At 42.3% G+C, this 144,179-nt stretch overlaps 5 protein-coding genes across 5 annotated transcripts; 2 read left to right on the forward strand and 3 right to left on the reverse strand.

Moving 5' to 3' along the window:
• Window positions 1-596: 596 nt before the first annotated feature.
• LOC135552092 (synaptic vesicle glycoprotein 2A-like) lies at window positions 597-28,200 on the reverse strand. Its single transcript, XM_064983490.1, has 13 exons — window positions 28,106-28,200; window positions 17,445-18,210; window positions 13,998-14,178; window positions 12,018-12,169; window positions 11,733-11,866; window positions 6,654-6,743; window positions 6,260-6,367; window positions 5,901-5,989; window positions 5,463-5,627; window positions 5,150-5,283; window positions 4,705-4,908; window positions 4,329-4,488; window positions 597-4,149 (listed from the first exon to the last, which is right to left on the reverse strand). Exons 2-13 carry the CDS (start codon window positions 18,043-18,045, stop codon window positions 3,966-3,968), a joined length of 2,202 nt encoding a protein of 733 aa, XP_064839562.1. The 5' UTR covers window positions 18,046-18,210; window positions 28,106-28,200; the 3' UTR covers window positions 597-3,965.
• Window positions 28,201-30,772: 2,572 nt separating this feature from the next.
• LOC135552093 (splicing factor 3B subunit 4-like) lies at window positions 30,773-40,844 on the reverse strand. The gene is made up of 6 exons (XM_064983491.1): window positions 40,760-40,844; window positions 38,343-38,471; window positions 32,421-32,963; window positions 31,958-32,119; window positions 31,467-31,628; window positions 30,773-31,092 (listed from the first exon to the last, which is right to left on the reverse strand). Exons 1-6 carry the CDS (start codon window positions 40,791-40,793, stop codon window positions 30,920-30,922), a joined length of 1,203 nt encoding a protein of 400 aa, XP_064839563.1. The 5' UTR covers window positions 40,794-40,844; the 3' UTR covers window positions 30,773-30,919.
• A 6,591-nt stretch (window positions 40,845-47,435) lies between these two features.
• LOC135552094 (LIX1-like protein) lies at window positions 47,436-62,451 on the reverse strand. Its single transcript, XM_064983492.1, has 6 exons — window positions 61,956-62,451; window positions 60,641-60,804; window positions 55,935-56,075; window positions 55,645-55,740; window positions 54,635-54,712; window positions 47,436-51,047 (listed from the first exon to the last, which is right to left on the reverse strand). The coding sequence occupies exons 1-6, from the start codon at window positions 62,317-62,319 to the stop codon at window positions 50,793-50,795; spliced, it is 1,098 nt and encodes a 365-aa protein (XP_064839564.1). The 5' UTR covers window positions 62,320-62,451; the 3' UTR covers window positions 47,436-50,792.
• A 14,773-nt stretch (window positions 62,452-77,224) lies between these two features.
• Window positions 77,225-80,655, forward strand: LOC135552095 (type-4 ice-structuring protein-like). Its single transcript, XM_064983493.1, has 4 exons — window positions 77,225-77,349; window positions 78,751-78,817; window positions 79,707-79,818; window positions 80,083-80,655. The coding sequence occupies exons 2-4, from the start codon at window positions 78,769-78,771 to the stop codon at window positions 80,282-80,284; spliced, it is 363 nt and encodes a 120-aa protein (XP_064839565.1). The 5' UTR covers window positions 77,225-77,349; window positions 78,751-78,768; the 3' UTR covers window positions 80,285-80,655.
• A 22,347-nt stretch (window positions 80,656-103,002) lies between these two features.
• LOC135552097 (septin-10-like) lies at window positions 103,003-109,239 on the forward strand. Its single transcript, XM_064983494.1, has 10 exons — window positions 103,003-103,133; window positions 103,684-103,792; window positions 103,880-104,075; window positions 104,176-104,362; window positions 105,413-105,574; window positions 105,979-106,075; window positions 106,154-106,322; window positions 106,395-106,527; window positions 106,661-106,839; window positions 107,045-109,239. The coding sequence occupies exons 1-10, from the start codon at window positions 103,104-103,106 to the stop codon at window positions 107,058-107,060; spliced, it is 1,278 nt and encodes a 425-aa protein (XP_064839566.1). The 5' UTR covers window positions 103,003-103,103; the 3' UTR covers window positions 107,061-109,239.
• Window positions 109,240-144,179: the final 34,940 nt, after the last annotated feature.

Genomic DNA, 144,179 nt, shown 5'->3' on the forward strand with positions numbered 1-144,179 from the left:
TTTTTTCAACTGAACCCTGGCCAACAATGCAACATGCATATAGTTAGTTACACATGAGACACAACACAACATAAACACCATAATGAACGGATTGGAAGAACAGTACAAAGTGCATAAGAGATTATAAACATGTGCAATCTGTGGTCAGCAGCCATCCAAACAGGATCTAAAATCACCAATCAGAATAAAATGATCTAGTTATAAGCACTTCTACAAAGTGTTCCAAGATGATGGGGCAGCAAATCAAAAAGCACTCTTACCAAACTCAGTTCTTGTGTTGGGAACATTATGTAAAATGCAGTTCTGTGATCTCAGACGGTAATGACCATGAGTCTGTAGGGAAGGTAAAGCACTTCAATATATTGGTAGCTGCTTTAAAATGGCCTTAGAGACAAGCATGTAATAGTGACTCTGTTGCCTTACGGTTAAAGATGTCCTTCCTGCTAACTGATAGAAGGTACAGTGATGTGTATGAGGCCTTGTGTTTGTTACAAATCTCAGAGCAGAATTCAGCATTGTTGATTCCTATGGTCACGCGCACACACACAAAATATGCCCTTATCAAAAACCATACAATACGGGGAAAGGACTTTGTTTTATATCCATAGTAGTTGTTTATTTTCTTCATAGAACTGGATAGACAAATGGTCCACAAGTGTGAATCCCAGCATAAGTAACAATTCTCACATAAAATAAATACACACAGCACCTGGTCAGCATCACTGTGAAATATTCTCAGCATCCCATGTGAGCAATTACTGAAGAATATATTCACGTATTTTTTTCAATATATGTAATTTACAAACCAAAAACATACAACAGTGTTCTGTCATGTTGATTGCATGGTCAAAGTGCTTTCCTTGATCTTTTCATGTCCACATATTTTACACTCATACGTACAAACATCTACAGTTTCTACACACAGTACAATGATAGCATGTTGATGTTTTAAGTCACATTTCAATAACGGCAGTTTCATCTTAAGTGGACATGAGCTCTTTTGACGTAAACACGGCGGCCCTTTTGAAATACCTACTTACTTGTGCCTATTCACTAAGAAATATGTCCCTTGTATTGCTTTGGTTTCTGCTCTCCTTGGAACTTGAACCCCCACTGAAAGCAGAGAGAAGTTCAACCATTTCAAAGAAAGTAATAGGATCACCAGAAATGTTTTGCTTTAAAAAAAGACTCAGAGTAAACTTGCACCAAGTCATCCCACTCTGATCAGAAGCAATTATAGAACTGATACTGTTACACAAAGACCCAAAGTGTCACCATAAGACAGCAATACAAAAGCAGCTCCTGCTTTGGACAAACATACAGGGCAGCCAAAGAGATCAGACACCACAAGCATGCTTAACATCCTGTTTACTGTGAGGGTTACTTTCACAAGCCTGCCACACGGACCTTTGATTTTAAAGAGATATGAACAGAGAAAGGTTTATGGGTCTAATACTTGGGTCCAGATTCTTATGCTGGAAACAACAAGCATCTATCTAAAAGGGAGAATGGCTGGGATTTTGACCCTCCCCAAAACCACTCTGCAATTGCTAACACATTTCATTTGAATTTACTTTGAACAAATGTTATGATTACCATGCGACCTGTCAGGCAATTACAGAGACAAAATGTCTGTTTTCAGGGGCAAACATTTGTTTGGCGGAGACCTAATCAGCAAAGAAGCGCCCAAGGCTGACGCTATAAAGAACATCACATTGATCTAGATATCTATTGTATTAGTCTTTTAGTTCATAGATCTGTTAGATTGGCCCCTATTGACCTGTGCTCGTTCTTTGGGATTAAAACACCAGAACAGAAGTAGAAAAATATTTGGCACTTGCACGCACACACACATACACTCTCACACACACAACCACACACACACAGAGAGAGAGAGAGAGAGTGAGAGCACAAGAGAGATTACAAATTCAATCTACACTCTCAAACATGAACACATTATTTGACAAGTATCTCAAAACACACAAATTTGTCAGTTATGGGTAAACACAAATAACAATAGATGTCATATACAGACATAAAGCAGTATCTTTGTATCCTTTTCTCCAACACTAAAGAGATCTGATTCTAATATATAAATCCAGCACTACATCAGACACTCAATTGTACCAAGCACACAGCAACAGAGAAATCCCGCAGGCTACACATTCAACAAGCCCAATAGCCCTGCAGTCCGATATCACACTCACACTACAGTTGAGCAATGGTGAGATCAGCTCTCTCACTGATTGTCACCACACTTGTGACACAAAGATTGGAAGGGATGGCGTAGACACGGTGACAGGAAAGCACATAATAATCAATAAAGACATAGGGCTAGATTCAACCAAGCCTGCCTTGCCAATGTACATACCCTTGTGCACATGTTATTCTGAAAACTGTAGGCATCTACCTTTGAGGGAATTTTTTTGAGAGGGGGGGTGGGGGGGACACAACTTGAACATTTCATATCACAGAGAAAATTGTGTTTTATACTACTGTGGAAAAACACACAGTTTGGATTTAATTGAGCCCTTCAAATTAATCTGTGAGTGACTAGTTGCTATGGTTCTATTCCCATGAGCTGCTTGACCGAAGGACAATGTGCTTAGTAACAGTGTATATGGAATCATTTGTGCTTCATTAATACTGCATCGTTTAACGACTGAACCAACTGACTCTGGTCCTCCTAGGTGTAATGTCCTTCAAAGACAGCAGAGGGCACATGTTGGCCGTAGCTAACTGGAATGTTAAACATGCTGATGAAGAGTGAGCATAAGACCACTATGTGAGACGCAGGAAGGATAAGCTGTAATGCTGGACTCGTTGACGCATTGAAAGTTATTCTAAAGTAACAATATTCTAGCCTTTCAAAACGAAAGGATATCTCCACTGATGTGTTAAATAGCTTCTCATCTTATTCACTCATCTTTGTCTGTTTTTCCAATATCTTTACAGAACCATAATGATGCACTTTATCATTGGAGATCAATGTACATGAATAGGTTCCTCAGAAGTCTCATTGAACCAATGACAAAAACATACAGAAGGATGCAACACTTTCTCCCTAATACGCACACAACATATAGCTATTTAGGCATATATTTCACTGCTTGATGTAAATGTGACGTGGACAAACATACATTGTAATTTATTTTGTGTGCATATCAACAAAACCGATCCCTTCGAATTACCATCAATAAATAAACTTAAATATTTACCAGTTATTTGTCCTGTCATTATTTATTTTCTTGCAATATATCTTCAACCCACGTACAGTTCATTTTCTACATGATAAAATAACTAGTATCAATGCCAAGTTTGAACACATAATCTATATCATTATTTTGATGCAGGGAGCTTGGTGCATGTCACCTGGTAAGAGAAATATTGTCTGCAATATTCTCTTTCAGAGGAAGCCATTAAGATATGTAAATTCAGTGGAAAGCTAAGTTACAGTGAAAGCTATTTTCATGTGGAAATCTGTTGGAGGGCATCTTTAAACTCATATTATTTGGTATTAGGGTCAGATATGGGTGCTATGATGAATTGAGGGTGTATAGATGTTTGATCTCTTTTGTTGGGAAGTATCCCCATTAGGCATTGTAGCTATCAAGCAGTATCTTTGTATCCTTTGGCAGTGGTTTATAAACGTATATCTTTGTTGGCAGGATTTCAGTTCTGTCTAATCTCTGAGAAGCAAACCCAATGTGCTATTTTATGCTGTGGTCAAGATGCCAGCTAGTCTGTGCTGGCTATATGGGTCACATCTGCATTTTAAGTCTGATTCTATCGTCATATTTTCTCAGTAATCTGGGACCGTTGTGACACTGTTGATGACAGTCTGTTTTTTAGTGTTTAATGAGCAATGTAGGATTGGTTGCAATGTGGCCACACTGAAGCTACACTGAAGCTACACTGAAGCTACACTGAAGCTACACTCCGCTGCCTTCTGGCGGTGAATTGTGCTACTGCAGCACCTGGCCCCGTGTTTCAGGCAGCTTTAGTGCTAGGAAACTCCCGGCAGCGAGTGCACCCGCAGCAAACAAGATGGGCACAGCTTTGGTGATGCCTACAAATGACTGGAAGATGCTTATGCCCAGGACAGCAGCCAACTTGCAAAGGGCATTTAAGAAGCCAAATGCAGTGGTCCTAAAAAAAAGAGAAAACAATGGAAATTGTCAGCACTTCTGACAGGGTCACTTCTTAAAACTTAACATGAAAACTTCAATATCTTTTCAATAAATGCGTTTGCATAAAATACACCTTTATTCACTGTGCAAGAATTAAGGAGCTGTAACACTTTCAAAATGTGAGGTAGCTCCACTTGCCTTTTATCCGAGGGGTACAGTTCCACAGTCAACACATCCAGGGCATTCCAGGAAGCTATGCTGATGCCGCCAAAGAGACATAAAAGGGCGATCATTCCCGACTCGGTACTGCCGAATGACAGGAAGAAACAGCTGACACAAGATATGACACTTGATCCCGCTGTGTAGGAAAAGAGATTGAGGGGGAAGAGAAAGAGGGTGAAAAAGATCAGACAAAGATAAGGGACCTTTCTGTAGTCAGCTACTCATGAAGTACTGTGGTGTAGGAAGAGGGGGCATAATTCATGTATCACCAGATGTATAATCTCAAAATATGCACATATTCTTTAAATCTTGTATAGAGCATTAAAAACACATTAATGAAGGCGTGACATACCCAGCATCCTCAGACGCCCAATTTTGTCCATCAGCAGGGCTGACACAATGTTGCCGGGTAACACGGCCAATGTGCCCAGGAAACTGACAAAGTAGATCATGTAGGCGTTGTTGTCATCAGTGAAGTCCAGCAGACAGCCTTCCTTGTTGTGTAGGAAGGTGCTGTTTACCAGTTTGCTGTTGATGATTCTGTTCTGGAACAAGTCTGTCAAGAGAAAAGAAAGTAAGAGTGGTGTCAAGAAGGGTCCAAGGGTAGGATACTGCCCAGTTCAATGGTATTAGGTATTTTATTAGGATCCCCATTAGCTGTTATAAAAACAGCAGCTACTCTTCCTGGGGTCCACACAAAACATGAAACATAATACATCTAGGCATGGACTGAGCTCATAACTATTGTAAGCTCCACTTTATATTGTTTATGCTTCTTGTTTTTGGAGACACTTTACCTGTATTGTAAAAGAGGGTTGAGATGAAGGTGCAGTTTCTGAAGAAGCTTCTGCTCGAGGTGATGTCCTCAAAGTAGCAATCCTCAAACAAAGAGTCCTCAAACACCATGGACTTCATCTTAAGGTTGATGAACCTTGTGGACAATGTAAAAGTAAGAAAGACGTATTTAGCAGCCCAGTTGTATTAGAGTCGACAAGCAGTTAGTGTACATTGTATAGTTGCAGAATTAAGACCAGCACAGTTTACCACTCCCGATTTAAGAAGAACATTTTGCAAATTCAGAAAGTTCCGTGTAATATAATGAGGACTGACTTGTCGTTGAAGTACTGTCCTTGGCGGTGCACTTGGTTCTCCAAGGTGAAGTTAAAAGTGACATGATCCACTCGCTCCTTGGTGAAGAACTTGGTGCGCGAGGCATAGTCCTGCTTCTGGATGTACTTGATCATGTCAGGGAACCACACTGTCAGCCCATAGTAGCTGGGGGAGAAGCAAAAGACACAAATGTGGCTTAACCAAACAAACATGATTACATTTCATCATTTCTTCACTATGTTGAAATCGGTTGAGATAAGTATAAACCTTAATAATATCAATGCTCCAGTAAGTTAAGACGGCAAGAGCCACCATTTTTCTGGAATCTTTTTAGATTTGATATGACAAAACATTTGAGCTTTTTGATTGAACAAAAAAATAAACGGTTTGTGCACAGGCCGCTGATAACCACTGTGGTCATGGCCCTGGTTCTGCTACCTGAACGACATGGTAAACCAGACAGCCATCATCATGAAGGTGGTCCTTCTGTATTCTGGATTGAAGATGGCCAAGAAGTTACTCCGCACCTATAGCAACCCACAGAGAATAACTCAAATATGCATCTAGGTTTTACTGCTGACACGGTTTAAAAACATAAAAACCCACTATAAAACACAGTGCACAATTCTCTTTTTTAACCTAAGCATAAGTTGGACTTTGGTCATTTTGTCTAAAAGCGTCTGCTAAACGGTGTATGCAGAGTCACAAATTAACATATTCTGTATGAAATATAAAAAATATACACAGAAAATAACCATATTCTCATACCTTTATAGGGATCTTAACATGACTCTTACCTGGTGGAATAGGCTGGCCAGCTTCAATCTATAGCGTCGCAAAGTTGATATGTCTCCTCCCATGTCCACCAGCTCGTCCATCTGCTTTACAGTCTTGATGGTGGTGACCTGGGAAAATCAAGACCTTCCCAATCTTCAACTCATTTGTGTGCAGTACATGTATGCATTAGATTCGATGAAATGAGATGTTCCCGTGAGGGAACATCTCGTTTGGAGTGGTAAAAAACATATCAGGTCTAGGCCACGCAGCAGACAACATCAGACACGGTCCAGGCTGGGGACGTGGTTACACAATAACAAACAGCTAGGACAGGAGAATACAAGTTCATAAACACGTTTTGCAGAAGAACCTTGAGATTCAAAGACTTTACATGTGTGTCTCAGAAATACTCACGGAAAACACCTTCTCTGGGTGCCCCTTTGCTCTCATGTTGGTGTCGTGAACTTGTTTCAGAATCATCCAGCCTTCGTCGTGTTTTCCGTTCTGTTGGGAAATGATCGCATACCTCATCAGAAACACTTACAGTTGAAACACATTACGAGTATTGTGATACATTATGTATGTGTGAAGTAAGTGTCTAAGTGTATACTGTAATGTGCCTTAATTTCCATGAATTTGTAATAAAAGCTTATATTTAGGTTTATGCTACTAGAGTAAGACAGTTGTGCTACACTCAACAATCAATCTGAAGAATCGAAAAGACTAAATTCACAAGATCCCAGTGTGTACCTTTAAGGGTATAATCTGCAATATTTACTGCTGTTCAATAGTAAACTCAGGTAATGACATACAGCGCCTTCAGAAAGTATTAACACCCCTTGACTTTTTCAATATTTTGTTGTGCTACTAGGGACGCACGATATATCGGTAAGAATATCGGAATCGGACGATATTAGCTAAAAATTCATTGCCCTTGACAATCAACCGTTCTCTGTCGTGGATGATGTTGGCTTTCGCCGTCTGGTTGAGCACCGGTACACACTACCAAGTAGGCGCTATTTTTTAGATGTTGCCCTACCAGAGTTACACAATCTTGTTGAAACTCGCATCCACAAGCTACTTGTTATGGGCGTAACTGCTATTAGCTTCACGACTGATAGTTAGACCAGCGATGTCAGTCCAATGAGCATCTGACAGCACAGTGGGTCGACGACGATTTTGTACTGAGGAAAGCCGTATTACATGCTCAAGAATGTGCTGGTTCTCATACCACAAAAACGCCAACACAGACCGTCAGGTTATCTTGGAAAAGTACTCTCACAGAGGCTGTGAACAAGCGATTCGGTGGAATTCTCTCTTAGCCTCTACTGTGTCGCCACCATGTTCGATGCACACCCATGTTCGATGCTAGGTACAAGGACTGCTACCTGTGTGTGTGTGTGTGTGTTTCAACTATTTAACTGTACTAGAATGCTTAACAGGCAGCTAAAATGTTAAATATCGGTTATCGGTATCGTTTTGTTTTTTGGCAAGGAAAATATTTGATATCGGTTTTGGCCAAAAATGTCATATCGGTGCATCCCTAGTTACGGCCTGAATTTAAAATGGATTATATTGAGATTTCTGTTCACTGGTCTACACACAATACCCCATAATGTCAAGGTGGAATTATATTTTTCGAAATTTTTACAAATTAATAAAAATTTTAAAGCTTAAATGTCTTGAGTCAATAAGTATTCAACTCCATTGTTATGGAGTAACAGGCAGGTGGAGAGAGTAAACCAGGATCTGAGTAGGTCTCGGCGGTCATATTGCCAGGACCGGCTGGGGGAGTGGTCGGCGTTCATCCCCTGGGCAGAGATGGCTCAAAACTCACTTCACCACTCCTCCAATAACCTCTCTCCTTTCCAGTGCATACTGGGGTATCAGCCAGTTCTGGCACAGTGGCATCAGAGCCATATTGAAGCTCCTGCGGTGGACAAATGGTTTAAGCGCTCGGAGGAGACCTGAGACGCCGCCCATGTGCACCTGCAACGGGCCGTGAGGCGGCAGAAGGCGAGCGCCGACCGTCACCGCAGTGAGGCTCCGGTGTTCGCAACGGGGGATCGGGTCTGGCTCTCGACCCGGAACCTGCATCTCCGCTGCACTGCCGGAAGCTGGGTCCGCGGTGTGTGGGGCCATTCAAAGTCCTGAGGAGACTGAACAAGGTATGCTATAGGTTATAGCTTCCCCCAGATTACCGTATTCATCCCTCGTTCCATGTGTCTCTCCTCAGGGCGGTGGTGGCTGGTCCACTCCAGGAAGCTGAGGTGCGGGAGGTCCCTCTGCACCCTCTGGACATCAAGGGGGCCCCGGCTTATGCTGTTCGAGCCATCCTGGACTCGAGGCGTCAGGCGAGGGGCCTTCAGTACCTCGTGGAGTGGGATGGGTACGGTCCGGAGGAGAGATGCTGGGTGCCGGTGGAGGACGTTTTGGACCCTTAATTGCTGCTGGCGTTCCACCGTCTCCACCCGGATCGCCCTGCGCCTCATCCTCAGGGTCGTACCAGAGGTTGGTGTTGGTGTGCTGCTGGAGCCGTGCGTCAAGGGTGGGGGTACTGTCACGACTTCTGCCGAAGTCGGTCCCTCTCCTTGTTCGGGAGGCATTTGGCGGTCGACGTCGCCAGCCTTCTAGCCACCTCCAATCCACATTTCATTTTCCATTTGTTTTGTCTATGTCTTACACACCTGGTTTCACTCACCCAAATACCTGTTTATTATTTAACCCTCTGTTCCCCATGTTTGGTTGTTTGTTGTATTGTGGTCCGTGTTTGTGGGCTTGATAATTCTCTTGTATTTTGATGACTTTGAGTAAAGTAAAAAAAATGTTTTACTCATCTCTGCTGTCCTGCGCCTGACTCCTCTGCACCAGCTACACATAGATACATACAATTGTAGTTACTCCAGAATACTAACCTAATTGACAGAGTGAAAAGAAGGAAGCCTGTACAGAATGTTTGCAACAAGGCACTAAAATAATTTTGCAAAATAATGTGGCAAAGCAATTCACTTTTTGTCCTGAATACAATAAGTCATATTTTTCAAGCTTGTCATTGGCAAGGACTAGGGAGGTTTTTTTTTTATAAACAGAAACAAGCAAAATCCTAGAGGAAAAACTGCTTTCAGTCTGCTGTCCAACAAACACTGGGAGACAAATTCACCTTTCAACAGGACAATAACCTAAAACACACGGCCAAATATACACTGTAGTTCCTTACCAAGATGACATTGGTCCTGAGTGGCCTCTTTACAGTTTTGACTTAAATTGTCTTCAAAATCTTTTTTTTTTTAATTTACTAGGGAAGTCCCTTTAGAACAAATTCTTATATTCAATGACGGCCTTATTCAGGGGCAGAATGACAGATTTTTACATTGTCAGCTCGGGGATTCAATCTTGCAACCGTTCGGTTACTAGCCCAAAGCTCTAACCACTAGACTACCTGCCGCCCCCGGCATCTATGGCAAGACTTGAAAATGGCCATCTAGCAGTGATCAACAACCAACTTGACAAATCAACAGCCAATATTTTTTTAAAGATAAATGTGCAAATATTGTACAATCCAGGTGTGCAAAGCTCTTAGAGACTTAGTTGCAGCTGTAATCGCTGCCAAAGGTATTGCTGCCAAATGTATTGACTTAGGGGGTTGAATACTTATGTAATCAAGATATATTACTGTTTTATTTTCATTAAGTTTTTATAAATGTTAGTATTTTCCTTTCACTTTGACATTACAGAATATTTTGTGAAGCTCATTTACAAAAAAATTACAATTATATCCATTTTAATCCCACCTTGTAACACAACAAAATCAAGTCAAAGGGTTGTGAATACTTTATGAAGGCACTTTTTCCCACGCATCCCATTCCTTCCAGATAGATTCTATGGTACCAGTTATGCATACATACAGTTGAAGTCGGACGTTTACATACACTTAGGTTGGAGTCATTAAAACTTGTTTTTCAACCACTCCACAAATTTCTTGTTAAGAAACTATAGTTTTGGCAAGTCGGTTAGGACATCTACTTTGTGCATGACAAGTCATTTCTCCAACGATTGTTTACAGACAGATTATTTCACTTATCATTCACTGTATCACAATTCCAGTGGGTCAGAAGTTTACATACACTAAGTTGACTGTGACTTTAAACAGCTTGGAAAATTCCAGAAAATGATGTCAAGGGTTTAGAAGCTTCTGATAGGCTAATTGACATCATTTGAGTCAATTGGAGGTGTACCTGTGGATGTATTTCAAGGCCTATCTTCAAACTCAGTGTCTCTTTGCTTGACATCATGGGGAAATCAAAAGAAATCAGCCAAGACCTCACAAACAAAATCAGGTTCATCCTTGGGAGCAATTTCCAAAAGCCTGAAGGTACCACTTTCACCTGTACAAACATTAGTACACAATTATAAACACCATGGGACCACGCAGCCATCATATCGCTCGGGAAGGAGAGGCATTCTGTCTCCTAGAGATGAATGCACTTTGTGCAAAAAGTGCAAATCAATCCCAGAACAACATCAAAGGACCTTGTGAAGATGCTGGAGGAAACAGGTACACAAGTATCTATATCCACAGCAAAACGAGTCCTAAGGCGACATAACCTGAAAAGCCGCTCAGCAAGGAAGAAACAACCAAATCGTATTTTTTGGGAGAAATGTCCTCTGGTCTGATGAAACAAAAATAGAACTGTTTGGCGATAAAGACCATCATTATGTTTGGCGATAAAGACCATCATTATGTTTGGAGGAAAAAGGGGGAGGCTTGCAAGCCGAAGCCGTGAAGCACGGGGGTGGCAGTATCATGTTGTGGGGGTGCTTTGCTGCAGGAGAGACTGGTGCAATTCACAAAATAGATGGCATCATGAGGATGGACTATTATTATCAAGTTAAAGCTTGGTTGCAAATGGGTCTTCCAAATGGAAAATGACCCCAAGCATACTTCCAAAGTTGTGGGAAAATGGCTTAAGGACAACAAAGTCAAATATTGGAGTGGCCATCCCAAAGCACTGACCTTATTCCTATAGACAATTTGTGGGCAGAACTGAATGGCGTGTGCGAGCAAGGAGGCCTACAAACCTGACTCAGTTACACGTGCTCTGTCTGGAGGAATGGGCCAAAATTCACCCAATTTATTGTGGGAAGCTTGTGGAAGGCTACTCAACACGTTTGATCCAAGTTAAACAATTTAAAGGCAATGCTACCAAATACTAATTGAGTGTATGTAAACTTCTGACCCACTGGGAATGTGATGAAAGAAATAAATCATTTTCTCTACTATTATTCTGACATTTCACATTCTTAAAATAAAGTGGTGATCCTAACTGACCTAAGGCAGGGAATTTTTACTCTGATTAAATGTCAGGAATTGTGAAAAACTGAGTTTAAATGTACTTGGCTAAGGTGTATGTAAACTTCCGACTTCAAGTGATTGAGGTTAGAATTGGGTAAACTGCTTCTAAATATACTTTTGAGAAAGTGATCCCTGCTTACCTCTAAGAAGAAGCGCGGGCTTTCTGGCATGGTGGTGAGAGAAGCAATAGCCGCAACAGAGGGAAATGCACACACCAGGACGAACACACGCCAGCTGTGGAACTGGTACGCAGAGCCCATCTGGAAACTCCAGCCTGGGAGGAGAGGAAGTAGAGAGAGAGAAATGGGACAAAGCACAAACCGTATAAACCTGCGTAATCCCTAGATACAACTTTGTGGTAAGGCATTTTGAGCGCTTTTGGGACAATATCTGTGATGATTGAATTCCTGCCATAGGCTACTCACCATAGTGTGGGATGATGGCCCATGCCATAGCTGAGGCATAGATGCCACCAATCATCCAGAACATGCAGAGCCAACTGAGGTGCTCCCCACGTTTCTCCTGGGCCAGAAACTCTGAGTAGTAGGAGAACACAATGGGGATGGAACCACCGATCCTGTAAGGATTAGCACAGAGAAACAAACCACTGGAAGTTGAGCTGGACTTTCTAATCCTGTTCCTGTTTAATCTTTTTGGAAAATCTGTAAATTAAATCAAACTTGGAATACTTGGAGGTAGGGGTGCTACTTGGCTTCTGTGAGGGTGCTCTTTGGATGAAATGTCCTTCTTAGCATTAAAGCAAAAAACATATACAGTTAGGGAGAATAAGTATTTGATACACTGCCAATTTTGCAGGTTTTCCTACTTACAAAGCATGTAGAGGTCTGTAATTTTTTATCATAGGTACACTTCAACTGTGAGAGACGGAATCTAAAACAAAAATCCAGAAAATCACATTGTATGATTTTTAAAAGTAATTAATTAGCATTTTATTGCATGACAAAAGTATTTGATACATCAGAAAAGCAGAACTTAATATTTGGTACAGAAACCTTTGTTTACAATTACAGAGATCATACGTTTCCTGTAGTTCTTGACCAGGTTTGCACACACTGCAGCAGGGATTTTAGCCCACTCCTCCATACAGACCTTCTCCAGATCCTTCAGGTTTCGGGGCTGTCGCTGGGCAGTACGGACTTTCAGTTCCCTCCAAAGATTTTCTACCACTCCTTAGTTGCCCTGGCTGTGTGTTTGGGTTGTTGTCATGCTGGAAGACACAGCCACGACCCATCTTCAATGCTCTTACTGAGGGAAGGAGGTTGTTGGCCAAGATCTCGCGATACATGGCCCCATCCATCCTCCCCTCAATACGGTGCAGTCGTCCTGCCCCCTTTGCAGAAAAGCATCCCCAAAGAATGATGTTTCCACCTCCATGCTTCACAATTGGGATGGTGTTCTTGGGGTTGTACTCATCCTTCTTCTTCCTCCAAACACGGCGAGTGGAGTTTAGACCAAAAAGCTCCATGTTTGTCTCATCAGACCACACGACCTTCTCCCATCATCCAGATGGTCATTGGCAAACTTCAGACGGGCCTGGACATGCGCTGGCTTGAGCAGGGGGACCTTCCGTGCACTGCAGGATTTTAATCCATGGCGGCATAGTGTGTTACTCATGGTTTTCTTAGAGACTGTGGTCCCAGCTCTCTTCAGGTCATTGACCAGGTCCTGCCGTGTCGTTCTGGGCTGATCCCTCACCTTCCTCATGATCATTGATGCCCCACGAGGTGAGATCTTGCATGGAGACCCAGACCGAGGGTGATTGACCGTCATCTTGAACTTCTTCCATTTTCTAATAATTGTGCCAACAGTTGTTGCCTTCTCACCAAGCTGATTGCCTATTGTCCTGTAGCCCATCCCAGCCTTGTACAGGTCTACAATTTTATCCCTGATGTCCTTACACAGCTCACTGGTCTTGGCCATTGTGGAGAGGTTGGAGTCTGTTTGATTGAGTGTGTGGACAGGTGTTTTTTATACAGGTAACGAATTCAAACAGGTGCAGTTAATACAGGTAATGAGTGGAGAACATGAGGGATTCTTAAAGAACAACTAACAGGTCTGTGAGAGCCGGAATTCTTACTGGTTGGTAGGTGATCAAATACTTACGTCATGCAATAAAATGCAAATTAATTACTTAAAAATCATACAATGTGATTTTCTGGATTTTTGTTTTAATTCTGTCTCTCACAGTTGAAGTGTACCTATGATAAAAATTACAGACCTCTACATGCTTTGTAAGTAGGGAAACCTGCAAAATAGGCAATACTTGTTCTCCCCACTGTATATCTCTACTATATAACTATAAAAAAGCTATTAAGCACACCTGCGTCTGTGTGTCTCTCTGTCTCTATCTATCATTCACCTTCCATCGGTTTTCAGAATCTTACCCAACACCAGAAAGTAGTCGGCAGAAGAGAAAGGTGCTGTAGCCCTGGACAAAGGAGGAGAAGAAGGAGAAGACGCTGTTGATGGAGAGACAGATGAGAAGGGACTGCCGTCGGCCTATCCGATCAGCGAGCCCACCCCACACGAATGCACCGACCATCATTCCCAGATAAACAATCAGACCTGCAGAGGACAGAAAGAGAAAATGAGAGTTGCATGTTCTTTACCTGTGCATACAGCTGCTTTATTTGTTACCCTTCGGCACAACATCTGGCAAAAGAAAGATGATTTCGACACCCACTATCTCAGATCGTTGGACCATTTTAATTTATAGGACTGGCCATTTATAGGATTTATAACATTTAATAAATATAATACCTAACATCCGTTTGACCCAAATGTTTAAAAAAAGTTAGACATGTGGAATCCAAAGAAATTGTCAAAACCTTATATTATATGAATCCTATAAATTACAATGGCCAATGTGGGTGCAATCAGAGATGAAATTACTGTATATTTCAACAAAATAACATGGCAGGAATGCTAATCTTATTGGTTTCTAATTCTATTGAGCTCAGGTGCATCCTGTTTCCATTCATCATCCTTGAGATGTTTCTACAACTTCATTGGGAGTCCACCTTTAGTCAATTCAAATAACTGGACAAGATTTTGAAAGACACACACCTGTCTATATAAGGTCTCATGGTTGAAAGTGCATGTCAGAGCAAAAACCAAGCGATGAGTTTGAAGGAATTGTGCGTATAGCTCCGAGACAGGATTGTGTCGAAGCACAGATCTGGAGATGGGTACCAAAACATTTCTGCAGCATTGAAGGTCCCCAATAACACAGTCGCCTCCATCATTATTAAATGGAAGAAGTTTGGACCACCAAGAACCTGATGGTCACTCTGACAGAGCTCCAGAGTTCCTCTGTGGAGATGGGAGAACCTTCTAGAAGGACTACCATCTCTGGAGCACTCCACCATTCAGGCCTTTATGGTGGAGTGGCAAGACAGAAGCCACTCCTCAGTGAAGGGACATGACAGACCGCTTGGAGTTTGCCAAAAGGCACTCAGACCATGAGAAACAAGATACTCTGATGAAACCAAAAGTGAACTATTTGGCCTGAATGCCAAGTGTCATGTCTGGAGGAACCTGGCACCATCCCTACGGTGAAGCATGGTGGTGATAGCATCATGCTGTTGGGATGTTTTTCAGGGACTGAGTGAGTAGTCAGGATCGAGGGAAAGATGAACGGAACAAAGTATAGAGAGATCCTTGATGAAAACCTGCTCCAGAGCACTCAGGACCCCCGACTGGGAAAAGGTTCACCTTCCAACAGGACAACAATCCCGAAGCACACAGCCAAGACAATGCAGGAGTGGCTTCCGGACAGGTCTCTGAATGTCCTTGAGTGACCCAGCCAGAGTTTGGACTTGAACCCAATCAAACATCTCTGGAGAGACCTGAAAATAGCTGTGCAGCAACGCTCCCCATCCAACCTGACAAAGCTTGGGAGGATCTGCAAAGAAGAATGGGAGAAAGTCCCCAAATACAGGTGTGCCAAGCTTGTAGCGTCATACCCAAGAAGACTTCTGTAAATATGACATTTCAGTTTCTTCTTTTTAATATATTTGCAAAAATGCAGAAAAACCTTTGTCATTATGGAGTACTGTGTTGTAGATTGATGAGGGGAAAAATTATTTAATCAATTTTAGAATAAGGCTGTAACGTAACAAAATGTGGAAAAATTCAAGAATCTGAATACGTTCTGAATGCACTGTACATGACTCTCTTGCAATGTAAAAAAACAACAACAACAACAACTGACAATTGCATTGTGTAAAACCTGCGGTGAGGTTAGGTGTGTGTGGGCAGGCAGGCAGGCACTGTCACGCACTCCCAAACAGACACCACACACACACACACACACACACACTCACAAAGCTCAAGGGTAGTGAAGGGGGAGGTGTGGGATGGAGGAGACTAATCATAGATGGTTTTCCCCTTTATGTGAGAATAAACTCTCTTTGTCAGCGTGGACATAGGTAGCTAGCTATGGCTCGCCGGCTAATGTTTTTATTTGAAAAATGCATGTGGACACATTACCAGCTTTTTTTGTTTCACCTGGGTGCCAGTATTACGTAGAGGAATACAGCAGTGCTAAAGCAGAGGGCTTGCAGTGAGGACGACACGGCTTCTATTCTGAACTTTGTGCGGTGAGCTTTTTGAGGCATCACTGCAGCGGCATCACAGAGTGGAAGAAGAGAAGTCCAGTGGCTATAAGACTCCAGACTTGCCCTCTGCAAGATCATCAGCAGACTCCATCGCCATCATTTCCCTTCCTCTGACCAGCTCCCTCCGCTCAACCAATGAACTGACCCTCTCTATCATCAGAGGATGCAGCAAAGACTTGGCCTCTATTGGTTGACCTGTCAGGATACTGCATGTTGCTTGTTTGATTGTTGCTCTTGAAGCACTTTGAGATATAAGGTTAATCAATTGTTGTTATTATTATTATAGACGTGTCAGAGAGACAAGATCAACGCAAGCTGCAGAGCATAAATTGGGGTCCCCATATTCAATCAAAACTAGTAACCAGCAATGTTTTGCATGTTTTCCTCTATCATACTCTTTCAGCATAATAGAATTATGTTCATGTTTATCTCCTCAGAAAAATGGGTAGCCAATTTGGGCCTAGGTTGCTGTCTGCTTTGGACCGTTTCTGTGCCACAACAAAGTTTATGGGCACTTATAAAGTATTCTAAAGATGGCACAAGACAGAGAGACGGTAAGAGAAAAAACCTGTTTAAGATGCTGGAGCGCAATTGGCTGAATGCTGGCGGTACACTGGCATGATATTCACAACTCAACACGAACACGAACACACAACACCATTTTATTTTACTGTACTGATTTTTGCTGGAAAATTATCTGGTGACGAAGGGTACTATTTCATTTTTTTAAAGTCTGCACTAGTAACTTCAGTACCTGGTTATTTCTGTGAATAAATGAAGTTCCAGGTCATTTCTTTATCATAAAATGAAGTGCTGCCAAGCAGACATTTGTGTATCAGGTGCTGATGTCAATGAACAGGTTACTGAGTTACACCTTCATCACTCTCCAGAGGGTCGGCAGAAAGCAGATGTTTCCTGTTACAACCTAACTTGTAACAGGAAACAAATGTATGTGGGGACTCCGCTCAGGAGTCTTTTAACGCCTGCTACGTTAGGTTACACATTCATAGATTGCTAATTTTATTGTCTACCAAAGAAATAGATGTGAGGAATTTACCGTAGAACGACAGGGTTTTTATTGAATTTGCATTGGGGCTGATTAACTCCCCCACATTTGACACTTGATCGGAGAAAAACATTTAAGGGCTCACTAACCTAGCATGTAAATCAATCAAGTTAATTAAAAAGACACAGTTTAAGGGTCACACTTACCCAACATGCCCTTGCTTTCCTCTGACAGACACATATCTTTCTCGGCGCTGGGGAGCACAAAGCCCACCACAAAAATCTCTACACCGTCCGCCATGAGGGCCAGCCCCAGCACAAAGTAGAGGGTCCACTGGAACTTTCCATGGCCGCACTCCTGCAGGATGGTCTCGTACTGCTGGGCTAGCTCTTCTTGATCCTTCCGCCTTTCCCCCTCAAACTGTGCCATGTCTCTGAATTGCTGCCCATCTCCCCCTGCTAGGCTGTCGGCAGCCTTGCTCGAGTCAGCGCGGGGAATGCCCTGGTACTCGCCCTCGTAGATCTCGTCGTCTTCGTCGTGGCCCTCTGTGGAGTCGCTGTGGCCACCTTCATCGTCATTGGCTGCCTGGCTGTCGCCCCGGTAGTAGCCACTGTCCTGCACCCCAGGCACTCCAGGGTAGTCATCGTCGTCGTCTTCCTCAAAGCGGGCGTATGAGCGTTTGCTGTACTCGTCGGTCATCTTGTCCACACCGCGGCCCACCTTCTTGGCCGCCTGACGCTTGACCTCCTTGGCAATGTCTTTGGCGCCCTTTATAAAGGCTGTCTTGTTCTGATAGCCGTCCTCCATTATTGAAGGGTAGAAGAATCTCAAAGGCAGGGGTTTATCACCTGAAAAGCAGGATGGAACTCAGGAATCTCTGGGGAGTGTTTGTCAGGCAGTGTTCCAGTTTACCCTCAATAGGGTGGTGGAGAGTTGAGCTGGATTGGATCACAGGGCCCGCTCTGCGATGGACTGCTCCTCCACAGAGGGAAAGCACAAACACAATGTTAGTCACATGGACCAAACTTTTGAATCAGGGTTTGGGTCAATATAATTTTAAATAAATACTGTATAGCTTCAAAACATGTTTAAAACCACAATTGTGGTCTAATGCAGTCCTTGCATCCACAGCTTCATCCCTCAGCTGTTTATCAAAACAAGTGGTGGGGTGGCCAATTAGTGGTTTTTAGAATCCCCCGATTGCCCCTTTAAGTAACGTTCTATCTCTATAATGCTCAATATGAGTAAGCCCAGATCCTGTTACAGTTGCTAGGGGAAGCGTATTTCTAAGCAGATGCCAAGGAGCATCTTATCTCAATTTGCATTCTCTGTAAACTGATTAGGAATGGCTTACTGTTCGATGTTGACATATTGTGTCTTGTGTCCATCTGATAACAACTCAACACCAGGGAAAGTGAAGCAGGGGCAAATTGAGAAGGGTAGCAACTCTTCCTTGTGGACTGTGGATTCATGGAGAAGTCAAAAACAATATTCTTGGAAAATACATTTAAAATAATATATAGTAAGAGTATGAGTCCAAGTGTGCATTATTGCTGTGCACAAATAATGTTGCTTTTGACTTATACTGCTTTATTTGGAAATGGCCTCTCGCATGTTAAGATGCAGAACTGACCATACTGGAAGTAAAAGGGCTGTAAAATGTAGAAAACACTTAGTATTTAGGGACCACAACACATCACATTAGTTCTCGTTTTTTGTTTGACCTTGTCTCATCACTACAACTTCCCAAAGGGCTCGGGAGAGGCAAAGGTGGAGTCATGCTTCCACCAAAACAAGACACACCTAAATGTGCTTTTTAACACCCGCCAGCTTAACCCAGATACCAGCCACACCAATGTGTCAGATGAAACGCTGTTCAACTGATGACTGGAGTCAGCCTGCAGGCATCCGGCCCGCCACAAGGAGGCGCTAGGGCGTAATGAGCCAAGTAATGCAGTGCCTTAGACCGCTACGACACTCAGGAGGCCCATTAGTTAACATTTTTAAGCCATATACTATATGCACTGATCGACAGGTTCCTGTCCCCCAAACACCTGACTACAGCAAAGTCAGATTTAAAATGGTGGCCACCATTAAAGAAGGTGGGGATACTTTGATACAATCAACATCACTGACAACAATATTGTTTGGTAGCCTTTTATCTACAGTGCCTTCAGAAAGTATTCACATCTGTTGACTTTTTACACATTTTCTTGTGTTACAAAGTAGGATTAAAATGGATTAAATTGCCATAGCTTGTCATCGATCTACACAAAAGAATTCTAACATTTGTGAAAAAAAATATGAAAAATAAAACACTAATATATCTTGATTACATACATATTCAGCCCCTCGAGACAATACGTGTTAGAATCACCTTTGGCAGAATCGCTTTTGGCAACATTTACAGCTATGAGCTTTGCACACCTAGATTGTACAATATTTGCACATGATTATTTTTGTAATTCTTCAAGCTCTTTCAAGTTGGTTGCTGATCATTGCTAGACACCCATTTTCAAGTCTTGCCGTAGATTTTCAAGTCAAAACTGTAACTAGGCCACTCAGGAACCTTCAATGTCATCTAGGTAAGCAACTCCAGTGTAGATTTGGCCTTGTGTTTTAGGTTATTGTGCTGCTGAAAGGTGAATTTGTCCCTCAGTGTCTCTTGGAAAGCAGACTGAACCAGGTTTCCCTCTAGGATTTCTCCTGTGCCTAGCTCAATTCCGTTTCTTATATCCCCCCCAAAAAACTCCCTTGCCGATGACACGATGCAGCCACGATCAAGCCATGCTTGAAAATATGAAGGTTGGTACTCAGTGATGTGTTGTGTTGGATTTGCCCCAAACATAATGCTTTGTATTCAGGACATACAGTTAATTTCTTTACCACATGCTCAATGCTGTTGATCTATACTCCGTTTTCTACTATCACAGCCATTAAACTCTGTAACTGTCTTTGTAGTGACTTTGTAGTAATCCAAAGTTGAATTATTAACTTCACCATGCTTTTTTAAAATCCATCTACCAATAGGTGCCCATTCTTTGCGAGGCATTGGAAAACCTCCCCGGTCCTTGTTGTTGAAACTGTGTTTGAAATTCACTGCTGAGGGACTTTACAGATAATTGTATGTGTGGGGTACAGAGATGAGGTAGTCATTCAAAAATCATTTTAAACAATATTATTGCACACCGAGTGAATCCATGCAACTTATTATGCGATTGTAAAGCACATTTTTACTCCTGAACTTATTTAGGCTTGCCATAACAAAGGGGCTGAATACTTGAATCAAGACATTTCAGCTTTTCATTTTGTATTAGTTAGGAAAAATAAACAAGACAATAACTGTACCTCCACGTTGACATTATAGGGTATTGTGTGTAGGCCAGTGACACAACATCTCCATGTAATCAATTTTAAATTCTGTCTGTAACACAACAAAATGAGGAAAAGTCAAGGGGTGTGAATACTTTATGAAGGCACTGTATGTCTGCCTATCACAGAGGTAAACCTGCAATTGTCTCTTTCTGCAGTGTGAAACAAATATCTATAGCATATACAGTTGAAGTCGGAGGTTTATATACACTTATGTTGGAGTCATTAAAACTCGTTTTTCAACCACTCCACAAATATCTTGTTAACAAACTATTGTTTTGTCAAGTCGGTTAGGACATCTACTTTGTGCATGACACAAGCCATTTTCCCAACAATTGTTTACATACAGATTATTTCTCTTATAATTTACTGTATTCGCAATTCCAGTGGGTCAGAAGTTTACATACACTAAGTTGACTGTGCCTTTAAACAGCTTGGAAAATTCCAGAAAATTATGTGATGGCTTAAGAAGCTTCTGATAGGCTAATTGACCTCATTTGAGTCAATTGGAGGTGTACCTGTGGATGTGCCTTTTTACTTGACATCATGGGAAAATCAAAAGAAATCAGCCAAGATCTCAGAAAACAAATTGGAGACCTCCACAAGTCTGGTTCATCCTTCGGAGCAATTTCCAAACGCCTGAAGGTACCACGTTCATCTGTGCAAACAATAGTACGCAAGTATAAAGACCATGGGACCATGCAGCCATCATACCGCTCAGAAAGGAGACTTCTGTCTCCTAGAGATGAATGTACTTTGGTGCGAAAAGTTCAGATCAATCCCAGACCAACAGCAAAGGACCTTGTGAAGATGCTGGAGGAAGCGGGTACAAAGGTATCTATATCCACACTAACACGAGTCCTATGTCGACATAACCTGAAAGGCCGCTCAGCAAGGAGGAAGCCACAGCTCCAAAACCGCCATAAAAAAGCATGTCTCTTTTTGGAGAAATGTCCTCTAGTCTGATGAAATAAAATAGAACTCTTTGGCCATAATGACCATCATTATGTTTGGAGGAAAAACGGGGAGGCTTGCAAGCCGAAGAACACCATCCCAACCGTGAAGCACGGGGTGGCAGCATCATGTTGTGGGGTGCTTTGCTGCAGGATGGACTGGTGCATTTCACAAAATAGATGGCATCACGGGGAAGGACAATTATGTGGATATATTGAAGCAACATCTCAAGACATCAGTCAGGAAGTAAAAACTTGGTCGCAAATGTGTCTTCCAAATGGACAACGACCCCAAGCATACTTCCAAAGTTGTGGCAAAATGGCTTAAGGACAACAAAGTCAAGGTATTGGAGTGGCCATCACAAAGCCCTGCCCTCAATCCTATAGAAAATGTATGGGCAGAACTGAAAAAGTGTGTGCGAGAAAGGAGGCCTACAAACCTGACTCAGTTACACGAGCTCTGTCAGGATGAATGTGCCAAAATTCACCCAACTTATTGTGGGAAGCTTGTGGAAGGCTACCTGAAACGTTTGACCCAAGTTAAACAATTTAAAGGCAATGCTACCAAATACTAATTGAGTGTATGTAAACTTCTGACCCACTGGGAATGTGATGAAAGAAATAAAAGCTGAAATCATTCTCTCTACTATTATTCTGACATTTCACATACTTAAAATAAAGTGGTGATCCTAACTGAACAAAGACAGGGCATTTTTTACTAGGATTAAATATCAGGAATTGTGAAAAACTGAGTTTAAATGTATTTGTATGCAAACTTCCGACTTGAACTGTATTAGTAGAGAATTGGATTTTGTAAGACAGTGATGAAGAGATGTGTTGATAGAAGAATCTCTATATTTAACATGATCAAATGGGTAGGTCAAAATGTAACTGAGCTTCAATTCAATGTTTCGAACTGACTGCCCAGAGGGATGGGCTGTATGTCCTTGACATTCAATCTTTCCTACTTTTCACAATTCTTTATTGTCTCAGTCTATGGATGTGGCCACATTTTCCTCGACAGCAAAATACCAAAAACCCATTGAAGAAGGCTGAAACCTACAAACTATATGCATTTTGTTGAAACAAGCTGTCCACTTAATCTTCGACAGGAGCTGGAGATAAACTCAAATGCTCTTCTTGACTTATCTTGCCATTGTAGGGTATTTAAAGCAGTCACTGCTTTAACTGGCTAATGGGGATTATTAATCCTCTCATGCCATGTGTTGGGATTATACGAAGGGAAAACAACAGTACAGGAGTGAGGATGAACTTTTGGGAGGCCGTGATTGTGAACAGATGGGAGGGGGGAGAGAAACATAGAGAGAGATAGTGAGGGGAAGGGAGAAAGGACAAGATACAATACACAGAGAATGGAATAGAGAAATTGAGAAAAGGAGAGATAGAAATTGAGAGAGAGAGAGGGCGAGGGCGAGAGCCTTCTTCAGGGGATTCCTTCCTGACAACAGGGTGGCATACAAAATGATTAAAGGGCCACTGGGCCACATATTAGACAAAAAGGTGCCCCCACCAAAAGCTGCAAGAGTGAGGACTAAATTGGGTACAGTAATGACAACACATCCATCTATTTAAAAAAAAACACTGTCACACATTCTGAGCAGTAAATACACACACCAGATATGCTATCTTTTGGTCAGTAACACGCCCACACGGTTACACATGTGGGGTCAAAGAAAGGGATGAGACTCACTTTAACACATACTGGTCCTAAAATGCAAAACTCGCCATCCTGGCGTCCCAGTACTTTACTCTAGCAATACCCTTACACCATAGAACACACTCAATGGACGAACTTGGGTGCCATTCCACTTCAGGGTGGCAGCCCTGACCAGGACCTGAACCAGATGCTCTGGGACTATCAGTCCAACAGTCCAACAACCTGTTGACAAGGTCACTGGATAGCCTAGGCTATAAGATGGTGTTGAGGCAATAGCTACTCTGAGCAGTAGAGGGCTTGGTGTGATATTAAACCCATTTAATTTCACAGCATTGGTGTGCAGACAGACACTGATGCAAGGTTATCCTTATTACCATTAGTGTGTGTTAATTAGGAATTGGCAGGCAAGCCATCAGGGGCGTTTGGAACCCCAAAAATCTGTGGTGGCACAAAGTAAGTGAGGATGACTGGGGCGTGACCCAAAGGGGGGCTACGGCCCATCCATAAGTTGGAGAATTCTGCATTTTTCAAACACCTGAAACAGCTCTTTCCTGCAATTTAGAGCCATGATCATTATGATTAATTCTATGTAAAAAAAATATATGTATATTTTTCTGCATATCTAAGCATACATCTTGAGCCGTCTGTATCCTCCTGACTAGCGGTTCTTTAAAAAATACAATAAATTATTGTCACGACTCCCACCGAAGGTGGCTCCTCTTCCTGTTCGGGCGGCGCTCGCCGGTTGTCGTCACCGGTCTACTAGCTGCCACCGATCCCCTTTTCCTTTTCTGTTGGTTTTGTCTTATTGGTTACACCTGTTTCTTGTTTGGGTTTTGGTTAGGGCTATTTAAGCCGGTTATGCCCGCCTGCTTTTGTGCGGGCTTGTTTCTCTGTTCGTTTTGTGGATGTGCTATTTTCTTATTTTCTCCGGACTGTTTGGGTCCTAGTTTTGGGCCGGTCATTCTATGCGCCTGGTGTTTTGGCGTGACATTTTCTGTCACATGAATAAATACGGTTGTCCTAAACCCTCTGCGCCTGACTCCGCACCCACTACTCCTAAAAGTCGTAACATTAATATATGCTTCTCTGCACCTCTGCTAGAATATGGGTGAAAGATTGAAAGCAATGTGAGTCTTATTCAGTACATTTAGTTACTGCTTGCTTTTCTAAAGTCTACCAACCTAGCCAGCAGGCATACCAGCTAAGATAGTTAGACAAGCTAGCTACTCTAACTTGATTCATAGCCTGCAATGGCTTCTTGGTAGCTAGTGATGAGGTTGGGAGATTGGGAACATATCTGGGCTAGCTAAAGGTGACTTCATACAATTGCTAAGTGGCAAGTAGCATTACAGATACATTTAAAAAAATATATATACCAGTCAAAAGTTTGGACACACCTACTCATTCAAGGGTTTTTCTTTATTTTTACTATTTTCTAAATAGTAGAATAATAGTTAAGACATTAACACTATGAAATAACACATATGGAATCATGTAGTAACCCATTTTTTTTTAAATCAAAATATATTAGCAACCCTTTGCCTTGATGACAGCTTTGCACACCCTTGGCATTCTCTCAACCAGCTTCACCTGGAATGTTTTTCCAACCGCCCTTCACTCTGCGGTCCAACTCATCCTAAACTATCTCAATTGGGTTGAGGTCGGGTGATTGTAGAGGCCATGTCATCTGATGCAGCACTCCACTCTCTCCTTATTGGTCAAATAGCCCTTACACAGCCTGGAGGTGTGTTGGGTCATTGTCCTGTTGAAAAACAAGCGTAAACCAGAAGGGATGGTGTATTGCTGCAGAATGCTGTGGTAGCCATGTTAGTTAAATGTGCCTTGAATTCCAAATAAATCCCCAAAAATGTCACCAGCAAAGCATCTCCACACCATCACACCTCCTACTCCATGCTTCATGGTGGGAACATGCAGAAATCATCCGTTCACCTACACTGCGTCTCACAAAGACACTGCGTCTGCAGCAGCAACCTCTGGGTTTTCTTTTCCTGTGGCTGTCCTCATGAGAGCCAGTTTACTCATAGCACTTGATGGTTTTTGCGACTGAATTTGAAGAAACTTTCAAAGTTCTTGAAATTTTCCGAATTGACTGACCTTCACGTCTTAATGTAATGATAGACTGTCATTTCTCTTTGCTTATTTGAGCTGTTTTTGCCAAAATATGGACTTGGTCTCTTACCAAATAGGACTATCTTTTGTATACCACCCCTACCTCCTTGGACACAGTGTTAATTAACCTCCACACGAGCTTCAATGCCATACAACTCTCCTTCCGTGGCCTCCAACTGCTCTTAAACGCAAGTAAAACTAAATGCACGCTATTCAATCGATCACTGCCCGCACCTGCTCGCCCGTCCAGCATCACTACTCTGGACGGCTCTGACTTAGAATACGTGGACAATTACAAATACCTGGGTGTCTGGTTAGACTGTAAACTCTCCTTCCAGACTCACATTAAGCAACTCCAATCCAAAATTAAATCTAGAATCGGCTTCCTATATCGCAACAAAGCATCCTTCACTCATGCTGCCAAACATACCCTTGTAAAACTGACCATCCTACCGATCCTCGACTTCGGTGATGTCATCTATAAAATAGCCTCCAACACTCTACTCAACAAACTGGATGCAGTCTACCACAGTGCCATCCGTTTTGTCACCAAAACACCATACACTACCCACCATTGCGACCTGTACACTCTCGTTGGTTGGCCCTCGCTTCATACTCGTAGCCAAACCCACTGGCTACAGGTTATCTACAAGTTTCTGCTAAGTAAAGCCCCGCCTTATCTCAGCTAACTGGTCACCATAGCGGCACCGACTCGTAGCACGCGCTCCAGCAGGTATATCTCACTGGTCACCCCCAAAGCCAATTCCTCCTTTGGTCGTCTTTCCTTCCAGTTCTCTGCTGCCCATGACTGGAACTAATTGCAAAAATCTCTGAAGCTGGAGACTCACATCTCCCTCACTAGCTTTAAGCACCAGCTGTCAGAGCAGCTTACAGATCACTGCACCTGTACATAGCCCATCTGTAAACAGCCCATCTATCTACCTACCTCATCCCCATACTGGTATTTATTTATTTTGCTCCTTTGCACCCCAGTATCTCTATCTGAACATTCATCTTATGCCGATCTACCATTCCAGTGTTAAATTGCTATATTGTAATTACTTTGCCACCATGGCCTATTTATTTCCTTAACTTACCTCATTTGCACTCACTGTATATAGACTTTTTGTTTTCTTTTGTTCTACTGGGTTATTGACTGTATGTTTTGTTTATTCCATGTGTAATACTGTGTTGTTGTATGTGTCGAATTGCTACTCTTGATCTTGGCCAGGTCGCAGTTGCAAATGAGAACTTGTTCTCAACTAGCCTACTTGGTTAAATAAAGGTGAAATAAAAATAAATAAATAAAATACCTTGTCACAACACAACTGATTGGCTCAAACACATTAAATTGGAAAGAAATTCTACAAATCAACTTTTAACAAGACACACCTTTTAATTGAAATGCATTCCAGGTGACTAGGAGAATGCCAAGAGTGCGCTAAGCTGTCAAGGCAAAGGGTGGTTACTTTGAAGAATCTCAAATTTGAAATATATTTTGATTTGTTTAACAATTCTTTGGTTACTATATGATTCCATATGTGTTATTTCATAGTTTTGATGTCTTCACTATTATTTTACAATGTAGAAAATAGTAAAAATAAAGAAAACCCCTTATATATATTAATTTTTTTTATGTATTAATTTTAAACAGGACAAATCTGAGGGGGCATGTGCCCCTTGGAACGTCGCCTCTGCATTCCATAACAATGTTCTCAAAAAATTAACCTGATTATGTTTTGCGGGCTCGTTTATTTTAACGGTTAAGGCAATATGTAGGCTATTTGTTAAGGGAAATAGTAAACCCGTTGAGCATCAGCAACAAATGGCGCCAGTCTGAGACAAGGTCGTTATAGATGGAGGCAAAGCATGCACATTTCTTGTCTTGCCAAAAGTAGCACGGCTTCAAGATGATGGTCAACCGTTGTGAGATCTTTGCAAGGTCACAAGTGTCAGTTTATTATTTCAGAAATGGTCTGCCAATAACATGCATTACGGACGGTTGGCATTCAGTCGACACGGAATCCCCCTTTAGAAACCTGAGGATGACACATTGCCTAGTTACCATCCCCCTCGCCAACACAATCATGATGAATCGCCTACGTGAAGGACGATGGCAAAATTCAACACATTTCTCCATTCAGGCGCGATACGACTGCGAAATCATGATAGTATGCTACCAGTAATATATTTTATTTTGATACTTTTATTTCGGATTAGCCTATAATTAAATATTTAAGTAGTGCAACAAGACCAGCGCGACTTTTACAACTGACCTAAAGCAATTAGCTCAATTGTTGAATGAATTATCTAAATGCAATATTCAACATATTTTCGGTAATATAAACGATTTAAACTCAAACGCAGTTCCAATCTCTTCATTTGAAGAGACATTGAATTGTCGTGACTGCGTTTTTACGCAAGGAAGACTTGGGTATCATGTTAGATAGATAGGCCTGCTGTCATGTTAAATAGGCTACAAGAAATATCAATAACATCAATCATTTTAGTCTGTATGGAGTCTGCATCGACCTGCATAGTCGTATAAATAGATAGGCTACATTTCAATAAAACACTATATGATTTTCACATCCAAAATCGTGGCCAGTGGGTAAGATATTTTGGGAAGCACGCACATCCACATTCGTATAACAACGGAGTCGGCCTATGTAGTCTAATTATAACCAATTTGCCGAGTTTCATTTTAGTAAAGGTAACAGCATCATCTCACCGTAATTATGGACATGGATATCACTATCCCCAGCTTGAATTTTGTCAACAGGATGACAGTGCGTTGATGCTGCTGCTGCTCAAACGTGGATAGGCTCCCCGTAACCCAACTGACTGAAGAGGAAGCGTGATGCTGGAACCTAGAGGTACCACCTTAGTGGGTACCACAAGTAGCATCGAAGATTTCGCCCCCCCCCCGGCAGAAATATACCTTTCACGCACCTTGCCACGGTCTATCTTAATGGCTCTCTTATTGGTTCTCAAGTTATTCATTTATCTTAACCCGTATTTCAAACTATTTTTAAGTATTAAACATCCATTTTGCTTTCGCATTAAATGTTGCCCACCACGCCCTCTCATCATCACACACACACAATACTATTTGAATCATGTGTAGGCCTACATGTGAAAAGCAAGCAACTATGATGTGTAGCCTATTGATATTTATCAAGGTGTTGGTATGTTTATGTTTCAAATCGATGAATGTATCCTAAGCTTTAGCTGTATTAGGCTTACATACCCTGAATGAAAATATGTATCTGTACCATTCACGCAAACATGTAGGCCTACAGCCTATAATGAGAATCGCCTCTCTTTCAGGTTGCCAAATGTATTACTCTGCTCCAATTCAATGTTCTGATAGAACAGCTTAAATATAATGAGTTGTATGTTTTTTTAATCGTTGGAATAAGACTAATAGTAGCCCCTAATCAACAGGCATAAGAGGTCTCTGAAACAATATTTTCCATGTAAATGGACCTCTCCCTGAGCTGAATAATCAAAATGCCAACCCCATATTTCTCTCTCACATACACCTGCCCCTGTTTCTATGCCAACCACTGGCCCATCCCACCTAGTGACATCACAGGACCAGATGATGAGGAAACAAGTGAGCTTAATTGACAACCCATGACTTTCCTGCCCAGCTCAGTTATGCAGAAAATATCTGTTATTCTAGCTCTATGAAAATTGCTAACTCTATTTTAAATGAGGGTTTAATAAACCAATCTAATATAGGGTTTTAAGCCACTTTGTTTGCACTCATTAATCACTCATTATTAGTGGTGTAAAGTACTTAAGTAAAAATACTTGAAAGTACTAAAGTTGTTTTTTGGGGTATCTGTACTTTAACCCATCTCACCTACTGCGTCCTGTAGGTTTTGGCGACTTCACTACATTCCTAAATCAAATGATGTCCTTTTTACTGCATACATTCTCCCTGACACCCAAAAGTACTTACATTTTGAATGCTTAGCAGAACAGGAAAATTGTCTAATTCACACACTTATCAAGAGAACATCCCTGGTCATCCCTACTGCCTCTGATTTGGGGGACTCACTAAACACATGCTTCGTTTGTGAATTATGTCTGAGTGTTGGACCATGCCCCTGGCTATCTGTACATTTTAAAAACAAGAAAATGATGCCATCTGGTTTGCTTTATATAAAGAAATGTGATACTTAAGTATATTTTAGCAATTACATTTACTTTTGATACTTACGTATATTTAAAATCAAATACTTTTAGACTTTTACTCAAGTAGTATTTTACTGGGTGACTTTCACTTGGGTCTTCACTTTTTCCACCACTGCTCATTATAAGACCAGCTTAATAATAATTAGTAAAATAAGTACCCTTCACAATGTAAGGAAACATTATCCACCTAAAAAAAGAGAAACACTTAACACCACTTCGATACAGCTATAACCGGAATTTACTTTTTCGTACCAGGTTAGGAGAACTTACACAGGTTAGAATTAAACGCAGGTTAGGAGACTGAGGTTAAGGCTTAGCGAAAATGCTCTCCTTACCTGCTAAATTACGAAAATCACTTCCGGTCGTTGCTGTATCGAAGTGACATGAAAAGAGACCTAGATACCACGGAACCAGAAGTGACCCTTAGAAGATTTTTACAACCCAGACATTTTACATGACTGCCTTGTTTTCGTTTTGTTGACATAGGTCTGGGCTGACACACTCAATATTCTGTCTCCATGGTCAAGCTAGGTTGGGTCCAGGCACAATTAACTAATGCTCAAAATCCATCTTCAGCTAGCGCTCAGTGGCACCAACCAATTTTTACTATATCTTTAAGAATCAATATCAATAATTTAAATGATCAAAATGGCTTAAAATATCAGTGTGGTTATGCAGCCCTATACATCCTCCTCCATAACCCACTACTTCAGAAAAGTGGCATCTGCCATAACCATGGCAACAGACCAAGTGAGTGCCTCATTCAACATGGAAGCAGCACACATTGTTTTGTAGTTTGGAAGCAAGTGCAGAATTAGTATTTGTACTCTACCCATAGCTTTCTCTCAAGGCACCGCCTAACATTGTATTTTGTGGGTTTGTAGTTACTTCAGGGGGTTTATAAGAGGTTTCAGTTTTAGTTTCTATTAGGTCTAGAGCCTATCAACTTACGTGTGCTTTGTCTTGTCAAAACATAACCATCCCATTCATCTTGTCATTATGGACATGCCTCACCTTCTCTCCTGGCTACCAATGGTCTCAAACAACAGGCCCTTTGATCACATTTGTAGTTTCTAACCTATTCAGGGGACATATGTTTGTACCAGGAAAGCAGAAGTTGATTGATATGATGCATGTTCTGAATTAAATCTCATCTGAGAGAACTGAAAGGACATCAATTGAAAGACCCAAGTTGTTGTATTAAAACCTTTATTCCTTGCAGGTTTGGCATCTGTACAGTGAAGAAAAAAAACATACATGGTGTAGTTCCATTTTTTTGTATCTAAATTGTAATCTGGAATAGAACTAAAAAAAGTGCCTTGCTGTGGTTTTCCGTAGTCTATGGGGGCATTGGTCCTCTCATGGGACCTCGAGGTGGGCCGCCGGGAGGCCTCGGTGGCATCGGAGGCCCCCTCTGGAAACCAAACGGAGGTGGACGAGGGGGACCCCCACCGTAGCCTGGTGGGGGCATGGGAGGAGGGGGTCCTCTCATGCCTGGATGCATGGGGTGACCTGTGTGGATGGGGAGAGACGGGACGGGACGGGGATTCACACAATGATATATCATCTCAGAGCAAGCAGCACATTTCAACAAGGATATCAAATTAATATATTTATTTATTGTGTCCCTTTAGATACATTTGTCAAAATGTTTTGAAGCTAAACAGTGTTTGTTTACAACTACATACATTTTGTAAAAGTCCAAAATGGAAGTACCAAATGCTGACTCTAAGAAACAGAATAGTAACAACCAAAAGTAATGAAATGTTTTGCATGAATCAGGAGTCAGCTAAAGGGCAATTATTCAACTGATAGGAGATTTCAACTCCTATCAGTTGAAATCTCCTATCAGCTTATCCCTAGCCTTGTGAAGACACTGCACTCACCCATGGGATGCCCATAGGGCCCTCTCGGTGGCATGCCCATGTGTGGGTGAGGGGGCATGCCGGGGGGTGGAGGTGCCCGGTGCTGGTTGGATCCTGGGGGGCCCGGTGGAGGCACCATACCCGGGGGATGGCCATGAGGATGCATGGGCATCTGGGGCATTCCTGTTGGATATGAACAATATCATTTGTGGTGGGCCCCAGTAGCTTAATTGGTAGAGCATGGCGCTTGCAACATCAGGATAGTGAGTTTGATTCCCGGGAACACCCATATGCAAAATGTATGCATGCATGACTAAGTTGCTTTGGATAAAAGAGTCTGCTAAATGGCATATATTAATGCACCTCATCACACACAATAAGCTCTCTTTCTTTAACCAGAAGTAGCACTAACTTACAATTTCACACACTACAATTACCAAATGTAACAATCTGGGAAAACTTTCCTGACAATTGTACTCATTACAATGATATGGTCATGGTGAGTGACTTACCCGGGTGCATGCCCTGGTGGAAGGGTGGTGGACCAGGTGGGGGGCCTGAGCCCCCTCCCTGGGGTCCTGGTGTGCCTGGGGCGGGGGGCATGCCAGGGGGCATACCAGGAGGCATGGATCCGGGGGGTGGCACAGGAGGGAAGGCACCAGGAGGGGGCATGCCTGGAAATTAAGATCCGAGAAAGAGAGAGAAATTGCATATTTTGTAAAGTTGAATTGAAATGAACTTGATGTAGATGTGTTACTGAAGTTATTAGTCAAGTTATTGTGAAGCCAACATAAAACTTTCAAATTGTGAGGAAAATCTAGTTTTTGACATTCTTACAAATCTACAGAGCACAATCTATGGCTAAGTTATACAAGGCAAATAGTGATCCTATCTAAGTACACCCACAAAATACACAAAGGATTTTGGAAGCTGAAATTCTTCTACCCTGGTGCACCCACTTGCACGCACACTTACCAGGCATGGGCATCCCGGCTCCCAGGGTGGTGAGGACAGGGGTCGAGGCAGAGGGGGGAGGCGGTGCATCTGCGAATAACTGATGCGGCCGATCGGCCTGCGAAAGCGGGTTTTGAGCTGCAAGGAGGCGTTCAGCGGCTGAGCCATGCCGCTCGCCCTTGGAGTCCTTCTTGAAGGCATATGACACTGTAATGGGGCGGTTGCACAGGTACTGGCCGTTCATGGCCTCGATGGCTGCGTCAGAGGCGTCGAAACTGGCAAAGTTGATGAAGGCGTAGCCCTTGGAGTTGCCAGTGTCCGGGTCGCGCATGATCTTGGGCGTCTGGAGTATGACCCCAAAGGCACTGAACGTGTCATAGAGGAGTTTCTCGTCAATCTCCGGGTCTAGGTTACCAATGAAGATGTTTGCGCCCACATCCAGATTTTTGTTGTGCGCTGAGGCCTTGTTGACACGGATGGGCTTGCCGTATAGTTTAATCATGTTCATAATCTTGATAGCATAGTCCGCATCCTCTTCACTGAGGAACTCAACAAAGCCATAGCCTTATGGAGCAGGGGGGGGGGGGGGACAGAGCAAAGAACAACATTCAATTATAACTGTTAAAGTCTCTTTCTGATCAGCATTATTGACAGGCTATTTGTCGCTAAAGGAGTCTCCAAATACCACGTGACATCAAGTGTGGGGTTTGCATTCATAGCATAGACCTATTCAATTCAATACCCTTCATACACTGAACACAAATATAAAAAGTGTTGGCCCCATGTTTTATGAACTGAAATAAAAGATACCAGATATGTTCGAAAAGCCAAAAAGCTGATTTCTCAAATGTTGTGCATCCCTGTTAGTGAGCATTTCTCCTTTACCAAGATAATCCATCCACCTGACAGGTCTGGAATTTCAAGAAGCTGATTAAACAGTATTATCATTACACAAGTGCATCTTGTGCTGTGGACAATAAAAAGGCCACTCTAAACTGTGCAGTGTTGTCACAACACAATGCCACAGATGTTTCAAGTTTTGAGGGAGCCCGCAATTGGCATTCTGACTGCAGGAATATGCACCAGAGCTGTTGCCAAATCATTTAATGTTCATTTCGCTACCATAAGCAGCCTTTGTTGTTTTAGAAAATTTGGAAGAAAGTCCAACTGGCCTCACAACCGCAGACCACGTGTAACCATGCCAGCCCAGGACCTCAACTTCCTCCTCTTCACCTGCGGTACCGTCTGAGACCACCCACCGGGACAGCTGAGGAAACTGTGGGTTTGCACAACCGAAGAATTTCTGCACAAACTGTCAGAAACAGTCTCATGATAGCTCATCTGTGTGCTTGTCATCCTCACCAGGGTCTTGACCTGACTGCAGTTTGGCGTCGTAAACGACTTCTTCAGTGGGCAAAAGCTCACCGTTGATGGCCACTGGCAAGTTGGAGGAGGTCGCTCTTCATAGATGAATTCCGGTTTCAACTGTACCGGGCAACTAGCAAACAGTGTATATGATGTTGTGTGGGTCGAGCGGTTTGCTGATGGACAGAGTGCCCCCATGATGGATGTGTGGTTATGGTATGGGCAGGCATAAACCACGGACAATGAACACAATTGCCGCCATAACCTCATGTTTCAGCATGATAATACTTTATCTCCATGTCCAATGCTCCATTGAGCATGTGTGGGACGCTCTGGATTGACCTGTACGACAGTGTGTTCCAGTTCAAGCCAATATCCAGCAACTTCGCACAGCCATTGAAGAGGAGCGGGAAAACATTCCACAGGTCACAATCAACAGCCTGATCAACTCTATGTAAAGGAGATGTGTCGCGTTACATGAGGCAAATGGTGGTCACACCACACACTGACTGGTTCTTATTCATGCAAAAAAAAAAAAGGTATCTGTGACCAAATCATATCAAAATGTATTGCTCACATAAACATGGTTAGCAGATGTTAATGCGAGTGTAGCGACATGCTTGTGCATCTAGTTCCGACAGTGCAGTAATATCTAACAAGTAATCTTAACAAATTCACAACAACTACCATATATACATACACACAAATGTAAAGGATGTATAAGACTACGTACATATAAATATACGGATGAGCGATAGCCGTGCGGCATAAGCAAGACGCAGTAGATGGTATAGAATACAGTATATACAGTTGAAGTCGGAAGTTTACATACACTTAGGTCGGAGTCAAAAAAACTTGTTTTTCAACCACTCCACAAATGTCTTGTTAACAAACTATAGTTTTGGCAAGTCGGTTAGGACTTTGTGCATGACATAAGTAATTTTTCCAACAATTGTTTACAGACAGATTATTTCACTGTATCACAATTCTAGTGGGTTAGAAGTGTACATAGACTAAGTTGACTGTGCCTTTAAACAACTTGAAAAATTCCTGAAGATTGTCATTTTAGAAGCTCCTGATAGGCTAATTGACATCATTTGAGTCAATTGGAGGTGTCCCTGTGGATGTATTTCAAGGCCTACCTATAAATTCAGTTCCTCTTCGCTTGACATCATGGGAAAATGTAAATAAAATAGCCAAGATCTCAGAAAACAAATTGTAGACCTTCACAAGTCTGGTTCAATCTTGGGAGCAATTTCCAAACGCCTGAAGGTACCACGTTCATCTGTACAAACAACAGTACGCAAGTATAAACACCATAGGACCACGCAGTCATCATACCGCTCAGGAAGGAGACGCACTTTTCGCACCAAAGTACATTCATCTCCAGGAGACAGAAAGCAAATCAATCCCAAACAGCAGCAAAGGACCTTGTGAACGTGCTGGAGGAAACAGAGACAAAAGTATCTATATCCACAGTAAAAACGAGTCCCAAATCAAAATAACCTGAAAGGCCGCTCAGCAAGGAAGAAGCCACTGTTCCAAAACTGCCATAAAATAGCCAGCTGCACATGGGGACAAAGATTGTACTTGTGGAGAAATGTCCTCTGGTCTGATGAAACAAAAATAGAACTGTTTGGCCATAATGACCAGCGTTATGTTTGGAGGAAAAAGAGGGACGCTTGCCAGCCGAAGAACACCATCCCAACCGTGAAGCACGGGGGTGGCAGCATCATGTTGTGGGGGTGCTTTGCTGCAGGAGGGACTGGTGCCATTCACAAAATAGATGGCATCACGAGGAAGGACAATTATGTGGATATATTGGAGCAACATCTCAAGACAGTCAGGAAGTTAAAGTTTGGTTGCAAATGGTTCGTCCAAATGGACAATGACCCCAAGCATACTTCCAAAGTTGTGGCAAAATGGCTTAAGGACAACAAAGTCAAGGTATTGGAGTGGCCATCACAAAGCCCTGACCTCAATCCTATAGAACATTTCTGGGCAGAACTGGAAAAGCATGTGTGAGCAACGAGGCCTACAAACCTGACTCAGTTACACCAGCTCTGTCAGGAGGAATGGGCCAAAATTCACCCAACTTATTGTGGGAAGCTTGTGGAAGGCTACCCGAAACATTTGACCCAAGTTAAACTATTTAAAAAGGCAATGCTACCAAATACTAATTGAGTGTACGTAAACTTCTGACCCACTGGCAATGTGATGAAAGAAATAAAAGCTGAAATAAATCGCTCTACTATTATTCTGAAATTTCACATTCTTAAAATAATGTTGTGATCCTAACTGACCTAAGACAGCAAATTTTTTACTAGGATTAAATGTTAGGAATTGTGAAAAACTGAGTTTAAATGTATTTGGCTAAGGTGTATGTACATATGAGATGAGTAATGTAGGATATGTAAACATTATTAAAGTGGCGTTATTTAAAGTGACACCTTTATTAAATCCATTTAATAAAGTGGCCAGAGATTTGAGTCTGTATGTTGGCAGCAGCCTCTCTATGTTAGTGATGGCTGTTTTACAGTCTGATGGCCTTGAGATAAAAGCTGTTTTTCAGTCTCTCGGTCCCAGCTTTAATGCACCTGTACTGACCTCACCTTATGGATGATAGTGGGGTGAACAGGCAGTGGTTCGGGTGGATGTTGTCCTTGATGATCTTTTTGGCCTTCCTGTGACATCGGGTTCTGTAGGTGTCCTGGAGAGTAGGTAATTTGCTCCTGGTGATGTGTTGTGCAGCCCGCAGTACCCTCTGGAGAGCCTTGCGGTTGAGGGCAGTGCAGTTGTCGTACCAGGTGGCGATACAGCCTTACAGGATGCTCTCGATTGAGCATCTGTAAAAGTTTGCGAGTGTTTTAAGAGAAGTCAAATTTCTTCAGCCTCCTGAGATTGAAGAGGCGCTGTTGCGCCTTCTTCACCACGCTGTCTGTGTGAGTGGACCATTTCAGTTTGTCCGTGGTGTGTAGGAACTAAAAACTTTCCACCTTCTCCACTGCTGTCCCATCGATGTGGATGGGGTGCTCCCTCTACTGTTTCCTGAAGTCCACGAACATCTCCTTTGTTTTGTTGACAATGAGTGAGAGATTATTCTAATGACATCACATTCCGAGGGACCTCACCTCCTCCCTGTAGGCCATCTCATCATTGTTGGTAATCAAGCCTACCACTGTAGTGTTGTCTGCAAACTTGATTGAGTTGGAGACGTGCATGGCCACACAGTCATGGGTGAACAGGGAGTACAGGAGAGGGCTGAGAACGCACCCCTGTGGGGCCCCAGTATTGAGGATCAGCGTGGTGGAGATGTTTCCTACTTTCACCATCTGGGGGGACCCGTCAGAAAGTTCAGGACCCAGTTGAACAAAGCGGACTGACGGGTTTGGAGGTAACTATGGTGTTAAATGCTAAGCTGTAATCAATGAACAGCATTCCTACATAGGTATTCATCTTGTCCAGATGGGATAGGGCAGTGTGATGGCGATTGCGTCGTCTGTGGACCTATTAGGGCAGTAAGCAAATTGGAGTGGGTCTAGGGTGTCAGGTAGGGTGGAGGTGATATGATCCTTGACTAGTCTCTCAAAGCACTTCATGATGACAGAAGTGAGTGCTACAGGGTGATAGTCACTTAATTCAGTTACCTTAGCTTCTGCATATCTGTGTTCCCAGTCATGAAATCCATAGATTAGGGCCTAATGAATGTATTTAAATTTGTCTGATTTCCTTATATGAACTTTAACTCAGTAAAATCTTTGAAATGGTTGCATGCTGTGTTTATATTTTTGTTCAGTGTAATTAAGCAGAATTCTGCATTTTCACAAAAGATAAAACATAACAAATATCGTGCTGTGTATTGTAAACGCAGACCACAAAATGTTCCTATTGTAATTTCTGCTTGGCATCAGACATATTTTGTGCCTCAGTTGCACTTCTCTAATTGGATGATAATTCACCAAAGGGCATTCTATCAGCAGGCAGCGCTCTGACTGACGTGTAGCTACTTTTTTCTGGTACTTTTCGCAGCGTGACCTAATTTTCTCGGATAAAATGCAAGATTAACTTCAAGCAAAACATTAGGAAATGTAGCTGGGATGCATTCTTTCGATGATTAACATAAATAGGATGGCCATGCATCGTTTAAGCAAAAAAATACCTTGCTAGTTCATTGTAAGCTCATTTACCTGTATGGCTGCTAGCCAAACAGCGTTGCACTTTGTTGTCATATGATGAAAATTAAGCCATTTTCTACCAAATGTGTTGCACTAATGTGTTATCTGAAATACAACTTGTAATATAAAAAGCAGGTGAAAAGGTTTAATATGCAGATTTTTGTATGGTCTGCGTATTGAAAATGTAGATCTCTGAATTCTAACACAAGCCCTGAATACTACCAGGAGCAATTTCTGTCAGTGTTTATAATCTACAATGATCTGTCTTTTTTGTATAGGCTATTTCTACACAGTTCCTACTTGCAAACATGAGTGTGCCACCTCATCACATTTTATTGGTCTTGCCGATGGTAGAATGTGTCAGTTTTGTTTCCAATGTGTGGTTTATGAGTGTGTTACTTACCTTGGTGTTGTCCCGTGACTCTGTCTTTGGGCATGTGTGTGTTGACCACAGGCCCAGCCTGTAGGAAGAGCTCCCACAGCAGTGGCTCTGCCACTTTCTCATCCAGACCCCCCACATAAACGGTGGCATCTAAAGTGATCGAGAGCAAAACCACAGTTTTATTTATTTAACCTTTATTTAACTAGGTAAGTTAGTTAAGAACAAATTCTTATTTACAATGATGGCCTACCAAAAGGCCTCCTGCGGGGACGGGGGCCTGAGATTAAACATTTAAAAAATAAATACAATATAAATATAGAACAAAACACACATCACAACACTACATAAAGACAGATTAAGGCAACAACACATGACAACACAGCATGGTAGCAATAACATAACAACATGGTTGTTAAGTGGATGTGTATAAACCCAAACAGAAGACCTTGCCATATGAGATATTTCAAGTTGCCTTGAAATGACTAACGTTACCTGTTTTTAGCAACACCTTCCCCATGTATATAATCGGTTCCTATTACATTACCGAGCAATGCACAAGAAAGCTGTTAATCTACTCTTTTTACATCCCGTCTGTGGTGGTTTACTAGAACAAACCCTGCAAAATGGGCAGTGTTGCCAAAGACAGGGAATAGAAGTGACAGGCAGCCCAGTGTTAAGAATGTTGGGCCAGTACCCGAAAGTTCGCTGATTCTAATCCCAAAGCCGACTAGGTGAAAAATCTGTCAATATGCCCTTGAACAAGGCACTTGACCCTAATTGCTCCAGGGGCACTTTACTGCTATGGCTTACCCTGTAAATCAACACCGTTTAACATATAATTTCCTGAAATTCTACAGATTTTGCCATAGGGTGGAGAGAAATGTTTGCAGTTTTTTTTAATATGATATCTGAGTGAGACTGACTAACAAAGTCAATGGGGGCCCCCCAGGCTCTGATTCGACCTTGATTACTAACGTAAACTCACGTAAACTCGTACATCGCCTTGGTCCGTAGAATTGCCCTTATTTTATTTCTGCATAATTCAAGCAGGCAATGAGTCCCGTCGGGTCTTTTTAAAAATGGCGGGTGGGGAAGCGAAACTAATGCATGATAGCGAGAAGGAGAGATGTTGTGTGGGAAAATTGCTTTTTTTCACTCTCTGTGTCCAACTTATAGCCTCTAAAATGTAAATAAAACACTATAAAGAGTTTATATAATGTGTCATTGAATACCTATTTGAAGGTTTGTGTCGAATTTGAATCGGGCTTTTGGGGCTGTGCTCTTTTTGGGCTGTGCTAAAGCGATCTTAGAAGTAAACAGCGGCTTTGAGAATGATGATCGCATGCTATGATGACGGAAAAAATGGCTAGGTATCCCCCCTTACCCCTGTCACTGTCAATTTATTGTTTTTAAAGAATGATAGAAGTGCTACACCTGGTGGAGAGAGATTGTAAGACATAAATAGTGGCTTTATGTGTGGTGCTGTACGTTACGACATGACACATCAAGATGTGACGGAGGGTCCGTTTTTTTCAACTTTTCTCCAATACTATAGAACCATTACCATGTCGATCAACGCATGAATAGAAACCTAGTTCACACCCCCGATTTTGAAGTCAACAGTCCCATTAGTTTTCTTTGTAGCCTCGTGTGAATGTTGCGGTTGTGCACATTTGTATGGAATGGGGTGAGTTTACGTTACAGCTTTAGATTGGGAACTTCGTTTAGCATCCAGCTATCTAAAAACAATATATATACTGACATAGGCGATTTGAGTGACTATCAGTGATTTACATAAGAAAAACGGTTGATGCACGACCACATTTCAAAATTGCATCTTGCGTATTCGACTTATTTATTGTGGAAGTTGATAAATGACACCTTTGGACATGGCAAAATAATGTCCTACCGCCACAGACAAAGCGTTTAAAATGCATAGAATTCTCTTTCAGGATCAATATTTTTGTATTTTTAAGGTAAAGAACACCTGGCCTTATAGTTAATGCCTTTCGGAATACACATTTAACACGAAATATGAACCAACAATTCCTGGGGACCTAAAATGAACCGTATACTAGGAATGACCCAGCTAGCTACCCATTCATAGCCCGGCAGACACCTAGACAAATCTGACGAGTCCGTCAGGACATGAAAATACATGGCTAACGATATTTCCATGTAATGTCCTGTATCTCTATTTTCATGTCATGTCTATGTATCTAAATAGCTAGCTTGTTAGATATGGCAAACGCTGGCTAGTAAACGAGAATGAAGCTATAGCTAACTTCGTTTGGCAATGGAATACAGTCACACACGCAAGGAGATATGCTTAACTACTTAATTTAGCTAGTGTTCAAGCCATGCGTTAAAATGTAATTGAAACTACCCGTATGGCTACATTTGATGAAATTCATTGTATGTTATAAAGATGTATCTACCTTGGTTTCGTTCCGAAATTGGTCCCGCCGCCATGTTAAATCCGGCGTGTGGGCAGCGTTATGTTCATCTGCTGGGCAAGGTACTTAGCCGACAAAACCAAAGAACGCGATTAGATAAAGTCGCCCTCTGGTGGCGGGCTGTCTGTAACGGTGAGCTCTCGTTCATGATGCAGCTGATATCATTGATATCATGGATATCATAGATTTGCAAACCTGGATTGTGCAATATTTGCCCATTATTCTTTACAAAAATTCTTCAATCTCTTTCAAGTTGGTTGTTGATCATTGCTAGACAGCCATTTTCAAGTCTTGCCATAGACTTTCAAGATGATTTTAGTCAAATCTGTCACTAGTCCACTCAGGAACATTCAATGTCCTCTTGGCAAGTAACCCGTGTACATTTGGCCTTGCGTTTTAGGTTATTGTCCTGCTGAAAGGTGGATTTTCTCCCAGTGTCTTTTGGAAAGCAGACTGAACCAGGTTTTCCTCTAGGATTTTGCCTATGCTTAGCTCCATTACTTTTCTTCTTATCACAAAAAAAACTCCATAGGCCTTACCAATTACAAGCATATCCATAACATGATGCAGCCACAATCATGCTTAAAAAATATATTTTAGACTGGTACTCAGTGATGTGTTGTGTTGGATTTTCCCCACACATAATGCTTTGTATTCAGGACAAAAAGTTTATTTAATTTCTTTGCCACTTTTTTTTCAGCATTACTTAAGTAGATTATTGCAAACAGGATGCATGTTTTGGAATATTTGTATTCTGTACAGGCTTTCTTCTTTGGTAAGTATTGTGGAGTGACTACAATGATGATCCATTCTCAGTGTTCTTAACCATTTAACATTTCATTCAAAAATCATGTTAAGCACCATTATTGCACACAGAGTTAGTCCATGCAACGTATCTGACATGTTAAGCAAATCTTTAATCATGAAGTTATTTAGGCTTGCTATAATAAAGGGGTTGAATACTTATTGACTCAAGACATTCCAGCTATTCATTTTTTAATTTATTTATAAACATTTCTAAAAACGTAATTCAGCTTTGACATTATGAGATATTGTGTGTAGATCCGTGACACACAATCTCAATTTAATCAATTTTAAATTCAGGCTGTAAAACAGAATGTGTAAAAGGTCAAGGGGTGTGAATATTTTCTGAAGGCCCTGTATCTACAGTCTAGGAATCTAGGATTTAGGCCTATATTTATTTTTGGCAAATTGAGCTCACAACTGTTTTACCCTATCATATCATAATTCCAAATAATGTTTTATTACATTACTATATTGTTTACAAATAATAATAACTTGCCTAAACAGATAAAAGGGTCAAAACTGTTGTAATGAATACTCATTGAGAAAAAAAGTGTAGATTCACACGCAGAGCGTGGCAGGTGTTTATTGCCACCTTTGCAGAAGGCAAGAAACATGGTCACAGGCAGGCAATGGTCATACACAGGTAGGTAAACAGGCAGGCAATGGTCATACACAGGTAGGTAAACAGGCAGGTGAATTGGCAGGCGAATAGGACTGAAGGCTATAAATTGTTCTCACAAACAAGCTAAGAAAAGGATTAGCAGAGTCAAAATGAACAATACCTCAAAGGCACAAACAAAATGAACTGAACTAAATAAGGAGCTGATGAGACCAGGTGAATAACTAACACAGGTGAAAACAATGAACAAAAATGAAAGACAGGGCTACGTTCAAGAATACAACGAAACAGAACACAAGGTTGACGAAGAAAATAAATACAGAACCTTACAACTGTGATGTGGATGAGGATGTTCTTGAATCTATAGCACAGTGTATGAATTTGAGAGGGGTCATATGTATATGCAAATCTTGGCTTTAAACATAACATTCAATAAATACCAAATGGTCCGGATAAAAAAAGGAAACTACATTGGAACATTTTTCATGGGCCTATACTTTTGTCTCTGCCAATTTGACAAAATGTATTATAATTGTATCTCTTATTATGTCTGACTTTTCTGGGTTCAGGCTATGCACTTCTGTGTAACTGTTGTTCAATAGTGGTCGAGCAGTGACTGCATTTTAATGGAAACACCTGCAACAGTAAAACTTGATCCTCAAGTTTACCTCTCACTTGAACGTGACATCCTGGATAAGATAAAGTGGCCACATATCTTGCTGTTCTGGTTTCAGAACAAGATTGTTCAATTAACTGGTTGTTTCAAGTCAATGTTACAGGAATAATTAACAACTTGAGTTAAATGTACATTGGATGTGGCTTGGTGTCGTCCTATTGCCCTGCTTATTGGTTCAGTGAAAAACATGGACAACAAACAAGACAATGACTTTACCTCCAGAAAAAAAAGAGAAAAAGAGAGTTTAATATTTCTTTTGAGAAATTAATGTTGTTAACACATTGGACATCAATTTGCCTCTACTTTGGGCAAAAAACTGCTCAAGGGTGAGTGGTTGCCACTTTGCGAAATACACAGTTGAAGTTGGAAGTTTACATACACCTTAACCAAATACATTTAAACTCAGTTTTTCACAATTCCTCACATTTAATCACGAGTAAAACTTCCCTGTTTTAGGTCATATAGTCACTACTTTATTTTAAGAATGTGAAATGTCAGAATAATAGTAGAGAGAATAATTAATTTCAGCGTTTATTTCTTTCATCACATTCCCAGTGGATCAGAAGTTTACATACAATCAATTAGTATTTGGTAGCATTGGCTTTAAAATGTTTAACTTGGGTAAAACGTTTCGAGTAGCCTTCCACCAGCTACCCACAATAAGTTTGGTGAATTTTGGCCCATTCCTCCTGACAGAGCTGGTGTAACTGAGTCTGGTTTGTAGGCCTCCTTGCTTGCACATGCTTTTTCAGTTCTGCCCACAAATTATATACAGAATTGAGGTCAGGGCTTTGTGATGGCCACTCCAATACCTTGACTTTGCTGTCCTTAACCCATTTTGCCACAACTTTGGAAGTATGCTTGAGGTCATTGTCCATTTGGACGACCCATTTGCAACCAAACTCCAATATATCTACATAATTGTCCTTCCTCCTGATGGCATCTATTTTGTGAATTGCACAAGTCCCTCCTGCAGCAAAGCACCCCCACAACATGATGCTGCCACCCCAGTGCTTCACGGTTGGGATGGTGTTCTTCTGGCAAGCGTCCCTCTTTTTCCTCCAAACATAACGATTGTCATTATGGCCAAACAGTTCTATTTTTGTTTCATCAGACCAGAGGACATTTCTCCAAATAGTACGATCATTGTCCCCATGTGCAGTTGCAAACCGTAGTCTGGCTATTTTATGGCAGTTTTGGAGCAGTGGCTTCTTCATTGCTGAGCGGCCTTTCAGGTTATGTTGATATAGGACTCGTTTTACTGTGGATATAGATACCTTTGTGTCCATTTCCTCCAGCATCTTCACAACGTCCTTTGCTGTTGTTCTGGGATTGGTTTGCACTTTTCACACCAAAGTACATTCATCTCCAGGAGACAGAAGGTGTCTCCTTTCTGAGCGGTATGACAGCTGCGTGGTCCCATGGTGTTTATACTTGCGTACTATTGTTTGTACAGATGAAAGTGGTACCTTCAGGCATTTGGAAATTGCTCCTTGAAATACATCCACAGGTACACCACCAATTGATTCAAATGATGTCAATTAGCCTATCAGAAGCTTCTAAACCCTTGACAGTATTTTCTGGAATTTTCCAAGCTGTTTAAAGGCACAGTCAACTTAGTGTATGTAAACTTCTGACCCACTGGAATTGTGATACAGTGAACTATATGTGAAATAATCTGTCTGTAAACAATTGTTCGAAAAATTACTTGTGTCATGCACAAAGTAGATGTCCTAACTGACTTGCCAAAACTATAGTTTGTTTACAAGAAATTTGTGGAGTGGTTGAAAAAACTAGTTTTAATGACTCCAACCTAAGTGTATGTAAACTTCCGACTTCAACTGTATAATGCTCAGACAAGAGAGTTGTAGTAAAAAGTACATGGAATTTATACTCCTCTATATTATAATGGTTAACTTTCTTTTGGGTTATCATAACTTTAACTGACTAAAATCCTTAAACATGCATTGAGTTATAGCTGGTGACACACAACCAAAACTAACTGAATGTATGGACCCTGGGTTAAAATGTAGTGCTTTAGAATGGAGGTGACCTGACCATTTTCTTTTTCTAACTCACTCAGACACTTTGTTGAACTAGAGTTGTAATATTTTAAAGTGCTTTAATTTCCAAAACGGGAAAATAGTTAAATATGAAAATATCCTGAAAGTAAAAAAGGTGACATTTTCTACTGTCGCATCATATAAAACATTTGTTCTCACTTCCAAAATGCTGGAGTATAGAGCCAAATTAAAAGTTTAAGCTTCACTGTCAAAATAAATACGTAGGTGAGTGTATAGTGTGTACTATAAGACTGAAATGAATGGCAGTTTATTAGATTTTTTTCCACTGTACACTTTAAGAGGTAATGGACTTTTGTTTCCTTCATCCTCCTGAAACAGCTTGCCAGCGGAGGAGACAGTGGTACATGTTGCCAGGAAGGAGATTAGTCCTCAGACCTGTAGTCTTTCCCTGAGCCTCGACCCACTGCACTGCCAGAGCTGCATCTCTTCTGAGACTCAGCTGGTCTGCGGACACTTCAACTGTGACCAGTGCAGGGGATGCATTGTTAACCAGGCTTTCAAGGACATCGAGGGCCTCTCGAGCTACCCCTGTCCTACAGTATGTGCAACTCTGTCAGTTAGGAGGCACAGTGCCTGAACCACGGATCTGCAGTAATAGCCCTCCCACTGTGTCTGTGGACTTCAACGACCCCCTCCTCTGGGACTTGACGTAGGACAGGAGAAAGGCACTTCGGAGTCTGTTTTAGTGGAATGACAGACTTAATCTGAGATAGTTTTTCTTTAGCAGAGCTAACGTTATCATGAGGAAGTGTGTTCCAGCAAACTACATTTTTCATTCATTCATTCATAACGGAAGGCATTGGAAGCAGTGAGTTGTTTTTGACTGCTTTATTGCATTTTATGTATATAAATCGAAATACAAACCTACACGGAGTAAAAAAAAGTAACAATTTAAAACGGGTCATATAAAATACATAAGAACAGTATAAAACAAATAAAAGTTTATATAGATAACATTTTGTTATAATGGATTTATGAATCATGCACATCTTGATAAGCTAGAAGGCAGGGAAATAACAAAAAGATTGCCGCCTGTATTAAAATGAATTACACTCAAACGTTAGTCCCACGTTATATTAAGCGTCGCTTAATAACTCCGTGAGTAGAGCATGGCGCTTGCAACGCCAGGGTTGTGGGTTCGTTTCCCACAGGGACCAGTATGAAGAAAAGTCGGGAAATGTATGCACTCACTACACAAAAAAAATCACTCTGGATTAGAGTGTCTGCTAAATGTAAAAGAAAATATGTAATTACACAGACAGGTTCAGTGTAGGTACACATTTTATCAATCTGGATACAAATTACATGTGTAAAAATGTTGCGACAAACTGAAGTTGATTGGGTTAAAACAGGCAACAGTACTCTTACAACAATGTGAACAATGTACCTGCCAATGTAATTACAACCAGGTAAGATTGGTAGTTTTAGTTATACTTTATATAAAAGTGGGAACCAAACATTAAACAACTTAATTCCTTAAGTACAACGTTTTGTTTGACAATGTATATGTTAATGGTAGCCAGACAATTGCCATAACAACCATGGGTAACTCACCATACATTTATTTTGTCCTTTTTATTTATCTATGGAAGTGTATTACTGCCAAAATGCCTCAATATTTTATTTATTTTTTACCTTGAGAGTAACTTGTAGTTCGGGGGAAAGTGCAATCCATATATTCCTACAAACAGTTACATTTGTGCACTGTGTATGCTAGGTTTTTGTTTTGCACACAATTCTCACATTACAGAGTTGTTAACGCCAATGCACTGGTCAATCCGCATATCAGTATCGTCTAAATTACTTTAAGTGTTAGCCAAATAATAGAGTTTAAAATGAATGATAACGCTGAACGATTAGTCATTAAGCTACATTAAGAGCAGTTTTTCCAACACTGCTGGATAACTAACATTCTGGTGAATGATCCATTCTAACAAGCAAAGCAAGGCAAATCAGTTTGAATTGGTGAAGCGGTTCTTTCTTTGAAAATAAGGCTGGCTATCACTTAAGATACTCTACAGATATAGGATCTTAATTTGACCTGTACTTTCACAGCAAAACAATCCTGCAGCAACAAGATATGAACATTTTGTCCATAATATTCTTGATCAGTGGTTCGGCTATTATCTGGCCAAAAGTATGAAAAGTGCAATGCAATTAATATAACCGTGTGTTAGTTTGAATTTATGTAAATCACAAAGCTCATCTGCATTTCCTGCAGTGCAGGAAAATACTTAGCAACAAAGGATTGATCAAATTAAGATCCAAAATCTGTATATAAGATCAGTGATGTGATAGCTATTCATACACACATACACATATATATATACACACACACACACACACATACCTACATACATACAGTGCCTTGCGAAAGTATTCGGCCCCCTTGAACTTTGCGACCTTTTGCCACATTTCAGGCTTCAAACATAAAGATATAAAACTGTATTTTTTTGTGAAGAATCAACAACAAGTGGGACACAATCATGAAGTGGAACGACATTTATTGGATATTTCAAACTTTTTTAACAAATCAAAAACTGAAAAATTGGGCGTGCAAGATTATTCAGCCCCCTTAAATTAACACTTTGTAGTGCCACCTTTTGCTGCGATTACAGCTGTAAGTCGCTTGGGGTATGTCTCTATCAGTTTTGCACATCGAGAGACTGAAATTTTTTCCCATTCCTCCTTGCAAAACAGCTCGAGCTCAGTGAGGTTGGATGGAGAGCATTTGTGAACAGCAGTTTTCAGTTCTTTCCACAGATTCTCGATTGGATTCAGGTCTGGACTTTGACTTGGCCATTCTAACACCTGGATATGTTTATTTTTGAACCATTCCATTGTAGATTTTGCTTTATGTTTTGGATCATTGTCTTGTTGGAAGACAAATCTCCGTCCCAGTCTCAGGTTTTTTGCAGACTCCATCAGGTTTTCTTCCAGAATGGTCCTGTATTTGGCTCCATCATCTTCCCTGTCCCTGCTGAAGAAAAGCAGGCCCAAACCATGATGCTGCCACCACCATGTTTGACAGTGGGTATGGTGTGTTCAGGGTGATGAGCTGTGTTGCTTTTACGCCAAACATAACGTTTTGCATTGTTGCCAAAAAGTTCAATTTTGGTTTCATCTGACCACAGCACCTTCTTCCACATGTTTGGCGTGTCTCCAGGTGGCTTGTGGCAAACTTTAAACAACACTTTTTATGGATGTCTTTAAGAAATGGCTTTCTTCTTGCCACTCTTCCATAAAGGCCAGATTTGTGCAATATACGACTGATTGTTGTCCTATGGACAGAGTCTCCCACCTCAGCTGTAGATCTCTGCAGTTCATCCAGAGTGATCATGGGCCTCTTGGCTGCATCTCTGATCAGTCTTCTCCTTGTATGAGCTGAAAGTTTAGAGGGACGGCCAGGTCTTGGTAGATTTGCAGTGGTCTGATACTCCTTCCATTTCAATATTATCGCTTGCACAGTGCTCCTTGGGATGTTTAAAGCTTGGGAAATCTTTTTGTACTTTTTGCTGCACTGAAAGTAAAGGGGCTGAATAATTTTGCACGCCCAATTTTTCAGTTTTTGATTTGTTAAAAAAGTTTGAAATATCCAATAAATGTCGTTCCACTTCATGATTGTGTACCACTTGTTGTTGATTCTTCACAAAACAATACAGTTTTATATCTTTATGTTTGAAGCCTGAAATGTGGCAAAAGGTCGCAAAGTTCAAGGGGGCCGAATACTTTCACAAGGCACTGTAAGTCATTTTTCCAACAATTCCTTACAGACAGACGATGTCACATATAATTCACTGTATCACAATTCCAGTTGGTCAGATGTTTACATACACTAAGTTGACTGTGCCTTTAAACAGCTTGGAAAATTCCAAAAAATGATTTCAAGAGATTAGAAGCTTCTGATAGGCTAATTGACATTTGAGTCTATTGGAGGTATACCTGTGGATGTACTTCAAGGCCTACCTTCAAACACAGTGCTTCCTTGCTTGACATCATTGGAAAATCAAAAGAAATCAGCCAAGACCCCAGAAAAAAAATTGGAGACCTCCACAAGTCTGCAGCATCCTTGGGAGCAATTTCGAAATGCCTGACAGTACCACGTTCATCTGTACAAACAATAGAACGCAAGTATAAACACCATGGGACCACTCAGCCGTCAATCCAGTCAGGAAGGAGATGCGTTCTGTCTCCTAGAAATTAACGTACTTTGGTGAGGAAAGTGCAAATCAATCCCAGAATAGCAGCAAAGGACCTTGTGAAGATGCTGGAGGAAACGGACACAAAAGTATCTATATCCACAGTAAAACGAGTCCTATATCGACATAACCTGAAAGGCCGCTCAGCAAGGAAGAAGCCACTTCTCCAAAACTGCCATTAAAAAAGCCAGACTACGGTTTGCAACTGCACATGGGGACAAAGATCGTACTTTTTGGAGAAATGTCCTCTGATGTCTGATGAAACAAAAATAGAACTGTTTGGCCATAATGACCATCATTATGTTTGGAGGAAAAAGAGGGATGTTTGCAAGCCGAAGAACACCATCCCAACCGTGAAGCACGGGGGTGGCAGCATCATGTTGTGGGGGTGCTTTGCAGCAGAAGGAATTGGTGTGACAAAATGGCTTAAGGACAACAAAGTCAAGGTATTGGAGTGGCCATCACAAAGCCCTGACCTCAATCCTATAGAACATTTGTGGACAGAACTGAAAAATTGTGTGCGAGCAAGGATGCCTACAAACCTGACTCAGTTACACCAACTCTGTCAGGAGGAATGGGCCAACATTCACCCATATTATTGTGGGTAGCTTGTGGAAGGCTACCCGAAATGTTTGACCCAAGTTAAACAATTGAAGGCAATGCTACCAAATACCAATTGAGTGTATGTAAACGTCTGACCAACTGGGAACGTGAAGAAAGAAATAAAAGCTGAAATAAATCATTTTCTCTACTATTATTCTGACATTTCACATTCTTAAAATAAATTGGTGATCCTAACTGACCTAAGACAGGGAATTTTTACTTGGATTAAATGTGAGGAATTGTGAAAAACTGAGTTTAAATGTATTTGGCTAAGGTGTATGTAAACTTCCGACTTCAACTGTATGTGCGTAAATTATGTAATATTCAAATAACTTTCAAAATCCTTCATGCAGAAAATCTAGTGAGATAGATTTAAGTGACAGACATTGGTCTAGTTTGGTGTGTAAGATCTTTCTGTGACAATATCCTTGAGATGATGTCATGTACAATCATTAGCAAAGGCAGGTCCTGGGATTTAATTCCACCCATGTGGTAGAGTTGTCTACAAGTATAGAAAGGGAATGAGAAGAATCGTAACAGTTCATTATTCCATGTGAATTTCACAAACTCAACAATTTGGCAGCACAAAATGACCTCAATTACTTAAACTTTTATGTAACAATTCTTCAGTCGTGGTCCTGAAGACCCATAGCATGTGCAAGACTTTGTTCTAAACCAGCGCTAACATATCTGATTCAACTAATCAACTTATTGTCAAGACTTTCATTAGCTGAATCAGGTGTGTTAGCACTGGCTGGAAAAACACTAACTGTTTATAATTCAAAGCTCCTAAATGGCTGCCACTGTTCCATCTAAGGCCAGATTCAAAACCAACTTCCTTCCATCTGTCCTTGACTCCAAACGGGCAGATCTGTCAGACTGAATAGGTAAAAGCCATATAGTGGAAGCTATGCAGAGTTACTAGAACTTTTTCCACACCTATGGAGACTTTTGAGAATCACGAGGGGAAAATCAATGTGGGAAGATTGAAGTGAATCTAGTTATGGGGTTGTAATCCAGCGTATACCTAGCAGGTTGAAGGCAGGGTGGTATTGTTGGCTGCACCCAGTTGGCCAACAGCCAGCATAAGGATGTCCTTCTTTTCCTTGTGGAAGCGCAGCTCCTGACCGGCCAGCCTGGCCTCCTCAAGTTCTTGATCTGTTGCCGCCACCTCCTGGGCGATGGTGCTAGCCAAACCTTGCTCCCGGTTCACCCAATCAGCAGCCATTTGGGTACGCATGTCATCATCCAGCGCCCGATGGGAGTAGTGAGCCAGCACTTCCTGTTAGAGGAAAGCAAAATCAAACAAATGGTTGGCCAAAATGGACCTTATTCACACCACGGCCTAGATCATTAGAAATTCAGGCTAGCTGGGTAGGAAGTGGAAGTGCTCCATTAAATCATTATATTTTTCAACAGTACTGGTTTCCTAGCAGTGCAGGTTTGATTTAGTTCCAGATGATGTTAAATAATCCAGAAATGCCTGGACATGAAATGACCTGGAACCACAAATTTTGTGCACAATAAGCAAGCTGCATGGCCAGCAATAACATCAATTCACATGAGGAATGTGAGACATCTGGAAGCGCTAATTACTCCAGTGGCTCAGCTCCTCTCCTTAACCACTGAGATGAAAGGCATAAGACCAGACCAAAGAGAATACCTAATCAGTCAAGGGACACACAAGGCGAGAGCACTCTGTAACCCTAGAAAAACACAATACAACTGAGTTGTATCTATCCAAATCATGGAGTTGCTGGCTGCTCTTCCTCCTCTTAGACTTCAGATCGAAATGGAGTAGATTGGCAAAAGCCAGGGTTGAGGCACAAATGTGATTATTTAGGTGAATTAATACTAGAGGTCGACCGATTATGATTTTTCAACGCCAATACCGATACCGATTATGGGAGGACCAAAAAAGCCGATACAGATTAATCGGACAATTTTTATTTTTTATTTGTAATAATGACAATTACAACAATACTGAATGAACACATATTTGAACTTAATATAATACATCAAAATCAATTTAACCTCATAAATAATGAAACATGTTCAATTTGGTTTAAATAATGCAAAAACAAAGTGTTGGAGAAGAAAGTAAAAGTGCAATATGTGCCATGTAAGAAAGCTAACGTTTAAGTTCCTTGCTCAGAACATAACATATGAAAGCTGGTGGTTCCTTTTAACATGAGTATTCAATATTCCCAGGTAAGAGGTTTTAGATTGTAGTTATTATAGGAATTATAGGACTATTTCCCTCTATAACATTTGTATGTCATTAACCTTTGACTATTAGATGTTCTCATAGGCACTTTTGTATTGCCAGTGTAGCAGTATAGCTTCCATTCCTCGTTCCTCCCTGGGCTCGAACCAGGAACAATGACAACTGCCACCCTCGAAGCAACGTTACCCATGTAGAGCAAGGCGAACAACTACTCCAAGACTCAGAGCGAGTGATGTTTGAAATGCTATTAGCGTGCACCCCACTAACTAGCTAGCCATTTCACATCGGTTACACCAGCCTCATCTCGGGAGTTGATAGGCTTGAAGTCATAAACAGCGCAATGCTTGACGCACAACAAAGAGCTGCTGGCAAAACGCACGAAAGTGCTGTTTGAATGAATGCTTACGAAACTGGAGGACACGCTAGATAAACTAGTAATATCATCAACCATGTGTAGTTAACTAGTTAACTAGGGTCCAGTGTGCCTTGTGGGCCATGACCAGATTCTTGAAGCACTTTATAATGCCCGAGGTGAGCGGTACGTGGCGTTTCTCATTTGGGCACGTCACCTTGGGCACTGGGACGGTGGTGGTCTCCTTGGGTACTGGGACGGTGGTGGTGGACTACAGCCTGGGACAGAGTCAGGTTAAAGATGTCTGAAAAGATGCCCAGCAACTGGTCAGCACACACTCAGGATGCGGCCAGGGAAGCTATCTGGTCCGGCAAATTTGTGAGTATTCACTCAAGAGTTTTCCTCACATCAGCCTTGGAGAGCGAAAGCTGCTCCGAACGACCATGTGCGAGAGTTTTCCTGGATGGCTCAGTATTGCCTGCCTCAAAGTGAGCATAGCATGTGTTAAGCTTGTCTGGGATGGAGGCTTCGATGGGCACTACAGCTGGATTTCCCTTTGTAGTCTGTGATATTCTGTAGTCCTTGCCACATGCGACATGAATCTCAGTTGTCAAACATAAATTCAAGTTTGCATCTCTACTGTCTTATCGTCCCTAATGGATTTGCGGAGCTCGAATCTGCTTGCCTTGTACACGTTGCGCATCACCAAGTCATTGTGGTTCATTCTGCGGACATTGAATGCTGCAGTACGGGCTGTTAGCACTTAACGGATATCTCTGTTCATCCAGGGTTTTTGGTTGTGGTATGTCCGGATTGTTATTGTGGGTACATCCTCATCAACACATTTGTTAATGAAGCCTGTGACTGATGATGTACAGTCAGTGGCGAGTTTACTAGGTAGACCACCCCGTTCACCAAAATTGTTAGCTTCTACAGACAGTGAGTCATGTGGCTGTGGCTTGCTATATGAAGCAGGCAGACAGTATCTCTGAAACGTCCGGCCTCCTGGGCTTTTCACGCACGACAGTGTCTAGGTTTTACTGAGAATTTTGCGACAAACAAAAACATCCAGTCAGCGGCAGTCCTGTGGGTGAAAACAGCTCGTTGATCAGAGGTCGAAGGAGGATGGCAAGAATAGTGCAAGGTAACAGGTAGGCCACACACAGGAAAATAACGGCACATTAGAACAGCGGTGTGCAGAACGGCATCTCAGAACGCACAACTCGTTGGTCCTTGTCACAGATGGTCTCTTGCAGCAGACAACCACACCATGTTCCACTCCTATCAGCTAAAAACAAAAAGAAGTAGCTCCAGTGAGCACACGATCACCAACACTGAGGAGTGGAAAAACATAGCTTGGTCCGATGAATCTCAGTTCCTGTTGCGTAAATGCGAATGGCAGAGTCAGGATTTGGCGTAAGCAGTCTATGGACCCATCCTGGCTGGTGTCAACAGTACAGGCTGGTGGCGGTGGTGTAACGGTGTGGAGAATGTTTTCCTGGCACATGTTAGGTCTCTTAATACTAATTGAGCAACGTTTCCATGCTCTGAAGAATTCAGGCTGTTTTGGAGTCAAAGGGGGGTCTGAGATGCGTTTCGAGATGACCACCTTTGTACTGCGCCGTTATTTGCCTGTTCGATTCTTGCCATTCTCTTAGAACTCTCATCAATGATATGTTTTCGCCCACAGGACTGCCGCTGACCGGACATTTTTTGGTTAACCCTAGACACTGTCATGTGTGAAAAGTCCAAGAGGCAGGACGTTTCTGAGATAGTGGAACTTTCGCGCCTGGCACCGATAATTATACTACGCTCAAAGCCTGTCTGCCTGCTTTATATAGCAAGCCACGGCCACGTGACTCACTGTCTGTAGAAGCGAACCATTTTTGTGAACGGGGTGGTGTACCTAATAAACGGGCCACAGTGTATATTTCCACACTATGAGGAAAACTGTAAAATTGTGATAATGAGGATAATGCACTTTAAGTGTAAGAGCTGTTTGAAAAGACTGCATGACATTTCAGCCTGTTTTGGTGGGAGGGAATTGTGGCCTTCCATGGTAACATCACCATGCGGTAAATTAGTTAAGCCAAATAAGAATGTTCCAAACCTAATTTTCAGTTTTCCCCTCCTCACTCAGACCACAGCTATGTTTGCTTTAAATTAAAATGGTTGTAAAGAAACAATCACAGTAAGGTACTTAATTGTTACCCAGAAATGATTTGATATTGAGATAAAAACAACTGCATTGGACCTTTAAATCAGTACTCTTATCCAAATGAGTTCTTACTTGACGGGAGCATTGTCTCTCTCTCATGGCCTTCAGGCTTCCATTCCAGTGCAGCAGCTGAAAGACTGTCATCAATTCCTGAAAGGAAAACACAGTTCAGCATCGACAAGAAACATTTTTGTGTGCCTGTGCTGATGGAGAGCACAATTTCAAGTTTGATTGTCATCGCAAGAAAGCAAGTTTTTAATGTCAAATTCACAAGATCTGTTGATGTTTTTAGGGTGAAGCTAACAGGGAGAAAGGTCTATAGCCAACATTCATTTGTTTGCATGTATAGAACCCTAAATCATGAGCTGTGGTTTAGCAAAGACCAATCCATGCATTAGATCAGTGGATATGGATGACAAACAATGAAAGAGTAGAGGCCAGCAATACAGTTCAGATTTGTTTGGCGGACCCACAAGCTCTCATACGCAATTCCTAGAACCACAGAGAATACATGGTTTCTGCTACTATTCTCTTCTTCACGCATGATGGTCCCATCATCCCTCACATTCATGTAGTGGGTCTAATACTATAGTCCTTGAAATCTACAGTTGATTCCTGATATGTGCAATTTGGAGTACAAACTCTTTAAGTGAGCTGCAGTTCAAGTCCCAGTTCAATGGCTGTACATTGTTCTATTTTCTTCTGAAACTGGCATGCTCTGCTTTAGTTCATGTGGTCATGAGTCTTATACCATTGCATTTATCAAGTTCTACTGTATAGTTTTTTTCATTCAACCTGGGAAACCAGATTAATAGGTCATGAAGCAGAGGTGATTAAGCCAAACAACTTTGATAAACACTCAGAAATAACTTGTAGTTTTCTTTATGAACTGGAAAAACAGAGCTAAATGAGAACATAGTTATCGGTCTGCTTTGTGTAATTACCCATAGTTAGTGGCAGCAACATTCCTAAACTAGCCTCATATACAGTCCAACCTATTCATTTTCTTAAGTATCATTGCAGTAACATCCACTGTATCATTACAAGTAATCCAACTTTGCGTTCCTTCATCCTCTATTTACCTGAAACTCCAGCATTGACTTTCCTTTGTTGGACTCCAGCATGAAGCGAAACGCCCCGATACCTGTGCTGGGGTTGTCTGCCTCTTCTCGGTTTCCCTGTAAAAGACCCGTAGAGTCCAATCATCCAGTCTTATTCTCCTTAAGAGCCCAATCAGATTAAAATCTTACCCTCATAAGGACGTGACCTTTTAATTCATAAGAGTGACAGTAAAGACTATTAAATACCAGTGCTCACTGCTATTGTTAATGTCAGTCATTTTATCTGAAAAAACACATTCAATGACACTCACATTAAAGGAGGCCAGCGCCTCACATACACTCTTCTCAATGAAGTCATCTGTGATGCGGCGGGAAGGATGCTCGTTGAAAACCGAGTTCATCAGAGCGATTTTGGCAGCACTACGTCTTGCCTCGGCCTTGGTTGGACAAAACTGCCGAAAGTAAAGCATATTTAGTACTTTTCTGAATGGTCCCCAAAAAATATATGTAGCCTATGGCACAAAGCATTATGACCCTGTGAGACATGGATACATGCAATATCATATCTGGAAGATGGTTAGGTCAAATTATTGTATGGATCTTCTGGAAGTCATTTAAAAAGTGCATTTTAATAGTGACATTTTTTGTTGTTGAAAGATTATGCATTTGAAAATGTTAATCTTTTCTTATTTATATTTCATAATTACATTGAAGTAATATCGATGCTTCCACTTCACTGCTATTATCTCAAAGAAAGAAAGAGAGTTAGGAAGGATAGGGGCAAGAGAGGCTCTGTGCAAAAGGGATGAGTGGGAGAATGTGGGGTGGGGTTTCACAGCTCCTTCTAAGCTCAATGTTTGGCTCTAATAACAACCAGATGAGCCACCCACCAGATGAGTTTCCCATCCCAGTATGCATTGCAGCCAGGCAATTCGAAGAGAGGAAGAAATGGCAAAACATGTCATTCTCCCATGGAACATTCTGTTAGGCACAATGCTCAAGTTGTCTAATATTTACTGTATGATTTAGAATTTAAAATCACATTTGAAAAAAATAAGAATGTACATTAAAGGAGTCTTTACTATTTCAATAATACTGTGGATTATTTAGCAAAGATAGGAATATGGCTTGTACTGTATGTAATTATGTATACAAGTTCATAGATAGATAATGAACTTGTCAACAGCCACATGTGGTTTCCTACATCATGAATTCAGTTAAACTTGAATTTCCTTATATTTCCTTAAGTTTTTTTTATGCTAAGCCTGAAGACAAGTAGGGTCCTACACCAGGGATCATCAACTAGACTCAGCCGTGGGCCGGTTTCTTCTTGAGCGGATGGTTGGGGTGCCGAAACATAATTACAAATAATTTGTAGACTGCAAATTGACCGCAAGAAGCCTAAACAGATAATGTTTGACTAAAACAACCATTTCAAACCTTGTGACCGTATGCAAATGTAAACATCTCTCTATTACGTGTGGGAATACCTGGGAACAGATTTCTTAAATTAAAATAAATTGGAGTTGATTTCCTGGTGTTTTTAAAGTCTTTTATGTCAACCGATGAAAATCAGTTGGAGAAAGCTGTCCTACACCTTGCTAACATGTTTTTGATGGACCCAACTGCCTAGAGTTATTGATGTGGCAGTGTGTTTTACCTCAGCAAAGGTTCAGACCCAGGGATTATTATTTGAGATTTGCCAATGGTTGGCTATTGAATTTAATCTTGGTTTGTAATCCTGATGGGAGGCAGCAAACTGCTTTCATCTGGGATTCACACTATACATACTATACCATTCACCAAGAGCAGTCTGAAGCTGGAGACTTATCACTCTCCATTTCTTTACTCTTCAGGTAACAGTTCTCTTTTTTTCTGTATACTGCAATTCAGCCATTAGCTGTGAGTGTGTTCAAGCCCCCCAACCAATAATAATAACTAGATATATACAGTAACAGTCAAAAGTTTGGACGCACCTACTCATTCAAGGGTTTTTCTTTATTTTTACTATTTTCTACATTGTAGAATAATAGTGAAAACATCATCACTATGAAATCATGTTGTAATCAACAGACTGTTGGAAAAGCTTCCAGGTGAAGCTGGTTGAGAGAATGTCAAGCGTGTACAAAGCTGTCATCAAGGCAAAGGGTTGTTACTTTGAAGAATCTCAAATATAAAATATATTGATTTGTTTAACACTTTTTTTGTTACTACTTGATTCCATACGTGATATTTCATAATGTTGATGTCTTCACTATTATTCTACAATGTAGAAAATAGTAAAAATAAAGAAACTTTTGAATGAGTAGGTGTGTCCAAACTTTTGACTGGTACTGTATATACACACATATACACACACTTCAACTGTTCTGCTCAAGTTATAAACTACAGTGGGGAGAACAAGTATTTGATTTTGCAGGTTTTCCTACTTACAAAGCATGTAGAGGGCAGTAATTTTTATCATAGCTACACTTCAACTGTGAGAGGTGGAATCTAAAACAAAAATCCAGAAAATCACATTGTATGATTTTTAAGTAATTAATTTGCATGTTATGACGTAAGTATTTGATCACCTACCAACCAGTAAGAATTCCAGCTCTCACAGACCTGTTCATTTTTCTTTAAGAATCCCTCCTGTTCTCCACTCATTACCTGTATTAACTGCACCCGTTTGAACTCGTTACCTGTATAAAAGACACCTGTCCACACAATCAAACAGAATCCAACCTCTCCACAATGGCCAAGACCAGAGAGCTGTGTAAGGACATCAGGGATAAATTGTAGACCTGCACAAGGCTGGGATGGGCTACAGGACAATAGGCAAGCAGCTTGGTGAGAAGGCAACAACTTTTGTGGCAATTATTAGAAAATGGAAGAAGTTCAAGATGACGGTCAATCACCCTCGGTCTGGGGCTCCATGCAAGATCTCACCTCGTTGGGCATCAATGATCATGAGGAAGGTAAGGGATCAGCCCAGAACTACACGGCAGGACCTGGTCAATGACCTGAAGAGAGCTGGGACCACAATCTCAAAGAAAACACACTACGCCGTCATGGATGAAAATCCTGCAGCACACGCAAGGTCCCCCTGCTCAAGCCAGCACATGTCTAGGCCTGTCTGAAGTTTGCTAATGACCATCTGGATGATCCAGAGGAGGAATGGGAGAAGGTCATGTGGTCTGATGAGACAAAAATAGAGCTTTTTGGTCTAAACTCCACTCGCCGTGTTTGAAGGATGAGTACAACCCCAAGAATACCATCCCAACCGTGAAGAATGGAGGTAGAAACATCATTCTTTGGGGATGCTTTTCTGCAAAGGGGACATGACGACTGCACCGTATTGAGGGGAGGATAGATGGGGCCATGTATCGCGAGATCTTGGCCAACAATTTCCCTCAGTAAGAGCATTGAAGATGGGTAGTGGCTGGGTCTTCCAGCATGACAACGACCTGAAACACACAGCCAGGGCAACTAAGGAGTGGCTCCGTAAGAAGCATCTCAAGGTCTTGGAGTGATTTTGCTTACTGATTACTGTATTGATCATTACGATCAACTAATCTAGGATCTTGATGGTATAGTAAATTGCCCTTATCATCACCAACACACAGACCTATCACAGATTATTGTTCAGTATAAAGATTCAAAACACAAAATACGTACATTATACACAAAGAATAATGTTGATCTCGACATTTGGCATTAAATTGAATGAACTGAATGAAGCTGTCTGAATTGTATTAAAAAAAGCAAATTAGTTCAATTTATGCTAAGCAAGTTGCTACACCAACTGATCTATTTTGTAAACAAAGCTTGAGTTTTGAAATATGGTCTGAGAAGAACAAGCCATTCTCCAGACCTGAACCCAATAGAAAATCTTTGGAGGGAGCTGAAAGTCCGTATTGTCCAGCGACAGCCCCGAAACCTGAAGGATCTGGAGAAGGTCTGTATGGAGGAGTGGGCCAAAATCCCTGCTGCAGTGTGTGAAAACCTGGTCAAGAACTACAGGAAACATATGATCTCTAATTGCAAACAAAGGTTTCTGTACCAAATATTAAGTTCTGCTTTTCTGATGTATCAAATACTTTTGTCATGCAATACAATGCAAATGAATTACTTAAAATCATACAATGTGATTTTCTGGATTTTTGTTTTAGATTCTGTCTCTCACAGTTGAAATTAGACCTCTACATGCTTTGTAAGTAGGAAAACCTGCTAAATCGGCATTGTATCAAATACTTGTTCTCCCCACTGTATGTAAAACATGCAACGATGCCTTTTAACTTGATTAGTTACTTAGGCCAGATTTATCAAGAGTGTGAGCCGTAAGTCCCGGCAACATCCGGGTCATGTTCATAAGGTACCAAATGGACTGAAACTCGGAGGGACTACATGGACTTCTCTAATAAGAAATGCATATTTTCGTGATTCAGAGGAATCACATACAAAAAATGTATGCACTCACTGTACAGTAAGTCCCTTTGGACAAAAGTGTCTGCTGCTGTAAGTGTCATATGCTTCCAGCAGAATATGGGTGCACAGTTAGAAGTTTGCAAACAAAGACACTACATAAACATTGTTTTCAATTGCGCAACGTTTTGCTACAGTGTGCCCCAATAAACATGACCCAGGCCGAATTTCTCTCTTGCTCTCACTTGACATGACAGTCCAGAAGAGGCTCCCAGTGATTGACATTTGATCTGAAAATCCGGGGCAATGTACTAAAGGAAATGAGGTCAGATTGGCAGAATTGATTTGGGTGGGAGCTTTAGTGCATGAGTAGAGTTGTATGGCCGGATAAATCACTAATGTCATGGCCATATAAGGAAGTTAGGCTAATTCATGCAGCTACACCAACGCAATGTCAAACCATTATATTGTACTGTTGTGGTAAAAACCATTTTCAAGCACTTTCTCTAACTCAGTGATACTATACAGGGGGCCTTCCACCTGAGGCGCAAACCAACGTTTTAGTGCCAACAACTATATTGAGAACATCTACGGCCACAGGTTAGCTCACCTGGAAACTCCCAAAGCAGCTTCCCCCTGGAAGACTGACGTAACAAACATAGGGTGGGTTGTTTGATGGGACCATCTCGTACACCACCAGCGCCCCATTCCTGAGGTCTGCCCCTCTTGACTGCTTCATCTGCCAGAACTCTTGCAAGGCTTCCACCACGTTCACTGGAGGAGACATAAAATGACACAGCTTAACGTTCACTGGAGACATACAATTATAGTTTAACGTTCCTCTGCATGGTGTCTTAAAGGCTGACTCAGCGATATGACAGATGCAGAACGTAAACGGCATAGTGGGCTAATTTCCGCAACAGCTAAGACGGTTGAAGTGCGAGGCTCAACTTCTCCACTGTTTTGGTCCTGTGGCTACCACGCTGTGACGGCGTGAAGTGAACCCATGCACATGCGTATACCGTGTGTGACTGTGAGAGCGAAGTCTTGCATCTCACTCATGTCAATATCTCAAGTTCTAATTGCTGAGTTTACCTTTAAATATGGTCTGGTGTTCTCATTTGGCATGCAGGTTTGGATTTAAAGAAAGGATAAAAGTGGCACAGTGGGTTATTACATACGAGTGAGCGGCTCTCTTTTATTTTTATTTTCAAGTTTCTACTCCGCTAGCCAGCACCTCGTCTTTATAGGTGTGCGTTTCTTTTTCTTCTAGATACGAGTGAGCATTAACACTACTTTTGTACATATATGGATATAGCCAAAAACATCCTGTTTATTTTATAAGTAAACAACAAGGAACAACCCACTGACAGACACTGAACTGAATGAAGCTGTCCGAATTGTGTTGACTTTCAACACAGTTATAATAGTCCACATAAACTAAAAATGAAGAGTATGTAACATCATACTACTTCTGTAAATGAACATTTAACAGGTCTATCTACTCACATTTAATTGATTGGGTTTTTGAATGATAGTATGACATGTTGGCTAAGCCAAGTTTAAAGCATTGTGGGTGACTTGAAGTGTCAAATGTCGGATGGAGTGCCCAAATGCTATGTAAATTGAGCACACAACTGTATCCTGTAGTCAACTGTATCCTGTAGTCATTAGGCTAGACATGACAAAAATATAGGCTATAATAAACTCGGTATGTTCATGTAGCCTACTGTTATAAACTGAATGGTCAGTTTTGGTGACACAATCTGCATGTTGCACATGCACTACTAGGCTATTTTAATCCCATTTCTTATCCTAATCACAATTACAGTGGGTTACATTTTAACCACGACTAGTTGCATTTGAATCACGACTAGTGAAAGTCGGAAGACATACATTCTGCGACTAATTTTTTTCCAGGTTACCTCTGCCATAGCCCTGCGTATGCTTCGCAAAACTCCGAACAACAGCCTCCACCGCCTCCTTCAAAACCGCCGGGTTCCCTGGATTACATAGACCGAATCCAGCCATCCCTGTTCCGAGCCCCGCACTCCCAATAGTGCCGTGAAGACTGTGCAGTTGAAGCGGCGGTGGCGGCCCAGAGGAAGCACATAAAGAGGCCGGGGGAGGCAGTAGAGGTGCGGTTGGCATTGTAACCCCAGGCCGGAGAGAAGACCGTAGGGTCCCAGTCAATCCACCTCCAAATCCTATCCCTGGTTGAAGTCGCTGAGGGCGGATAGATTCCATTGTTGAAGCGTAAACGTCAACAGTATGGGGTAATAGAGACATTTCGTGATGAAAATACTGGTTTCCCCGCTGATATTGTAATAGAAAATGAAAACAACGCAACAAAAAAAGACAGTGATAAATAAAATCACTGTTTTCCTCACGGAGAATAATGTATCCTGCCAATCCGTTTAGTCTTTGTGAGGATTAGGTTTAGGCTGCTTGGCTGTCAATCTTGGAGTAGGGGCGGAGACATCAGAGACGTGAAAATGGGGTGCTGTGAATGGGCCATTTACTGTAACCAAAACTGTAAAGGAATTCTGTGGCTAATGTGATTTAAATTGCTATACATTGGAAAAATAATAATAATAAATTAAGTATCTTGCGTACTTAATTTTGTTTCGGTATGTTGCATTGAAAGTGGCTAATATTGCGTAGATAAGATCACAATTGCTACAGAAAAAAGGGAAACATGGTTGATAATGTTAACAGGGAAAACTCTAGAACAGTGGTCCCCAACCTTTTCCGAGTCAAGATCACTTTCTGAGTCAAAATTCAAGCCGAGATCTACCTCTCAGATTATCTTTTTTACATAATTCCAAAACCTCTTAAGTATTCACCCCTTTTTTTCAATTTTTGCCTAAAATGACATACCCAAATCTAACTGCCAGTAGCTCAGGACCTGAAGCAAGGATATGCATATTCTTGGTACCATTTGAAAGGAAATACTTTGAAGTTTGTGGAATTGTGAAAGGAATGTAGGATAATATAGCACAATAGATATGGTAAAAGATAATACAAAGAAAAAAATCAAGCATTCTTTTGTATTAGTTTTTGTACCATCATCTTCCGTCCCAGGTGCAATTTAGATTTTGGCCACTAGATGGCAGCAGTGTATGCGCAAAGTTTTAGACTCATCCAATGAATCGTTGCATTTCTGTTCAAAACTTTCTATCAAGACTGCCCAAATTCAATTTTTTCAGTTCTATTTGTAGGCTATCATGCTATAATTTAAAGCCGGAGTGAACAAGCATTTCCTTCGAAGCAGTTCAAATATTAGTGCTTGGAGAACATAATGATTTAATAAGGCCTGGTCTATAGCCCAGGTTGAAACGGCCCTGCCAGAACCCATAATCTTTCCTCTGTTTTAATTATTTAATTATCTGTCACGAGATACTACCCACATTACAATGACTCTTACCTGCCCCATATGCTGTCCCACAGCCAATCGAGAACAGAAGTGAGTAGAAGTGAGTTAGAAGTGAGAGAGGTGAACAAGTTTTTCAAGTTCTCTGTCAGCAACCTGGTCTCAGGGCAATTTGTATTATTCTGTACGTAAATATGTGACCTGGGTATGGTAGTAGGTGCCAGGCACACCGGATTGAGTGTGTCAAGTTGTTCATGCTTAACAGTTTCCCATATGTATCAAGAATGGTCCAATGTGACACAACTGTGGAAAGCATTGGAGTCAACATGGGCCAGCATCCCTGTGGAAAGTGTTTAACACCTTGTAGAGTCCATTCCCCAACAAATTGAGGCTGTTCTGATGGCAAAAGGGGTACAATCAGTGCACGTTATGTTAGGTTACATTATGAATGGAATAGCTGTCATACAGTATAATACGAATTGGATGATGTACCTCAAATCGAAAAAAAAGTTTATTGGTCGCATACACAAATCAAAATCAAATCAAATGTATTTATAAAGACCTTTTTACATCAGCAGATTTTAAAAAGTGCTTATACAGAAACCCAGCCTAAAACCCCAAACAGCAAGCAATGCAGATGTAGCAGCACAATAGAAAGGCAGGAACCTAGGAAGAAACCTAGAGAGGAACCAGGCTCTATTTTGACTCTATTTAGGAGATGTTATTGCCGGCAAAATGCTTTTTTTCCCTAGCTCCAATAGTTCAGTAATATCTAACAATTCACAAAAATACACACAAATCCATAGTAAAATAATGGAATTCAGAAATATATAAATATTAGGACAAGCAATGTCAGAGTCCGGAGTATAAATATACAGTACCAGTCAAAAGTCTGGACACACCTACTAATTTTCCACATTGTAGAGTAATAGTGAAGACATCAAAACTATAAAATAACGCACATGGAATCTTGTATCAACCAAAAAAATGTTAAACAAAAAAAACAAATATAATTTATATTTGAGATTCTTCAAAGTAGCCACCCTTTGCCTTGATGACAGCTTTGTACACTCTTGGCATTCTCTCAACCAGCTTCATGAAAAATGCTTTTCCAACAGTCTTGAAGGAGTTCTCACATATGCTGAGCACTTGTTGGATGCTTCAGGTGCATTTTGGCAAACTCCAAGTGGGCTGTCATGTGCCTTTTACTGAGGAGTGGCTTCCGTCTGGCCACGACCATAAATGCCAGAATGGTGGAGTGCTGCAGAGATAGTTGTCCTTCTGTAAGGTTCTCCCATCTCCACAGAGGAGCTCTGGAGCTCTGTCAGAGTGACCATCGGGTTCTTGGTCACCTCCCTGACAAGGCCCTTCTCCCCCGATTGCTCAGTTTGGCCGGGGGCAGCCAGCTCCAACAAGAGACTTGGTGGTTCCAAACGTCTTCCATTTAAGAATGATGGAGACCACTGTGCTCTTGGGGATCTTCAATGCTGGTACCATTGCTCAGATCTGTGCCTCAACACAATTCTGTCTACGGACAATTCCTTCGACCTCATGGCTTGGTTTTTGCTTTGACATGCACTGTCTGTTATGTACTTGAGTGAAGACCCAAAAGCGGTTTTAACAGAAACAGAGTTCTTTTAATGAAAAAACAGGAATGGCATAGATCCTCTTCCGACGTTGTCAATGGCACAATAGAATACCCGCAGAGAGGGTGACAAATGAAACATAAAGTCCCTCTGATGAATAGCTGGGTAGCGGCGACAGGCTGCAGGTCGCTCTGGGTCGGTGCGGGTCACAGAGGAACGGTGGTAGCTGATCACACGTAGCATATGATGAACTGGACACGGTGCAAACAAAAGATAGTTAGTAGAGTGCAGGATGCACCTGCCAGGTAGACTCCGACAGGATAGGACTAGGTGGAAGCAAACGAGACGATAGCTTGCTTCTGGCATGAGAAACACAAACGAGAATCTGACACCGAAAGTAGCAGGAACAGAGAGAGAAATAGAGACCTAATCAGAGGGAAAAAAGGGAACAGGTGGGGAAAGGGTGAATGAGCTAGTTAGGGGAGATGAGGAACAGCTGGAGAAGGAGAGAAAGAGAAGGTAACCTAATAAGACCAGCAGAGAGAGACAGAGTGAAGAGAAAGGACAGGAACAGACATAATAAGACATGACACTGTCATCTGTAGGACCTTATATGGACAGATGTGTGCCTTCCAAATCATGTCCAATCAATTGACTTTACCACGGGTGGACTCCAATCAAGTTGTAGAAACATCTCAAGGATACTCAATGGAAACAGGATGCACCTGAGCTCAATTTCGAGTCTCAGAGCAAAGGGTCTGAATACTTATGTAAAAAGGTATTTCTGTTTTTTTTTATGGGGTATCGTGTGTAGTTTGCTGAGGATTTTTATTTTTTAAATTAATTTTAGAATAAGTTAATCAATTTTTAGAATAAAACCCTTTTTGCTTCTTAATTATTGGGTATTGTGTGTAGATGTCGAGCCTTCCGTCGTCACCGGCTATCACGGCTGTTGAAAGAACTGGACCAAGGTGCAGCGTGGTAAGCATACATTTTCTCTTTTATTTAAAATGACGCCAACAAAACAATAAACAATACAAAACAAACCGTGAAGCTTCAGGCTATGTGCCATCAAACAAAGTTAACTTCCCACAAACACTGGTGGGAAAAAGGGTACCTAAGTATGGTTCCCAATCAGAGACAATGTTAGACAGCTGTCCCCGAGAACCATTCCTGGCCAAAACATAGAAATAGAAAATTATAAAAACACAAAACATAGAATGCCCACCCCAACTCATTCCCTGACCAAACCAAAATAGAGACATAAAAGGTCAGGGCGTGACACCGGCTTTCTCGCTGCCACCGATCCATGTTTCTGTTTTCCATTTGTTATGTCTTGAGTGTTCACACCTGGTTCCCATTAAGTTATTATTATTTCCCTATTTTACCCTCTGGTTCCCATTATGTTTTGTGCGTGATTATTGCTGGTTTGTGTTAGTCGTGTGTGTCAGGGTTGTTATCCCTGCGTTGATTAAAGTACGCTATTTTACTTAGTTCTGTGTCCTGCGCTTGACTCTGTCCTCACCTCTGCACAACTGACATATGACAGAATCACGCACCATAATATGGAGTCAGCAGGTGCACCCAGTCCTCCGGTACCAGTTGAGGAACGTGTCAACTGCCATGGATCGCATGCTGCTAAACATGGAGCGAAAAAGTGGGTTTGTCCACAACCCCATCAACTTCACTCCAACCCACACCGCTGCCCTGTTTACACATGTCTTCCTGCACTACGGGGTGCCTGATGATATAGGGTTCACAGTTCACATCAAGGGTCTGGAGCGCGTTCATGGAACGTCTGGGGGTCTCGGTCAGCCTGACCTCAGGGGTTCACCCCGAAAGCAATGGGCAGGTGGAGAGAGTTAACCAGGATGTGGGCAGGTTTCTCCGGTCTTACTGCCAGGACCGGCTGGGGGAGTGATCAACTTTCATCCCCTGGGCAGAGATGGCCCAAAACTCCCTCCGCCACTCAGTGTGTACTAGGTTATCAGCCGGTTCTGGCACCGTGGCATCAGAGCCAGATCGAGGCACCTGCGGTGGATGAATGGTTTCGGTGCTCTGAGGAAACCTGGGACGCTGCCCATGTACGCCTGCAACGGGCCAATAGGCGACAGAAGGCGAGCGCCGACCGCCAGCGCAGTGAGGCTCCGGTATATGCACCGGGAGACCGGGTCTGGCTCTCGACCACAAACCTGCCTGCCCTGCCGGAAGCTGGGTCCGTGGTTTGTGGGGCCATTTAACGTCCTAAGGAGACTGAACGAGGTATGTTATAGGTTACAGCTCCCCCCTGATTATCGTATTGACCCCTCTTTCCATGTGTCTCTCCTCAGGCCGGTGGTGGCTGGTCCGCTCCAGCAGTGTGAGGTGCGGGAGGTTCCTCCGCCCCCTCTGGACTTCGAGGGGGCCCCGCGTATACTGTGCGAGCCATCATGGACTCAAGGCATCGGGCGAGGGGCCTTCAGTACCTCGTGGAGTGGGAGAGGTACGGTCCGGAGGAGAGATGCTGGGTGCCGGTGGAGGACATCCTGGACCCTTCCTTGCTGCAGGAATTTCATCGTCTCCACCCAGATTGCCCTGTGTCTTGTCCTCCGGGTCATCCCCGAGGCCGGTGTCGGCGAGCTGCTGGTTTGTGCGTGATTATTCCTGGTTTGTGACATACCCCAAGCGACTTACAGCTGTAATTCGCAGCAAAAGGTGGCGCTACAAAGTATTAACTTAAGGGGGCTGAATAATTTTGCACGCCCAATTTTTCAGTTTTTGATTTGTTAAAAAAGTTTGAAATATCCAATAAATGTCATTCCACTTCATGATTGTGTCCCACTTGTTGTTGATTCTTCACAAAAAAATACAGTTTTATATGTTTATTTTTGAAGCCTGAAATGTGGCAAAAGGTCGCAAAGTTCAAGGGGGCCGAATACTTTCGCAAGGCACTGTATCTGACATCGTACGTGTCTTCTTTTTGTTATGCCCATAACCATGTGTGTGAGGTGTATACTTCTTTTTCAAAGTACATTTGTTTAAGACCGGCAAGAAACACTCCTGATTCGGCCCACTCCAGTATATGGTTTTACGTTTAGTATAAGGGTTAGGGGAAGGGTTAGGTAAAATGCTACAGTTGTCCCCAATGCGATACGAACACGCAACTTTTAAATTATTAAACATTCCCGTATTACGCCCACCAATATTCCCTGACCAACCTCTCAAAAAACCTCTCTACTTTCGTTTATGTCTAAAGGAACTACACCAGTAGTTGGTATATGTCTTGGATGTGCTCAGAAATACGTATGTTTCATATGGCTCTCAGGCCAGGCTTTTGTCAGGCAGCCCTGCAATGCATCAGTAGAGGGCACTGTGCAGCTACAGACTGTTCCCCCCGAATGTTCATCCCATGCTGCTGCCAGCAGAAGCTAACCAAAGCCCCACTCAACTGCCCCGGTCCACATCCTCTCAGTCAGGGACTTTTCTAAGTAATTTGAACGTGTGCTTGTGATGTGGTTCAAATGCTTGTTATGTCACACCAAACTGGTGTCACTTTACATAAGCCTGCAATGTACACTCAATAAGGACTCATGACACATCATGACACATCATTTCAAACAACACAGTTGACTTCATAAAAAAAACAAGACCTCTGTACCATGTCAGATATATAGAGTTGAAATGTTTCGCTATAACAACAAAGGAGAATTATGGGGAATATGACATTCACTATAGTGTGCCTTGAGATACGTGACATTTATAATGACATTTATAATGTCTTACGGCAGTGTTTCAAATGTTTATGACTTCCTATGATGGATGTTATAATGTAGTGGTTATGTAGCGGTTATAGTGTAGAGGTTATAATGGTTGTATGCTTGAATGCATACACAAGGGGGGCTACTGTAAAGTTTTCCCAAATATAATTTTCAAAATCTTTCCCAGAATGCATTATACTCATCATTGCTGCCTATATCAATTGGCCCTACTCTCCTCACCTGATGTATTACCTAGTGGTGGCTTATGTTCTGATGAGATTAACATAACGGTTATAAAGTATGATAAGGCACTGGGGTTGTCACGTCCTGACCTTAGTTCCTTTTTTATGTCTCTGTTTTAGTAATTTTTTTTCAAGTATGATGGTGGCTGCATCATGGTATGGGTATGCTTGACATTGACAAATAATGGGGAGTTTTTCAGGATAAAAAGAAACTGGATAGGGCTAAGCAAAGGCAGAATCCTAGAGCAAAACCTGTTTCCGTCTGCTTTACACCAGACACTGGGAGAGGAATTCACCTTTCAGCAGGACAATAACCTACAACACAAAGCCAAAGCTGCACTGGAGTTGCTTACCAAGAAGACAGTGAATGTTCTTGAATTTTTGACAGTTTTGACTTAAATCTGCTTGAAAAATTATGGCAAGAGCTGACAATTGGTGTCGAGCCATGATCCCCAACAACGGTGTTTCTAACATATTTCTGGTATCAGGGAGCTGAATACTTATGCAACGACTATATTTTATTTATTTATCTGTTTTGTATTAATCTTTGGAAAATGTTACAATTTTTCTACCACTTTGACATTAGAGTATTTTTTGTAGATTATTGACAGAAAAATTACAATTAAATCCATGTTAATCCCACTTTGTAACACAATCAAATTTTCAGAAATCCAAGTGGTCTGAATACTTTTGCAAGGCACTGTATATCTATAACCTAGTAGATTAGGAAAAAGGCTGACCTTTGACCAAACACTTTGGCATAGCAAGAATCCTGTTCAGATCAAATGAGGTAATGAGGTTACATGATGTGACTCTCTTCTGGTGATGATACACTTGGCTAGTCCAAAGAGAGGCAATATGGGACTGGTACACTCAGCGGTCCAGTTCTGTGAGCTTGTGGCCTACCACTTCGCGGCTGAGCAGTAGAAGGGCAGAAATTTGATGAACTGAATTGTTTTAGAAAGGTGGCATCCTATAACGGTGCCACGTTGAGAGTCACTAAGCTCTTTAGTAAGGCCATTCTACTGCCAATGTTTGTCTATGGAGAATGGATTGCTGTGTGCTCAATTTTAGCAACAGGTGTAGCTGAAATATCCCAAACCACTCATTTGAAGGGACGTACACATACTTTTGTATATATAGTGTATATTCTTCCAAAATCTATATCATATATTTAAAAGAAGAACAAAAATCAATCCCAGACTGTATGTTTAACATATTTTGAAGCTGGACATTTTTGTTAACATCAATGTTATTTACAAACAACTGAGCAAAGCAACCTTACATTTTGGGTTATGACGGGGAAAGACGGTTGTAAGAATCTCAAGTTATTTTCTTCAATAATCGGTGGGAATTATATCATTACTTGCAGTATCAAGAAAAATCTCTGATTGTGCCTTTAATTTTCCTGAAGATTCTGTACAATTTCAGAAGCAGATCATAGCATGCCTATTTAAAACACATGTGGAATACATGAGATATCTAGCATATCAGCCCATATCAGCTCCATGTTGGTGATATAAAGGTAATTGCCAAAATAATGGAAACACTTGAGTAATTGATGGATACAAAGTTTATTTAAAGCACGTGCTTCCACACAAGTGTGGTTTCTGAGTTAATTAAACAATTATGTATAAAAGTGCTGGGCAGGCCATTATTTTGGCTATTATTTTGCATACCATTTCTTGTCTATCTCCAATATAATAACAATGCCCCCATCCACAGGGCACGAGTGGTCTCAGTCAATAGGTCTCAACCAAATTGAACATTTATGGGAGATTCTGGAGCGGCGCCTGTGGCAGCGTTTTCCAACACAAATGATTGAATTTCTCATGGAAGAATGGTCGCATCCCTCCAAAAGAGTTCCAGATACTTGTTGAATCTATTCCAAGGTGCATTGAAGCTGTTCTGGCTCATGGTGGCCCAATGCCCTATTAACATGCTTTATGTTGGTGTTTCCTTTATTTTGGCAGTTACCTGTATCTATAACCTAATAGATTAGGAAGAAGGCTGACCTTTGACCAAACGCGTTGTCATAGCAAGAATCCTGCTCAGATCAAATGAGGTTACATGACTCTTTTCTGGTGATGATACACTTAGGTAGTCCAAAGAGAGCTTTCATAGCATTGTCAGGATGGGGTCCAAACAGTAAAATAAAACGTTTTAGATTCATTCTACATTGCCCTTTCAAATACCTTTTTAGCTCCGTAGACAATTTCCATTTTGTTACTAGCTGCCACAGCAACCAAAATCTATCTCTTAAGTATTTGACATGATATCACAACAGATCCCAAGAACGCAAGCTTTTAATACATTGTCACTACTTTCTCTGCATTTCCCCCTGTTTCTGTTTGTCATCCTGGACTTGCATCTTCACCAAATAACCAGTGGCGATTTTAGCATGTAAATCTTGGTGGGGCAGACACATTTTTTTTTAGATGCATGCAAGCAAAGCCCCTACACAACACAACACTAACCAATACATGAATTACACTAAAACGGTGACAAACAGTGCCCACAAACTGTTAGGGCCTACATACAGCTGTCCCAACAGCAGAGCTTTCTTTTCAGCACCATGGAGTGAATCCTTACCACTGCTACACCTGGCGATCAGCAGAGCTTTGTCTGGCAGTGAAACAGTTCATTCAGCCTCATTTACTGACTTTCAAAAAACCATAGCTGATATGGCTGACTTGCTTAAACAAATGTGGTTTCTACTGACAATTGACATGTACAAACTATGGCATAAGGGGAGGATGAGCGGATAAGAGTCAATCTGTAATTTGTAATCTGTAATTTATGACCGAGCAAGGAAGGACGTAGTCAATTTGTTCAGCACTTTTGAAATGTACAGTGACAGAATTCAGAACATGGGCCGTTCTTATAGTATTCTCCCTGTACACCAAGTTAGAACCGTCGGATAAATAAAGGGGGTGAATATGCAGACAATGAAAGCTCTTACAATATTCAATGATTATATTTCTCTACAAAAACAGGCTAAGTAGGCTAAGTAGGCTAAGTTAGTAGGCAAATTTTATCATCAAACATTGCCATCAAAGTCTGGCATTCTCTGGATTTAAGGTGCATTCAAGACAACTGCAAACTCAGAAAAAAACAAGGTTGAATCATGACGTCAGTGAACTTCAGGTTGGAGCTCAAGAAAGAGGCCAGAGTTCCTGACTTGGAATTCCGAGTTGGATGACCGTTCACTACGTATTTTCCCAATTGGAACTAGTTTTTTTTCAGAGTTCCCAGTTGTCTTGAACTCACTGAAGTCTGAGATTTCCCAGTACCAAGTTTCCAGTTGTTTTGAACGCCGCAGAAGTCATGTTGGATTGTCAGCATGGCCAATGTATACAACCTTTACTGGCCCGTGGTGTTGTATGTTTATTATTTATAAGCTTGGTAAAGAGACCCTTAAACCCAGACTTGGACCACACACCCTGAAAAATCAGGCTAATGATTGCTTTGCAATACTTGCAGTTAGCCACTGATTCTTTCCAAACCACTCATTGTTGAATTTGCAATTTCCAAGTTGTTGTGTAATATTTATGTCCAATGGCCAATGAGTACCGATACATTTTATCTATAATTTCTCTTCATATGACAAGGATTGTAAAGGATTTGCCAGTAGATTGTCGACTTGACTCATGATTATGACTGCTTGTCTAGCTAGCTAAGATTTTGAAAGTATGATGTTGACATGATCAGTCCATTCAAAGCTGCGGTAGATATAACGTGATTTGACGTCATTTTATCTGTGCCAATGACCTTGAGCCTTCTTGGATGGGCACTTCTAATGTAACTGTATGGCAGCACCCAAGGGGCTTGAATTTTCGAGCTCTCCCCGTAGATTTTTTAGTGACGTAGTGTCCCCATGACTGACATAACATTGAACCAATCATGGGGAAACTTGAGAACTTGACCAACCCCTACGCTCCGTATTTTCCTTTGGCTGCCCCACCACCACAGAAAGCACTGAGCTATGCTGAAACGCCTGCATTTTGGAGTTGCCTTACTTAATGTTTGTATGTGGCTTTATTAACTCAAAGATTATTTATTTTTTGACATTGTTTTCAAACTGATATGTGACACTTATTAATGCAAAATAACATGCAAAACAGGCAACCAAAAATAAAAATAAAAATATATATACTGTACAAATGTAATAATTTTTTTCACTAATTCATATATTTCTGGACCATTCATTATGTTTGTGGGACTCAAAACAGGTGGGGCTCTGCCCAGCATGCCCTGAATGATGGGTCACCACTGCAAATAACAGATGACATTGAGTGCCCTTTGCATTCAAAGCCGTAGTAGTGAACACTTAGGCCTAGCTTCTGTATATTTTTCTGAAAGGAAAGTACAAGAGCTCAAGGGCATTGTATGAATCAACACAGTCTGTGATTAACCCAAGGTAAATCATTACTCCTTCTCTAAGACACCAGAAATAAACGGCCCCAAGTTACATGCAAACGTCACATAGAAATGTTTGTGGAGAAATTCCACCCTTAATAACTGTAGAAAAGGCCCACGGAGTTGGTGGAATAATCCTTTAATTCATTGCCATTTACTCAGCTGGGCCAGGGGCGCTTTAATTAGGTCAGGTGGAAATGTCCGACAGATCTCAACTCCATAAAAGGAGGAAATTGCCATCGCCTGATCTCGCTGCTTTCTCTTCCTTAACTCCATCTGATCCAGAGGTTCTGTGCGTCCATGAATCCACCACAGACTCCTCAGTAAATATACCACTTTATGGTTAAAGGAATTCCTGCCTCAGTCTCATCCATTCCTGTCACCTGACACGTGACCACCTGTTCACCTTCACTGTCAGTCATCCTAACTGTCCAGCTACCCACACAGATTCCACTAATCTTTCAATAACTAAAGAAATCCGACCTAATATTACCAACTTAATTTATGAGTAAAAGGCCATAACAGTATAAACTAATATAAAATGTAAAATAGTTATACACAGACAGACAGACAGACAGACAGACAGACAGACAGACAGACAGACAGACAGACAGACAGACAGACAGACAGACAGACAGACAGACAGACAGACAGACAGACAGACAGACAGAGACAGTACCAGTCAAAAGTTTGGACACCTACTCATTCCAGGGTTTTTCTTTATTTTGACTATTTTCTTAATTGTAGAATAATAGTGAAGACATCAAAACTATGAAATAACACATATGGCAGCCCCATTAAATAGTACCCGAAAAACACCGGTCTCAAAGTCAACAGTGAAGAGGCAACTCCTGGATGCTGGCCTTCTATGCAGAGTTGCAAAGAAAAAGCCATATCTCCGACTGGCCAATAAAAATAAAAGTTTAAGATGGGCAAAAGAACACAGACACTGGACAGAAGTACTCTGCCTAGAATGCCAGCATCCCGGAGTCGCCTCTTCACTGTTGACGTTGAGACTGTTTGGCGGGGTACTATTTAATGAAGCTGCCAGTTGAGGACTTGTGAGGCGTCTGTTTCTCAAACTAGACACTCTAATGTACTTGTCCTCTTGCTCAGTTGTGCACCTGGGCCTCCCACTCCTCTTTCTATTCTGTTAGAACCAGTTTGCCCTGTTCTGTGAAAGGAGTAGTACACAGCGTTATACGAGATCTTCAGTTTCTTGACAATTTCTCGCATGGAATAGCCTTCTTATCTCAGAATAACAATAGACTGACGAGTTTCAGAAGAAAGTCCTTTGTTTCTGGCAATTTTGAGCCTGTAATCGAGGCCACAAATGCTGATGTTCCAGATACTCAACTAGTCTAAAGAAGGCCAGTTTCATTGCTTCTTTAATGGGACAAAGTTTTCAGCTGTGCTAACATAATTGCAAAAGGGTTTTCCAACAATCAATTAGCCATTCAAAATGATAAACTTGGATTAGCCAACACAACTTGCCATTGGAACACAGGAGTGATGGTTGCTGATAATGGGCCTCTGCACGCCTATGTAGATATTCCATTAAAAATCAGCCATGCAATAGTAATTTCAACATTAACAACGTCTACACTGTATTTCTGATCAATTTTATGTTATTTTCATGGACAGAAAAATGGCATTTCCTTCAAAAACAAAGACATTTCTAAGTGACCCAAAACTGTTGAATGGTAATGTATATACAGTCTATAGGATTGAGGTCAGGGACACTCCAATACCTTGACATTGTTGTCCTTAAGCATTTTGCCACAACTTTGGAAGTATGCTTGGGGTCATTGTCCGTTTGGAAGACCCATTTGTGACCAAGCTTTAACTTCCTGACTGATTTCTTGAGATGTTGCTTCAATGTATCCACATAATTGTCCTTCCTCATGAAGCCATCTATATTGTGAAGTGCACAAGTCCCTCCTGCAGCAAAGCACCCCCACAACAGGATGCTGCCACCCCTGTGCTTCACGGTTTCGCTCCAAACATAATGATGGTCATTATGGCCAAACAGTTCTATTTTTGTTTCATCAGACCAGAGGACATTTCTCCAAAAAGTATGATCTTTGTCCCCATATGCAGTTGCGAACTGTCGTCTGGCTTTTTTATGGCGGTTTTGGAGCAGTGGCTTCTTCCTTGCTGAGCGGCCTTTCAGGTTATGTCGATGTAGGACACGTTTTATTATGGATATAGATACTTTTGTGTCTGTTTCCTCCAACATCTTCACAAGGTCCTTTGCTGTTGTTCTGGGATTGATTTGCACTTTTCGCACCAAAGTACATTCATCTCTAGGAGGCAGAATGCGTCTCCTTCCTGAGCGGTATGACGGCTGCGTGGTCGCATGGTGTTTATACTTGCGTACTATTGTTTGTACAGATGGACATGGTACCTTTAAGCGTTTGGAAATTGCCGGAAGAACCAGACTTGTGGCGATCTGCCATTTTTTCTGAGGTCTTGACTGATTTCTTTTGATTTTCCCATGATGTCAAGCAAAGAGGCACTGAGTTTGAAGTTAGGCCTTGAAATACATCCAAAGGTACACCTCCAATTGACTCAAATGATGTCAATTAGCCTATCAGAAGCTTCTAAACCCTTGACATCATTTTCTGGAATTTTCCAAGCTGTTTAAAAGGCACAGTCAACTTAGTGTATGTAAACTTCTGACCCACTGGAATTGTGATAGAGTAAAATATAAGTGAAATTATCTGCCTGTAAACAATTGTTGGAAAAATGACTTGTGTCGTGCACAAAGTAGATGTCCTAACCGATTTGCCAAAGTTATAGTTTGTGAACAAGAAATTTGTGGAGTGGTTGAAAAACGTGTTTTAATGACTCCAACCTAAGTGTATGTAAACTTCTGACTTCAACTGTGTATAGCATAAAATCTACATGTAGCTTTAGTTTGAAATTCCTGATGGTGTAATACTCAACATTTGTAACCAATTTTAACACTCCTCTTAGTGTGTAAAATGAGACAAATATTGAGTATTAAATATTATGTATAAGTATAAATTCTACATTAGTTTTGAACTCAAGGTCCTGGGCCTTTTCTTAATTAATGTTGCAGTTGGTATAAATGAGTCAGATTTGACCCTGCAAAGTCTTTATTTACCAAGGGAACAATTTCTACACACACAGCAACATTTGTAAATAACATTTCCCTCAATCATCCCTAAATATCATCGTTCATATTCAATGGAACATGAAAACTTGCTATATCTCCTCTCATAAATCACACAATTTTATGTAATGGAAACTGACTAACATATTCCATGGCTTGGAACTTCAAAGATAAGTAATTTTAGTAATTTTCTTTTACAGCATATTACTTTTATTGTAATTCTACTATTACCAATTTATCTTTATTACCAATATATTTAAATCGATTTACTTTTATTTATCCGATTTGGAAAAATTGGGAAAATTAATCTGTATATTCGTAGATGATCTGGTTTAAAGCAGTACACACACATGAAATAGAACAGAAAACATAAACAGCTATTATGGTATTCACACAGACAGTCAGAAACTGCTTAACTTAGTCATTTTAAGGCTGACCCATCTAGACTGTGTTGTGGCTGCCATGTTTCCATCGCAATTCTTGTTGTGTTCGAACAACTTGTTTTGTGTTATTTCTCATGAGAAAATGTCCCGTGTACATTTTCTTAAACCAGACAAGACGCCTACTGCGTTTGAGCAATCAGCACTCCTACGCAAGAGGGGGACTCTTGGACTTTAGAGTGGATCACACCAGTGGCAAGCTGAGCAGCAAGGGTCAGCCTGCAGTCACATGCTAGAATAAACATCCAATGATAGTCCAGTACTTCAGCCTACGCAGCCATGGGGCTTGATCTGGGGTGGCCCCAATCGTTCCTGAAGGACTATAAGACGTTTGGGAGGCCCAAGGAAAGATACCGTCCGGCCTAAACTGTCATGCAATTCAGGTGAGTAGTCCTCTCTCTTTCTCTGCCAAGGAACTCTTATGTTTGATATGGTAAAATATTAGATTTTCTTGCAATATGTTATTTAGTAGTAAAAACATAAAAACTGATGTGCATTTAATTGAAGAGGGACATTTCTTCCCAACCAGATTGTAAGCTGCTCATTTAAACGGTGTTGTTATCAGCAGTAGTTGAGAAGGTGATCTTTAAAGTGCTTGATAGATGTTTTATTCCTGTGTTTTAAGAGGTAAACTGTCAATATGAATCAAGATGATTCTTCTCAGTGAATTCAGAAAGGCAAATAAAGATGTAAATGAAACAGAGTCCATGTTTAATTCCATTACAAATTTGCTCAGACAGGCAGAAGTTGCAATTTACTAGGGAGTCAGGGGTATGGGGTATTTTTCTTTTCTTTAACGATGTAAGTCAATTAAGAACAACTTCTTATTTACAATGACGGACTACCCCAGCCAAACACTAACAACGCTGGACAAATTGTGCTCCGCCATATGGGACTCCCAATCACAGCCGGTTGTAATACAGCCTAGAATCAAACCAGGGTCTGTAGTGACACCTCTAGTACGAAGATACTGTGCCTCAGACCACTGCGCCACTCAGGAGCCATTACTATTACTATTACTCCATTACTGTTAAACCAATTAATTATGATTTGAAATCTTCCTGAATTAACTGAGTTAAGTTTATCTGATCCAAAACCTGCCACTGAGTGCCCTTATTTGTTATACCAAGAGAAATTCCTTGAAACCACAAAATGCTTTAGGGATGGCAATCCTACCACCCGGGAGTGGTGAGAAAAAGTACTCAATTGTCATACATGAGTAAAAATCAAGATACCTTAATATAAAATGACTCAAGTAAAAGTGAATGTCCCACAGTAAAATACTACTTGAGTAAATGTACTAAAGTAAAAATTTAAAAAGTAAATACTATGTGTCCACATAAAATTCCTTATATTATACAAACCAGACAACACGATGTTCTTGTGTTTTAAATATACGGACAACCACAGGGGCAAACTCCAACACTCAGACATAATTTACAAAACGCAATATTTGTGTTTAGTGAGTCCACCAGATAAGAGGCAGTCGTGATGACAATGCGTTGTGTGTGAATTGGACCATATTTCTCTCCAGCCTGAGCATTTGAAATGTAACACGTACTTTTATGTGTCAGGGGAAATGTATGGGATTAAAAAGTACATATTTTCCTTAAGAATGTGGTGGAGTAAAAGTACAAGTTGTCAAAAAATATGAATAGTAAAGTAATGTAAACATACCACCAAAAATCGACTTAGTTACTTTACACCACAGCCATCCGGTGATCAAACCATGCCTCCACAGACCTATGGGGTCAAGCTAATCCTAGCCCTTTCATTCTCCTCAGGTGCCATACTCAGCAGTCATGAAGTTCTCCCTTGCCGCCCTAGTTGTCGTGCTCGCTCTGGCACATGGTAAGTGAAAAATCTTCACAAGTGAAAGGAACACTCTATCGTTAGCTTCTCCCCTGTGGTAGCACTCAGAATTAAATACACAATCATAGCTGAAACAAAAACACGTACACACACAGTCTCATAGATTGCATTCTGTATGGAGATTATGTGGTTCTATAACTATATTTCATATATGTGCACGTTGCACTGAGTGTACAAAACATTAAGAACAACTGCTCTTTCCCTCACATAGACTGAGTAGGTGAATCCAGGCGAAAGCTATGATCCCTTATTGATGTCACTTGTTAAATCCACTTCAATCAGTGTAGATAAAGGGGAGGAGACAGGTTAAATAAGGATGTTTAAACCTTGAGACAATTAAGACATGGATTGTGTATGTGTGCTATTCAGAGGGTGAAAATATTTAAGTCCATTTGAACGGGATATGGTATAAGGTGCCAGGAGCACCAGTTCGTGTCAAGAACTGCAATGCTGCTGGGTTTTCGCGCTTAACAGTTTCCCGTGTGTATCAAGAATGGTCTACCACCCAAAGAAAATCCTGCCAACTTGACACAACTGTGGGAAGCATTGGAGTCAACATGAGTCAGCATCCCTGTGGAATGCTTTCGACACTTTGTAGAGTCCATGCCCGATAAATTTAGGGCTCTTCTGAGTGCAAAAGGTGTTCCTAATGTTCAGTATACTCAGTGTATAATACAACAATACTGAGAGATATGCAACATATAGGAATATTATATTGCAGAGTTGGTGGATTTATTTATAACTCATGTATTTTAAATTACTGTATGTAGAGAGAGTCTTGTATGTGCTGTTGTATGCTGTATGGGCAAAAATGGTTTGAGTACAATGTTGGAATTTGTTAATGAAGTTATCCTCTGGCTACCCATAGGAAGCCAAGCAACACAGTCCCCGGAGGTTGAGAAGCTGGCACAGTATTTCCAGGATCTGTCAGCTCAGCTGACCTCCACCACTCAGGAGCTAGTGCAGAAGATCCATTCAGAGTGAGTGACATTTTTTAAACAATTATCTGTGAAAAAAACCCACAACTCATCTTCATTCTTTTGCATAATTTACAATAAATAGCAGTCAAAAATAATGCTAAAGAATGGATGCTTCGCAACAATCATATACATGAGATATAAAAAATGCTAATGACCTGCAAAAGCTTTAACAGGCAATGTGTTTCGATCTTATTTTCAAATAAGATTTTTTGCACTCCCTTTGTCAATATTCAGACCATTAACCACCAGCTTCCTTCCAAACAGGACCTTCGTAGAGGATGGAAAGGCCCAGCTGCAGCAGATCCAGGCCCAGCTGGCACCCCTGGCCGACAATATGCAGGCCCAGCTGAAGCCCCTGGCTGAGAACATGCAGGCCCAGCTTAAGCCTCTGGTCGACAACTTCCAGGCTCAGATGGAAGACCTCTTCCGCAAGCTGATGGACCAGACCAAGTCCCTCGGACAATAAAGCAGTTATTTTTCAATAACCTTATCACCTCGGACCGAATCAACAGCTCCATGGGCTTACAATCAGTCAAAACCAATCCAACAAGAACCCGACAAGCTTTCAACCCTCTGCTTAAAGTCAATCAATTAATCAATCAATCAAATGTATTTATAAAGCCCTTCTAACATCAGCTGATGTCACAAAGTGCTGTACAGAAACCCAGCCTAAAACCCCAAACAGCAAGCAATGCATGTGTAGAATCATGTTGGCTAGGAAAAACTCCCTAGAAAGTATTTTTTGTGCCAAGAAGAATGTGCCAAGACGAATGTTGTTGACATGCAAAGACAGACAGCAGTAATCCAGAACATCATTAAAACTTGGAAACAAACTGGTTCTGTGGTATCTATTGTAATTTGTAGTCTATTAATTTTCACTGAAATGAGTTTCCAATCATACATCAATTCACATATTTGTTTGGTGTATGATTATTGAACATCTATTTAATTCCTCAATTTAGGAATTCTAGTTTCAATAACCCATTTTACTCCATCACAGGTCATACACTACCAACCCATTCCCTCGATTAAAACATCAATACACTCCCCTCCGTATTTATTTGGACAGTGAAACAAAAATGTATACTTTTGGCTCTTCTCCAGCATTTTGTATTTTAGAGCAAATGTTTCATATGAGGTGTCAGTACAAAATGTCACCTTTCATCTGAGGGAATTTTCATATATATCGTTTATACCGTTTTGAAATAAAGCAGTGGAGAACTGGGTTGTCGCTACATGGTATACAGCTACATAATCAGGAATCAAGGTAAGACCCAGGTGCAGACTGTCGAGGTAACAATGTTTATTGTTGCAACAGGGGCGGGCAAAGACAGGTCAAGGCAGGAGGGGTCGAAAATCCAGGGTACAGCAAAGGTACAGGATGGCAGGCGGACTCAGGGACAGGCAGAGTTCAGTAATCCAAAGGTGGAGAAACGGTACAGGACGGCAGGCAGACTCAGGGTCAGGGACAGGCAGAGAGGTCAGGCGGGCAGTACAGGGTGAGGATAAGCAGAGGTCAAAAACCAGGAAGATGAGGAAAGAGAGGCTGGGAAACGATAGGCGCTGACAGGAAACCGCTGGTTAGCTTGAACGAACAAGACGAACTGGCAACAAACAGACAAAGAACACAGGTATAAATACACAGGGGATAATTGGAAAGAGGGGCGACACCTGGAGGGGGTTGAAGACAAGCACAAGGACAGGTGAAACAGATAAGTGTATGACACTACAGATGGAAGTGACACCAACATTGCATAAATCGTCTTTTTGTTGTTGTTTCGGGCAGAATATTTGCATTTTAATTAAGCATTAACCTAAGCAATGTCCTAACCTTTACCTAATTATTTTAACCTGCTATGTTAATTATCATAACCTGCTGTGTAAGTTCTTCTAACCTATGAAAAGTAGATTCTGTTCGTAGCGGTATACCATCTAGTCCTCACCACAAAACCATGAGGAAAGTAACATGGTGCGGAAGTAACACGCCCATTTTCTCATATAACACAGAAGCTAGAATAACGTAATGACACACGCATGTGCCTAATGAGGAAGACAACTTCCCAGCAAAAAATCTGTACGCTTGCAACAACATTTCAACCAGTTATATACAAAAGTTGTTTTGAGCGAGGGAAAGTAATAAAAGAAAGACGTGTTTTTTGTAGAGCTGTGATAAAAACATTTTACGGTTCCAGACATCAAATCAAATTTTATTGGTCACATACACGTGGTTAGCAGATGTTAATGTGAGTGTAGCGAAATGCTTGTGCTTCTAGTTCCAACAGTGCAGTAATATCTAACAAGTAATATCTAACAATTCCCAACAACTACCTAATACACACACATCTAAAGTGGTGAATATATGGATGAGCAATGGCAAAGTGGCATAGTCAAGGTGCAATAGAAGGTATATAAAGTGGAATTATTTAAAGTGGCATTGTTTAAAGTGACTAAAGTGTCCAGTGATTGGGTCTCAGTGTAGGCAGCAGCCTCTCTGAGTTAGTGATGGCTATTTAACAGTCTGATGGCTTTGAGATAGAAGCTGTTTTTCAATCTCTCAGTCCCAGCTTTGATGCACCTGTGCTGACCTCACCTTCTGGATGATAGCGGTGTGAACCTACAACACCCGATGTCACAGGCCAAAACGATAATCAAGGTGGTTGTTTTCCTTGATGATCTTTTTGGCCTGTGACATCGGGTGTTGTAGGTTCACACCGCTATCATCCAGAAGGTGAGGTCAGTACAGGTGCATCAAAGCTGGGACTGAGAGATTGAAAAACAGCTTCTATTGGCCCCGGTGATGCATTGTGCAGACCGCACCACCCTCTGGAGAGCCTTGCAGTTGAGGTCGGTGCAGTTGCCGTACCAGGCTGTGATACAGCCCGACAAGATGCTCTCAATTGTGGATCTGTAAAAGTTAGTCAGGGATTTGGAAGACAGGCCAAACTTCTTCAGCCTCCTGAGGTTGAAGAGGCGCAACTTCACTACACTGTCTGTGTGGGTGGAACTTTTCAGTTCCTCTGTGATGTGTACGCCCAGGAACTTAAAACTTTCCACCATCCCTACTGCTGTCCCTTCGATGTGGATAGGGGGGTGCTCCCTCTGCTGTTTCCTGAAGTCCACGATCAACTCCTTTGGTTTGTAGACATTGAGCAAGACTTTGTTTTCCTGACACCACACCCTGAGTGCCCTCACCTCCTTCCAGTAGGCTGTCTCATTGTTGTTGGTTATCATGCCTACTACGGTTGTGTCATCTGCAAACTTGATGATTGAGTTGATGATTGAGTTGGAGGCGTGCGTGGCCACACAGTCGTGGGTGAACAGGGAGGACAGGAGAGAACTGAGCACACACCGTTGTGGAGCCCCAGTGTTGAGAGTCAGCAAAGTGGAGATGTTGTTTCCTACCTTCACCACCTGGGGGCGGCCCGTCAGAAATTCCAGGACCCAGTTGCACAGAGAGGGATTGAGACCCAGGTCCTCCAGCTTGATAATGAGCTTGGAGGGTACTATGGTGTTGAATGCTGAGCTGTAGTCAATGAACAGCATTCTTACATACAGTGGGGAGAACAAGTATTTGATGCACTGCCGATTTTGCAGTTCTTCCTACTTACAAAGCATGTAGAGGTCTGTCATTTTTATCATAGGTACACTTCAACTGTGAGTGACGGAATCTAAAACAAAAATCTAGAAAATCACATTGTATGATTTTTAAGTAATTAATTTAATTATTTAATTATTATAAGTAATTAAACTAATCATTCAGTACAACACAAATTGGTTTAATTATTAATTTACTAGCTAATTAAATGCGAACACAGGATAAACATACACACTTTGCAACGGTTATTGATTGGATACTTAATATGCTGAAAACAGATCCCTAGTGGAATGTCAAAAACATGGCTGCTTGAAAGAAGAGATGGAGAGAGAGAGGGACAGAGACACTTAACATTGGTACATTCAGAAACTACTCTCACCTACAATAACCATATACTTTGCACACGAACCGCCACCCACTTTAGGTAAGAAATCATAAATGTATTTTCGTGAAATGCCAGGGTTCGCCGGGGATCTCTCTGTGAATAGGGCAGCCTTGGAAAGGGGATTGGGCCTTTTCGCGGCACGCTTGTAAGGCTCTGATTGTCCGAAATGGTTCCAACAAGTCTTCTACTGTTGTCCTTCCTTGTAGTTGTCCGGTATCCTGTGACTTGCCGTGTAGTCCTGAAAAGAACTACAGAGTTGACTTTCCTTCCATTCACTCTTGAAGAGGCTTCTTTGAAGATAGGCTAGCCAGCTATATCGATGGTTCCCCAGTGGGGTGATGAGAGTAGCGTAATGATGGTTTGAGCAGAGTAACAGGATGGTCCTACTTAAATTCACTTTCGAAGATACTTTACTTACAACAGCTAATCAGCTGTACCAGATATTGCCTGGGGAGGTAAGTTTATCGTGTCCACCTCGTGTTGAGATTCAAAGTTCAAAACATTTTAAACGTGCAGCTGCCGCTTCACGCTTTTTCCGGTCTAATGTGTTTTTTTTCTTAACACATAATTTATACCTTTTGCTCAAAAGGGGCGGTTCCGGCAGGCTGACTGGCACTCTGACCTCACTTCAGGGCGGTTACTAGTCACAGTGCAAAGTTATAGAAAACAATTAATTTTTACAGCTTCTCACATCACATCCCTCTCTTAACAAAACACTTTAATCATTTTTCATATTATATGCACAACGCATAGTATGGAAACTTCATATATGTACTGTAGTGGGTATACTTTCCAAGTAACAGTATTTATTTTATAACATTTTTAATGACATCACAAAATAACAAACAAAAATGACATTAGTGTTCTACAGATCGCCTCTGACCGTTCCCCATGTTCTACATTAGAAATGTTGTTCCAGTATTTGCTTTTGAAAGTGTTACGAGTTTCAGTGGGAAAAATGTTTGTTGAGACAAAGCACACTCCTTTGGTGGATTTGGAGAGCACATTCCTGGATCTTCTCCCTTGATTTACAACAGTATGTGAGTTGTTAATCCCCACTAGTTCTTTCCTTCCCCCTCTACGGGTAAGAGGGGATCTGACTGAAGTTATTCATTGCAAACCTAATCTGACCTATTTGGATTCTCGTGGACAGTCATGACACAGATATTGTGCACTTCTCGCAAGCCCTTCTGACAAAGCCCGTGTTACTTCGGCCCGCAGTCGGTACAAAAGTAACGTTGTGGTTGTTCTGTTCTCTGTCTATTTCATTTGAACTCCTTTAACCTAGAAATGAAATTACAGTTGCTAATGGTTGAGGACATGTATAAATGGTTTATCGTAAAATATGGTGGCTCTCGCTCTATCTCTGAGTACGTAAGAAAATTGTGTACCTTTCATCCCAGTTCTTCCCCACTTTATGTATCTAGCCCCCCCAATTTTAAGAAGTTAAGTATTTGAACAAATGTACTTATAGTGTATGAAATAAGTAAAATGTTTAGTATTTGGTCCCATATTCCTAGCATGCAATGATGACATCAAGCTTATGACTACAAACTTGTTGGATAATAATGTTACACAACTCGATTCTGGATAAATTGGTTTTCAAACAGCTAAATTATTAATGTTCCAGTAGGTCCTTCAGGTCCTTTGGCACTGGCCTTTTAACGATCCCAAAGCTTAGGACCAAGAAGCAGGGAGAAGCATTAAATAAACTTAAATGTAAATGTAAATAAACAACAATCCTCAGCAATCTACTCACAATACCCATAATGACAAAGCGAAAATAGGTTTTTAGAAATGACTGTAAATGTATTCAAAATGAAAAACAGAAATTCCTTATTTACATAAGTATTCAGACACTTTGCTATGAGACTCGAAATTAAGCTCAGGTGCATCCTATTTCCACTGATCATCCTTGAGATGTTTCTACAACTTGATTGGAGTCGACCTCTGGAAAATTCAAAAGTCTATTGATTGGACATGATTTGGAAAGGCACACCCCTATCTATATAAGGTCCCACAGTTGACAGTACATGTCAGAGCAAAAACCAAGCAATGAGGTCGTCGGAATTGTGCGTAGAGCTCCGATACAGGGTTGTATCGAGGCACAGATCTGGGGAAGGGTAGCAAAATATTTCTGCAGCAATGAAGGTCCCCAAGAACACAGTGGCCTCCATCATTCTTAAATGGATGAAGTGTAAAGTGTTGGTCCCATGTTTCATGAGCTGAAATAAAATATCCCAGAAATGTTCCATACCCACAAAAAGATTATTTTGCTCAAAGTTTGTGCACAAATTTGTTTACATCCTTGTTATTGAGCATTTCTCCTTTGCCAAGATAATTCATCCACCTGACAGGTGTGGCTTATCAAGAAGCTGTTTAAACGGCATGATCATTACACAGGTGCACCTTGTGCTGGGGAAAATAAAATGCCACACAACACAATGCCACAGATGTCTCAAGTTTTGAGGGAACATACAATTGGCATGCTGACCGCAGGAATGTCTACCAGAGCTGTTGCCAGAAAATGTAATCTTAATTTCTCTACCATAAGCTGTCTCAAAAGTCATTTTAGAGAATTTGGCAGTATGTCAAACCGGCCTCACAACCGCAGACCACGTGTAACCACACCTGCCCAGGACTTCCACATTCGGCTTTTTCACCTGCGGGATTGTCTAAAACCAATCACCCAGACAGCTGATGAAACTGTGGGTTTGCACAACCGAAGAATTTCTGCACAAACTGTCAGAAATCAGGAAAATCATCTGTGTGCCAGTCGTCCTCATCAGGGTCTTGACTTGACTGCAGTTCAGCATCGTAAACTGACTTCAGTGGGAAAATTCTCACCTTGGATGACCACTGGCATGCTGGAGAAGTATGCTCTTGACAGATAAATCCCGGTTTCAACTGTACCGGGAAGATGGAAAGCAGCGTGTATGGTGTTGTGTGGGCGAGCGGTGTATTGATGTCAGCGTTGTGAACAAAGTGCCCCATGGTGCCAGTGGGGTTATGGTACGGCAGACATAAGCTAGGACAATGAACACAATTCCATTTTATCAATGGCAATTTGAATGCACAGAAATACCATGACAAGATCCTGAGGCCCATTGTCGTGCCATTCATCCTCAGCCATCACCTCATGTTTTTGCATGATAACGCACGGCCCCGTGTCGCAAGGATCTGTACATCATTACTGGGAGTTGAAAATGTCCTAGTTCTTCCACGGCCTGCATACTCAGACATATCTCCCATTGACCATGTTTGGGATGCTCTGGATCGACGTGCAGGACAGCGTGCTCCAGTACCAGCCAATATCCAGTAAATTCGCACAGCCATTGAAGAGTAGTGGGACAACATTCCACAGGCCACAATCAACAGCCTGATCAACTCTATGTGAAGGAGATGTGTCGCGCTGTTTGAGGCAAATGGTGGTCACACCACATACTGACTTGTTTACTGATCCGCGCCCCAACCGTTTTTTTAATGAGTCTGTGGCCAACAGATGCATATCTGTCATCACAAAGAAAGGACGACCAAGGCACTATTCATATAAGTAATTTAAATGCCTTTATTTGTATGGCATGTTCAATGGAAACAAAGTTTAAAAACTCTGACGCGTTTCGGCTGCATGGCCTTTGTCAAGGAGTACAAAGAAATTATAATACAATGTTCACTTTTGAACAGCTTTTTCCAATCAGTGCTGATTTGAAGAGGGATTGGTTACAGCATTCATTGGACAACACCTATTAAGCAATACTATACACATTAAAAAGTGAAATACTCTAAATATGTTATCAAAAATGCAACTCCAAGCTGGAAGCATCAAAACCCATAGAAAGGTAGTTCCAACCTTGAATATGACTGGACAAAGTGCCAAGAATAGGCAAGCCATCTATTCCATAGTACCCTAAAACACAGCAAACATGGACAACAACAGTCTAAACATAGCTTAGGGCAATAGAGCAAAAATGTCCACGAGATGACAGCAAATAGACCTATCACAACCCCACAGAAAATGTGAGAAATCTTCATTTAAACCAGGGTACTTAATGGCCTGTAGCTTGTACATCTTAAAACGTTCCCCTTGGTTTAGCTGTTTAAGACGGTCTTTTCTAATTGAGACCGGAACATGATCAATACCCATAGCTTGTAGGGAGGCAGGGTTGCCATGGTGTAAGGACTTGTAGTGTCTTCATTGCCTACCCATATGGGGTACTTGTGTTCCTCTAAGCGGTCTTGAACGCGTCTCTTTGTCCATCCAATGTAGAATACCTTGCACTGTGGACATTCCAATCTGTAGATGACATGAGTGGTTTTGCGGTTAATGAAATGCTTGACTTAATACTCCATTTTAGAAGCTGTGTCAACAAAAATATTTTTCTGTACAAAATATCTGCAATGGTTGCATTTAAAAGAGCCCTTGGGTTTGTGTGCTAGCCAAGTTTTTTGACTGTCACCAGGAAGATAGCTGTGAACTAATTTGTCATTAAGGTAGGACATCTCTTAAAGCTTATGACTGGTGCCTCTGGGAAGACTTAGCGTGGTAGCGTATCACTTTACACCAATTATTTTTCAATATTCTCCGCTTCAGTACTGTATTTTGAAACAAAGTACTCTCTCTCTGATGCGTCACGAGGCCCAACAAGTTCTCTCTGTCAAGTCGTCTGGCCCTTATACCTGCATCTTTCCGTCTGGCACTTATACCTGCATCTTTCCGTCTGGCACTTATACCTGCATCTTTCCGGACCTGAGCGCTGTAGCCCTGATTAAAGAAGCGATTCTCCAATTCAGCAGATTAGACACTGTAGTCTGTTGCCTGATCGCAAATTCTGCGGACTCTTTGGAATTGGCCATATGGAATGTTCTCTTTTAGCCTTTTGGGGTGAAAACTGTCTGCAGTCAGAATGGTGTTCCCATCTGTGGGCTTCCTGAAGATCGATGTGTACAAACTACCTTCGTCATTTTTACTGATGTTAAGGTCCAACAAAATGTATGTTATCCTTGCTGTACTCCATAGCTAGTTTGATGTTAGGATTAATGCTGTTAAGGTATTGGTTGAAGGAAATAAGTTCATCTTCTGAGCCAGACCAGAACAGGCAAACATCATCAGAATGGCATCCCCGCCATATAATCCAGTCAAATAACGTTTTTTAAGGATCCAAAATGAAGTAATTTTCCCATTTACGTAAGTACAAACCAGGGCTGTATCACAAGCTCCCATGGCACATCCTTTCACTTGTTTAAAAATACGGTCCTGAAAGACAAAGATGTTCTTATTAAGAGTTCATTCAGTCAGTGAGACAATGAATTCTGTAGGAGTCATCTCAGTCACAGGCCGGGTACTCAATAAATGGTGCATAGCTGCCAAACCTTGTTCATTCATGTTCAATAGTGGTGTATAGAGACTCCACATCCATGGTGACCAAAAAGGAACCTATATTGTTAAATTCCTTAATTTTGTTCAACACATCTGTGGTATCTTGAGATAGGCTGGCAGTGACAGGAGAAAAGGCATAATAAAGTAATCAATGTGCTTGGAGATGGTTTCTGTCAGACTTTCATTACTACTGATGACTGGTCTGCCAGGGAGGTTTTCAAGATTCTTGTGGACTTTTGGAAGAAGACAAAAAGAAGCCATACGTGGACTGTCATTGAAAAGAAATTTGAACTCATTGTCTGAAAGCCATTCTCATAAGCTTCTGTATTCCCAGTCATGTGAAATCAGGGCCTAATGAAATTATGTGAATTGACTGGTTTCCTTATATGAATTTTAACTCAGTAAAATCATTGAAAGTGTTGCATGTTGCGTCTATATTTTTGTTGAGGCATTCTAGGGTAGACCTGGGCTTTTGGCATCACTGCAACCTGCTCTCAGAGCATGTCGTATTATTCTGTATGTAAATCCAAGGCATTCCATTTAGCATGATATGTCACGTTTTGTACTGTATATAGTAATTTGTGGATATCCATCACCCATTTTGTATGATATGTCAGAAATTTCAATTCGTATTATACATTACCAGTTAAAAGTTTGGACACACCTACTCATTCAATATTTTTTTTTACATTGTAGAATAATAGTGAAGACATCAAAACTACAGTTGAAGTCGGAGGTTTACATACACCTTAGCCAAATACATTTAAACTCAGTTGTTCACAATTTCTGACATTTAATCCTAGTAAAATTTCCCCGTTTTAGGTCAGTTTGGATTACCACTTTCCTTAAGGATCGGCGTTCCGTCAACGGGACAGTTGTAAATTGTAACAGTTGTAAATCATGCAGCGCGTTATATCAAGATCTCAGATTTTAGAGTAACAACAAATGTCGGTACATAGAAGTGTCTTACAGTGTATATTAATATTTTAGGGGGTAGATCAGCTTTAATATTGAAGGTAGATTGTGGCTTCCATCAATGTAATTGTCCGCATCATTTCCAATCCCCCATATTTTTTTGTAAATAAATGGTTGTTTTTCTCAATCTACACACAATACCCCACACTGACAAAGCAAAAGTTTTTTAGTTTCTTTTGCAAATGTATATAAAAAAACAGAAATATCACATTTATATAAGTATTTAGACCCTTTACTCAGTACCTTTTTGAAGCGCTTTTGGCAGAAATTACAGCCTTGAGTCTTCTTGGGTATGAAGCTACAAGCTTTGCACAACTGTATTTGCGGAGTTTCCCCCATTCTTCTCTGCAGATCCTCTCAAACTCTGTCAGGTTGTATAGTGAGCATTACTGCCCAGCTATTTTCAGGTATCTCCAGAGATGTTCGATTGGGTTGGGCCACTCAAGGACATTCAGAGACTTGTCCCGAAGCCACTCCTGCGTTGGCTTGGCTGTGTGCTTCGGGTCATTGTCCTGTTGTATGGTGAACCTTCGCCCTAGTATGAGGTCCTGTTTGCTCTGGAGCAGGTTTTCATCAAGGATCTCTCCTCGATCTTGACTAGTCTCCTAGTCCCTGCCACTGAAAAACATCCTGACACCATAATGCTGCCACCACCACCATGCTTCACTGTAGGGATTGTGCCAGGTTTCCTAATGACGCGACGCTTGGCATTCAGGCCAAAGAGTTCAAACTTAGTTTCATCAGACCAGAGAACCCTGTTTCTCATGGTCTGAGAGTCCTTTAGGTGCCTTTCGGCAAACTCCAAGTCAGCTGTTATGTGCCTTTTACTGAAGAGTGGCTTCCGTCTGGACACTCTACCATAAAGGCCTGATTAGTGGAGAGCTGTAGAAGTGGTTATCCTTCTGGAAGGTTCTCCCATCTCCACAGAGGAACTCTAGAGCAATGCCCGGAGTGACCATTGGGTTCTTGGTAACTTCCCTGATAAAGGCCTTTCTCCCCTGATTGCTCAGTTTAGCAGGGCGGCCAGCTCTAGGAACACCATCCGGTTATCATTTCTATTTGCCATATATTTTTCAACTGTGCTGTGCTGTTTCACAAAACCTCTGAACCTATATACATTTTACAGACACAATATATGTAACATTAGTTATCTTGTTTCTTTGTACCATCCTTCAGCTCCACTCAACCCCTCCCATCTATCTCTGAACATCATCCAGTTTTGATTTCTATTTGCCATTGTTACGTCCTTCGTTAGAAGGAGACCAAGGTGCAGGACAGTAGGCGTACATTTGACCTTATTTTCAACTGACACCAAAAAATAACAAAACACGAACGTAAAGCTCTGTAGCGCTAAACAGCACATATACAAAGACAAGATCCCACAAACTAGGGTGGAAAATAGGCTGCCTAAGTATGATTCCCAATCAGAGACAGCTGCCTCTGATTGGGAACCATACCCGGCCAACAAAGAAATAGAAAACTAGAATGTCCACCCAAAGCACACCCTGACCGAACCAAATAGAGAAATAAGAAGGCTCTCTAAGGTCAGGGCGTGATTGCCATATATGTTTCAACTGTGCTGTGTTGTTTCACAAAAGCTCTGAACATTTCTATTCTCATCGTTTCCACAGATAGTAAACTAAAGATACACATTTTTGCTAAGAGTATTATTATATTATTGATCGATTGACTATATGACATTTTAAAATCACCCATCAGTGCTATTTGTAGATTTAGCTCTATGTAAATGTTGCAATTCTTCAGCCATTCCTAAACCTGTGACCAAAAACAAGCTACATACGGTCAGTAACAAAACAAATAATCTCAAATGATTTTCGCAGCAAAATCTGCAGAGCTGGAATGGTTGTATCCCTCGTATATATAAAATTTCTATTAATTTCAAGAATTTTGTATAGTCATTTAAATGGAAAAACGTCAATGTTTTGAATCCATATCAAAACTAATTTTATTTGTCACATGCGCCAAATACAACCTTATGGTGAAATGCTTACTTAACAGCCCTTAAACAACAATGCAGTTAATTAATAAAAATATGTTTTAAGTGAAAAATAGAAAATAAAAGTAACAAATAAGTAAACAGCAGCAGTAGCGAGGCTATATACAGGGGGTACTGGTACAGTGTCAATGTGCGGGGGCACCAGTTAGTCGAGGTAATTGAGGTAATATGTACATGTAAGTAGAGTTATAGTGACTATGCATAGATAATAAACAGAGAGTAGCAGCAGCGTAAAAGAGGGGTCTAGGTTGCCCTTTGATTAGCTGTTCAGGAGTCTTATGGCTTGGGGGTAGAAGCTGTTAAGCCTTTTGGACCTAGACTTGGCGCTCCAGTACCGCTTGCCGTGCGGTAGTAGAGAGAACAGTCTATAACTAGGGTGGCTGGAGTCTTTGACAATTTTTAGGGCCTTCCTCTGACACCACCTGGTATAGAGGTCCTGGATTGCAGAAAACTTTTTAGAGTTTTTGTATGGAGAACATGCTGCTTGCGATTAGGCTAGCTAAGCTATTGCTAGCATTTTGTGCATGTTCATACTGAACGAAGCATACACACAAGCCGTTAACATTTAGGCTAGCTCAGCTATCGATCAATTGAAATAGCAAACGTTAGTGATCATGCTAATCATGCATGACAAACTATTTTAGTTTTCATACTTTTATACAATGTGATTAGCCAGTATCATAATCCATTTTAGTACACTGTTATGCTTAAGATTACTTTCTAAGAAATGACGGTGTAAGCACTAGTACTTTTCATTTGCCCGGGCTAGTCTATTCAGTCCAGGTGAACCTGGTGCTGTAGTTGTGTAAAGTCCTTTGCATTGCCCAGGCTAGTTATTGTTCAGACCACGTGAGATTAGTGCTGTAGCTAAAGCATTTTGACTAAGTTTTATTTTCTTATTTCTTTAATTAAGCTAAGCACTATATTAATGTTTATATGAAAAGGTATTCATGGTATATATATTGTGTGATCCTGTTTGTAAAACAGGTCAGGTATTTTTAAGGGGCGGCAGGGTAGCCTAGTGGTTAGAGCGTTGAACTAGTAACCGGAAGGTTGTGAGTTCAAACCCCCGAGCTGACAAGGTACAAATCTGTCGTTCTGCCCCTGAACAGGCAGTTAACCCACTGTTCCCAGGCCATCATTGAAAATAAGAATGTGTTCTTAACTGACTTGCCTGGTTAAATAAAGGTAAAATTAAAAAAAAAGTATGGGTTCAGTTACACCAAGTATGACAAGCTGCCCGAACCCAGGATATTGATTGACTAGATTTGCATGCAAAGATTTATTTTCCCTGGAGAACACTGAATTTGCACTGCCATTATACGGTGTGGTAGGATTTTTCTTGCAAGACATCATTGCATCATACATTGTAGTGGGTTTGTTATAAGCACATGCTACACTTAAACCCTTTACAGTGTTTATTGATTGGCACAGTCACTCACATTTGATTCCATCTCATAGTGGTTTATAGGTCAGTTGCTTTGTGTTTTTCTCTGGATTCAATACATCCAGCGTTGTTTTGTGTATCAGTTCATAAACCATGTGCCATGGAATCGGTATATATGCACAGCTGTCAATGTGATGGTCCTTAAATGAAACTGGTATTGTAAGGGTTGTGGAACTTGTTGCAGTCAAGTCGGACGCAGGAGAGCAGAAATAGGAAATAGCCGGAGCAGATTAATTTCAAAACCAACGGCAATAAAAAAAAGAACCTACATGGATACAAAAACCTGAAGCGCACCAGTAACATAGTGCACAAGCACTTGCAAACAAACAATTCCACACAAGGACATGGGGGGAACAGAGGGTTAAATACACAACACGTAATGAGGGAAATGGAAACCAGGTGTGTAGGAAAACAAGACAAAACAAATGGAAAATTAAAAGTGGACCGACGATGGCTAGAAGACCGGTGACGCCAACCACCGAACACCGCCCGAACAAGGAGAGGAAACGACGGTGGAAGTCATGACAGGTATACCTTTTTATTTATCACCATTTTCTTTAACCAATTTTGGTCTTTAATAATTCCCCTTCCACTTGCCTCTTCCATTTTTTCAGTAATGCTGCAATTAGTTGGTTGTCATTTTGAGTAGAGCAGACATTTCCATATATTTTTGTTAGCTGTGTGTGTCATAACTCCACCAGTCCTAATTATGAAGCAATTTACAAAGAATATACTGTTTTATACCATTTTTTTGTTGATCAATTACTATATTTGAGTGTAACAATAATATTGGTCGTGATAATTGTTCTGTCTTTTCTGGTGGATTAAACTGAAAAGGATAACAACTTTTCGTGACTTGTTTTAAAAATAGCAATATTTTTATTATTATTTCATTTTCAAATAACAGAAAGTGAGAGGTTGTAATCTGAATAATGGGAGAAAGGCCATTCTTGAACATGGGTGAGACATTCGGATTTAAGTATAACTTTTGTATGACTGAAGCCTTTAGTGAGAGGTCTAATGCTTTTATATTTAATAATTTCTTCCCTCCGAATTCATATTCATTATGTTAATGAATATACTAAATTTGCACAATTAATAAAATGTAAAACAAAACAAGTCGCTAGGTGTAGGCAAAGCCATAAGCAAATAGGTAAACAGCTATGACGAAAGAGTTAATCAGGGGAATTTTTCCACAAATAGGCAGGTATATTTTCCTTTCCATGGTAACAAGATCTTATCTATTTTGTTAACTTTCTCTAAATAAGTATTGTAGAGAGATCCTTTTTTTCTTTCAGGATATGAACACCGTGTATGTCCACTTCCCCATCAGACCATTTTATTAGTAAACTACACGGTAATGCAAAAGTTGTACTTTTTAGCAATCCAATACTTAATATAGTAAATTTATCATCATTTGGTTGTAATCCAGAGAAGTTCAAAAAAGTATCTAGCTCCTCTGAGGCTGTGCAGGGATCCAAATTGTGAATTTAAAAGAACATGAATCAGCGTACAATTACACCTTTATTTTTAAGCAATGTATTTCCAGCCCCTTTATATTATTGTTGGATCTGATTTTAATATCTAACAATTCGATGGCCATAATAAATAGATATGCCAATAGTGGACAACCTTGTTTTACTCCTCTTGACAGTTTAATACTTTCTGATAAGTATTTACTATTTTTCACCTAGGGTTACTATACATAACATTAACCCATTGTGTAAGAGATTCTCCAAAATTGAAAGGGAAATTATTATCTAAAAGGGTTAAGGTTAGGGTTAGGGGAATGGTTAGCTAACATGCTAAGTAGTTGCAAAGTAGCTAGAAAAGTAGTAAGTAGCTGAAGTTGCCAATGATTAGGTTCAAATTCACAACCTTTGGGTTGATAGGCATTCACGTTATATGCCCGAGCTACCACCCTACCATTGTTTTTGCCTTAATTGTTATGGCTGCAATCCCCCTATCGGGATAAGTGCAATCAACAACCGCTGAATAGCATAGCGCTACATTCAATAAATATTACTACAAATATTTATATTCATGAAATCACAAGTGCAATATAGGAAAACACAGCTTAGCCTTTTGTTAATTCACCTAGCATAACATAGCATTATGTACACTTAGCATCAGGAAGCTTGGTCACGAAAATCAGAAAAGCAATCAAATTAATCGTTTACCTTTGATGATCTTCGGATGTTTTCACTCACGAGACTCCCAGTTACACAACAAATGTTCCTTTTGTTCCATAAAGATGATTTCATATCCAAAATACCTCCGTCTGTTTGTCGCGTTATGTTCAGAAATCCAAAGGAAAGAGCGGTCACGACAACGCAGACGAAAATTCCAAATAGTTTCCATAATATTCACAGAAACATGTCAAACGTTTTTTTTATATATAATCAATCCTCAGGTTGTTTTTAAAATATATAATCGATAATATATCAACCGCAAATGTCTTTCACAGTAGGAGAGGGAAAAGCAATACCGATCCAAACTCTGTTGCACGAGCAAAACTCATGTGACCACTTGACGCGATGTTATCGTTCTGGCTAATTTTTCAAAATAAAAGCCTGAAACTATGTCTGAAGACTGTTGACACCTTGAGGAAGCGATAGGAAAAGGAATCTGGTTCATATCCCTTTAAATCCAGCAAAGGGAGGCTATGGAACATGGAGTTTTCAAAATAGAAGCCACTTCCTGTTTTGATTTTCCTCAGGGTTTCGCCTTCAATATCAGTTCAGTTATACTCACAGACAATATTTTGACAGTTTTGGAAACTTTAGAGTGTTTTCTATCCAATACTACTAATAATATGCATATATTAGCAACATGAGACTGAGGAGCTGGCCGTTTACAACAGGCCCCTTTTCATCCAAGCTACTCAATACACTGCCCCTGCAGCCATATGAAGTTAAGTAACCATCTGTCTTATGTAACCATACCAAACGTAACATAACATAATAATTTGAGCATCCCGGATTTACATTTACCATGTTACGTCTAGTCTATGAGACCAGGCTGCAGATAAATGTAAATCCGGGACACTCAAATTAGTATATGTTATGTTTGGTATTGTTACATAAGACATATGGTTACACCTAAGGCAAAAACTAAAGTAGAGTGGTTGATCATAGCCTGCCAGAGAACCAGAGGGGGCCAAAACTGTGGACATTTTTTAAAGACATCTTAAAACCGTTTTAGCTTTTCCCTAGGGTGCTCTTAGGCTTTCAGTCATTCAGTTCTTTTAGCTCATCTTTTATATTTTGCTTATTCTTTTATTACATTTCAGCTCTTACCATGGATTAGCTACTACATTCCTCACTCGTTCTATGCTATTACTGTTTGAACTCCCATGGCTGTTATCTATGTGTATTTTTATCCTCCTATACTCTTCTTGTGGTATTTTTATTGTTTTTATTCATTTTGCTGTAAAGCGTATTGCGTTCCCTCCGGGTCTAAAAATGTGCTATTTAAAGAAAGTTTGATTTGATAACAATAAATCATTTCTGAACACTACATTAATGTGGAAGCTATCATGATCAAGGATTATCATATATTAATCACGAAGAATGATGATCATACCCCCAACATCATGAATAAAGTGCTAACTAAATGCATTTTTTTGGAGGGTATGATCTTTATTCATTGCGATCCTCTTTACAGAAACATAGTGTTCCTCTCCACGGAAATAAAAGGTTATTTTATTTGGCTCTTCATAAGTCGCTACAAGATTCAATGTTCAATCAAGTTAAGTCAAAACAGGGTAATCAAAATGAATAAATCCTTACTTAAAAAATGAACATTTAAATAAATAAGTCATCTAATCAAAGAAAAATAGTTAGATCAAAACATGGCGAAGTGGTTGACAGTGAAATCTTAAAATAATTCATGCAATCTGAAGAGATATCAGTGTACTGACGAGCAGAAAACACAGGAACGGGTTGACAACCCTAGGACTCCCAGTAGCATGTAACAAAACAATGATTTCAATCTGGGAGAAATGTACAGGGCAATATCAATCCATGTAATATGGTTAGCCACATATAGAAGAATAAACATCAGTGGAAAGCTAGGTAGAATAAATCAGAATGGAACTTCAATATTAATAGAATGCATACCTGAATAATAGAATGACAAGAAAATTTGTGGAGGGGGTGAGAGCTCATTTCGCCCTGATGATGTCTTTGTGTCTGTTGGAAGTGGCGGGTGAGGCTACGCTGTTCCATACTGTTGTGCTATGATCAGTGGTCAATTAAACGTCTATTCCACGTTTGTTCAACGTAATTTGATTGAACCCGTGTGTAGTGAGGAGATGGTGACTGTGTCTCTGTCGGTGACAACACGGATAATATTGAGCTGGCTGCCTTCTCCGGGTTTCGGCAGGACAGAGCAGCTACGTCTGGTAAGACGAGGGGCGGGGGTGTGTCTATTTGTCAATAACTGCTGGTGCGCGATGCCTAATATTAAAGAAGTATTGAGCTATTGCTCGCCTGAGGTAGAATGCTCATGATAAGCTGTAGACCAGACTATCTACCAAGAGAGTTCTTATCTATATTATTTGTAGCCATCTATTTACCACCACAAACCGATGCTGGCACTAAGACCGCACTCAACGAGCTATATAAGGCCATAAGCACACAAGAAAATGCTCATCCAGAAGCAACGCTCCTAGTGGCCGGGACTAAAATGGCGCCGGAAGAAATGGCAGCAGTTTTACGGGCGCCCAACCAATTGTGCTATTATGTGGGAGTTTTTCACGTTATTTGTAACTTATTTTATACATAATGTTTCTGCAACCATATCTTACGGCAAAATAGAGCTTTTGGATATCAGGACAGCGATCACTCACCTCGGATTAGACAAAGATTTTTTCTTCAACAAGCAAGACGCACAGGACATTTTCCAAACACCCGACAGGGTCAACATCCCCGTTATTTGCAAGAAGAAGCAACGCAGATACGGAGGACAAAGAGTTGGAAGCCTAGTCAGGACCCGGAAAAGGCGGCCTTTATCGCCAATGATACTCGCCAGCGTGCAATCATTGGACAATAAACTAGACGAGGTAAGATCATGAATATCCTACCAACGGGACATCAAAAACTGTAATATCCTATGTTTCGTGGCTGAATGATGACATGGAAATTCAGCTAGCGGGATATAAGCTGTACCGGCAAGATAGAACAGCACACTCTGGGAAGACGAGGGGGGTGGTCTGTGCATATTTGTAAACAACAGCTGGTGCACGAAATCTAAGGAAGTCTCTATATTTTGCTTGCTTGAAGTAGAGTATATTGTGATAAATTGCAGGCCACACTACTTGCCTAGAGAGTTTTCAGCTATACTTTTAGTGGCTGTTTATTTACCACCACAGACATGCTGGCACTAAGACCGTACTCAGTCAGCTGTATAAGGAAATAATTAAACAGGAAACCACTCACCCAGGGGCGGCGCTCCTAGTGGCCGGAGACTTTAATGCAGGGAAACTTAAATCAGTTCTACCAAATTTCCATCAACATGTTTAATGTGCAACCAGAGGGAAAACAATTCTAGATCACCTGTACTCCACACACAGAGACGCGTACAAAGCTATCCCTCACCCTCCATTTGGTAAATCCGACCACAACTCTATCCTCCTGATTCCTGCTTACAAGCAAAAATTAAAGCACAAAGCACCAGTGACTCGGTCAATAAAAAAGTGGTCAAATAAAGCAGATGCTAAACTACCAGACTGTTTTGCTATCACAGACTGTAATGTTCCGGGATTCTTCCGATGGCAATGAGGAGTACACCACATCAGTCACTGGCTTTATCAATAAGTGCATTGAGGACGTCGTCCCCACAGTGACTGTACGTACATACCCCAACCAGAAGCCATGGATTACAGGCAACATTTGCCCTGAACTAAAGGGTAGAGCTGCTGCTTTCAAGGTGCGGGACTCTAACCCGGAAGATTCTAAGAAATCCTGCTATGCCCTGCTGTGAACCATCAAACAGGCAAAGGATCAATACAGGGCTAAGATTGAATCATACTACACCGGCTCCGACACTCGTCTTATGTGGCAGGGCTTTCAAACTATTACAGACTACAAAGGGAAGCACAGCCGCGAGTTACCCAGTGACACGAGCCTACCAGACGAGCTAAATCACTTCTATGCTCGCTTCGAGGCAAGCAACACTGAGGCATGCATGAGAGTATCAGCTGTTCCGGACGACTGTGTGATCACGCTCTCCGTAGCCTACGTGGGTAAGACCTTTAAACAGCTCAACATACACAAGGCTGCGGGGCCAGAGGGATTACCAGGACGTGTGCTCTGGGCATGTGCTGACCAACTGGCAGGTGTCTTCACTGACATTTTCAACATGTCCCTGTTTGAGTCTGTAATGCCAACATGTTTCAAGCAGACCACCATAGTCCCTGTGCCCAAGAACACAAAGGCAACCTGCCTAAATGACTACAGACCCGTAGCACTCATGCCCGTAGCCATGAAGTGCTTTGAAAGGTTGGTAATGGCTCACATCAACACCATTATCCCAGAAACCCTAGACCCACTCCAAATTGAATACCACCCAGACAGATCCACAGATGATGCAATCTCTATTGTACTCCACACTGCACTTTCCCATCTGGACAAAAGGAACACCTATGTGAGAATTCTGATTCCCCCTCAGGAAACTAAAAAGATTTGGCATGGGTCCTGAGATCTTCAAAAGGTTCTACAGCTGCAACATCGAGAGCATCCTGGTTGGATGCATCACTGCCTGGTACGGCAATTGCTCGGCCTCTGACCGCAAGGCACTACAGAGGGTAGTGCGTACGGCCCAGTACATGACTGATGCTAAGCTGCCTGCCATCCAGGACCTCTAAACCAGGCGGTGTCAGAAGAAGGCCTTAAAAATTGTCAAAGACCCCAGATACCCCAGTCATAGACTGTTCTCTCTACCACCACATGTCAAGTGGTACCTGAGTGCCAAGTCTAGGACAAAAAGGCTTCTCAACAGTTTTTACCCCCAAGCCATAAGACTCCTGAACAGGGAATCAAATGGCTAACCGGACTATTTGTATTGTGTGCCCCCCCAACCTCTTTTTTTATGCTGCTGCTACTCTCTATTTATCATATATGCATAGTCTCTTTAATTATACATTCATGTACATACTACCTCAATTGTGCCAACCAACCAGTGCTCCCGCACATTGGCTAACCTGGCTATGTGCATTGTCTTGCCACCTCCCCGGTCAACAACAAGACTCAGGCCCTCGCACGGTTCGGGCTGGGATCTTACCTCAGGACTCTGAGGCTGATCCCAGTCGACCTGCGAGCCCCAGTCTCTTTCCTGCTACCCCCGCCCTACGTCCAGCTCCAGAAGTTTTTAAGACATTTTAAACTGGAAAAAGAAACAGTCACGGTTTTAACAAAACACCGCTCTCTTCTCTCTCTTGTGCAGGATCGGGAACCAGTATGTCCAGTGCGCGGGCTCGCTATAGGCGAGCCCACAACGGTTTGGCGCAACGTGGCCCATCCTGCTCTCTTGAATTGGCATCGGGACCTGTCCTGGATGGTCGCCCACGAGATCCTCCCGGTCAGGGCCGTTATGCACTCCCGGGGCATGGCGAGGATATCTGCGTGCCCCCGACCAGGCTGCGGCCAAGAAGAGTCGGTGAGGCACATGCTCTGGGAGTGCAGAGCCGCCAGGGTCCTGTGGAAGGAAGCAGGCCCCCTGATCACCTCGTGTCTGCCAGCAGGGGAGGACCTAACACCTCAGCTCGTGCTGTATGGGGTGGGCCGAAGGCCCATTCCATCGAAGACCTTCACCAAGCTCTGGCCCACCCTCACGTGCCTGAAGGAAGCACTGTGGTCCTCCCGTAACCTGCTGGTAGCGAAAAACGTAGAGACCACCCTCCAGGCAGTGGCCATGGTAGCCACGGAAGCCCTGGGGTGGTACGGAAGAAAGGGGGCTCGACCACAAGCGAAGGGTCCCCCACAACACCCTAGGTCCCGGCGGCCACGGCCTGACAGCGCTGCGGCGCCTTCAAATGCTGTGTTTTATGCTTTTCTGACGTTTTTATGTGTATAAATGATGTAAAAAATGTATGAGCTGTTTTTAAAGGAATTGTGCCAATAAAACTTTTCCAAAAGACAAATGTGCATTGCTAGTGGAAAGGAATGAGGAAGTAAATGGGTTTGCTAAGAAGGCCCTCAGGATAAAGGATGTGGAATTGCCAATGAGCAAGATATGAGAGTCGTAGTGTAGATGTAACAGTACTCTGCTTGCGTTGTGCACAATCAATCATCGACACGAACTCCAACGTGTAGCACCAGTCATGGAGATTTATTCTGATAGGAACAGCACAAAATTGCACGTCATGCAATGCACGGCTCACCATCCAACTCTGCACTCACGCACTGTACAAAATATATGAACCCCCCCACCAGACACAGTAAGTTGCTAGCTAGTACTGGCAGGAATTCTTTACAACAAAATGCACAACAAATATTCTCCAAAAAACGCTGCACCTTATGTGTGATGTTTGAATAACATTTACAAACAAATTGATATAAATTGTACATTTAAATCATCACTTGAGAGTATAAAAATCCCTTTTGACGTACAGTGCTTTGCAACCAACAACTTACCGCTGGTTTGGTGCTTGCTCACTGGGACGATTCTAACTGAAACACACCCCCTCGTAAGCAAGCTACGCAAACAAGCCAATAAGATGCCATTTTGAGTAGGTGAAGGCAAGACAAAACTAAAACCAAAAACCCATTTGGCTTAACAATAAAGTGGCAAGGGAATCACCAATATAACCCTGTTACATAGAGATGGCAGGAGAGGTGGAACAGAGACACAAAGGACAGGCATTTATCACAAGTACAGAGGAAAGAGTAGGAGGGGAGGACGGCAGGGAGAGAGGAGACCATCTTTACAAGGCTACGTTTGGGACACAACCGGCTGAATAAAACATTAAAAAAATTATAGGAAAGCATCCAACAGGAAGGTGTGATTAATACCCAGGGAACAGTGACCGGAACATGTACTGAACAGTGGTGTAGGGTAAACGCAAGTAATCGCAGTTTACCCACATTTTTTTATTTAGCACAACATTTTATCCACCTTTTGTGGAAAAATGCATTGAAAGTAAAGGGAGCGTAACGTTTTTCCACTGGGACCGGCATTATGAGAGCCGAGAGAGGGAGTGAGATCCATTATGAGGGAGAAGGGGATACTGAGTATATACTGATAGCACACTGAGTCATCATTCGAATCAAAAATGTTATATATTTTTTTATTAAAACGGGGTAGGCAGGTCGAATTTCCTCCCTGTCTCTGGCGCACACTCCAGTACAGTAGGTGGCGTTAATGCAGCATAACGTTGGATGCCAACTCCTTATAAACCCCACTGAAGAAGAAGCGAGCTATAAGTCTCCTCCGTTTATGACATCTACTTTGTTTTGAGATTTCTTTCTAAAAATATATATCCAAACTATGTCTTCCTCTGATGTTGCGCGGCACCTGGTACGTCATAAAGTAGTTTTTGTGTGTATTCCACAGTATTTAGAGTTAGCTATCTGAATAGAAACTTTACAGAACATAACGAACAAGTTTAGGACGTTTGAGTCGAGTCAGACATGCCTGGGAGTGTCCCTTGCTAATTCTAACTAGCTTGCTTGTAAAAGTAACCAGCAGTGTTTTCCGAAAGTTGTTAAATTGGCTAGCTAGCTAGTCGTGTTAGCAAACGTTAGTAACGTTGTAGCCTCCTCCGCTATTTTCATAGCCGGCACTGGCTGTGAAAGTTTAACTTCGTTAAACTGTCGTTAGCTACTTAACGTTACAGTATCTAACTTTAGATATCGATATTTTGCGAACTGTGTCTTGAGATCAAAATAATGCCATGATTTAACGTCAGCTGCTTTCAAATGATTATATTTTGTTACGTTTCAAATGGCATTTATTGTTCACTACACTAGAGCAATAAACAAGAGGTTCAGAGGCTTATTTGGTGTGTGAACAGACATTACTCTGGGGGAGAGTCTGATGTGTTCTGTTGTGCTCCTGACACGTTAAGGGAGCACATCCCCTCTCTCTGTCTGGCCATGTTGGGTTTGACAGCCTTCCAGACCAGCTGGTCAACAAGTCCACCTGCCAAGGCTTCTGTTTCAACATCCTCTGTATAGGTAAGACAACAACCTTCTTTTTCCAACCAGGCCTATCCCCTTGCTGCCTCTCACACTCCGTCTCTCTCTATGTGTGTGTCCCACCAGGTGAGACTGGTATTGGTAAGTCGACCCTGATGGACACACTGTTCAACACTAACTTTGAGAACTGTGAGTCGTCCCACTTCGAGCCACAGGTGAAGCTGCGAGCCCAGACATACGACCTGCAGGAGAGTAATGTCAAACTCAGACTCACAGTAGTCAACACTGTTGGCTTTGGAGACCAGATGAACAAACAGGACAGGTAGGGAGACGGGTGTGTGTCACATCACTGTCAGCTTTTAAGACTAGCTGAACAAACTGGGCAAGTGTGTGTATAATAACCTTATGTTTCTCCTTACTAGCTACCAGCCGGTGGTGGACTATATAGACCGTCAGTATGAGACTTATCTCCAGGAGGAGTTGAAGATCAAGAGAAGCCTCCATAACTACCACGACTCCCGGCTCCATGCCTGTCTCTACTTCATATCACCCTCCGGACACTCCCTCAAGTCCCTGGACCTACTCACTATGAAGAAACTAGACAGCAAGGTGTCTGTCAAAGGCTTCTGGTCACTGACCCTGCTCATATCACTGTACTGAGGTCACAGCTCTCAGATCCTTGTGGCAGTCAAACACTGAACCGACTGTAGGAAGGAGATATTAAGCTCCAGATGTCAGGGTACTTTTTAGCTTCTTGAATCTAAGAGTTAATGTGTGTTGTTGTGTATGCACATGACTGAGGCCAGGATTCAGTCTGTTCATGTTTGTATGTTTACTTTTCTATGATTTTTATTTTTTTTAATTTAGCTGATCCTCTTATCCAGAGCGACTTACAATAGTGAGTGCATACATTTTTGTACTTGTCCTCAAGTGCCATGCTCTACCAACTGAGCCACATGGGACCACAATGCGTCTTTTGAAGGCAATGTTACTGAGTTTGTGGAGATCACATTCAAGGTAATCGCTGCATGTGACTGCTCAATTGGAAGTCAAGCACGCTATAGCGCGGTTTCAGAATTTATCCCTGCCTGACTGTCGTAGTTTAGTTTTACTCTAGATGTGTCCACTCTGGAGGGATCTATAGTTCCTCTGCGAGCTGTCGAGTCACTCACAGTAGCTGGCATGAGCTCAGCTGTGTGTGTGCCCACCCCAGTGATTACCATCTGAATGGGGTTGTTTTCTGTGGAATGCTTTCTTTGTCCTGTATGGATAGAGAGATGTAGTGACTCTGAAAAGATGGGAGAGCGAGAACAGTAAAAGTAGAGGACTGATGCAGAGCGAGACAGAGAACAGTGTGTTTGTACCAGGCGCAGGGAGTATATACTTAGCTGTGGTGAGTGTGTGGGTTGTTGGCATGAAGCTAGTGTAGGCTGGGTGGCCTTTGGGTGGGATTCTGTCAACACTACGAATCTGAGTCTGCAGCTTGCAAAGTACTATGAGTTGCATGGGCCTTGTAGACAAGCTAGCATGCTAATGTCATGTAGAATGTGCGCCTTCAAAATGGTGTCTTTCAGTACTAAAATAAATATTGTGTAATTCTCACCATCCTTATTTGCACAGAAATAGCACATTTTGTCTGTATGTGCGTGTTTGTTCCAGGTGAACATCATCCCAGTGATAGCCAAGGCGGACACCATCTCTAAGAGTGAGCTGCACAAGTTTAAGCTCAAGATCATGAGTGAGCTGGTCAGTAACGGAGTTCAGATCTACCAGTTCCCTCTGGACGATGAGACTGTAGCCAAGGTTAACACTACCATGAATGTAAGTACACGCGCACTCTGCTGCTGCACATGTTTATGTAGTTATTGTTGACAGAGCATCTCAAAGATGGTATTCACATAAGTATGTTAGTGTCTGTAATGTGCAGTCTACGTCTCAGGGCTATGTCAACAAGCCAGCTAGAGATATGCAGGATCATCTAACACTAGCTAGCTTCAGTTGGCTTCACATTCTAACTAAGGCTTCATCCATGTCACAAAGGGTGGGTATTGATCAAACGCCTGCCGCTAATTCAAACCAGGTTTTAAACTGCACATGCATGTCGCACGTGGATGGCTCAGCGAGTCAAAAATGGATTTGAATTAAAACAATGCTTGCATACCCTATCCCGATTTGGGACAGTTCCTCAACTGGAAGTGTGTGTGTGTGTGTGTCTGTGTGTGCAGGGCCACCTGCCGTTTGCTGTAGTGGGTAGTACAGAGGAGATGATGGTGGGGAACAAAATGGTGAAGGCTCGCCAGTACCCCTGGGGCGTAGTGCAAGGTAAGAGTGAGTGTGTGTGTGTGTGTGTGTTTGGGTCCCTCTGTTGGGCAGGAGAAAATTGTGCTGATTGTGTTTCAGTGGAGAACGAGAGTCACTGTGACTTTGTGAAACTGCGTGAAATGCTGATCTGTGTGAACATGGAGGACCTGAGAGAGCAGACTCACACACGTCACTATGAACTGTACCGCCGCTGCAAGCTAGAGGAGATAGGCTTCAGAGACACAGACCCTGAGAGCAAACCTGTCAGGTACGATACACACACATTGACTCTGGCACTAGTGAAATTGAAGTGCGTATGACCTTTGAAATGTGTGCACAGCCTTCAGCAGACATATGAAGCAAAGCGTACAGAGTTTCTGGGGGAACTTCAGCGGCGAGAGGAGGAGATGAGACAGCTGTTTGTCCAGAGAGTCAAAGAGAAGGAGGCTGAACTCAAAGATGCTGAGAGAGGGGTACACGTCACATGCACACATACAGTAACACACCACATTCACAAATACACATATATTACGATACTTAGCAGAACATGTGTTTTATGTGAAGGTATCCATTGTAAGTCTCACCATTTTGCTGCTGTGTGAGTAGCTGCAGGGAAGGTTTGAGCAGCTGAAGCGGTTGCATGCGGAGGAGAGGGGTGCGTTGGAGGAGAAGAGACGAGTTCTAGAGGAGGAACAAAGTTCCTTCAGTAAGAGACGAGCTGCAGCCCAGCTACTGCAGGCCCAGAACCTTAATGCTAACGGGAAGAAGGACAAGGACCGCAAGAAGTGAGTTACAGTACCTCTGACCTCTAGGGCAATACTCTAAATGTTATCTTTTTAATGTCTCCATTTGAGCAGCTATGATTTTTTTCTATAGATGTTTGATATCAGGCTGTGCTCTGACTGAGGGCAGTTCCTAACACATGATTGTCCAGCTCTCTTCTCTTATTCTCCCCCACTTTCCTTCTTGTTCCCCATCTCTCTCTCTCAGCTCTGGGTTCATGTGAAGATCAGCGTGACTTGGATCAAAACAACCATCTAGTCCTCTATTCTGCCCTCGTTGGCTAGATTCTAGAGCTAAATAGAAATTAATTTAACAGAGCCTGCTAACTTCAAATTTCTTACTTTATAAAGAAAGGAACAACAATAAGCATTTTAAAACTGACTGTACTGTCAACAGCCCATAAGACATCAGTCTTCAGATGTAAGTTATGAGGCTCACGTGTTATTCTTGTTCTGGTTTTGGTGGTGTAAGTTTATATTCAAAATGTTTTACCATCCAGAAAACTATTTTTAAAAACAATATAAAGTAATATTGTGCCACTGCTAAATGCACACGTAGGGGAAACACTGCTTTGATGTTCAGTGACAGATTATTATGTTATTTTATACTTCATTTTAGTGGCATTTTGCTTTATATATCCCTGTATTTTATATCTCCCTCTATTAACCCCTGCAACTATAGGTCACCAGTAGCCTTGCAGTTTTGCCAATGAATTCCCTTTTTACTTGCTTTAGACTTTACTGACTGTTTCGCTACCATTTATTAGTAAAGAATTATTAATTGGGTTGTAAATTTATTTAGGAATTGGATGGGATTTATGTAAATTTACACTCGTTAGGTATATTCATTTTCCTTCTTAGGGAGAGTTTAACCAATGATTATATTCCAGTGAAACATAATGCTATGCCAAACTGAAACACTTGAGTGCTTAAAGTCTTTGTGTGCCTTACATGTGATATTTATATGGACTCACTATAGACCAGCACCGATCAGGGTACTGTTTACACAAGCGATGTCATGTTTACATGTTTTAACTACCCCAGTCAGACTCCTCTTCATTCCACTGTCCCTTCACTCATTTGGCATGCATTTGATAAACAGTGTTATCGGGGAAAGATTTTAATGTCTAACAAATGTATTTTTCATAAGTTCTTTTAAACCAGTGTCCTATGCATTGTGTGCAATTTGTTCTCAGTTTTAAATAAATAAATTGTCTATGTAGTGAAACTGACCTGCAGTATTATGTTTTTCCAACAGTATTTCTCATTATTTATATAAAAGCAGTTAAAACTCTGCCTCTTTTTTTTCTTTTGTTGATGTCTAGGCTACTTAAAAAGTGTTTTCTGCTCTAGTACTGACTGAGGTGATACAGTATCTGCAGTGTTTTTTTTTTCTTGACATTTTATTTACTCTCTCCTGACACCCTGATCTAGATGTCTTCTCACTTCCCAAAATTGAGATCCGAACTGAATTGACCCTGACACAATCGGTCGTAAAAATAAATCCGATTCGGACCTGAGTTGGGTATGACGTTACAAACTTGGCCCACCTGTATTTAGTGAGTTTCTCCCATTCTCTGCAGATCCTCTCAAGCTCTGTCAGGTTAGATGGGGAACGTCGCTGCACAGCTATTGTCAGGTCCCTCCATACATGTTCAATCGGGTTCAAGTCCGGGCTCTGGGTGGGCCACTCAAGGACATTCAGCGACTGGCCTGAAGCCTCTCCTGTGTTGTCTTGGTTGTGTGCTTAGGGTGGATGTCCTGTTGGAAGGTGAACCTTCGCCCCAATATAAGTTATTGAGAGCTCTGGAGCAGGTTTTCATCAAGGATCTCTGTACTTTGCTCCTTTCATCTTTGCCTCGACCCTGACTAGTCTCCCAGTCCCTGCCGCTGAAAAAAATTCCCACAGCATGATGCTGAAACCACCATGCTTCATTGTAGGGATGGTGTCAGGTTTCCTCCAGACATGATGCTTGGCATTCAGGCCAAAGAGTTCAATCTTGGTTTCATCAGACCAGAGAATCTTGTTTCTCATGGTCAGTCATTTGGTGCCTTTTGGCAAACTCCCAAGTGGACTGTCATAGGCGTATTACTGAGCAGTGGCTTCTGTGTGGCCTGATTGGTGGAGTGCTACAGAGATGGTTGTCCTTCTGGAAGGTTCTCCCATCTTCAGAGGATCTCAAGAACTCTGTCAGTGACCATCAGGTTCTTTGTCACCTCCCTGACCAAGGCCCTTCTCCCCTGATTGCTCCAATCAAGTTGTAGAAACATCTGAAGGATGATCAATGGAAACAGGATGAACCTGAGCTACATTTTGAGTCTTTTACCAAAGGGTCTGAATACTTATGTAAATAAGGAATTTCTGTTTTATTTTGAATAAATGTGCAAAAATGTCTAACCCTTTTTTTGCTTTGTTATTATGGGGTATTGTGTGTAGATTGCTGAGATTAAAAAATAAAATAAAAATCCTTTTCAGTATAAGGCTGTAACATAAAATGTGGAAAAGTTTTTTTTTATTTTTTTAATGCAACTGCCAACCACCTGAGGAATCAGGAGCCCGCTCTCAGCGACTGTAGACAGCCTGCTGCTGCCTCTGCTAAATGTTAGATGGGGAAGGAGAGGAGCTAGGGGGCCCAGGTGGGTAACTGTGGGGCCCTATATTGATTGGGTAACTGATTAATATAATAAAGTATACTGAACAAAAATATAAACACAACATCTTAAAAGATTTGACTGAGTTACAGTTCATATAAGGAAATAATTCAATTGAAATAAGTTCATTAGGCCCTAATCTATGGATCAAATTGTATTTGTCACATGAATTGAAATCAACAGGTGTAGTGAAATGCTTTCTTACAAACCAACAATGCAGTTAAGAAAAATGTGTTATGTAAAAAAAATATATACAAATAACAAATAGTTAAAGAGCAGCTGTAGAATAACAGTAGTGAGGCTATATAAAGGAGATACCGGTACAGAGTCAATGTATTGGGGCACAGGTTAGTCGAGGTAATTGAGGTAATATGTCCAGTTGAAGTGGGAAGTTTACATGCACCTTAGCCAAATGCATTATTCAGTTTTTCACATTTCCTGACATTTAATCCGAGTAAAAATTCTCAGTTTTAGGTCATTTAGAATCACCACTTTATTTTAAGAAAGTGAAATGTCAGAATAATAGTAGAGATAATGATTTATTTCAACTTTTATTTCTTTCATCACATTCCCAGTGGATCAGAAGTTTACATACACTCAATTAGTATTTGGTAGCATTGCCTTTAAATTGTTTAACTTGGGTCAAACGCTTCAGGTAGCCTTCCACAAGCTTCCCACAATAAGTTGGGTGAATTTTTGCACATTCCTCCTGACAGAGCTGGTGTAACTGAGTCAGGTTTATAGAACTCCTTGCTCTCACAATATTTTTCAGTTCTGCCCACACATTTTCTATTTGTTTGAGGTCAGGGCTTTGTGATGGCCACTACAAAACCTTGACTTTGTTGTCCTAAAGCCATTTTGCCACAACTTTGGAAGTTTGCTTGGGGTCATTGTCCATTTGGAAGATCCATTTGCGAGCTTTAACTTCACGAGATTTTCCTCATGATGCCATCTATTTTGTGATGTGCACCAGTCCCTCCTGCAGCAAAGCACGGTTGGGATTGGTATTCTTCGGCTTGCAAGCCTCCCCCTTTTTCCTCCAAACATAACGATGCTCATTATGGCCAAACAGTTCTATTTTTGTTTCATCAGACCAGAGGACATTTCTCCAAAAAGTATGATCTTTGTCCCCATTTGCATTTGCAAACCATAGTCTGGCTATTTTATGGCGGTTTTGGAGCAGTGGCTTCTTCCTTGCAGAGCGGCATTTCAGGTTATGTCGATATAGGACTCGTTTTACTGTGGATATAGATACTTTTGTACCTGTTTCCTCCAGCATCTTCACAAGGGCCTTTGCTGTTTTTCAGGGATTGATTTGCACTTTTCGCACCAAAGTACGTTCATCTCTAGGAGACAGAACATGTCTCCTTCCTGAGTGGTGTGACGGCTGCGTGGTCACTTGGTGTTTATACTTACGTACTATTGTTTGTACAGATGATCGTGGTACCTTCATGCGTTTCAAAATTGCTCCCAAGGATGAAGCAGAATTGTGGAGGTCTCAATTTTATTTTCTGAGGTCTTGGCTGATTTCTTTTGATTTTCCCATGATGTCAAGCAAATAAGCACTGAGTTTGAAGGTAGGCCTTGAAATACATCCACAGGTACACCTCAAATTGTGTAGATTAGCCTATCAGAATCTTCTAAAGCCATGACATAATTTTCTGGAATTTTCCAAGCTGTTTAAAGGCACAGTCAACTTAGTGTTTGTAAACTTCTGACCCACTGGAATTGTGATACAGTAAAATAAAAGTGAAATAATCTGTAAACAATTGTTGGAAAAATGGCTTGTGTCATGGACAAAGTAGATGTCCTAACCGACTTGCCAAAACTATAGTTTGTTAACAAGAAATTTGTGGAGTGGTTGAACAACGAGTTTTAATGACTCCAACCTAAGTGTTTGTTAACTTCCGACTTTAACTGTACATGTACACTACCGTTCTAAAGTTTGGGGTCACTTAGAAATGTATTGTTTTTTACAGGTGGTCTGTGGTTTGAGGCTGGTTGTACGCAATGCCAAATTCTCTAAAATGACGTTGGAGGTGGCATATGGTAGAGAAATTAACTTTAAATTATCTGGCAACAACACTGGTGGACATTCCTGCAGTCAGCTTGTCAGTTGCACACTGCCTCAAGTCGAGACATCTGTGGCTTTTTGACGTGTTACAAAACTGCACATTTTAGAGTTGCATTATATTGTCCCCCAACACAAGGTGCACCTATGTAATGATCATGTGTCACGTTCATTTGTATAGACGGATCAAGGGGTAGCGTATGTTGAGTTCCACATAATATTTAAAAGTGAAACTTTGCAAAACAAACAAACGAAACAATAAACCGTGACAACAGAGGTGCTACATACACTTACTCAAAACAATATCCCATAACACACAGGTGGAAAAATGCTACTTAAGTATGATCCCCAATTAGAGACAACGATAGCCAGCTGCCTCTAATTGGGAATCATACCAACACACCGGTTCCGGGTTGGAGCGAGCGGTCGCATCTACACTTCGGTCCGCAGGTAGTATAATCTTTCATTACATTTCATTATAGTACAACGGTTGGATTTGTCTAATCTTAGCTATTTCTTCTTAGCTAGCTACATAGCCGTCTTTGTATCAAAGATAATTGCGTAATTATCGTATTTCGTCGTCCTAACGTAGTCTACACTGCTATCTGCCCAGCAGCTAGCTAAGCAACTAGCTAACGTCTAAGACAATTGTGTAGTCTAGAGCGATTTTCTAGGTTAGCTAGCCAGCTATTGTCGTTCTTTTAACGTAACGTAACGCAATCAACACTGCTAGCTAGCCAGCTAGCCCCCGAATAGCAGCACTGTAGAAACTATTACAGTACAACGGTTTGATTTGTTTGAACGTAGCTAGCTAGCTACATAGCCGTCTTTGTATCTAAGACAATTGTGTAGTCTAGAGCGATTTTCTAGGTTAGCTAGCCAGCTATTGTCGTTCTTTTAACGTAACGTAACGCAATCAACACTGCTAGCTAGCCAGCTAGCCCCCGACTAGCAGCACTGTAGAAACTATTACAGTACAACGGTTTGATTTGTTTGAACGTAGCTAGCTAGCTACATAGCCGTCTTTGTATCTAAGACAATTGTGTAGTCTAGAGCGATTTTCTAGGTTAGCTAGCCAGCTATTGTCGTTCTTTTAACGTAACGTAACGCAATCAACACTGCTAGCTAGCTAGCTAGCCCCAAATAGCAGCACTGTAGAAACTATTACACTCGACGGAACGACTTGATTAGTGTAGTGTCAACATCGCAGCCACTGCCAGCTAGCCTACAAAGTCAACAACGCAGCCACTGCCAGCTAGCCTACTCCAGCAGTACTGTATCATTTCAATCATTTTAGTCAATAAGTTTCTTGCTACGTAAGCTTAACTTTCTGAACATTCGAGACGTGTAGTCCACTTGTCATTCCAATCTCCTTTGCATTAGCGTAGCCTCTTCTGTAGCCTGTCAACTATGTGTCTATCTACCCCTGTTCTCTCCTCTCTGCACAGACCATACAAACGCTCCACACCGCGTGGCCGCGGCCACCCTAATCTGGTGGTCCCAGCGCGCACGACCCACGTGGAGTTCCAGGTCTCCGGTAGCCTCTGGAACTGCCGATTTGCGGCCAACAAGGCAGAGTTCATCTCAGCCTATGCCTCCCTCCAGTCCCTCGACTTCTTGGCACTGACGGAAACATGGATCACCACAAATAACACTGCTACTCCTACTGCTCTCTCTTCGTCCGCCCACGTGTTCTCGCACACCCCGAGAGCTTCTGGTCAGCGGGGTGGTGGCACCGGGATCCTCATCTCTCCCAAGTGGTCATTCTCTCTTTCTCCCCTTACCCATCTGTCTATCGCCTCCTTTGAATTCCATGCTGTCACAGTTACCAGCCCTTTCAAGCTTAACATCCTTATCATTTATCGCCCTCCAGGTTCCCTCGGAGAGTTCATCAATGAGCTTGATGCCTTGATAAGCTCCTTTCCTGAGGACGGCTCACCTCTCACAGTCCTGGGCGACTTTAACCTCCCCACGTCTACCTTTGACTCATTCCTCTCTGCCTCCTTCTTTCCACTCCTCTCCTCTTTTGACCTCACCCTCTCACCTTCCCCCCTACTCACAAGGCAGGCAATACGCTCGACCTCATCTTTACTAGATGCTGTTCTTCCACTAACCTCATTGCAACTCCCCTCCAAGTCTCCGACCACTACCTTGTATCCTTTTCCCTCTCGCTCTCATCCAACACTTCCCACACTGCCCCTACTCGGATGGTATCGCGCCGTCCCAACCTTCGCTCTCTCTCCCCCGCTACTCTCTCCTCTTCCATCCTATCATCTCTTCCCTCTGCTCATACCTTCTCCAACCTATCTCCTGATTCTGCCTCCTCAACCCTCCTCTCTTCCCTTTCTGCATCCTTTGACTCTCTATGTCCCCTATCCTCCAGGCCGGCTCGGTCCTCCCCTCCCGCTCCGTAGGCTCGACGACTCATTGCGAGCTCACAGAACAGAGCTCCGGGCAGCCGAGCGGAAATGGAGGAAAAACTCGCCTCCCTGCGGACCTGGCATCCTTTCACTCCCTCCTCTCTACATTTTCCTCCTCTGTCTCTGCTGCTAAAGCCACTTTCTACCACTCTAAATTCCAAGCATCTGCCTCTAACCCTAGGAAGCTCTTTGCCACCTTCTCCTCCCTCCTGAATCCTCCTCCCCCTCCCCCCCCCTCCTCCCTCTCTGCAGATGACTTCGTCAACCATTTTGAAAAGAAGGTCGACGACATCCGATCCTCGTTTGCTAAGTCAAACGACACCGCTGGTTCTGCTCACACTGCCCTACCCTGTGCTCTGACCTCTTTCTCCCTCTCTCTCCAGATGAAATCTCGCTTCTTGTGACGGCCGGCCGCCCAACAACCTGCCCGCTTGACCCTATCCCTTCCTCTCTTCTCCAGACCATTTCCGGAGACCTTCTCCCTTACCTCACCTCGCTCATCAACTCATCCCTGACCGCTGGCTACGTCCCTTCCGTCTTCAAGAGAGCGAGAGTTGCACCCCTTCTGAAAAAACCTACACTCGATCCCTCCGATGTCAACAACTACAGACCAGTATCCCTTCTTTCTTTTCTCTCCAAAACTCTTGAACGTGCCGTCCTTGGCCAGCTCTCCCGCTATCTCTCTCAGAATGACCTTCTTGATCCAAATCAGTCAGGTTTCAAGACTAGTCATTCAACTGAGACTGCTCTTCTCTGTATCACGGAGGCGCTCCGCACTGCTAAAGCTAACTCTCTCTCCTCTGCTCTCATCCTTCTAGACCTATCGGCTGCCTTCGATACTGTGAACCATCAGATCCTCCTCTCCACCCTCTCCGAGTTGGGCATCTCCGGCGCGGCCCACGCTTGGATTGCGTCCTACCTGACAGGTCGCTCCTACCAGGTGGTGTGGCGAGAATCTGTCTCCTCACCACGCGCTCTCACCACTGGTGTCCCCAGGGCTCTGTTCTAGGCCCTCTCCTATTCTCGCTATACACCAAGTCACTTGGCTCTGTCATAACCTCACATGGTCTCTCCTATCATTGCTATGCAGACGACACACAATTAATCTTCTCCTTTCCCCCTTCTGATGACCAGGTGGCGAATCGCATCTCTGCATGTCTGGCAGACATATCAGTGTGGATGACGGATCACCACCTCAAGCTGAACCTCGGCAAGACGGAGCTGCTCTTCCTCCCGGGCAAGGACTGCCCGTTCCATGATCTCGCCATCACGGTTGACAACTCCATTGTGTCCTCCTCCCAGAGCGCTAAGAACCTTGGCGTGATCCTGGACAACACCCTGTCGTTCTCAACCAACATCATGGCGGTGGCCCGTTCCTGTAGGTTCATGCTCTACAACATCCGCAGAGTACGACCCTGCCTCACACAGGAAGCGGCGCAGGTCCTAATCCAGGCACTTGTCATCTCCCGTCTGGATTACTGCAACTCGCTGTTGGCTGGGCTCCCTGCCTGTGCCATTAAACCCCTACAACTCATCCAGAACGCCGCAGCCCGTCTGGTGTTCAACCTTCCCAAGTTCTCTCACGTCACCCCGCTCCTCCGCTCTCTCCACTGGCTTCCAGTTGAAGCTCGCATCCGCTACAAGACCATGGTGCTTGCCTACGGAGCTGTGAGGGGAACGGCACCGCAGTACCTCCAGGCTCTGATCAGGCCCTACACCCAAACAAGGGCACTGCGTTCATCCACCTCTGGCCTGCTCGCCTCCCTACCACTGAGGAAGTACAGTTCCCGCTCAGCCCAGTCAAAACTGTTTGCTGCTCTGGCCCCCCAATGGTGGAACAAACTCCCTCACGACGCCAGGACAGCAGAGTCAATCACCACCTTCCGGAGACACCTGAAACCCCACCTCTTCAAGGAATACCTAGGATAGGATAAGTAATCCTTCTCCCCCCCCCTAAATGATTTAGATGCACTATTGTAAAGTGGCTGTTCCACTGGATGTCAGAAGGTGAATTCACCAATTTGTAAGTCGCTCTGGATAAGAGCGTCTGCTAAATGACTTAAATGTAAATGTAAACATAGAAAAAACAAACTAGAACCCCAAATAGAAAATATAACCAGACTAAATCCCTCGTCACGCCCTGACCTACTCTACCATAGAAAATAAAGGCTTCCTATGGTCAGGACGTGACATCATGCTGTTCAATCAGCTTCTTGATATGCCACACCTGTAAGGTGGATGGATTATCTTGGCAAAGGAGAAATGCTCACCAACAGGGACGTAAAAACATATATTTTTTTATATAACCACAGGAGCCCGCTATCGATGTTCAAAATACACTATAGAGCATAATTTGGTTACAAAGGATCAATAGTTTCTAAATATTACTGTGGATAAACTTTTATCACAAGCACATACAGGTAACTATCAACATTAAGGAAACACCAACATAAAGTGTCTTAAAAGGGTGTTGGGCCATCATAAACTGCCAGAACAGCCTCAATGCGCCGAGGCATAGATTCTTCAAGTGTACCTAAACCATGCCAGGAAAATGCACACACACCATAACATAAACTTTGTATCCCTCCTTCACTCAAGTGGTTCCTTTATTTTGGCAGTTACAAGTTGCCTACAGTCGGGAATCCCGCAATATGGGCAGCATGCAGGCCACATATACAGCTTGTTGCATTGTGGCTATAGAATGGTTTTGGAACCTCTTAGCCTGGCAATTTGAGTGATAAACCCATGGGTTCACTAGCAGTGGCTGCTAGTCCTGATTTGAGTGGAAATTGCAACCTATGGATTATATGTATATGGTTGGTTGCAGCTGTCTGTTTGCCTTATACTGCTCAAAAAATAAAGGGAACACTTAAACAACACAATGTAACTCCATGTCAATCACACTTCTGTGAAATCAAACTGTCCACTTAGGAAGCAACACTGATTGACAATAAATTTCACATGCTGTTGTGTCGGCATCGAGTAATTGTCTCTGGCCCCCTCCCAGTTAGGGGGAGTGATGAGCTCTACAGCAGAGTCTCACAACTCAATCGCTGGTTGAAAACTGTTTTCTGCCCCTCCCAAAAGATAGAATTTGTAGATAATTGTCCCTCTTTGTTATGAACTTGAGTGAAGACCCAAAAGCGGTTTTAACAGAAAACAGAGTTCTTTAATGAAAAAACAGGAATGGCATAAATCCTCTTCCAACGTTGTCAGCGGAACAAAAAGAACGTTAGTATAGTGCAGGTGGCACCTGCCAGGCAGACTCCGACAGGACAGGACAAGGTGGAAGCAAACGAGACGACAGCTTGCTTCTGGCATCAAAAAACACAAACAAGAATCAGACCCTGAAAGTAGCAGGAACAGAGAAAGAAATAGGGACCTAATCAGAGGGGGAAGAGAGAACAGGTGTGAAAGAGTGAATGAGCTAGTTAGAGGAGATGTAGAACAGCTGAAGAATGAGAGACAGAGAAGGTAACCTAAAAAGACCAGCAGAGAGAGAGAGTGAAGAGAAAGGACAGGAACAGACATAACAAGACATGACAGTACCCCCCACTCACCGAGCGCCTCCTGGCGCACTCGAGGAGGAAACCTGGCGGCAACGGAGGAAATCATCGATCAGCGAACGGTCCAGCACGTCCCGAGAGGGAACCCAACTCCTCTCCTCAGGACCGTACCCCTCCCAATCCACTAGGTACTGATGACCACGGCCCCGAGGGCGCATGTCCAAAATCTTACGAACCCTGTAGATGGGTGCGCCCTCGACAAGGATGGGGGGGAGGGACGAGCGGGGCGCGAAGAACGGGCTTAACACAGGAGACATGGAAGACCGGGTGAACGCGACGAAGATAGCGCTGGAGAAGAAGTCGCACTGCGACAGGATTAATGACCTGGGAAATACGGAACGGACCAATGAACCGCGGGGCCAACTTGCGAGAAGCTGTCTTAAGGGGAAGGTTCTGAGTGGAGAGCCATACTCTCTGACCGCAACAATATCTAGGACTCTTGGTCCTACGCTTTATTAGCGGCCCTCACAGTCTGCGCCCTATTACGGCAAAGTGCCGACCTGACCCCCTTCCAGGTGCGCTCGCAACGCTGGACAAAAGCCTGAGCGGAGGGGACGCAGGACTCGGCGAGCTGAGATGAGAACAGCGGAGGCTGGTACCCGAGGCTACACTGAAAAGGGGATAGACCGGTAGCAGACGAGGGAAGCGAGTTGTGGGCGTACTCTGCCCAGGGGAGCTGTTCTGACCAAGACGCAGGGTTACGAAAAGAAAGACTGCGTAAAATGCGACCAACAGTCTGATTGGCCCGTTCGGCTTGACCGTTAGACTGGGGATGAAAGCCGGACGAGAGACTGACGGAAGCCCCAATCAAACGGCAAAACTCCCTCCAAAATTGAGACGTGAACTGCGGGCCTCTGTCGGAAACGACGTCAGACGGAAGGCCATGAATTCGGAAAACATTCTCGATAATGATCTGAGCCGTCTCCTTAGCAGAAGGGAGCTTATCGAGAGGAATGAAATGAGCCGCCTTAGAGAATCTATCGACAACCGTAAGAATAACTGTCTTCCCCGCTGATGAAGGCAGTCCGGTGATAAAATCTAAAGCGATGTGAGACCACGGTCGAGAGGGAATGGGAAGCGGTCTGAGACGGCCGGCAGGAGGAGAGTTCCCAGATTTAGTCTGCGCGCAGACCGAACAAGCGGCGACAAATCGACGTGCGTCACGTTCCCGAGTGGGCCACCAGAAACGCTGGCGAATGGAAGCGAGCGTACCCCGAACGCCGGGGTGGCCGGCTAACTTGGCAGAGTGGGCCCACTGAAGAACGGCCGGACGAGTAGGAACGGGAACGAACAGAAGGTTCCTAGGACAAGCTCGCGGCGACGGAGTGTGAGCGAGTGCTTGCTTTACCTGCCTCTCAATTCCCCAGACAGTCAACCCGACAACACGCCCGTCAGGGAGAATCCCCTCGGGGTCGGTGGAGACCTCAGAAGAACTGAAGAGACGAGATAAAGCATCAGGCTTGGTGTTTTTGAGCCCGGACAATAAGAAATAACAAACTCGAAACGAGCGAAAAACAGAGCCCAACGAGCCTGACGCGCATTAAGTCGTTTGGCTGAACGGATGTACTCAAGGTTCCTATGGTCAGTCCAAACGACAAAAAGGAACGGTCGCCCCCTCCAACCACTGTCGCCATTCGCCTAGGGCTAAGCGGATGGCGAGCAGTTCGCGATTACCAACATCATAGTTACGTTCTGACGGCGATAAGCGATGAGAGAAAAACGCGCAAGGATGGACCTTGCCGTCAGAGAGAGAGCGCTGAGAAAGAATGGCTCCCACGCCCACCTCTGACGCGTCAACCTCAACAACAAACTGGCTAGAGATGTCAGGTGTAACAAGAATAGGAGCGGATGTAAAACGATTCTTAAGAAGATCAAAAGCTCCCTGGGCGGAAACGGACCACTTAAAGCACGTCTTAACAGAAGTAAGGGCTGTGAGGGGAGCTGCCACCTGACCGAAATTACGGATGAAACGACGATAGAAATTAGCGAAGCCCAGAAAGCGCTGCAGCTCGACGCGTGACTTAGGAACGGGCCAATCAATGACAGCCTGGACCTTAGCGGGATCCATCTTAATGCCCTCAGCGGAAATAACGGAACCGAGAAAAGGGACAGAGGCGGCATGAAAAATGCACTTCTCAGCCTTCACATAAAGACAGTTCTCCAAAAGGCGCTGGAGGACGCGTCGCACGTGCTGAACATGAATCGAGAGAGACGGAGAAAAATCAGGATATCGTCCATGTAAACGAAAACAAAAATGTTCAGCATGTCTCTCAGGACGTCGTTAACTAGTGCCTGAAAGACAGCTGGAGCGTTAACGAGGCCGAAAGGAAGAACCCGGTATTCAAAGTGCCCTAACGGAGTGTTAAACGCCGTCTTCCACTCGTCCCCTCCCTGATGCGCACGAGATGGTAGGCGTTACGAAGGTCCAATTTGGTGAAAAACCTGGCTCCCTGCAGGATCTCGAAGGCTGAAGACATAAGAGGAAGCGGATAACGATTCTTAACTGTTATGTCATTCAGCCCTCGATAATCCACGCATGGGCGCAGGGACCCGTCCTTCTTCTGAACAAAAAAACCCCGCTCCGGCGGGGAGAGGAGGAGGAGACAATGGTACCGGCGTTGAGCGAAACCGACAAATAATCCTCGAGAGCCTTACGTTCGGGAGCCGACAGAGAGTATAATCTACCCCGGGGGAGTAGTTCCCGGAAGGAGATCAATACTAGTCATACGACCGGTGTGGAGGGAGAGAAGTGGCCTTGGAACGACTGAACACCGTGCGCAGATCGTGATACTCCTCCGGCACCCCTGTCAAATCGCCAGGCTCCTCCTGTGAAGTAGAGACAGAGGAAACAGGAGGGATAGCAGACATTAAACAGGTTACATGACAAGAAACATTCCAGGATAGGATAGTATTACTAGACCAATTAATAGAAGGGTTATGGCGCACTAGCCAGGGATGACCCAAAACAACAGGTGTAAAAGGTGAACGAAAAATTAAAAAAGAAATGGTTTCGCTATGATTACCAGAGACAGTGAGGGTTAAAGGCAGCGTCTCACGCTGAATCTTGGGGAGAGAACTACCATCTAAAGCGAACAAGGCCGTGGGCTCCCTAACTGTCTGAGAGGAATGTCATGTTCCCGAGCCCAGGTCTCGTCCATAAAACAGCCCTCCGCCCCAGAGTCTATCAAGGCACTGCAGGAAGCAGATGAACCGGGCCAGCGGAGATGGACCGGAAAAGTAGTGCGTGATCCAGAAGGAGAGGCCTGAGTAGTTGCGCTCACCAGTAGCCCTCCTCTTACTGATGAGCTCTGGCTTTTACTGGACATGAGGTGACAAAATGACCAGCGGAGCCGCAGTAGAGACAGAGGCGATTGGTGATTCTCCGTTCCTTCTCCTTGGCCGAGATGCGGATACCCCCAGCTGCATAGGCTCAGCATCCGAGCCGGCGGAGGAGGGTGGCAGTGATGCGGCAGGTGGCAGTGATGTGGAGAGGGGAGCAGCGGAGAACGCGAGCTCCTTTCCTCGAGCTCGGCGACGAAGATCAAACCGTCGCTCTATGCGAATAGCGAGAGCTATTAAGGAGTCCAGACTGGAAGGAACCTCCCGGGAGAGGATCTCGTCCTTAACCTCGACGAGGAGACCCTCCAGAAAACGAGCGAGCAAAGCCGGCTCGTTCCAGTCACTTGAGGCAGCGAGAGTGCGAAACTCAATAGAATAATCCGTTATGGATCGATTCCCCTGACATAGGGAAGACAGGGCCCTGGAAGCCTCCTCCCCAAAAACAGAACGGTCAAAAACCCGTATCATCTCCTCCTTAAAGTCTTGATACTGGTTAATACACTCAGCCCTCGCCTCCCAGACTGCCGTGCCCCACTCACGCGCCCGTCCGGTAAGGAGAGAAATGACGTAGGCGATGCGGGCTGCGCTCCTGGAGTAAGTGTTGGGCTGGAGAGAGAACACCACATCACACTGAGTGAGGAATGAGCGGCACTCAGTGGGCTCCCCAGAGTAACACGGCGGGTTGTTGATCCTGGGCTCCGGAGACTCGGAAACCCTGGAAGTGGGCGGTGGATCGAGGTGGAGTTGGTGAACCTGTCTTGTGAGGTCGGAGACTTGGACGGCCAGGGTCTCAACGGCATGTCGAGCAGCAGACAATTCCTCCTCGTGTCTGCCTAGCATCGCTCCCTGGATCTCGACGGCGGAGTGAAAAGGGTCCGGAGCCGCTGGGTCCATTCTTGGTCTGATTCTTCTGTTATGAACTTGAGTGAAGACCCAAAAGCGGTTTTAACAGAAAACAGAGTTCTTTAATGAAAAAACAGGAATGGCATAAATCCTCTTCCAACGTTGTCAGCGGAACAAAAAGAACGTTAGTATAGTGCAGGTGGCACCTGCCAGGCAGACTCCGACAGGACAGGACAAGGTGGAAGCAAACGAGACGACAGCTTGCTTCTGGCATCAAAAAACACAAACAAGAATCAGACCCTGAAAGTAGCAGGAACAGAGAAAGAAATAGGGACCTAATCAGAGGGGGAAGAGAGAACAGGTGTGAAAGAGTGAATGAGCTAGTTAGAGGAGATGTAGAACAGCTGAAGAATGAGAGACAGAGAAGGTAACCTAAAAAGACCAGCAGAGAGAGAGAGTGAAGAGAAAGGACAGGAACAGACATAACAAGACATGACACTCTTTCTGGGACTCACCCACAAACAGGACCAAGCCTGACCTGCTGAGGATTGACGGACTCCATCCTAGCTGGAGGGGTGCTCTCATCTTATCTACCAACATAGACAGGGCTCTAACTCCTCTAGCTCCACAATGAAATAGGGTGCAGGCCAAGCAGCAGGCTGTTAGCCAGCCTGCCAGCATAGTGGGGTCTGCCATGAGCACAGTCAGTGTAGTCAGCTCACCTATCCCCATTGAGACCGTGTCTGTGCCTCGACCTAGGTTGGGCAAAACTAAACATGGCGGTGTTCGCCTTAGCAATCTCACTAGGATAAAGACCTCCTCCATTCCTGTCATTATTGAAAGAGATCATGATACCTCACATCTCAAAATAGGGCTACTTAATGTTAGATCCCTTACTTCAAAGGCAATTATAGTCAATGAACTAATCACTGATCATAATCTTGATGTGATTGGCCTGACTGAAACATCGCTTAAGCCTGATGAATTTACTGTGTTAAATGAGGCCTCATCTCCCGGCTACACTAGTGACCATATCCCCTGTGCATCCCGCAAAGGCGGAGGTGTTGCTAACATTTACGATAGCAAATTTCAATTTACAAAAAAAAATGATGTTTTCGTCTTTTGAGCTTCTAGTCATGAAATCTATGCAGCCTACTCAATCACTTTTTATAGCTACTGTTTACAGGCCTCCTGGGCCATATACAGCGTTCCTCATTGAGTTCCCTGAATTCCTATTGGACCTTGTAGTCATAGCAGATAATAATCTAATCTTTGGTGACTTTAATATTCACATTGAAAAGTCCACAGACCCACACCAAAAGGCTTTCGGAGCCATCATCGACTCAGTGGGTTTTGTCCAACAAGTCTCTGGACCCACTCACTGTCACAGTCATACTCTGGACCTAGTTTGGTCCCATGGAATAAATGTGGTGGATCTTAATGTTTTTCCTCATAATCCTGGACTATCGGACCACCATTTTATTACGTTTGCAATTGCAACAAATAATCTGCTCAGACCCCAACCAAGGAACATCAAAAGTCGTGTTATAAATTCACACACAACACAAAGATTCCTTGATGTCCTTCCAGATTCCCTCTGTCTACCCAAGGATGCCAGAGGACAAAAATCAGTAAACCACCTAACTGAGGAACTCAATTTAACCTTGCACAATACCCTAGATGCAGTTGCACCCCTAAAAACTAAAAACATTTCTCATAAGAAACTAGCTCCCTGGTACACAGAAAATACCCGAGCTCTGAAGCAAGCTTCCAGAAAATTGGAACGGAAATGGCGCCACACCAAACTGGAAGTCTTCCGACTAGCTTGGAAAGACAGTACCGTGCAGTACCGAAGAGCCATTACTGCTGCTCGATCATCCTATTTTTCTAACTTAATTGAGGAAAATAAGAACAATCCGAAATTCCTTTTTGATACTGTCGCAAAGCTAACTAAAAAGCAGCATTCCCCAAGAGAGGATGGCTTTCACTTCAGCAGTGATAAATTCATGAACTTCTTGTAGGAAAAGATCATGATTATTAGAAAGCAAATTACGGACTCCTCTTTAAATCTGCGTATTCCTTCAGTTGTACTGAGTCTGCACAACTCTGCCAGGACCTAGGATCAAGAGAGACGCTCAAGTGTTTTAGTACTATATCTCTTGACACAATGATGAAAATAATCATGACCTCTAAACCTTCAAGCTGCATACTGGACCCTATTCCAACTAAACTACTGAAAGAGCTGCTTCCTGTGCTTGGCCCTCCTATGTTGAACGTAATAAACTGCTCTCTATCCACCGGATGTGTACCAAACTCACTAAAAGTGGCAGTAATAAAGCCTCTCTTGAAAAAGCCAAACCTTGACCCAGAAAATATAAAAAATTATCGGCCGATATCGAATCTTCCATTCCGCTCTAAAATTTTAGAAAAGGCTGTTGCGCAGCAACTCACTGCCTTCCTGAAGACAAACAATGTATATGAAATGCTTCAGTCTGGTTTTAGACCCCATCATAGCACTGAGACTGCACTTGTGAAGGTGGTAAATGACCTTTTAATGGCATCAGACCGAGGCTCTGCATCTGTCCTCATGTTCCTAGACCTTAGTGCTGCTTTTGATACCATCGATCACCACATTCTTTTGGAGAGATTGGATACCCAAATTGGTCTACATGGACAAGTTCTGGCCTGGTTTCGATCTTATCCGTCGCAAAGATATCAGTTTATCTCTGTGAATGGTTTGTCCTCTGAAAAATCAACTGTAAATTTCGGTGTTCCTCAAGGTTCCATTTTAGGACCACCATTTTTTTCACTATATATTTTACCTCTTGGGGATGTCATTTGAAAACATAATGTTAACTTTCACTGCTATGTGGATGACACACAGCTGTACATTTCAATGAAACATGGTGAATCCCCAAAATTGCCCTCGCTAAAAGCATGTGTTTCAGACATAAGGAAGTGGATGGCTGCAAACTTGCTACTTTTAAACTCAAAACAGAGATGCTTGTTCTAGGTCCCAAGAAACAAAGAGATCTTCTGTTGAATCTGACAATTAATCTTAATGGTTGTACAGTCGTCTCAAATTCGCCACTGGTGCCCTGTGCTCAGTGTGAACCTGCTTTCATCTGAGGCTCTGCATCTGTCCTCATGTTCCTAGACCTTAGTGCTGCTTTTGATACCATCGATCACCACATTCTTTTGGAGAGATTGATGAAAGACATGACAGAGTCTGGAGACGCCGTGGAGAACGTTCTGCTGCCTGCAACATCCTCCAGCATGACTGGTTTGGCGGTGGGTCAGTGGCGCGGTGTGGGGTGGCATTTCTTTGGAGGGACGCACAGCCCTCCATGTGCTCGCCAGAGGTAGCCTGACTGCCATTAGGTACCAAGATGAGATCCTCAGACCCCTTATGAGACCATATGCTGGTGCGGTTGGCCCTGGGTTCCTCCTAATGCAAGACAATGCTAGACCTCGTGTGGCTGGAGTGTGTCAGCAGTTCCTGCAAGAGGAAGGCATTGATGCTATGGACTGGCCCGCCCGTTCCCCAGACCTGAATTCAATTGAGGACATCTGGCACATCATGTCTCGCTCCATCCACCAACGCCACGTTGCACCACAGACTGTCCAGGAGTTGGCGAATGCTTTAGTCCAGGTCTGGGAGGAGATCCCTCAGGAGACCATCCGCCACCTCATCAGGAGCATGCCCAGGCGTTGTTGGGAGATCATACAGGCACGTGGAGGCCACACACACTACTGAGGCTAATTTTGACTTGTTTTAAGGACATTACATTAAAGTTGGATCAGCCTGTAGTGTGGTTTGCCACTTTAGTTTAGAGTGTGACTCCAAATCCAGACCTCCATGGGTTGATCAATTTGATTTCCATTTATCATTTTTGTGTGATTTTGTTGTCAGCACATTCAACTATGTAAAGAAAAAAGTATTTAAAAATAATATTTAATTCATTCAGATCTAGGATGTGTTATTTTAGTGTTCACTTTATTTTTTTGAGCAGTGTACATTTTTTTAAAGTCCCAGGTAGGGCTGTGGTGGTCACAAACATTTGTCAGCCGGTGATTGTCAAGCAAATAACTGCTGGTCTCACGATAATTGACTGTTAATTAACTTAAACACGTGTAGCATCTCCTGGCTTCCACACACAGCCTACAAGCCACTGATGCGAACATCTACATTTTAAAAGTCTAATAAATCCATGGAATATAGCCTACACCTTCACAATAAATCCATTATTTTTTTTAGACAGGTCTAAAGAAACATATAAAGAAAATGTAGTCTATTTCAGAAGAACAGAATGGCATACTCTGAGTTATCCTTATCTTAGGTCCTGATCTGGCTATGCCATATGGCTGTGGGCTGAACTAGTTAATATAGCAGACAAGTTTTGCTTCGAATTCCATGGCTTATTTTATATTATTTTATTTTATGAAGAATACAATTGAACAAAGCTGAATACGATAGAAAGGTTTTTTTTCCAAACGATTTGAGGCACGTGGCTATTCTGTGTTGAGCGTATAACAAAGAAATAGGTAGTCCTATATGCTTTAGTTAGAGTTATTAATTTGACTTTAGTTGTTCTACAAACGTTGGGCTATGTGTTTTGATTTTTAATACGTTGTAAGGCTGCATGATGTGACTCTAATGATGATTTGAAGAAAGTCTCTTGAAAGGCATGAGCTGTGCTTTGTTTTTTTGTGCAGGCTGTACACACTTCATCAGTCTCTCATTCAGAATTTGACAAGCACTTGATAATGCCTCAAATTTCCCAGTGGCATCACCTTTGTGTGGCCATACTGCCCCCTAAAGAAATCCATTCCATTTGTGGCCGTTGTGCCCTTGGGCTAAATATAATAATTATAATTCCCTTCTCCCTGAGTGCTGCATGCTCCGAAGCACCTCTCACTCACATGGCTCTCCATCACGTGATCGGGTCTTTTTCACAGGCTACAACTGAGACAGACACATCAGGGAAGCAACTGCGCGCATCCTTAACCAATTCCAAAGTACTGTCCAAATTTTTTTCCCGTCAGCGAACAAGTTCTCATTTACAATTGCGACCTGGCCAAGATAAAGCAAAGCAGTTCGACACATACAACGACATAGAGTTACACATGGAGTAAAACAAACATACAGTCAATAATACAGTATAAACAAGTCTATATACGATGTGAGCAAATGAGGTGAGATAAGGGAGGTAAAGGCAAAAAAAGGCCATGGTGGCAAAGTAAATACAATATAGCAAGTAAAACGCTGGAATGGTAGATTTGCAATGGAAGAATGTGCAAAGTAGAAATAAAAATAATGGGGTGCAAAAGAGCAAAATAAATAAATAAATGAAATACAGTAGGGAAAGAGGTAGTTGTTTGGGCTAAATTATAGGTGGGCTATGTACAGGTGCAGTAATCTATGAGCTGCTCTGACAGTTGGTGCTTAAAGCTAGTGAGGGAGATAAGTGTTTCCAGTTCCAGAGATTTTCGTAGTTCGTTCCAGTCATTGGCAGCAGAGAACTGGAAGGAGAGGCGGCCAAAGAAAGAATTGGTTTTGGGGGTGACTAGAGAGATATACCTGCTGGAGCGTGTGCTACTGCTGGGAGATGTTATGGTGACCAGCGAGCTGAGGTAAGGGGGGATTTTACCTAGCAGGGTCTTATAGATGACATGGAGCCAGTGGGTTTGGCGACGAGTATGAATCGAGGGCCAGCCAACGAGAGCGTACAGGACGCAATGGTGGGTAGTATATGGGGCTTTGGTGACAAAACGGATTGCACTGTGATAGACTGCATCCAATTTGTTGAGTAGGGTATTGGAGGCTATTTTGTAAATGACATCGCCAAAGTCGAGGATTGGTAGGATGGTCAGTTTTACAAGGGTATGTTTGGCAGCATGAGTGAAGGATGCTTTGTTGCAAAATAGGAAGCCAATTCTAGATTTACCTTTGGATTGGAGATGTTTGATATGGGTCTGGAAGGAGAGTTTACAGTCTAACCAGACACCTTGGTATTTGTGGGTCCTGTGTGGCTCAGTCGGTAGAGCATGGCGCTTGCAACGCCAAGCGTCGTGGGTTCGATTCCCGCTGGGACCACCCATATGTAAAAGTAGTGGCCCCAGCCGACTTGTAAGTCGCTTTGGACAAAAGCGTCTGCTAAATGGGATATATTATTATTATTATTAGTTGTCCACGTATTCTAAGTCAGAGCCGTCCAGAGTAGTGATGTTGGACAGGCGGGCAGGTGCAGGTAGCAATCAGTTGAAGAGCATGCATTTAGTTTTACTTGTATTTAAGAGCAATTGGAGGCCATGGAAGGAGAGTTGTATGGCATTGAAGCTTGCCTGGAGGGTTGTTAACACAGTGTCCTAAGAAGGGCCAGAAGTAAACAGAATGGTGTCGTCTGCGTAGAGGTGGATCAGAGACTCACCAGCAGCAAGAGCAACCTCATTGATGTATACAGAGAAGAGAGTCGGTCCAAGAATTGAACCCTGTAGAGCCCATAGAGACTGCCAGAGGCCCGGACAACAGACCCTCCGATTTGACACACTGAACTCTATCAGAGAAGTAGTTGGTGAACCAGGCGAGGCAATCATTTGAGAAACTAAGGCTGTCGAGTCTGCCGATGAGGATGTGGTGATTGACAGAGTCGAAAGCCTTGGCCAGGTCAATGAATACGGCTGCACAGTATTGTTTTGTATCGTTGGCGGTTAAGATATCATTTAGGACCTTGAGCGTGGCTGAGGTAGACCCATGACCAGCTCTGAAACCAGATTGCATAGCGGAGAATATATGGTGGGATTCGAAATGGTCGGTAATCTGTTTGTTGACTTGGCTTTCAAAGACCTTAGAAAGGCAGGGTAGGATAGATAGGATAGGATAGATAGGTAGGATAGGTACATATATATATATATATATATATATACATACAGTGCCTTGCGAAAGTATTCGGCCCCCTTGAACTTTGCAACCTTTTGCCACATTTCAGGCTTCAAACATAAAGATATAAAACTGTATTTTTTGTGTAGAATCAACAACATGTGGGACACAATCATGAAGTGGAACGACATTTATTGGATATTTCAAACTTTTTTAACAAATCAAAAACTGAAAAATTGGGCGTGCAAAATTATTCAGCCCTTTTACTTTCAGTGCAGCAAACTCTCTCCAGAAGTTCAGTGAGGATCTCTGAATGATCCAATGTTGACCTAAATGACTACTGATGATAAATACAATCCACCTGTGTGTAATCAAGTCTCCGTATAAATGCACCTGCACTGTGATAGTCTCAGAGGTCCGTTAAAAGCGCAGAGAGCATCATGAAGAACAAGGAACACACCAGACAGGTCCGAGATACTGTTGTGAAGAAGTTTAAAGCCGGATTTGGATACAAAAAGATTTCCCAAGCTTTAAACATCCCAAGGAGCACTGTGCAAGCAATAATATTGAAATGGAAGGAGTATCAGACCACTGTAAATCGACCAAGACCTGGCCGTCCCTCTAACCTTTCAGCTCATACAAGGAGAAGACTGATCAGAGATGCAGCCAAGTGGCCCATGATCACTCTGGATGAACTGCAGAGATCTACAGCTGATGTGGGAGACTCTGTCCATAGGACAACAATCAGTCGTATATTGCACAAATCTGGCCTTTATGGAAGAGTGGCAAGAAGAAAGCCATTTCTTAAAGATATCCATAAAAAGTGTCGTTTAAAGTTTGCCACAAGCCACCTGGGAGACACACCAAACATGTGGAAGAAGGTGCTCTGGTCAGATGAAACCAAAATTGAACTTTTTGGCAACAATGCAAAACGTTATGTTTGGCGTAAAAGCAACACAGCTCATCACCCTGAACACACCATACCCACTGTCAAACATGGTGATGGCAGCATCATGGTTTGGGCCTGCTTTTCTTCAGCAGGGACAGGGAAGATGGTTAAAATTGATGGGAAGATGGATGGAAGAAAACCTGATGGAGTCTGCAAAAGACCTGAGACTGGGACGGAGATTTGTCTTCCAACAAGACAATGATCCAAAACATAAAGCAAAATCTACAATGGAATGGTTCAAAAATAAACATATCCAGGTGTTAGAATGGCCAAGTCAAAGTCCAGACCTGAATCCAATCGATAATCTGTGGAAAGAACTGAAAACTGCTGTTCACAAATGCTCTCCATCCAACCTCACTGAGCTCGAGCTGTTTTGCAAGGAGGAATGGGAAAAAACTTCAGTCTCTCGATGTGCAAAACTGATAGAGACATACCCCAAGCGACTTACAGCTGTAATCGCAGCAAAAGGTGGCGCTACAAAGTATTAACTTAAGGGGGCTGAATAATTTTGCACTCCCAATTTTTCAGTTTTTGATTTGTTAAAAAAGTTTGAAATATCCAATAAATGTCGTTCCACTTCATGATTGTGTTCCACTTGTTGTTGATTCCTCACAAAAAAATACAGTTTTATATCTTTATGTTTGAAGCCTGAAATGTGGCAAAAGGTTGCAAAGTTCAAGGGGGCCGAATACTTTCGCAAGGCACAGTATGTATATATGTATATATATATATATATACTCCAGACTGTTATGAAGAGTGATCAGATGAATCGCAATTACTTGCAAAGTCCCTATTTGCCATGCAAATGAACTGAATCCCCCCCCAAAATGTCCACTGCAAATCAGCCCTGCCACAAAAGGACCAGCTGACATCATGTCAGTGATTCTCTCGTTAACACATGTGTGAGTGTTGACGAGGACAAGGCTGGAGATCACTGTGTCATGCTGATTGAGTTCGAATAACAGACTGGAAGCTTCAAAAGGAGGGTGGTGTTGAAATCATTGTTCTTCCTCAGTCAACCGTGGTTACCTGCAAGGAAACACGTGCCGTCATCATTGCTTTGCACAAAAAGGGCTTCACAGGCAAGGATATTGCTGCCAGTAAGATTGCACCTAAATCAACCATTTATCGGATCATCAAGAACATCAAGGAGAACGGTTCAATTGTTGTGAAGAAGGCTTCAGGGCCCCCAAGAAAGTCCAGCAAGCTCCAGGACCGTCTCCTAAAGTTGATTCAGCTGCGGGATCGGGCCACCACCAGTACAGAGCTTGCTCAAGAATGGCAGCAGGCAGGTGTGAGTGCATCTGCAAGCATAGTGAGGTGAAGACTTTTGGAGGATGGCCTGGTGTCAAGAAGGAAAGAAGCCACGTCTCTCCAGGAAAAACATCAGGGTCAGACTGATATTCTGCAAAAGGTACAAGTATTGGATTGCTGAGGACTAGGGTAAAGTCATTTTGTCTGATGAATCCCATTTCCGATAATTTGGAGAATCTGGAAAAAAGCTTGTCCGGAGAAGACAAAGTGAGCGCTACCATCAGTCCTGTGTCATGCCAATAGTAAAGCATCCTGAGACCATTCATGTGTGGGGTTGCTTCTTATCCAAAGGAGTTGGCTCACTTGCAATTTTGCCTAAAAACACAGCCATGAATAAAGAATGGTACCAACACATCCTCTGAGAGCAACTTCTCCCAACCATCCAGGAACAGTTTGGTGACGAACAGTTTGATGCCTTTTCCAGCATGATGGAGCAACTTGCCATAAGGTGAAAGTGATGACTAAGTGACTCGGGGAACAAAACATCGATATTTTTGGTCCATGGCCAGGAAACTCCCCAGACCTTAATCACATTGAGAACTTGTGGTCAATCCTCAAGAGGCGGGTGGACAAACAAACAAAAAACACATTCTGACAAACTCCAAGCATTGATTATGCAAGAATGGGCTGCCATCAGTCAGGATGTGGCCCAGAGGTTAATTGACAGCATGCCAGGGCGGATTGCAGAGGTCTTGAAAAAGAAGGGTCAACACTGCAAATATTGACTCTTTGCATCAAGTTCATGTAATTGTCAATAAAAGCCTTTGACACTTATAATTATTGACACTTGTAAGTATTCTTCAGTATTCCATAGTAACATCTGAGAAAAATATCTAAAGACACTGAAGCAGCAAACTTTGTGAAAATTAATATTTGTGTCATTCTCAAAACTTTTGGCCACAACTTCACATTTACATAAGTTAACTTGCCAGTGTGGACCCAAAACAAACACATTCTACAAATTTACAAACTACCTGTTTAAAGTGTTATTACAACCATGGTGTTCGTTTGTTACTGAAGCTTATATATCTAATAACCTGACTTTGATCCATCCACATCACATGGGTAGACAAATAATGTAAGTGTGTTTTGCAGCAAACACCACTATCCTTTTTTGGGATGCAAGCCAGTAATATGAAGCACTGTTGATCCATCCTGTTCTGATCTAATGAGATGGATATAGGATTTCCTACTGCCTAGAAACAAGGCCTTTCCCAGTCATGAAGAATGAAGCTACTGTAGTCCCCACTTGGTTGTCATTGGCAAAGACTAAACTCAAGTTAGAGGCTATACAGTGAATTCAGAAAGTATTCAGACCCCTTGACTCTGTCCACATTTTGTGAAGTTAGAGTGTTATTCTAAAACGATTAAATAATCCCCACCCCCTCATCAATCTACACACAATACTCCATAATGACATAGCAAAAATAGTTTTTAGAAATTTCAGCAAAAAAACGGAAAAATCACATTTACGTAAGTATTTTGACCCTTTACTCAGAACTTTGTTGAAGCACCTTAGGCAGTGATTACAGCCTTGAGTCTTCTTGGGTATGACGTTACAATCTTGGCCCACCTGTATTTAGGGAGTTTCTCCCATTCTTCTCTGCAGCTCCTCTCAAGCTCTGTCAGGTTGGATGGGGAACTTCGCTGCACAGCTATTTTCAGGTCTCTGCAGAGATCAGATTCAAATCCGGCTCTGACTGGGCCTCTCTAAGACATTCAGAAGAGTTGTTCCGAAGCCACTACTGCGTTGTCTTGGATGTGTGCTTAGGGTCGTTGTCCTGTTGGAATGTGAACCTTTGTCCTGAGCGCTCTGGAGCTGGTTTTCATCAAGGATCTCACTGTACTTTGCTTCGCTAATCTTTCCCTCGATCCTGACTAGTCTCGCAGTCTCTGCTGCTGAAAAACATCCATACATTGCAGGGATGGTGTCAGGTTTCCTCCAGACGTGATACTTGGCATTCAGGCCAAAGTGTTCAATCTTCATTTCATCAGACCCGAGAATCTTGTTGCTCATGGTCTGAGAGTCCTCAGATGCCTTTTGTCAAACTTCAAATGGGCTTTCGTGTTCCTTTTACTGAGGAGTGGGTTCCGTCTGGCCACTCTACCATAAATGCCTGATGGGTGGAGTGCTGCACAGATGGTTGTCCTTCTGGAAGTTTCTCCCATCTCCACAAAGAAACTGGAGCTCTGTCAGAGTGACCATCGGGTTCTTGGTCAACTCCCTGACCAAGGCCCTTCTCCCCCGATTGCTCAGTTTGCTCAGCTTGAGGAAGAGCCTTGGTGGTTCCAAACTGCTTCCATTTAAGAATGATGGACGGCACTGTGTTCTTGGGGACCTTCAACGCTGCCTGTCTCTCTTGAAGCTCTACGGATAATTCCTTCGACCTCATGGCTTGGTTTTTGCTCTGACATGCACTGTCAACTGTGGGACCTTATATAGACAGGTGTGTGCCTTTCCAAATCATGTCCAATCAATTGAATTTAGCACGGGTGGACTCCTATCATGTTGTCGAAACATCTCAAGGATGCTCAATGGAAACAGGATGCACCTGAGTTCAATTTCGAACCTCATAGCAAAAGGTCTGAATATTTAACAAAATGTGGAAAAAGTCAAGGGATCTGCAGACTTTCCGAATGCACTGTATGTCAGACTCTCCTATACCACTTTGCCCAACATCTTATACCCCAGAGGTTGTAAATAAACCCTTTTTTAAGCTGATATAACTTTTATCATTATTAACGGGCTGTGAAACCCAGAGCCGAACGGCTTCAGACAGCATTTTTCATTGGAAATTGATCCTGGGATTGAACATAGCTTAGGGTTAGGGTATTTAATTAATTTCAGACTCTCATATACCACTATTCCAAACATTTATACCACATAGGATGTAAATGAATCATTTTTGATCTGATATTTCTTGTATCATTATTGTAGGGCTGTGAAACCCATATCCAAATGGCTTCAGACTGAGCATTTCTCAATGTTTATTTACGAAGAGCAATTTCCGTTTCATAACAGGTAGTGTCCATTTATTTACAGTTGTGTGTTGATTAATTATTGCTTTCTTCGGTGGAACTACAGAATATGTAATAAAATTCCAAATATACCAAAAGCTAAATCAAGCAGAGATTTACAACTATTTAACCATGTTCATCATTACTGAAACATGCAAAGAACGAACATTTAACCAGTTAAAGATAATGAGTACATGACAACTAGATACAAAAGTCAAGACTTTACTTCAACATGAGTACCAAAAAAGTGAGTTTGTATATGTGTATATGTGTGTAAGTGTTTGTGTGCATGTGTGTGTATATTATGGTGTGTATAATAATTTCCTTTCATAAAAATGTATTCCCATTCCCCAATCAAATACCTTCACCAATGCCACAAAAAACAAAAGATTTGTATTTTTTTATCCAATCTGGCAACCCTCGTAATTTTCGACATACCGTTGAATAAAATGCATTATGAAAGAAATGGTAAAATGTACATAAAAAAGTGGAGCCTTGTATTAAATGCATTATGAAGAAAATTGTGTAACGTAGGCTCCACAAAATATGAAACGTGTAGGCCTACTGTTGCCTATACGAAAAATAGGGCCTTTCTGGCTGCAAGTGCACCAGTATCCCAAAGTATTTGTCACGTTCTGACCATTGTTCTTTTGTGTTTTCTTTGTTTTAGTGTTGGTCAGGACGTGAGCTGAGTGGCCATTCTATGTTGTGTGTCTAGTTTTCCCGTTTCTATGTTTGGCCTGATATGGTTCTCAATCAGAGGCAGGTGTTAGTCATTGTCTCTGATTGGGAACCATATTTAGCTAGCCTGTTTTGTGTTGGTTTTTGAGGGTGGTTGTCTTCTGTCTTCGTGTGTCTGCACCAGACAGAACTGTTTTGGTTTTTTCACATTTGTTGTTTTGTATTTTGTAGTGTTCACGTTTATCGTCGTCATTAAACATGATGAACACAAACCACGCTGTGCTTTGGTCCTCTCCTTCGTCCACAGAAGAATGCTGTTACAGTATTAAGCAAAAACAAGCTTAGAAAACAGTATTGGCATTTGTAAAAAATAAAAATAACAACTTAAGGCTATTATATATTATAATTGTTTCGGTGACAGCCTGGTTGATTAACAATATTGGGTTGTTAATAACACATTTGTTTTTCTATAGACTGTGGGACACAAAAAAAAGGCAGTGTAGAACACCATTGGCCATCATGTATTGCTCTAATGACTTTCAAAAGATTATTCTGAAGTTTGTCCCCGCAAAAATGTATTTTCCTATTAATGAAGTAAATCAAATAATATCAAATTGTATTTGTCACATGCGCCGAATACAAGAGGTGTAGATGCTTGCTTACAAGCCTTTAAAACCAACAATGCAGTTCAAGATATAGAGTTAAGGAAATATTTACTAAATTAACTATAGAAAAATATGTTATAAAAAGTTACACAATACAATAACAAGGCTGTAAACAGGGGGTACCGGTACAGAGTCGATGTGCGGGGGCAGCTTAGTCGAGGTGTCGAATATTGAAAATAGTTTCCTCCATTGCACAAACACTGAATCTTAGGATTCGATTCGAAGCTTGACACACAGAAATGGGAGTCGACACCGGTAGTTGACGGGCAAGGAGTCGAGGAACCCACCACAGTTTCTCGAAAGGTACACAAAAACATTGAAAATATCCGACTGCTTAAGTGGTAGTCCCTGTTCTCCTGCATTCTTGTTTTACTTTTGTAAGTAAAGCGAAGGGTTGTTGGGAAGAAGAACATCAAGGAAAGATTTTCTAGCTAGCTAACTTTAGCTAACTTAAGTTAGCTGGCTAATTGACATGGACATGTTACGTTTTAATATTCAACTCTTGTAGCTAGCTAGCTAAGGTTTTGACTTTTAAATATTTTTTTTTTACCCAAGAAGACTCAAGGCTGTAATCACTGCCTAAGGTGCTTCAACAAAGTTCTGAGTAAATCTCTGTTCAGTAAATGTGTGAATGTGTGTGTGTGTTCTTTGTGTGTGTGTGTGTGTGTGTGTGTGTGTGTGCATGTGAGAGAGAGAGACCCCCCCCCAATATGGATGTGAAGTTTTCCTTTTCTTCATTCAACAGGGATCCTTGTATATTTGTGTATTTTGTATTTGACAATAAAATACATTTTGCCTATCCCTGCTCCCCCTCAACAGTCATTCTAGCGTTACAACTTTCAAATGCGGTTTTCAATTATTGATTCTCTTTTTTTCCAGAAATCTTCTAGCTTGGATGAAAGGATGGAGGAGGGAAGAGCACAGAAGTTATCCAGTCTTTGGATTAATAAGTGTAAATAGTCTATGTTTTGCTGTCTAGCTCTCTATCTCTCTGCATATGTCTGCCTGACGACCAGATTGCTGAAGGGCAACATAGTCAATGTACAGTACTTGCTAGACTAACACTAATGAATACCTTAGGTGATGGTTCATCATGATTCATCTGTCTTTACAGTTCCTGAAACATGTAGATGACATGATGCATGGCCTCTACAGCAGTGCTTGGCCACCCATTCATTCTCCAGTGACCTTTTCTGCCACATCCCAGGTAAAGGAGAGGGCAGAATCATCCCTCCTTAAATCCACAGTCATTGACAGTAAGTTTTGTGTGCAAAATGTTTTTTTTGTTCTTCTTTTTGATACTTTGATATTCAATGTGTATTGATTCCTACTAACCAGTTTTGTAAGAGCTAGGTTCGTACACTCTCCAAACTGAGCTATTTCAGCGAGCCTCTTGGCTTATGTCAGTGGGACCTTTCGGGACACCTGCAAGTGGCACAGAATATGAGCACTCAAAAGGTATCGCATGGCCAGTACAGAGATCGAGCCTACGACCTTGGCTTAAATAGCACAACAGTCAATTGTTACCAGCCATCGTGGCTCAGCAGGTGCTAGCGAGTAGTCTACCAAGTAAGGATAGCCTGGCCAGGGCTAGAGCCAGGACAAGAGCCTCGTGATTGCTTCTCGTGGCCACTTCAAGCAGCTGGGGATTCTCTTAGCAAGCAGGAGGTAATGGGATTGATGCCCACATTCTCCAACACACATTGTTTTGAGGACCCAAGAAAGTGCACGGTCAGAGTGCCTGCAGCTCAGTCTTGTGACAACCTACTGTGATGTAATCATGATGTAACAATGTCAGCCTAAAAAGTAGGAATATTATTTTTAATCCGTCAGTCTGCATATTTCAGGACATGGCAAGATAGCCTACAGTTCAGGCTTGTGTAGTGCGACACCTGATGGGTTGGACAATTCTCTTCTCATCACTCATCTTGAAAATAATCAATCAATAATCTATCATTAAAACAATGGAAAATCGAATGATTTATAATTTAAATATTTAAAGTGCATGGGCTAAGGAGAGAAACAAAATGTTGCAGTTTCAGGCCCCCCAAAAAAGTGTGGCAGATATATATTTTTAAGTGAACAATCCTCACTTTCTGAGGAAGAGGGCATTACACAATGCTGTGCATTCTCCTGGTGATCAAAAGGGGAGCTTGTGGCGGAACCAACCTCCAACACCAAAACACAGGATTGAACTAGGGACCTTTAGTCTTAACACTCTCCCAACTGAGCTATTTCAGCAGCATCTTTGGGGACAACTGCAAATGGCACAGAATTTGGGCATTCAAAAGGAATGTTGTAGCCAGTAAGGGATTAAACCTTTGCGTTCTTAGCACCGCGCTCTAAAAAAAATGTGCTAAATGGCCACTTGCTAGGTGGAACAATTGTTACGAGCCATTGTGGCTCGGCATGTGCTAGCGGGTAAGCCAACAAGTAAGCCAAGAGAATAGCCTGGCCAGGGCTGGAGCCTCTTGATTGCTGCTTGTGGCCACATCAAACAGCTGGGGAATTAGTTCAAATGGTAGAGCGATTGCTTAGCGGTAGCAGAATGGATAGCAGGATTATTTTGAGGACCCAAGACAGCTCCTGGTCAGAATGCCTGCAGTCTTGTGACAAACTGCTGTATTGTAATGAAGATGTAAGAATGTTAGCCTAAAATGTAGGAAAACCCTTAAGCGCATTCCAGAGAGACAGCGATGGGCAGAGAGGAGGTTTGAAGAGTACTGGCTTGTCCATCTAGTCAAAGCTGCTAGTGCCATCACACAATAGGGGGCCTATGCATTCTTTAAAAAAGCGTTATTTGGGGTTCTATGTAGAACCTTTTAGTTCTTTGGACGAGATGTAAAAATGTAAGTATGTGTAAAAAGGCAATAAAGATAAAATTAAACAATTTCAAAAGGAGCAACCTAGAGTGTCCAGTCGTGTCAGGCAATGCTGTTGGTGGACTTGTCAGTTTACGCACCAGCACTTGCAGAGGCTCGGTGCATCTCAAAAATGTTGCTCCGTAGCCAGCGGCTGATTAGCTCAGTTAGTTAGAGTGTGGTGCTAATAACGCCAAGGTTGTGGGTTTGATACCTGTACTGGTGATGAGGTACATTTTAAGTGTCAAAATTGTGAGACACATGCGTGTATCGTCAAGAGTGCCACAGAAATAAGTTAAGTGGTTTGCTGAAATACCTCAGTTGGGATAGCATTAAAGTGAACAATTTAAGGGTCCTGGTTTGATCCCGGATTTCGGCATTAGTTGTTGTTTTTTCTTTATGCTCTGCTTTGGCTTCAAGGAAACTGCCCACAGCTTTGTTTGTGGGCCTCAATGGTGTGTGCTACGCTGCTCCTCTGAACGTAATTAATGTCTGTCATTTTCATCTGACATTGTGACATCAGTGTTACATGAAAGTTGCTTGTCATTGTCACATGATAGTAGGTTGTCAAAAGACGAGGCTGCATGAAGTGTGAACTGGAGCTTTCTTGGATTCACAAAACAATGTGTTTTTGGGGAATGCGGGCATCGCTCCCACTACCTCTTGCTTGCTAAGCAAGCACTGTACCATTTGATGTAATTCTCCAGCCGGTTGGAATTGCCACAAGGAGCAACCAAGAGTGTCCAGTCTTGTCAGGCTATGCTGTTGGTGGACTTGTTAGTTTACGCGACAGCACTTGCAGAGGCTCGGTGCATCTCCACAACTGTGCTCTGTAGCCAGCGGCTGGTTAGCTCAGTTGGTTAGAGCGTGGTGCTAATAATGCCAATGTTGTGGGTTTGCTCCCTGTATTGGCCATGAGGTACATTTTGAGGGTCATAATTGTGAGTCATATGCGTGTGTATCGTCAACGGTGCCAAATAATTATTTTTAGTGGCTTGCCTAAATTGCTAATTTGGGAGAGCGTTAGACTGAAGATCTAAAGGTCTGTAGTTAGATCACAGGATTTGGCATTAGTTGTTGTTCTTCCTTTATGCTCTGCTTTGGCTTCAAGGAAACTGCACACAGCTTTGTTTGTGGGCCTCAATGGTGTGTGCTACGCTTCTCCTCTGAAACGAAGTAATGTATTTCTTTTTCAGCTGACATTGTGACATCAGTGTTACAGGAAAGTTGCTTGTCATTGTTACATGACTGCATCCCCCGCTACTCTTTCCTCTTCCATCCTTTCATCTCTTCCCTCTGCTCATACCTTCTCCAACCTTTCTCCTGACTCTGCCTCCTCAACCCTCCTCTCTTCCCTTTCTGCATCCTTTGACTCTCTATGTCCCCTATCCTCCAGGCCGGCTCGGTCCTCCCCTCCCGCTCCGTGGCTCGATGACTCATTGCGAGCTCACAGAACAGAGCTCCGGGCAGCCGAGCGGAAATGGAGGAAAACCCGCCTCCCTGCGGACCTGGCATCCTTTCACTCCCTCCTCTCTACATTTTCCTCCTCTGTCTCTGCTGCTAAAGCCACTTTCTACCACTCTAAATTCCAAGCATCTGCCTCTAACCCTAGGAAGCTCTTTGCCACCTTCTCCTCCCTTCTGAATCCTCCTCCCCCTCCCCCCCCTCCTCCCTCTCTGCAGATGACTTCGTCAACCATTTTGAAAAGAAGGTCGACGACATCCGATCCTCGTTTGCTAAGTCAAACGACACCGCTGGTTCTGCTCACACTGCCCTACCCTGTGCTCTGACCTCTTTCTCCCCTCTCTCTCCAGATGAAATCTCGCTTCTTGTGACGGCCGGCCGCCCAACAACCTGCCCGCTCGACCCTATCCCCTCCTCTCTCCTCCAGACCATTTCCGGGGACCTTCTCCCTTACCTCACCTCGCTCATCAACTCATCCCTGACCGCTGGCTACGTCCCTTCCGTCTTCAAGAGAGCGAGAGTTGCACCCCTTCTGAAGAAACCTACACTCGATCCCTCCGATGTCAACAACTACAGACCAGTATCCCTTCTTTCTTTTCTCTCCAAAACTCTTGAACGTGCCGTCCTTGGCCAGCTCTCCCTCTATCTCTCTCAGAATGACCTTCTTGATCCAAATCAGTCAGGTTTCAAGACTAGTCATTCAACTGAGACTGCTCTTCTCTGCATCACGGAGGCGCTCCGCACTGCTAAAGCTAACTCTCTCTCCTCTGCTCTCATCCTTCTAGACCTATCGGCTGCCTTCGATACTGTGAACCATCAGATCCTCCTCTCCACCCTCTCCGAGTTGGGCATCTCCGGCGCGGCCCACGCTTGGATTGCGTCCTACCTGACAGGTCGCTCCTACCAGGTGGCGTGGCGAGAATCTGTCTCCTCGCCACGCGCTCTCACCACTGGTGTCCCCCAGGGCTCTGTTCTAGGCCCTCTCCTATTCTCGCTATACACCAAGTCACTTGGCTCTGTCATAACCTCACATGGTCTCTCCTATCATTGCTATGCAGACGACACACAATTAATCTTCTCCTTTCCCCCTTCTGATGACCAGGTGGCGAATCGCATCTCTGCATGTCTGGCAGACATATCAGTGTGGATGACGGATCACCACCTCAAGCTGAACCTCGGCAAGACGGAGCTGCTCTTCCTCCCGGGGAAGGACTGCCCGTTCCATGATCTCGCCATCACGGTTGACAACTCCATTGTGTCCTCCTCCCAGAGCGCTAAGAACCTTGGCGTGATCCTGGACAACACCCTGTCGTTCTCAACCAACATCATGGCGGTGGCCCGTTCCTGTAGGTTCATGCTTTACAACATCCGCAGAGTACGACCCTGCCTCACACAGGAAGCGGCGCAGGTCCTAATCCAGGCACTTGTCATCTCCCGTCTGGATTACTGCAACTCGCTGTTGGCTGGGCTCCCTGCCTGTGCCATTAAACCCCTACAACTCATCCAGAACGCCGCAGCCCGTCTGGTGTTCAACCTTCCCAAGTTCTCTCACGTCACCCCGCTCCTCCGCTCTCTCCACTGGCTTCCAGTTGAAGCTCGCATCCGCTACAAGACCATGGTGCTTGCCTACGGAGCTGTGAGGGGAACGGCACCGCAGTACCTCCAGGCTCTGATCAGGCCCTACACCCAAGCAAGGGCACTGCGTTCATCCACCTCTGGCCTGCTCGCCTCCCTACCATTGAGGAAGTACAGTTCCCGCTCAGCCCAGTCAAAACTGTTCGCTGCTCTGGCCCCCAATGGTGGAACAAACTCCCTCACGACGCCAGGACAGCGGAGTCAATCACCACCTTCCGGAGACACCTGAAACCCCACCTCTTCAAGGAATACCTAGGATAGGATAAGTAATCCTTCTCACCCCCCCCCTTAATGACTTAGATGCACTATTGTAAAGTGGCTGTTCCACTGGATGTCAGAAGGTGAATTCACCAATTTGTAAGTCGCTCTGGATAAGAGCGTCTGCTAAATGACTTAAATGTAAATGTAAATGACAGTAGGTTGTCGCAAGACAAGGCAGCATGAAGTGTGAACTGGAGCTTTCTTGGATCCACAAAAACAAAGTGTTTTTGGAGAATGCGGGGATCAAGCCCACTACCTCTCGCATGCTAAGCAAGCGTAATTCCCGAGCCGGTTGTAATTGCCACAAGGAGCAACCAAGAGGGTCCAGTCTTGTCAGGCTATGCTGTTGGTGGACTTGTTAGTTTATGCGCAAGCACTTGCAGAGGCTCGGTGCGTCTCAACAATTGTGTTCAGTTGCCAGCGACTGGTAGGCTCAGTTGGTAAGAGCGTGTTGCTAATAACGCCAAGGTCGTGTGTTAGATTCCTTTACTGCCAATGAAGTACATTTTGAGTGTCAAAATTGTGAGTCACGTGTGTATCATCAAGGGTGCCGCAGAGTTAATTTTAGTGGCTTCCCGAAATATTTAAATTGGGAGAGTGTTATATGGAAGATCTAAAGGTCCGTGTTTTGATCCAGGGTTTCAGCATTAGTTGTTGTTCTTTCTTCATGCTCTGCTTTGGCTTCAAGGAAATATGATTCCCCTTTAAAATACCTTAGCACTAACACAAATTTGAACACAAATCAAACATAGTATTTTAAAAACACCAACAAATAGACATAACAAATGTTTTGTGTGTGTATTTGCAAAACTTAATGAAAAAACAAAAACTTCCAGGCCCTTTTCAATTTGGTAGTTTATGGCCTCAATCTCCCTCACTCTCCCCAAGATTATCATCTCAGGAAACATTTCAAAGAGAGACAATGAAACACCCATTTTCACAGAAAAAACACAAAACACTTTGTTAGTATTCATTATACTACATCGATTCAGAAACTCAAAAGTGAACTATAAACCAAACCTAATGATAATTCCACTGTAACTCAAATCATCAATCATACATTTTAATCCACATCAATGTATATGTATGCTTAAGTGAACATGCTACCCTTAGATACAATTATCCTGATATCATTACTATCTAAATGAAATACATGTTTTCCTCTGTCGCAAATGTAGTACCTTTCTCAGCGCAAGGAATCAGTAATTTTCATGTTCTCCCATGGCTCCTTCAACTTACTTATTTTAGATAACTTCCATCCGTCCCGGAAGAAGGAATCCTACTCAAACACATCAGATAATACAATGTTTAATTAAGTTAAACCAACTCCTAAAATCAACAATAAACAGTAAACAAATAAACAAACCCATAACCCCTTTAATCAGTTATATAAATCCTTTCAATCTGTTGATATAAATTTAGTAAAAACTATCCTGATTTTTAACAAATCTAAAATCTTTCAAAAGTTGGCGCTGTCTCATCAGCGTGAAAATCCAAAACTTTTTTCCCCCACTCACAACTCATATCCACAATGGTTTCATTCCCCAAAGGTCAATAGTGTTCAGCTCGTACATTAATGATCTTCCTTCTGTCTGTACAGTGTCTGAAATTCCAATGTATGCAGATAATACAGTGATAAATTCATGCAAATAACAAACAACAAACTACACAAGAACTCACTACTATAATGGTTCAGATGACAAACTTGCTCAGAGACTCATGTTTACATCTCAATAAAATAAAACACAGATTGCATATTTCTCACAAAGAAAACAACGGATTACCCTGAGACAGATATCTATGTATCAGGGAAAAACTCCCAGTGGTATCTAATTTTAACAAGACATTTGGGGAGTGGTTGAGTTTTAATGACTCCAACCTAAGTGTATGTAAACTTCCCACTTCAACTATCGATTAACCTGTTGAAACTCTAGGGGCGCAATTTCATTTTTGGATGAAAAACGTTCCCGTTTAAACAAGATATTTTGTCACAAAAAGATGCTCGACTATGCATATAATAGCTTTCGAAAGAGCTTTCGAAAGAAAACACTCTGACGTGTCCAGAACTGCAAAGATATTTTCTGTGCGTGCCCTAGAACGTGAGCTTCAGGCAAAACCAAGATGAGACGGCATCCAGGAAATGAGCAGGATTTTTGAGGCTCTGTTTTCCATTGTCTCCTTATATGGCTGTGAATGCGAGAGGAGTAAGTCTGCCCTTTCTGTCGTTTCCCCAAGGTGTCTGCAGCATTGTGACGTATTTGTAGGCATATCATTGGAAGATTGACCATAAGAGACCACATTTACCAGGTGTCCGCCCGGTGTCCTGCGCCGAAATTGGTGCGCAAAAGTCAGCTGCAAGTATTTTTCCATGGAATTTATAGAAGAATGCAGGCTTCCACGAACGATATATCAATGAAGAGATATGTGAAAAAACACCTTGAAGATTGATTCCAAACAACGTTTGCCATGTTTCGGTCGATATTATGGAGTTAATTCGGAAAAAGTTTGATGTTGTAGGTGACTGAATTTTCGTTTCGTTTCGGTAGCCAAATGTGATGTACAAAACGGAGCGATTTCTCCTACACACAGACGCTTTCAGGAAAAACTGCGCATTTGTTATGTAACTGAGAGTCTTCTCATTGAAAACATCCGAAGCTCTTCAAAGGTAAATGATTTTATTTATTTGGTTATCTGGTTTTTGTGAAAATGTTGCGTGCTAAATGC

Source organism: Oncorhynchus masou, chromosome 13, assembly GCF_036934945.1.
Source record: "Oncorhynchus masou masou isolate Uvic2021 chromosome 13, UVic_Omas_1.1, whole genome shotgun sequence".
Classification (NCBI taxonomy): Eukaryota; Metazoa; Chordata; class Actinopteri; order Salmoniformes; family Salmonidae; genus Oncorhynchus; species Oncorhynchus masou.

What these genes read in the sequence shown, in the direction of transcription:
- LOC135552094 (XM_064983492.1), bottom strand. Translation starts at nt 62,319, where the DNA reads ATGTCTCTATTACCCCATACTGTTGACGTTTACGCTTCAACAATGGAA. An exon ending in GCTGCTTTGGGAGTTTCCAG is followed by an intron (nt 56,076 to 60,640) that starts GTGAGCTAACCT and finishes TACTTTCGGCAG; the next exon opens with TTTTGTCCAACCAAGGCCGA. An exon ending in AGGCGCTGGCCTCCTTTAAT is followed by an intron (nt 55,741 to 55,934) that starts GTGAGTGTCATT and finishes GGTCTTTTACAG; the next exon opens with GGAAACCGAGAAGAGGCAGA.
- LOC135552095 (XM_064983493.1), top strand. Translation starts at nt 78,769, where the DNA reads ATGAAGTTCTCCCTTGCCGCCCTAGTTGTCGTGCTCGCTCTGGCACAT. An exon ending in CGTGCTCGCTCTGGCACATG is followed by an intron (nt 78,818 to 79,706) that starts GTAAGTGAAAAA and finishes GGCTACCCATAG; the next exon opens with GAAGCCAAGCAACACAGTCC. An exon ending in GTGCAGAAGATCCATTCAGA is followed by an intron (nt 79,819 to 80,082) that starts GTGAGTGACATT and finishes CCTTCCAAACAG; the next exon opens with GACCTTCGTAGAGGATGGAA.
- LOC135552092 (XM_064983490.1), bottom strand. Translation starts at nt 18,045, where the DNA reads ATGGAGGACGGCTATCAGAACAAGACAGCCTTTATAAAGGGCGCCAAA. An exon ending in CGACTACTTTCTGGTGTTGG is followed by an intron (nt 12,170 to 13,997) that starts GTAAGATTCTGA and finishes TAATCCTTACAG; the next exon opens with GATCGGTGGTTCCATCCCCA. An exon ending in TGGCCAGCCTATTCCACCAG is followed by an intron (nt 5,990 to 6,259) that starts GTAAGAGTCATG and finishes GGGTTGCTATAG; the next exon opens with GTGCGGAGTAACTTCTTGGC.
- LOC135552097 (XM_064983494.1), top strand. Translation starts at nt 103,104, where the DNA reads ATGTCTTCCTCTGATGTTGCGCGGCACCTG. An exon ending in CAGATGAACAAACAGGACAG is followed by an intron (nt 104,076 to 104,175) that starts GTAGGGAGACGG and finishes TCTCCTTACTAG; the next exon opens with CTACCAGCCGGTGGTGGACT. An exon ending in AGGTTAACACTACCATGAAT is followed by an intron (nt 105,575 to 105,978) that starts GTAAGTACACGC and finishes CTGTGTGTGCAG; the next exon opens with GGCCACCTGCCGTTTGCTGT.
- LOC135552093 (XM_064983491.1), bottom strand. Translation starts at nt 40,793, where the DNA reads ATGGCGGCGGGACCAATTTCGGAACGAAACCAAG. An exon ending in AATTTCGGAACGAAACCAAG is followed by an intron (nt 38,472 to 40,759) that starts GTAGATACATCT and finishes CGATCACTTTAG; the next exon opens with ATGCCACCGTTTATGTGGGG. An exon ending in GCCCTATGGGCATCCCATGG is followed by an intron (nt 31,093 to 31,466) that starts GTGAGTGCAGTG and finishes CCATCCACACAG; the next exon opens with GTCACCCCATGCATCCAGGC.